At 41.6% G+C, this 115072-nt stretch overlaps 1 protein-coding gene across 5 annotated transcripts; it reads left to right on the top strand.

The window, feature by feature from the left end:
- Nucleotides 1-16434: 16434 nt before the first annotated feature.
- On the top strand, nucleotides 16435-110934 carry carmil3 (capping protein regulator and myosin 1 linker 3). 5 transcript variants are annotated; one of them, XM_035171408.2, is made up of 40 exons: nucleotides 16435-16720; nucleotides 22082-22176; nucleotides 33181-33231; nucleotides 34925-34984; nucleotides 35073-35194; nucleotides 41453-41547; nucleotides 42313-42383; nucleotides 42587-42660; nucleotides 50315-50390; nucleotides 51963-52051; nucleotides 54140-54234; nucleotides 55667-55753; nucleotides 60081-60190; nucleotides 63031-63108; nucleotides 68172-68248; nucleotides 74695-74799; nucleotides 78565-78634; nucleotides 78747-78828; nucleotides 81745-81841; nucleotides 81940-81994; nucleotides 85303-85475; nucleotides 86423-86491; nucleotides 86983-87076; nucleotides 88794-88892; nucleotides 89006-89125; nucleotides 90683-90796; nucleotides 91816-91991; nucleotides 92086-92173; nucleotides 94465-94590; nucleotides 97026-97092; nucleotides 97576-97763; nucleotides 98833-98912; nucleotides 101142-101261; nucleotides 102603-102771; nucleotides 104587-104953; nucleotides 107201-107307; nucleotides 107402-107609; nucleotides 107916-107987; nucleotides 108338-108457; nucleotides 110180-110934. In XM_035171408.2, exons 1-40 carry the CDS (start codon nucleotides 16663-16665, stop codon nucleotides 110218-110220), a joined length of 4245 nt encoding a protein of 1414 aa, XP_035027299.2. In that variant the 5' UTR covers nucleotides 16435-16662; the 3' UTR covers nucleotides 110221-110934. The 5 variants fall into 5 exon arrangements, with proteins under 5 accessions (XP_035027299.2, XP_035027298.2, XP_035027297.2 ...); XM_035171407.2 differs by having other exon boundaries at nucleotides 92086-92179; nucleotides 102606-102771; XM_035171406.2 differs by having other exon boundaries at nucleotides 92086-92179.
- The last annotated feature ends 4138 nt before the right edge of the window (nucleotides 110935-115072 follow it).

Below are 115072 nucleotides of genomic sequence, written 5' to 3'. Positions count from 1 at the left end.
CTCATGGTGATGGAAAGAAATCACCAGAATCCCATGCACCATTTTAGTAGATAATTATAATCAGTAAGTGATTGCCAGTAAAAATGTATTAAGTAATTTACTGTACATTTAAATATAGCTATTTAAGGATTTATCCAAAAAACCTGTATAACTATAAAGGTATAACATTTTAATGTGAAGTCTCAATCAATAATTCTATTTCAATAATTTGCCTTTAAAAGAAAAACGGATGATTTCACATTAATATGAAAACGACACTACTATACTTTATGTAAACGGCATAAAACATATATTTCATGGTTTTGTGTCCGTTCGCTAATTTATAATTGTAATCACTTTCAGTCTCAGTTCACTTTTCCTTGGAAAACTTCATGGAGATTGAAGAATTGGGTTTTAATCCCCTACAAGCTCGTCAGTCAAGAGAATGAAGACGATCTGACAAACAGGAAATGAACCACACGTGGTAAAAATACAAGGATGTCAGTTTGGATAATTGAAAACAGGTCAATAGAAAAACTGGCGTTAAACTGAACAATAGCATTGGAGAAAAATGCATGAAAAGAAAAATTGATAAAAATAAAACAGGAAATAAAGTTATGTACAGTCCATAGTGTTCATGCAAGTCGTCACAGACACCCATAAAATATCCCTAAACACTGACATCTGAGAAAATAGACGGAGGAAAGATAAACAGGACATTTCTATAGAAGCCAGAGAAACAGCCATCCATTGGACAATGTATGTTTTCTGATTGGACAGTTATTAGATTGTTTCTGACTGGTTAGTTGGAAAAAGCTGTTAAAATCACGCTCATAACCTTCAATGTCATTACAAAAAAGAATTCCTTTTGAGCAGGTTCCAAATGTATTTTATCACAGGTTCAGCTGCTGTATAAGGCTGAGTGGGTATTTCTTGACATCTTTTCCACTTGTTCCTTTATTTAATCCCACACAACAAGATTTTTTGTAATGGACGCTATTGGACATGACAGAAATCTCAAGATGGGAATATAAACTGCAGGGTTTTGTTGCAGTGAAAATGATCAGAGATTCTACTGTTTTTCTTTCACGGAGCATATTTGTGCCGGAGACCCCCGCCGGGATCTGCCCTTCAGGCAAGTCTGTTTCTCGCGGAGAGCTGAGTGCATGGTGGGGTTGTTCATGATGCTACTGGCTGGTCACGTTGAGATGGAGAAAGAGCTATAAGAGTATAACAAAGCTGTCATGCAACAACAAGGCCCTTTCTCAGTTTTTATGTCAGTTTAGTTCATAGGCAGTGTAAAGAATCTTCCGGAGGTCAATAATCTGACACTCGAGTGAGGAAAGGTCAATCTCTGAACAATCACTAACTTCCTGTCCAACAAAGCATCCAATTCATACTCCTACTGCTCCCACGACCTCCTCCAACGCATCTCTCACAAAGCCCTCCATAATATTGACTGTATATAAAGATGGATGACGTCTCTCCACTTTCTCCCACTATCCATAAACGAAGCAGAAATATCCTGGATGTGAACACTGCCATCTTGCACATAAGGAGTCCGATTCTGCACTGTAGCTATTGTGGGACGGAGCCATGGTAGCAAGGTCCCGTCAATGCACATGCTTGACCAGTTCATGCCTTTTTCGCATCAAAAATAAATAAATAGAACAATACTTACCAGTCCAACACTTGGAAAAAACATTAGTGTGATTAGAACTATACTAAAATGACAGAAACCATCTTTGGGGGAATGTATTTGACATGTGCTGGGTCCAGGTCCCATCCACTTACATGGAGGAGGTGGGATTAATGACCTATTCAGCAGCCAGCCACCAAGTGGAGATCGAGACTCTTTGGCTTCACTTTTTTGGAGTCGCTATGTCATCTAGTTTTATGTACAGTCACCACACGCCTTTGCACAGTCGCTCCCACAGCTGATTGGATGCCAGCCCTCTTATCCCAACCATTCAGAACCAAGCTCCGGGCCTGGCTGGTTGACAGGGATTCCTCCATTGCTGCTCCCTTCCTCTGGAACTCCTACAACACAAAGCAGTGCCAACATGTCAGCTTTTAAGATCAGCTGTTATTGTCTGGTCTAAAGTCCCCCGCTGTTTTTTGTACTTTTAGTGTCTTTTGTATTGCTGTCTTATTTTCTCTGTGAAAAACATCTTTGAGTGCTCTATGATAAAAAATGATTTATTCATATTATTATTGTTTATTTTTTTAAGTCATGACTCTGACTTCTTCTAAATAAATTCATTCTGGGTGAGAACTGGTCTTGACATGAGTTCATATGCACTTAAAGTGGAATTTCCTCCGGGCTGTTTTAGACTTAATACACGATTAGTCATTTATTCGGGTCAAGTAATGCAGCACAGCCTTTTCTGAACCGAACACAGGAATGTTAGCAGAAGAACTTGCAGTTTAACATATAACATATAACCACCATTGTAACCACCATTGTTTCTAACAGCAATACTGTTCTGCGACAGAGCCCATTTCCAAATAGCTGTACCTCTTGATATTTTGCAGTCCAAGCACAGATTGAACAGAAAGTCACTAATCGATCAGAGACTCCAGATCAAATTACTTTTCAATAACCAGAAGGCAACAAAACAAACAGAGCACGAATTGCTCTCCGTGGCTTAGTACAAGTGACAAATGTCCTTTCACTGTTTCCAGTCTATGATTTCAGCGAAACAGAGGGAAGGAGAAAAGGGAAAAAAAGAGGACATGAGAAGAAATTACTTATTGACAACACAAGACAGAATCTACCATCTTTTTAATAACCCTTGTTTTTCAAAGGTTGACCTCTCTCGAGGACACGGCTCCTGTCGACCTATCAATGCTGCACCTTCAATCACCTTCCAAAAAAAGAGAAACGTTATAGGGTCCTGATTTAAATTAGTTAAATCATTGGAACTAATATGAAAGTATAAGTTAACCTATTACATCATCCTTTACATACGAATCTGTGTGTGATCATATGTGTCTGTGTAATCCTTCACTTAATTGTAGTCATCAGTAGACAGGGTAGTGTATCATGGTATTATAGAAGTCTATTAGAATAGTGTAAGCCAACTCAGGCAGTTCATATCACTGTCCTATAATGCAGAAGATATTAGCTATGTGCTAAATCTGTATTGGAAGAAAAGGAGCGAATTAAAGTCTAAGGTACTACAGGACAAAATATAATTCCAATGGTATGTAAATCACAATTTAAATGGTTTATCCCCTGAGAGGACTACTTATGACTATTGTAGACAGTTGACATTTTTGCCTGAAACAGTACTGGAGTGTTGACAGTGTCCATAATGGAAAGGAATGAGTCTCCAGAGGATGAGAACCTTAGGACAACTGTACATTAAACTTAGGTTTATTTATGTGTAGAAGAAATGTTATATGTAAAGGTCAAAGGGAATGTCATTACAAGATATTTGTTTTTTAAGATGATGCCAAAATCTTTAAGGACCCTATTGGGGACCATGGAAATCTTACAAGCAAGACAGAAATAACTTAATTTTAACAACAATCACCTGCAGGCTCGTAATGTATAGTCGTACATTTTCATGCCAAACTGCTCATTAAGTTGATGGTTTTTCTTTTTTACAAAATAAAAAAAAAAGTATAAAAATATAACATCGGAGACACCCCAAACACTAGGACTGATTCTTTGGGGGCCGTGTCATTTCTCAGCAAAAGTCAAGGAAAAAACAGAGACACCCTCTCATACCCTAGTTATAGGGCTCCATGAATCATCCTCTGGGAGCCACGAACCTTTGGAGCAAAATTCATAGAAAATGTGTATGTATGTATGTATGTATGTATGTATGTATGTATGTATGTATGTATGTATGTATGTATGTATGTATGTATGTATGTATGGATGGATGGATGGATGGATGGATGGATGGATGGATGTAGAGAAGTTTTTGACCTGGTCATACTACTAAATGAAATCCTCTGACGACCATGAATATCCTGTAGACAAGGCAGTAGAAGTTGCCTGGATTTAGGAGCTTAGCGTGGATGTTGTGGTTCAGGTTATCTTGTAGTATTACCAACACATACTATTACTCTAACACGTGAACATTACAAAATTATTTTCTTTTTTAAAGAATAAAACATGATAAACAACTACATACTAATTGGGGAATCACAGCTAAAGTGCTCATTTTTGTGGACCATCTGGAACACAAGGATCACTGAGTGTTTCCTTTCAACCACTTTTAGAGGAAACGGCTTTAAGTATCTGCTTTTAAAGGATTCATTGTGGCCCTAATTATGTAGTGATTGCTCTTCTTTTATTCATCTGTGCCATTTCTTTATTTAAACTCTCTTAGTGCCCATCTATAATTTCCTTCTTTCCCGCCCTTAACTTTATTGACAGCTCTGTTTGCCTTTTGTTCACAGCAGCTATTAAAGAAGCAGCTGTGGTCTTTATTTTCCATCGGTGCATCAGCAGGGGACTGATGACAGTGATTGCAGAGAAAGGATTTGAGACAGCGACGTTATAAAACCTACTGAGTCTATAAGTCTGTCAACTTTATTAAATTGTTATCCTGAAGCCAAATGCTGTATCGTGTCTCAATCTTAATCTCACGTTTCTTTGTGCTGAAGTCTCTCACAGGCGCTTCACTTGACCCATTGTGGCGGCTGCTCGATGGGGAATTGAACCAAATCCCGAAAATGTAGAATGCAATTATTGTGGCTTGGAGTTGGGGAAGAACCAGAAGAATACAAACGGCTAATAGAATTAGATAAAAAGATGCCAACGCAAAGTCTGTTTAACATACAGAGGAGAACTTTATAGCCCTGTTCTATGAGGCCAGTATAAGCCATTTCATTGTGTGTGTGTGTGTGAGTTGTATTAATATTATTATAATACATGTAATCACTCTTTTATATATTAAGAAAACCAAACATTGTCTCTTAAACATCATTACATTGTGATACAGTCAATTAAACGTTCATGATGATTACTCAGTAACAGTAACAATTTAGTATAATATTATAATATAACAGTTATATCCTGCCTCCTCAATGACTACTTTAATACTGTATGTACTAAATTCAATTTTAAATGCAAGACTTTTGCTTGTAATTGAGTGTTTTTACTTTGTATTTCTGCACCTTAAAAACCAGACGAGGACGTCACTCTTCTTAATCTCTTGGAATATCACTAATTGAAATGGTCATGAGGCCATATTCAGTTACTCGTCTTCATGTGGTCATAGAACAGAAACCAAACATTTATCTACATGAACGTAATTGATCCATCAGCTGCATGTTTGCATCATGTATTGACTGAATGACACCCACCGACTCACATGTTGTGACGTTCACACGTTCTCCTCCTTTCTCACAGAACAAAATAGGCCAGGGGTACAAAATGCGGATTAGCAAGAAGAGATGCTACAACATCCTGGACATAATCTGCGAAGGAACCTTCAGCAAAGTCGACAAGTGCCTGAATTTGTCCACAGAGAAGGATGTTGAAGTCAACTTTTTCAAAACTGACAAAAATAAATCACGAAAAGGTTTTTGTTACATGTTGTCTCATTATATAAATGAACTGCTGATTCAGTGCCATCCCTTGTCTATGTTCCCTCTCACAGATCCACATGCGGGAACTGCTGAGTGTTCTGGACCCAGTCAAAACCAATGTGATGCAATTCTCTGAAAAGTTCCAGCAGAGAGGACACACCTGTCTAGTGTTTGAAAACCTGAACTGGAATCTGGACGAGCTTCTCAGAGACAGAGAGAGCAAGCCACTGTCAGTCAGTGAGATATGGCCAGGTAAACTCTATGGCCTTAAACAAAGAGTGTTTGATATATAAGTATTGGCAGTATACTCAGGATTTAGATATGAAACCATCTTAAATCATGTTCCTTGTGGATCTGTACACATCTCAACGCTGGTCAACAGTGCGTCTAATCTACATTTCTTTCTCTGTCCCTCCAGCTGCAGATGGCCTTAGAAGCCCTGAGAGGACTCGGGGGTCATCCACTGCGACTTGAAGCCAGATAATGTCATGCTGGTTAACCACCAGAACCAGCCATTCCGTGTCAAACTAATAGACTTCAGCTTGACGCTCAGGACCTCTGAAGTCGGACGAGGGATGGTGATGCAGCCTCTGGGTTACAGGTCCGTTCAATCTGCAAAGCTCATCTTTGGACATGTTTGTAGTTCAGTGTTTCGGCTGTAAATGATTGTTGTATCGGTTTTCAATAAACATGATGAATCTGACAGAAAGCAGACCGAACGATCATCTTTGTTTCAAATCCAGATTTACCCAGAGATCCAGGAGCCCATTGAGACGACAGATCGCAGAGCGTTCATCAACCTGCTGACACTTCTTCTGCAGATGGACCCTGAGCTGAGGATCACTTCTGCTGAGGCTCTGCAGCACCTGTTTGTGTCCACGAGACACATGGAGGAGGAGCTGGACAACAGCTCGTAGTAAGTGACTGTGCGCATTTAAAAAGATGATCATCTGCAAGATGGGCGACTCGAAGGATGATATCCTGTTGATAAAGATGGTTGACTCTCACGAGGAAGTGTCTGATGATGAGGAAGTTCAGGCCGTAGTTCAGGTCTACAACTTCTCCTTGCTCCTATGAAGGCAGCACAAATCTACATGAAGGAGCAGCAGCTGCTGGAGCTGTCAATCACGATGCCGTCAGTCGTGATCCGACTGAGGAGACGCCGCCGCCTGATGGGTCACCTGATGTCAGGGAGAGGAAGAGCCTGCTCTACAGGATTGGCTCCTTCCTCAGAAGAAACTTTACAACCTTGATGAGACGGAGAAAGTCTTAGACAATTAGTCTTAACTGATAGAACTGATGTAAATAAACAAACGGACAAATCAATTTGAAAGGCTTCCTGTGTGTGTTTTGGAGATAAACTATGTTTCTTTAGTTGCCAATATGGTCTTAAACCTTTCATTCATTTACACTTATTGAACTGGTGTTCAATTAATCATATTTGTTTATACTCTGCTCTACCTTTGTCCCAGTGGGGTTATCTAGGATATTTTTTTGAATTTTGACTTCTGCTATTTATTCCAATATTTGTTTTACACATTAGATCACCGTATTATACCTTCCTGTAATCCTTAAGATGTTCTCACACCAGAAGGAAGAATGGAGATATTATAGTCAGAGGAGACATGACACAGGTTTTAGTGTTCTTTGTGCCAAAAAAGAAAAGTTGCCCTAAATTGATCATCTACAGGTCACTTTATTACTGACAATAATCCATCAATTCATTGACCTTCCATTATGCTACAAAGTGTTTATTCTAATCAATGCTGCAAATACCCTTATCTTTCTGATGTTCTCCTTTACACTTGACATCTATTGCACTTCTGTCCATCCTGGGAGAGGGATCCCTCACATGTGGCTCTCTCTGAGGTTTCTACTTTCTTTTTACCCTGTTAAAAGTTTTTTTTTAGTAGTTTTTCCTTACTTTTGTTGAGGGTTAAGGGCAGAGGATGTCACACCTTGTTAAAGCCCTATGAGACACATTGTGATTTGTGAATATGGGCTATACAAATAAAATTTGATTGATTGATTGATTGACTTTACAATCTGGGACACTTGTATTAGGCTTTAAAAAAAAAAAAAAATTACCTTTAATTATGCATGTCAAGCTCAATATAATCAATTATCATTATGAAGAAAAATGTGCCCTCTTTCTTTTCATCAGCTATATAAACTTTATATTCTTCACAGAAATGTCATTAATTCATATGAACATGTAAAAGTAATATTCTTTCATAAAGAATCAACAGCAAGCAAAAATAGCAATAACAGATTTTTCATTCTATTGGGGCGACTCATGGAACAAACAGTCCTAGCAGGTGAGAGACCATCATCATCGATCAGCCCATTGTCTTCTCCACATGACGGTGAAACCAATGGCTGCAGACCACAGGACACTGAGCCTCCACCACGCAGCACCTCACGCCATTTCACTGGCTCCCTCCTCATCGTTCCTTTTTACCAGCCTGTTTCTGAGTCTGCTTTTGCATCCACATATCAACTGAATCTAAAGGTTTGGTTTTAATTGGTTATTTGATGCGATAAAAACGGGGGGGTGAAACGTCATGATTGACAGGTGAGACTGACTCATGATTGGTCGGCCACGAGTATCGTCTGGACCATGATCGTGACCTTCAAATGCACAAGATGGCAGAGTTCTTCGCTGTAATACTTTGGCTTCATTTCTGGATTGTGGGACTAAATGGACGTAGACGTGTTTGATTTCACCAAATTCTGCACGATGGTGATGATACTACATGATATTTTCTTCGTGGAACATTTGGAATAAAGGAGTTTGTTTGCAATATCTGCTCATCTTCCTCCCCCGTAACTTTCTGAACTTAGTGCCTTTGTTTTAACACTCATGCTTTTGCCTTTGATTTTCTTCCTGCACCAGTGTGTTTCCAGCCTATGTGATTACCCACCTGCTCCGCCCTGATGTGCATAACCCCCACACACACACACACACACATAATAAACACACTGATGTTTGTATTTAGTCTCTGTGTCCCCTCCTCACTGTCTGTCACTTTGTCTGTTCAGTTTCGCTGTGTTTCCTCGTGCGTCTCCTCTTGTTCCCTTGTGTTTCACATCAGACTCTTTGAGTTGGGATTTTCGGTTTGCATCCTCCTGCCTGCCTGCCTGCCAGAGCCTCTGTTGGTCTATTTATATTTAAATATCTTCACCGCACCAACCTGCCTTTGTTGTGTAACTGCATTTGGGTCCTGAAATCCTTTAACCACAACAGGAACAAGGACAAACACATCCATAACATACATACAGATGACTTATTACGGTGTTGGGCCACCACAAGCTGCCAGAACAGCTTCCGTGTGTCCTGGCATTGATTCTGCAAGTCTCTGAACTCGACTGCAGGAATGAACATGAATGAAAGTTTGATGATCTGGCAGAGAGCACCGTCAAACTATTGGGTTGAGATCTGGTGACTGAAGGCCACAGGATACGATTCACATTATTACAACCTTGATTTTTTTCTTTCATTTGTCTCACATACTAGTTGTAATAGTCCACTATGGAGGTGGACATGGTAATGACTCTGATGACCAGTACTGGGACTACCACTGATCACACTCCCATGAATTCTGACCTTAAATCCATTAACATTTGCCCACTCTTCCACTTGAGCTCTTTTAAAGCCGTATGATGTTGAACTTAATGGAGCGTGCTTAACCGGGCAGTTCTTCAACTTTTACCCTCAGCTAATGCAAGCTTGGGCAGATGTGCTAAATTTGCCATCCTCTGTAAAAATGTAATGCTTGAATATTGACTTTTGAAGCCATTATAACCTCTCTATCTCCTGCCTTATTCTCTTTTTGTTTTTTTAGAGGACCTGAAGTATGCCAAGGACCAGGAAGTAAAACATACTTTGCAGCATCTTCAAACTTTCTGTTGAAACCCACATGTTTCCTCAGACTCTTGAAGGACTTGAAATTATTTGAAAACACTGCAAAGGTGATAATGTGTGAGTCGAAGTTGAAGGATTCAATTGTGAAATTGTTTTTTAATAAAGCCTTCAGTTAGCAATTTCTTGGCGGATCAGACACTACCCAATTATTATTGTTATTATCACATTCCATTATAACAACCAGTGTGACAGACCTTAAACATGATGGCTACACAACTGTTCCTGGTCTCTCTCTCTCTTTTCTCCCTTCTCTTTCACCTCTATTCTCTTCCCCATTTTCTCTGCTCTCCCCAACCGGTTGAGGCAGATGGCCGCCCACGCTGAGTCGGCTCCTGGAGGTTTCTTCCAGTCAAAGAGGGAGTTTTTCTCTCCACAGTCGCCATGTGTTTGCTTGTTGTGGGAACTGTTCTACAAATAAAATGTAATTTAATTTAATTTAACGGTGACATATTAGTTATATAAGAGTGTGGCCTGATGGTGGGGATTTCAAGTGGGAGTGTGAATGTACACAACAGATTTCATGGCAATTGGTCAGTGGCTCAAAATATGTTGGTCACTGATAAAGAAAACACACAGAGATGGATGGAAATGATCAAATAAAGTTATAGCTACATATACGGTATGTCTGTAGCTGTGTAGCAATGCTCTGCAGTTATATCTGCAGGTTTCACTCACGCTGTGCTCTGCTGTGTGTGCACGTGAAGAAGCCTGCTCTCTGTCACCCACTGAACACGCCTGAGAGCTGAGATACAGTCGTACTATTGATTCTCTTCAAGGGAAAACAGCAAATGTTTGTCTGAAAATCAATAGATTTGTCACATTAATATGGAAGAACTGAAAGGTGAAGCTACAGGAAAAACATCACAAAGCAAAAACAAACAACAGTCTCTCTCTCTCTCTCTCTCTCTCTCTCTCTCTCTCTCTCTCTCTCTCTCTCTCTCTCTCTCTCTCTCTCTCTCTCTCTCTCCTTCTATCACTCACTCTGGCCACAGGAGGGTAAGATGCAGACGATTTTTCATTTCTCCATCCACTCTGAACATAGGCTACATACACTTTGTGTCACTATACAACCTACTTTGTTATTCTGGATACAACCTAATCTGACTTCCTGAATCCACACAGGAAAAGAAAAAAACATCCCCAGTGTCTCTCAAGGCAACAGGTTTCCAAAGATTTAAATAAAAAAAGATCCTGGAAACAAAAAGAATCTCTGTAACAGAGGTGCCTTTTTTCAGTGCGTGTCAAGGAATAATTTATCACTCTGGTGCCACGAGGGAGCAGCAGAAACAAGTTGAGAACACAACACTGACAAATCATCACATGGTGAATGAATAATATTATAGCTATGCTGCCATCATGTGACCTGTTAATGAGCTACACCCAGGAGAATGGAGCCGACTCCATCTGCTGTTAATTGAAGCTGTTTAGCTGAGTTTCAGGAGCAGGACCACAACTAAAACATGCCTCTTCCAGCGTTTTATAAAAAATACCCTGCTAACCCTCTACCCCTGCTCCATTCTCTGCAGCTCTTCTCCGTAGAGTCCCGACAGTGCCACAGAGGATTCCCACTTCGGAACTTCCGCACATTTCAACTAATACTCAAAAAACCTTTTGCCTCTCATACATCATTTCCATTCTTAAAGGCAAGGGGAGTCCACAGATACCCCCACTGGGAGACCAGCACCCTCGCTCCTCTTGTCTGGGATGGAGTGGAGATTGGAGGTTGACCTGGGCCGGCAGCTCCAAGACAGATCTGTAGCACCACACTGCGTCCTGTCATGGTGCTCTGGTCAGCTGGAATAAATGCTGTGCTGCTGGTGGAGCTGACTGTGCCATGGGAGGAAGGGTTTGGAGGCAGCTGATGAAAAGAAAGAGGAGAGGAGAAAGAAAATGCAGACCTGATTGCTGAGTGTAGGAAAGGCAGATGGAACACAGAACTCTGTCCGGTGGAGATCAGTAAAGTAAATTGATGTGATTCCAGGACATTTCTCACAAAGGATTAAAGACCATTCAAACGTTTTGTATGTGAGGATCTGCCCCGTGAGCTCTGACAGCGTCTGTATCAAACCATCTTAAATTAAGTTCCAGGGGCAGAGACACCACACCGAACTCAAAGTGTTTGTTGAAATAAATAGTCAAAGCCTTGATGTGAGCGTCTAGCCGAAAATGTGTTAAAGTGAAGGCCTCGCTCCCCCTCCCACTCTGGCACAATGTCAAGTTCTGCCACGCAGACAATCCGAGACCTCAAAGATGCCTGAAGAAGGACAGTCAAGCCCTTTTGGCTTTGAGTCCAATCAATAGTCTTTTCAGTATTTCTGTGTGCAGCAGATCAATGGAGCCATGAAATAAAGGTCCAAAGAGTTCGGCTCATGCTCTTATCCACTTTCGGTCTTAAAGTGATTTTCGACTTTACCTCCAATAACTCACTAAATGTGCTATGGATATTTTCTTATCCTTATTTAATCCTTAAGGAATCAGACAAAATAAGTCCTTGTTAAAGAGGAGCCACGAAAAAGCATGTACTCTTAGAGCATCTGGCTGCTGGAGATTTTCTCAAGCAGAGTCATTGCTGTGAAGGTCAGCAAAAATGGCCGCCTGTGGGGGACGCCCCAAAAATAGATTTGAGTCAAACCTTAGATTAAATTTGGGGAAATGCTGGGGTGATAGCAACAAAGGAACGAAGAACGAAGGATGTAAAACGGTTTACATTTACTGTGTTACTGCACTTAAAGGTTCAGTGTGTAGAATTCAGTGACATCTAGTGGAGAATTTGCATGTTGCAGCAGAATACTCCTCACCTCACCCTCCCCTTCCAAACATGAGAGAGAACCTGTGGTAGCCTTCAATTGTCATAAAAACTCAAAAGATGTTTAGTTTGTCCAGTTTGAGCTACTGTAAAAAACATCTCCCGATGTAAATAAAAAGTATTTTAATATAAAGGGCCCATTCTAGGGTAATGAAAACAACAATTCTTACAATTTAAAAGATGACACACTAGTGAAGACATCACTTACTTTTTGTACCTTCTGGGTGGTAAAATTATGCAATATTGTAATTCTTTCCAATGAATATATATATATATATATATATATATATATATATATATATATATATATATATATATATATATATATCAACCAATCAATCTCTCTCCTGTATGTATGATGTATTATGTATGTATGTATGTATGTATGTATGTATGTATGTATGTATGTATGTATGTATGTATGTATGTATGTATGTATCTATGTATCTATGTATCTATGTATGTTTGTTGTACATTTATTTAACAAGACCATTACGTTTAAAAAATATATAAAACCAGTTGAAAAGATTTAAAACTACATACAGATGCACCAGTAATGATGTAAAATGTCACGAGAAACATTTTTGCTGCAGAAAGAATTATGATACTTTTGTAATTTGACATAGGTGGAATTTTGATTGTGTGACCTTTAAAGATGTTATTTTACATTGTGGAAGGAGTGGAAGGAGTTCCTTTTCTACCACTACAGTACATATTGACACAACTTAAGTGTTTAACAGCGACAGAATCACATCCATCCATATTAATCGTGCAGCTCAGAATATGTCACTGCAGAAAAACAGTCTTCTGTTTACAAGAATAATAAACTGTCCATGGATGGATGTTTACTGTGTTCAACCAGATGAGGGCAGTGTATCACAGCTCTGTTGCTCAGCCTGTGGGACGTGCGTTCAGCTACACTAGCACATTGACCCAGAGGAGAATCAACCAGCCTGAGGTGAATATTGGGAACAGATCCACCAACCTGCTTTGAAGCGTCATCTTGAGTTATCACTGACATCAGGCAGAACAGTGAGGCAGCAGCTTCTAACACCTTTATATCCGCTGGCTGTTACAGGCTGGATGTGGTTGCCAGTTTATTATACACTGTTCCCCCTCCTCTTCTCTCCCTCTTCTCTAATGTGTGGATTGTCTCACCTCTCCTATGCACAGATGTTGTGTTGTCTTGTGCAGTTATTGTCTGCCAAACGATTATCACATGTGCGCAGAAGAGGGAGCACAAGCAGATTTTCCCTGAATGAGTTCCCTTTGTTTTTGCACATGAGCTTTATCTGCTTTAAATTGAGCAGCAGCACCTTTTGTAAAAACCTTTTATTGCACCCTTGTTTTATGTAAGCAGATTCGTGCACAAACAGCACCTAGACAGACGAGTATTGAGGGCGTTATCTCGACTCATATCTATGAGATGCTGCATTGATGAATAAATAATGGGTCGTCCTTTCAAGTGCGTCTTTGAACAGTGTTGAAGTTATTAACCCCATGAAAACTGGAGACGGCTGAAGTCTCCCAGTCTATAAACCTCTTATCCTGGCCCTACCCATTCCGCCCCACCCCGCAATCTTACTGGAATAATGCCCCCACTGAGCCTTCTTTCATCAGGGTGAAGAAACTGAGACATAGACACAAAGGTCTCTTGTACACATGCGCAAATATACACAGACGCATGCATGCATTTAGAGGACTGGGCACTTTTGTTCTAGGCCGTACAACAGACTGCAGACTTTGGTTCTGTGGCTTCGGGGTCCCACCAGGGGACCTCCAGTTTTTTGGAAATGACACCAGAGACAGCTGTGTCCCCCACAACCCATTCATTCTGTGTCTCCACGAGCACATTTGTCACAGTAAGCAGTGATGGGACTAGAAGAGTTAAAATTCCACAGTCTAATTTTGGCTGCATCTATGAAAAACAGCTTAACTCTGCTGCACAAGCGATGACATTGACAAGTAGCAGCCATTCAGACGAGTGGGTGCATCATACATCATTGTTACTCACAGCTTGAGCTTCAACCTGGCCCCCCCCCCCAGTGCTCCATCCCAAAATCTTATCGCAGCCGTGTGTGGTGAACCCGTGACTCAGAGGAGAAAGCCACTGAATTAAACAGTTAGAAATATGGCCCAGCTCCTCCAATGTCCTCACATCATTAAAGAAGTACAGCCATGAAAACACATCTATCAACAGCACAGAATCAATTTTCTGCTGCAACATAATAAAACCATTACTTTTCTGTGAAGATCTATAGTTTAAACACTGTTGAGGTTAATACTCACTTTTTCTCTGTCATAAGAGGCCGACGGGGGAGAACACAACGCATGTGAGTATTAAAACCTTTTCAATGATCCAAACCTGAATATATTCATGATCAATCAGACGAGAAACATTCACCTTCTGTCCGTCTGACAGAAGGATCTATGGCCCTTGTGTCTAGACTGTAGTCCTGAAGGAAATTTAAAGAGAGGTAGTCTGACCTCCACTCAGTGATTAGACCCACTGCTTCATATAGGAGCTTTTTGTCTTTTCCAGGAAAGCTGCTCCAGTGGCGGCTGATATTTTGGGGGTATTTTAAAATCTTGATATAGCCTACTAACCTTCACTGGTCGTATTTATTCTTATGGTTTTTGACAGCACATTAAAGTTGTTCTAAGTTGTGTCTTTAAGTGATTATAAGTTGCTTTTATGATTTCAAAAAGGGATTTGTTATTCTGCGATGGCATTTAAGTTTGTTTCTAATTTCCTACATATAGGTTTACTGTGTTATGTCTTATGTTTTTTTATCCTAACCTCATTGTTATGCTGTCTATTTTCACCAGGACGCTCTTGAAAATGTAATTCTTAATTTCAGTGCCATAAAGATTATACAGGTAAAAAAGAGCCTCACAGAGTTCACCATTACCTAAATAAGTCAAATTTAAGAGATAAAGGACCATGTGAGGTAAGATAAAACGTTTTTTGAATCCAATACATACATTAATTTGTTTCAGAGTTCTTATTTTAATATTAATAGTGTTATGGGAGTTCATTTTCATTCCAAAATGCTCTTCCTGTATCACATGTCTACACGTCTGGCTACAGGAACCAAAAAGCCTCTGGCAGCATCTGAAATCATTATCAAATAGGCAGAGGAGAAGTAAATCAATGAATTAATAATAAAGAGCTTTACCGCCTCTGCGTGTTTTTGACACAGAGCTGTGGCTTTCACTGAGAATATCTTCAGAGTCAAAGCCCTGAAGAGGATACTCTGAATAAAGCAGCTAGCCGCAGCAGCTACTGCGCGCTCTTCACTTGCTTCAGTAATGGGTAGCACCATAAAAAAGCCTTGTTAAGCTAAAGAAAAGGAGAGTTTGGCTATTGTGCGCTGACTTTATTTAAATAAGCAGCAATTACTGTAGCACTGCTGTTAAATTCATGGAGTTACTTATGGATTAAAACATTAAACATTCAAAAGTTCAAAAGATATTGTAAAATTTTTAAATTATGCAATTAAATCACTTAAATTTCAAAATATTGAATTTTGTTTTAGAAGCCCAATTAGGCTAATAGTACTGTGCCGGTTCAAAATTTGCTCATTGATTACATTTGATTCACACTTGACAGTCTGTAGTTGATAAAATTGAATTGCAAAAAAAATCTGCATATATTGTGATTATTGATGTGTTGTTGAACTCGAGCAAAAATAAATCCCTCACATCTTCGTTTCACACGATCATTTATCTTAGCAACACGATTCAGTGTCTATTGGATTTTGACTCACGGCTGCATGTTCAAAACTAAAACATCTGACAATGTCACTTCGAGACTTTGCAAAACTGTGAGTGACATTTTTCCCTTTTTTACTTGACATTTTCGAGCTCCAGATTGAAATGTTATCCAAGTTAGAAAATAATCACTTTATATAAACCATGTCACAATTTGTTTCCATGCTGGGCCAGGCCAATAATCAGAAAATGACAGCAAGGTACCGGACATGTGCCATTTGGACCCCTTCTGGGTCATGGGCCCCACCCATCACTCTTTTTCAATGTCAGCCCCTGTCATGTGCTCGACCAGACACAGTGATCGCAAATGAGGTTCAATGAACACAGTCTCTAACTCTTCCTATAAACTCTACCTCCCATCACCCCCTCTCTCTATCTCTCTCCCTCCCTCTCTCTCTCTCTCATGTGGCTCAGTGAAGTACTCAGAGAGAGAGACTCCCCTCGGCTCCTGTCAGTGCGCACCACACACAGCTCTGTACAGGCTGTTGCTGCGGCCGGAGCACCTGCATGAACGGAGGACGGAACAAAGACAAAGACAAGTGGAAAGGTCGGAGGGGACATTAGTGAGCAGAGGACATCGGAGAGGATCAGAAGGAGAAGGGGGCTGGACCGGCGGGAGGAGCGCACCATGGCCGCAAAGGAGAGCTCATCGGCGGGCTTCGTCAGCGTCAGCCGGGAAATGACAGGTGAGCCCGGACTGGAGGGAGACTTTTTCTGGGTTGGGGGGGGGGTCCAGAAAGTGTGTCTGGATCTTTCTGTGCGTAGTTCCCTGACAGGACAGGAGGAGACAGGTCTGCGTAAAGACGCGCTCGGTTAGTCTGTCCCCACTGCTCTTTTTAACTCCCATCAAGGCTTTGACTGTTTTAGAAACCCGCAGGAAACGTGTCCACGGGCTGAAATCAAGAGTCTGGACTGAGGACTGTGACACGATGATGCGCCGGGAAGTGTGTGGAGCACATGGGTCCTGCGGTGATGTCCCAGGTCCATATGCTTTCTGTGTTTCTGGAGAGTTTACACTTGTGCAGCACTGGTGCGCGTTCACCGGGAGTTTTCACCTCTCTCTCTCTCTTCTCTTCGTGCGTGTGTGTGCGTGGGAGTTATCGTGCGACTGGGAGCGCTTTGCGTGCAGCGAGGCAGCATGCGTTCAGCTGAGCCTCTCTGTGCTCTATATTGGACACATACACACACATACACACACACACACACAACGGCCTCAGAGGACGTTACATTGATATCCTCGGGTCTTACTTAGTTTTGACTTGCCTCCTCACCCTTAACTTAACCTGAACTTAAAACTAACCTGAACCATAGTTACTACTTGCCTAACCTTCACAGTCTCATGAACCTAAACCTGAGCTTGACCTATCCTGAAAACATGTCTTCACCTTTTTAAAGATGTTTGTCCCCACATAAAAGACAAGTGAGATGGTGGCAACAGATTCAGGTCCCCACAACGTGACACCTGGACACCCCCACACAGCTACAGAGACATTAGGACTGTGGAGGAGGTGTACTGGTCCAGACAATCTCAGTGTTTATGCCAGCAATGGTCTTAAAGAGGTAGCAAAGACGAGTATACACACGCACATGCACACGCACACACTGACACCAACATGTTTGGATGTTAAGGTGTTTAAGAAGTTGTGTCTCTCACGGCTAATTACCCTGACGCGGTGAGTTAAATCCCGCTGTTTACCAGCTCAACCTGGTCAAGCCCCTTCTGTCTGGCCTGGTGATAAGAGCCAGGCTGCATAAGGCCATTAACACACCTGCCCTGGGAAGGATAAAGTGGGGGAGGTGGTGTTCCATGGGGGGGGGCATTGAGTGCACAGATCCATCTCGGTGTCAAGAGGTCGTTGGGATATGAGTGGGAACTGAGGATGAGCAGAAGGAAAAGGGACTTATCCATCCGTGGTGCTTCGTCTTCCCTCCACCCACACCTCCTGCCTCTCTCACACCCCCTTGGGAGCAGATGCCGAGGTCACACCAGCGGCCCTTTTGGGGGGGGCTTCAGTGTGTTAAAAGGTTTAAGCGATTGGATCTTGCCCAGCTTAACGTCAGTAACTCTCTGTGCATCTTCGGCTGATCCCTCCGATTGGTGATCCCCCACCGCCCCCCAGCACCACCTTACTACCATCCCTGCCTCGGCCTCCCTGCAGCTGGTGCTGCTCGCTCAAGTGTGAGAGCCAACTTCAAGGTTGTTGCTGGAGGATGTGGAAAGTGAGACACATGAGTGTGCAGCAGTGTGAGAGTTGGGGCGACTGACACAACGGAGCGGCGTGACACAGTATGACGCACTGTATCTCCATCTGGTGGGCTCCACGAGTGCATATTTAGTACGGGTGGCCCCGCTTGGGACTGTGAAATATCGCACACAGCTCGCAGGCATATGTGTGTGTTTGCAGTCAGGGAGGTATAGGGGGACGTTGTGTCTGTGAATAGCAGGTTGTATTGTTATGGAGGAGATGTAAATGGAGGAGGCCTCTTGAACGGTTCAGTGAGCTTCAACAGGGTCGCCTGGCATGATGGAGCAGAGTCCCCCAAAGACTGCATCTCTGGATCTTGTGTTTTGCTCCTTTTGAGATGAGCTCGGCTGTTTTTTTTCTTCTTTCTCTGAGGCTAAAAATAGCCCAGTTATGAGTCCTCTTCAGTTAGAGGGTGTGTGTGTGTGTGTGTGTGTGTGTGTGTGTGTGTGTGTGTGTGTGTGTGTGTGTGTGTGTGTGTGTGTGTGTGTGTGTGTGTGTGTGTGTGTGTGTGTGTGTGTGTGTGTGTGTGTGTGTGTGTGTGTGTGTGTGTGTGTGTGTGTGTGTGTGTGTGTGTGTGTGCGCGCCTGCCTGTCCTCGTCTTTGTGTCTTTGTAGCTGTCTCTGTGAATGTTCCCCCCTGTGTGGCTGATGTAAGGAGTAATTCACCGGTCTCTCTCCTAAGATGCTGACAGCATCATCAGCTCCAACATGGAGACATTACATTGGTGTGGGCACAGTTTCTGATTCACGGCTTCATTCAAACGGAACAGAATCTAAGATCTCAAACAAAAGCTCCAGGATACCAGAGTCACTTATGTGTTTCTGTTGAAAAAGTGTCACCTGCTGGTGTGCTAAATATTTGATGCCTTACACACTGTCCACACTAATGCAGATATTTTGCTAAACAGACTTTCCCCTCTGTGTTTTGGCCTCTCATCCACACCCTAACTGCTTTTAATCACTAAAATGCTAATTTTTACAAACGCCTTCCACATTGCAGATTACATTTTTTGAAAAAAAATTGTCACAGCTGACTTCACACATGTCACACTGTTACTTTGTGAGGATGTGCCAGAAACATCAACAACAATGTACCAGTTTCTCTACGCTAGGTTAGCACTACTAGGTCTAATTACAAGTTTACAGCTAAATTTAGCGTAACTGCACCGCATTAATGGCATTCACAAACTTCACCTCGCCCGATATTACAAAGTTCACTGTGCATGCTCACAATGTTTTTTCTCTGGTATTTGATGGACCATTGATGTAGACTTTATCCCCACCTACTGGCCTGGCATGCTTGTTTGAGCGTTAGTTTTGTAGTTGTTTTTCTGTTCCTGTCTAAAGGAAATAATTTGTGAATGAAGAAAAACCCTCAGTTAAAAAAAAAATTTAGGGTAAAATATCACCTACAGTGTCGACCAGGCCTAAATGCTCTGTGATGTAGAGCTAACTTTACTAATGAAGGTCATGGTAGTAGCACACCACCACAGTCCTCCAGAACTGCTTCATCTCCTTGGTATTGATTCTTTTAAGTCTCTGTAGCTCTACTGGAGGGATGAACTCTGCTCTTGGTCGACAAAACGATCTGAACTCAAGGTCCACTTTCTCACTTTTGACCAGGTCTGCGACTAACCATCGTATTCCTATCCTATTGATAGCACTTTAGCAGTTACTCTACGGTCTCCCACTGCACTGAAGATCAGTGTTGTTCCTCAGTAGGAAGTCGCTTCAGACACTAAACACATTTAAAACAAAAGTTTTACTCCTGAATAAAATGTCAGAAAATAGTGAAGAACTCATAATGCTGTGAGCATGATAATCCAACCATTCAGTTTACTTTTTGTTTCAGCCAATAAAATAAGCACATCGGTGTAGTTCTGGCATCTTTGCTTAAAAAGTACTTAAACAACAAATATGTTATCTGAAGAGTTGGAGAGTTGATGTATGGTGTGTTGTCACATGATCTTTGTCGGCAGCTGAACTCTTTGTCATGTAACTGCAGACTTACAGTATCTTCTTAAAATATACTTTTGTGCTTGATATTGTTTGAGTCTTTGATCACCTTTAGTTGTGACCTTATTCAGGTTTTTAATTATTATTGTTATAATATTACTTATTGTGAGTTATGTCGATCCCTTTAGAGGGCTTGGAGTCCGTGGAGTTTGACACTTCAATCTTGATCATCAATCAGATGATGAAGATTCTGTTTAAAGCTCCAGAAGGAATAATTCTTAGATCTTGATGGAGATTATTTCATCTGCTGCTGTTGTCAAGGTCAAGAATAAATTGTCAAGGTGACCTCTTGGTGCTTTGATGATGTTGATGGAGATCGCTGATTAATATGCTGCTCTAATACATTTCCATGCTTAACTGCATAACATCTGTTATCTTTGTCAATATTAAATTCCTTGTTTCTGCTGTCACAGCAGCTGATCCTTGGTCTTATGTTGCATTATTACCTTCACCAAGGTTACGGTTATGTTTTCATTGCTGTTTGTTTGTACCTCTGTCTGTAAGTAGGATTATGAAAAACCTCCTGAACATATGCCACTGAAACTTGGTGGAAGGATGGGGTATAGGCCAAGGAAGAACCATCAACCTTTTGGAGCAGATTCAATTATGGGGGTGGATCCAGGATTTTCTTTCTCACTCGTTGTTAGATTTTTCAAAATGTCAGTGAATATTTCAAGAAGTAAGGCAGAGATACTGATGAACTGATATGTATGAGTGTGTTGACTTTGGTGCAGCTTTAAGGGAACTGTTGGGCCTTGGTGGAGGTGTGCGCGCCACTGACTGCTAGTTTATAAAAGATTCCAGTAATTTCTACATAGTGCGGAATTAGTTTGGGAAAGAGATTTTAGGTCTGGGAGAAATTGGGTCATTGGGAAGCTTCTCTGTGTCAGAAAAGAGATTTATTTGAGGGCAGCATGGTTTGGTGGATAACACTGTTGCCTCCCAGCAAGAAGGTTTGAATCCCAGGTTCAGGTGGGGCCTTTCTGTGTGGAGTTTGCATGCTCTCCTCATGTCTGCATGGTTTCTCTCCGGGTTCTCTGGCTTCCGCCCACAGTGCAAAGACAAACGGTTTTGTGTTAGGGTTAAATGAAAACTCTAAATTGACCGTATAGGTGAGAATTGTTGTTTGTCTCTACGTTGGCCCTGTCCAGGGTGTACCCCACCACTCGCCCAATGTCAGCTAGCTCCGGCTCCGCCCAGGACCCTCAAGAGGATCAGCGGTATATAGATGAAGGATGGATATTTATGAGTGAAAATCTGTATCACAAGAAGGATGTTTGCATTGGCGGATCCCTAATTTTCATATTTATCCCACATTTTCATGTATAGTATCAAGAGGATGCTGGATGAGTCTTGGAGCAGATGCTTTAGTCGGGGAATGAGGCATGATGCACATTAAAAACTCTGTCTGCCGCAGTCACATTCGGTGTTTCCACTTTTACTGTTGCACTGGGTCACCTCTTGTGTCTTATTAGCTAATATTTGTTGGCAGTCTCTTTTCACAGTTGTCATTAAATAGCTCCAATGCTGTTTTCAGTGAGTTGTATACAGGTAACAAAGTTTGTATGAGTAGATAAAATTGCTCCATCTCTTACGTATCTCCACTCATTTACTGTCCTTTCTCCTTTCATTAGCCAACCAGCTATATATTCAAATATATGGATGCTTATTACTGTGCATCTGAGTGCATATCAGGGCAGCACTTTTCCTTCTGTTATGTGTTTACATAATATAATGAGCTCTCCTGTTTTTATCCTCCTCTTTTTTTTTCTGCTCCTCTCTCCAGAGAGCATCAAGAAGGTGCTGGACAAGCAAGCCGCTAAGTTCGTCCGAGCCATCAAGCAGGACACCAGGAGCGGCAAATCCGAGGACAGGATTCTGGTGAGAGACGCCGAGCAACACCCTCACACCAAGCCTAGTCAACCCCCCCACCACTCCGCCGCCACACCGGGGCGACCTGAAAGAGATGTTCTTGTAGTTAAGAGGGAGCGTCTTAATGGGCGAGGTGTGTTGAATATGGAACAGAGCGGCGCCGGCTCGTTAACGGACGAAATGTAAATCGATGGGAGTTAATTGCGACAGATTGGAAGAGGCACGAGAAGTCACAGATTACACATCCTGAGACGCACAGCAGATGCGTTGAAAATCAGGTTTGAGACAGATGCTGCCTAAGCAGAGTGAAGTGGACACCATGCCATGGCCTACTGAGTCCGTCCTCAGAGTTTATTAGATGTGGCAGGATGGCCTTAATGCCCCAAGCAAGAGGGTGTGTGTGTGTTACCCTTACATGCAGAGCCATCCTTTATTTATTTATTTCTCAGCGTGTGTGTGTGTGTGTGTGTGTGTTTGTGCGTGCGTGCATGCCAGAGGGTGTGTGGGCAGCCTGCGATGTTTTCAAGGCCAACGCCACCGCCACCGCTGTTATTGGGAAATTGACAATTAGTCAACCACATTGGTGACTGATCAGATAGTCGTGCGCGCAGTTGCCGTGCGCCAGAGCCAGCTCATTTCCTCCTCTGAAGACACACACCAAAAAAAAGGACAAGCTGATAAGCGGATCAAAACTATTAATCTGCACTTCTCTGCAGTTCTCCGCTATTCTTCCCCCCCTCGTCTCCTCCCTTCTTCCATCTATCTCCATCATTACCGCACCTCCCCTCTATTTTTGTCGTCCCCTCTCTTTGTGTCCTCCCTCCCTCCCCTCCTTATCTGTCCATCTCGATTATTCTCCTCCCCGTCACCACCCTCCTCCCCCACACCCACCAGCCAGCCGCCTCTCACTTTTCCTCCGTCTCTTCCCTTTTGTGCCCTTCCCTCCATCTTTACTCAAACCTGTAAAAGGTTATTGAGCTCCTCTTTCCATCAGAGGCAATTCAATTAGGTCTCTGCCTTATGAGAGTTTTTTTTTTTTTACTATCCAAATGGGCCTTGGCTGCTGCTGCTTCCACAGCTCCAAATTCTTTCAAAGAAAGGGAGAGCGAGGGAGCGTAGGGAGAGAGGGAGAGAGAGGGAGAGAGATGGATGTAGGCATTCATTCTTGCACGTTAGCAAGGTCCTCCCCCTCTAAAAGGCAATCTTTTCACTCTCATGGATAAATTTGCTTGGATGTATGAATGGTGAACAGAGAGAGTTTGTAAATAGACCGTTTGTTTCAGTCTCTCTGGGCATTGTGCACAAAATATTCACGTTCTTGAAAATGTCGTACATGGCAGTTAGAGGAAGTGGACTGTTTTGAGCATTGCTTTCTAATATGAAGCTGAAAATAATTTTTCCAAGCCCGAAGGCGAGGCGTTCTCTTACCTTTATCCTCCCTTTCATGTGGATCTCCCCCCTTCACGGCTGGGGTAGATTTAGCAGGTCAAATCAGTGCAGGATTATAGCTTTCATTTCTTTTCCACTGCTTTAAGTTTGCTGAAAGAAGAGTTTTTAAAAATGCTTTGTATCAAGTTTATATTTACTGCTCGGGGGCATATATCAGCTGAAACCCGATTGGACCCTGAAGTGCCCCTGTCCCGTCGGTGGTCTTTTTTATTTTCCTTTTTTTTTTAAACTTGTCACTTTCTAACAATAACGATGACAATTTGTTTACATTTTTTATTTTCTAAGCTTTCTTGAAGTACACAATATTCACGTGCTGAAACGAGGAATAACTTAAAAAATATATTCAATGATCTGTGGCTTTGCTCAAAGCTATAGATCTAACAGTAAACAAGGAATGACTTGCATGTGCACCATAGTGAATTAAGTATTATGCATTGATGTTGGACATGTAATTGGCCCCTCTCTGTAAATTGTGGCCCCTGATTTAGAAAAATGCGTTCCCCGTTACTGCTCCATCTACGAAAGTCTTTGTTCTACATCTTGCTCTTTCTTTGTTTCCCCGTTTTTTCCCCTGGAGACACTGCTGTCTGTCTGTGTTGAATGTACCAGCCATCATGCCGCAACACACACAAGCATGCACACACACACATGCTGCGTTGTCTCCCTCCACGACCCATCGCAGACAGACCCAGGGAGGGCTCAGCATGACATCCAAACGCCACCCAGGGCAATGCGCTGGAGAGCATCAACACGCATGTTTCTCCCATGGGTGTGCGCGCACACACACACACACACACACACACACACACACACACACACACACACACGCTGTTTGTCATGTGCAGGGGGCATCTACTCAGAAACACATGGTTCAGTGCATCAAAACTTGCTCACATACACACACTTCCGGCCGTTATTAGATCAGCCCATCTGAAGATTAGAGCCAAGTCAGGAAACAAATCTTCAAAGACGGAGACGGGGGTGATGGTGTTGGTGGGGTACAGTGGGGAGGGGAGGGGGTGTTGGCAGAGGAGGGGAGGGCATCCCACTAGAGGAAAGGGAATAGACAGGGTGGGGGTGTGATGTGGTGTGATGCCCTAGTTAGCGATTAGGCTCTTCCGCCACTTATTTTTCCTGATCGGCCGATCCGTTTTCTCCTTTGTTGACTTCCTTCGCCTTCTACCTAATGATGGGGCCTATTACTGGCTGAGATCTGCCGCTGTCTGACAGTCCCGAGCACACTTGGGCACTCGCTTATTCCCACTTAGTTTCTGCAGAGGTCCCGCTCGTGAGAACTCCAGCGGGACTGAGGTTTGAGGTCATGTTTAGGGCCATTACTTACAAAGATGTGGCTGCGATCGTGTGCGTATACTTAGGGGGGTGGTTACAGCACGGATGATATTTAGGAAGTTGGTGTAAGGAATATATATATATATATATAATGATGATTTATGGTCAGCAGTCCCTTTTTTAAAGTTGCTTTTTTCCACAGAAAATAATCCATGCATAAAACTCAATACTCACTTAATATTATACCTAAAATTCCCTTCTTCTTTCTTATTGCTATGACACTGTTGCTGCTTCTATCTACTCTGTACAGTCTTCTGTTTTCTTCTCAGAGATCTGCTTTATCTTTACCTATGGGTTTACAGAATTAACAGACTGTGAAGCCTCCCGGGACAAACTAAATACAAATACTGTAAAAAAAACAATTCATAGATTTGAAATTCAATTTGATAACAGACCATTTTCGGTCTGAATGAATATCCTATAGTATCTGACTTGTTTGTGGTCACCATTGTATTGAATCTTCAATATCTTTCTTTGAGATTCATTTCTTTAAAATTGGACATCTAATTCCCCTTTACTGAGTTTTCTGCAGTTGTTATTTTTCCATGTCTACCTTTTTGTTTTCAAGCTTCTATATTTCTTGTTTTTAACCTCATCCTCATGAATTATCATTTTCAATCTTCTCTCTGGGCCTCTGTGTCTTCCTTTGGTTATTGAATTTTTATCAGTCTTTGTGTTGTTAAATTGTGTTTGTTCTTCAGTGCTCTGTCTAGTGTAAACTACATCACTGACTTGTGGTTAAGTGATTTGTCCCGACACGGAGGTGACTCACTGCTGGTAAATGGATTTGTACAGATGTATAATATGTTCAGTGGATTGGGAGTGGGAGCTCTCCAATCCGTCTCTACAAACAGAGGTTTAAGGACCAGCTGGGATGCTCTCATGAAGATATGTTACTGGTTGCATTGTGGGAAATGTAGGAGGTTTTGGAGGTCATCTGATGTGTGAGACTAAGGGGGTTTTCACACCTTTGTTTGGTCTGGAACTTCAGACTTTTCAGTTTGGTAAAGTAACTGGTGTGAAAGGGGCCTCAGACCATGGCCAGGACTAACAGACCATAAAGATGGTCTCAGTTTCAGTCAAGTGCTTTCACACTGCAGATAATTCAGACTTTCGAACTGTTTGCAAGAAGTTGAGACAGCATTGAACAATAGAAGAAGAAAAAAAGCGGATAGTAGAATTGCTTGTAGCCTCTGATCATGTTTAATGACGAGGTCGTTCATTTTAGTGGTAGTAAAACCTCGATCGACAAAGTGATGCGCTTCATTAATTTTCAACATTCAAATGGAAAGACTACTTATTTAATGCACTTAAAAACGTAGCAAATTCAATAGAACACATGTCCGTCTGCAAACCAATCAATGGTAAGTATAGTTAGATGCAGCCCCCAGATGATAACGACAGGACAAATGTCATAGAAAAGTTTCAGCGCACTCCCGATAATACATTTTAAACCAAAACAAACCAGATCAAATTTAAACAATGTAACAAAGACCTGAACCTGGGTTTGGATCATTGCACGTCCACGTATGAAAACGCCCTAAAAGTCGTGTTCTTTTGTTTGATGCAGGACCCGAAAAAAGGGGTCACACACCTGAATGGTGGTGAGATGATCAACAATTCAGGTCTCGATTTTTCTCGAATATTTGCTTTTAGTTTTGTGAGTTACTCGATTCATGTTCCCTGGACTCTGTGGAAAACATGGATTATCCTGGTGAAGTAAATTGAATTGAAATTGAACTGTTCCGCTGTAGCGCAGCAGCAGCCCTAATATTCTAAATGTAGTTGGACACCAGACAGGAGAATAAAAACATTCCTCAACCTGTCACTTTAAAAAATATTAATAAAATACCTTTTTTAAAAAAAAAATGTATCTGTCAGCCTAAACTGGTTTCTTGACTTCTACTTGGAAACATTTTTTTAATACACACAGCTAAACTTTTTAATATTTGAGAAAAAAGACTGTTTGACTAACCTTCTTCCTGCATTTAATTTGTTGCTCCCGCCCCAGACACATCTGACCAATGAATGAACATTGAGTGATGTGATCTGTAGTGATGTATTTGTTTCAACTGCATAAATACAGATTTCGTCATTCATCAGTATATTATTCAGACCAAAGACTGTATATAAAGATGGATGAAACAACTCCACTTCCTCATGTGCAGCCATCTTGCAATTTTGACGTAATTTGGAGACAAACGGAGCTGCGGTGTTGAGGTCCCAACAGTACTCGTGCTTGACCAATCGTGAGTTGGTCACAGTTTTCAGTCATGGCGTCCAAACTTAAAATTAACACTTGAACATACAAAAGTGTGATTTTAAAAACAACCTAAGATGAGAGAAGCCATCTTTAAGAAAAAAAATTTGACATGTATTTTGGCTTTTTAGTTTGGTTCATGTCCCATGTGCTAACATAGAGGAACAGACAAGGTTTATGACCTTTATTGCAGCCAGCCACTCGATGGCTATGAAGGGGATTTGGCTTCTCCTTCCGGGGTCGGACATTTTCATATACAGTCTCTGATACAGCCACTTTAGTTTTATTGGTTTGGACACAGATTCCATTGACCCCAAGGTCAAATTCAACCCTTTGCAATTCTTAAAGTATTAATCTTAATCAATTTGTAACCATTGAATCAATGTATATATTGTAATTCACTTGCTCACTGTGTTATCATTCCCTCATCTCACTTAATCTGATTCAACTAACGATTTGGCTCTAATACCTTTTTGACACCAGAGAGCTGACTGAACCTCTTCAATTCGTTGGTGCAGAGAGCAGTGCAGCTGCCAAGCAACGCGTCTTTTTCAGAACAGACAGACGGGAAGATTTCCAAAGGCTCTTTTATTGGCGTCTATGACTTCATCATCATCACTGCTCAATGAATCCAGATAGAAGTCATTTGTGACGAAGAATGGTGTTGACTCCCAGGCCAAGGACCCAGTCTATATCCAAGCCTGGGATTTTTTCGCTCCGCTACGGAGGATGTTGTTTTGGTGTGTTTGTTTGTCTGTAAGCAAGATTTGAAAAGATTTCCATGTAACTTGGTGGAAGGATGTTGAAGGTCAGGGGAAGAGCCTATACATTTTTTTGTAAAAATCCAGAATTTAGTTGTTCCACTTTCTTTTAAAATTGCATGACTCCCAGATTTACTAAGAAATAATTCATGGCTCTTGATTTAAAAAAAAAAAAATCAATGTGTGTGAAATCAGGTGCAGCTTGGCCTTTGTGGAGATGTGCACTCAACTGTGTGCCATTGTAGTTTGTTGGTGGGTTTGTATGTTTGCTAGATTACTCAAAAACTTTGGAAGGATTACCACAAACCTTGGTGGAAGGATGCATTGTCACTTTCTTTACGCTGCAAAAGTTTGGTGACTGAGTGCCATTCTAGTGGTTTGTGTTTGGACCTGCAGGACGGTGACTAGATGACCACTGAGGCTAAATCTGAGCCAAGGATGAATCCAGTTTTGAACCACTTATCCCTCAAGCTACAAAAACAAAAAATGTATTGCGGCAAACAAAGTCCGACAGCAAGAGGCACTCGCTGGATTACATAATCAACCTAAACATTTTAAGTGGTGAAACGGGGCATTGCTTCCGGCTGAGATGACACTTTTGTTGCAGAGAGACTCAGACTGTGCATCGAACTGTGAAAGAAAGCACAGTACAAAGCAGCAAAGCAGAGACAACTCCATGCTAGCGGCACAATCTTGTATTCTCTCAGTCTCCCAACAACACTTCAAATTTTTTTTGTGTTTGTAATATGCTTGCATAATGGAGAACATTACCGCTGCATCATCCGCAGTTTTCTATTCATGGTTTTTCCCTCGGAGATACTTGCCGTGGAGTAATTTTCTCTGCAAGTATCCAGGATTTACCATTTGATGGCACGTGGCGAGAGCTCTGCGCTGTAATTAGGACTCTGCTTTCTTTTGATTATCGTAACACATGTTGGTAGCCTATGGCGGAGAGACTGAAATGTGACGGCTGACCTTCTCTTTCTTTCCCGTGAGATGCAGAGAAAGTGTGAATTAGTGTTTTCAAAGGCTACTCAAAGTGTCTGCGTCTGTTTTATCTTTTCATCCTATTCATTTCCTTTCTCTCCTTGCCTCTGTCTCCCTCTCTCTCTCTCTCTCTTCTCGTCTCCCTGCATCACCCCACCTCTCTGTTTCTCCCTCTCGCCTCATCCACTTGGCCTCTCCCACCCCCGCTGTTCATCTCTGTCTCATCCCACATTCTCACATGTGCTCACATTTAATATTTTCCCCTCACCCTATTTTTTTTTTTTATCCTCTCAGCCAATTCCCCCACTCCCCTCCACTCTTCCTCTACATCTCCACACTCATTTCTTACTCCCATCTATAGCACAACCCCATGACCCCTTCCCATTATCACTCTTCCCCCTTCCTTTGCTTTCTCTTTATTAGCGGTCCTTTTGGTTTCAGAGTGCTTGCTTGCCTTCTCTTTGATTTAGGAGCATTGGACTGGTTGGATTTTACGAGATCGTTTTTTTTTTAGCTTTGCGTGTCTTTCCTCTCATGTAGCTCCATCTCTCTGCGACTCTGTTTCGGCCACTCTAAAGTCCACTTATGAAGCACGACCTGGGGCATCTATGCTTTCAAACCCCCTGTCACTTCCCACACACACACACACAGACACACAGACAGACACGCACACATGCACGTAAGCTGACATTGAGTGATGGCAGGGTTGTGTTCTTATGATGCTGAGTATACTTGGTTCAGTGATGGTGGCTGACTATGTTGCGTGTGAGAGTGTAGTCCAAAGCCAGCTTAAAAAAACTATTGTGCATCATTGTGTGTGTGTGTGTGTGTGTGTGTGTGTGTGTGTGTGTGTGTGTGTGTGTGTGTGTGTGTGTGTGTGTGTGTGTGTGTGTGTGTGTGTGTGTGTGTGTGTGTGTGTGTGTGTGTGTGTGTGTGTGTGTGTGTGTGTGTGTGTGTGTGTGTGTGTGTGTGTGTGTGCGCGCGCTGTACCAGGATGCCCGACATGTGCAAATGTTGTATTGGAATGTTTCTGATTTTGCTGTGTGTGTGTGTATATGTTTTTAAAGGCCCTTGTGGGCGAGCCTGAAATACCAGGGGCAGCCAAATCTGGCACTGATCCTCAGCTTGTACCCTCTGAGGCAATGCTGCAACACACACACACACACACACACACACACACACACACACAGACACAGACCCAGCGACACACACAGAAGACCCAGCGACACACTTTGATTTGCACCATCTCGTTTGAAGTGCAAGACCCACAGCCTGACAGCTTATGATTAATATAAGCCCCCGCCCTCTGCCCTCTGGACTGCGTACGCATGCAGACACACACATCTAGAGAGAGATACATTTGTTGTTTTAGTGCACGTAGTATACGCACACTCCCTCTGCATGACACACACTCCCACCCTGCCCTCGCAGTCTGCTTCAGGGGCTGGCTGGCTGGCTCTTTGAACTTGTGCTTCTGACACTGCGCCATCACAACAAGGGCACCTCTGTTACCCCCCACCCTCGCCACCCAGCCATCCCATCATCTTCCCGTCTCAGTCCCTCTCTTCCTCCAGTTCCTCCTCTTCGCTCTTTGAGATCTTCACCTGCCGTGTCCTTGGCTTACCAGGTCAGGGAGGTTGACCATCTCATCTCAGAGGACTTCCTTGGCGGAAAACAATTTGCTCTTGTGGCTTTTAGGGTCTCCCATTGATCCGTGGTGAAATGGGGTTGCCAGAAGTCCACATTAGGGTAAAAAATTCTGGTTCTGGCTCATGAGGCTTGACTTCAGCTCTGATTTATCCAATTTATCCTTGAGCCTTGATGCTTCAGTAGGAAACTATTTCTTGTTTCCGGAGAAAACCAATAGATGTGTTATCTGTTTCATTTATTTGCACAGCTTGAGCCAGGACTGTCTGATACTTTCTAAGAGAGACGATAAACAATACTGTGAAAACTGTCCACCCAGTGAGTTCTACTCATTGACCGTATATAAAGATGGACGATGATGTGTCTCCACTTCTTCCCACTATCAAGAATTGAACCTAAAATATACCAAGATAAGATGATCCTTTATTATTGCCACAGTGGGGAGATCTGCAGTATCACAGCAGCAACACTCAAAAATAGGCGTCAGTAAGTAATAAGTAACATTCAATACTTAAGTGAAAGGAATATAAAATAATATAGAAAAGTTGCATTGTAACTGGAATAGATTGTGTTTTCAATTACTATAAATAATACATATTGGTGAATGAGATGGTGAGAATGTAGTCTGCTTTATTAATACCTGAAATAAGTCTAGCAGGCCATCAGTGTGTGTATAACAAGCAGAGTGTACTGGGTTGTGCACTCACCTATAGCTGCATATCACTATGATGATAAAATGCCCTTAAAATTACAGTGGAATACTGTGCAATTGACTTCACTCCAGGTATTTACTAAATCAAGTGCATTTAGGAAATAAACAATCTGGCCACCAGATGTGAAAATGAACTCTGTGTCTGTCTGAAGATTTGGCACCTTCCAGTTTAAAGCAAGGGGGGCTGCGTCGTGTCGCAATGGCTCAAACTTGATCTGTTACACCGCACATGATGAACAATATCCACTAGATTTTCCCTCTACCTCTGCACATACCCAGTCCCGAGTGGGCACAGCATAACTGTATGGAGTATTGATTGTCTCTCTAATGATGCCTCACTGCTCTGTAAATGATATATCAAGAGAGGAGAAACTCTACGCAAGAGGCCTTGTTCAGCATCAGAGGATGAAATCGGCAGCCTGCATTATTGATGCCTGTGTTTACATGACGATACCTTCTGTCAGGTTGCAAGGCTTTTGAAGGGAGAATATGATTCTGTCTTATTTTCTCACTGTGTACATCCCTCACACGCACCCTCCCCCCGTGTGCCTCCTGTACCCATCACACCTCCCCCACTCTTTTCTGGATTTATATGCCAGAGTTTGCAAACTTTGGAGTTGTGATTGGACTAACAATCTTCTCTGAAGCACCCTTTTTTCTTGGTGGGGGTATCGTTCTGTCTGCTCCTTCCCAGTCTCTTGTTTTCAGAGCTCTCCTCTCTGTGGGAGTCTGTTATGGATATCTGTGTAGTTAAGAAACAGGGCTGATCTGCGAGGCTAATTCTGCTGGGAAGTTGGTGAAGTATAGAGGACGGGAATGTGAAGACTTTATTTAATCTAGTGTCTCTGTCCTTCTATTGCCTCGTCCATCTCTCCCTCTTCCTCATTCTTTGTATGTTTCGTTTGCTTTCTTCCTCTCACCGCCACTCAGCGGGGCGCCATTAGCCATTCAGCGCAGAGAGGCCTTGAGGAATTGAAAGCGACAGAGCAGAAAAAGAATAGAAAAACTCCACCGGGAAAGGGAGACAGGGGAGTCGGGAGATGGGACGGGGAGGGAGCAGGGGTGAGGTGTTCAGGCAGGAGGGAAGCAGACAGGGCGCTGTGGCACACAGGGAGATGGAGGGATTAGGGATTAAGGAAGAGTATGGGGGGAAAATGAACAGATTTCCATGGAGATGAAGAGAGAAATCACAGGAATGACAGGGTGCAAGGGAGGGAATTATGGACACGTCAGGAGTGGAATCTGAAAGCCAGCTGAAAAAGAGCAGAGGGAAAGTGTGGGCATGATGTGGAGTAGGAGCTGGGGAGGGATGGTTATGCACAGTGCATGCATGGGGTATGCTAATTATGGATTTTTGAATTATGAATGAGATTAATTACACAGGCAGACGTGAATATATTCACGTTTTTTCTTCTCTTAATTTACCCAAGACACTTTTAAATGGTAATGTCTTTCTTTTGGCAAAAGCCCACCTCTCTTTTTTTGCTCTTCCCATCCTCTTTGTCCTCTTTATCCTCCTCCTCATCTGAGCATTAGTTTTCCTCGCTGACGCATTGAGGCATCTGTTGCATAAGTGCCACTTTGTTCCATCAACACAACTTAGCCGGATAAATCGGACGGTCACGTGACTCCCTATCTCGCTGTAATATTTCTTTCACACACGCATGCTATCATCATTAGCTTGCTAATGTCTAGAGTGCTTAGAATGACTTACGAGCCGTTCGGATGATACTCGTGGATGATTTGCTGTCTTTATGGGGTGTTTATGCCGTGCTATTTTTTGCTGCGATTTGCATTTTGCATTTCCTGCTCTGTGACAGAAAAATGAATGTGTTCTCTCCCCCCAGGTCCTGGCAACATGGAGACTGTATCTCTTTGCTGTCAAAGTGCCCACCAAGGTAAATTGTCTCCCCAGACTCTCAGAGGAATTTTCTGGCTTTCACTGGGCAGCTTTGATCTCGCTGTTAATTCACAGGAGACGTGACAAACAAGCAGCAGAGTTTTGGAGCAGAAGATAATGATGATGATGACTGTGCTGCTGATGTTTTAGAATGATAGGCATCTTGATAATGATTACAATGAAGACAATCATTTGGCAGGTGGCATAAAACTGTCTGTTTCAGGCAAAACTTTGTAGATTATCTTTCTTTGATGAGAGTTTGATGAGAAGATCCTGACCTTGGCTTTTATACTTTTTAGATAAATCAAACAAACAAGTTATGATGTGTTAATTATTGAGCATTGGAGTTGTTAGTAGGCATATTTATTTACTTAGGGGACAAAGCCAGGTTAGCCGTTTCCTGTGGTTCCCCTCTCTCTGTAAAGCTGAGCTATCTGGCTGCATGCTGCAACTGTGGCATCATTCTCCTCATGTAACTCTCACGAAATATATGCACATATTCTCCTGAAACTCTGCATTTCTGCAAAGGTAATTCAGCTTTATTTCAACTTGGGTCCTATTTTTGCCAATATCTGGACCCATCAGCAGATATAAAGTTATGCTTTTTCTAGGTGTATTGGGTTCGGCAACATTTTGAGTAATCGCCATTAACAGCTATCTGCATATAAATCAGATCAATTAAAAAGCACATTGCTGAACGGACTGTTTACCTGCAGGCAACCGAAGCCTGCTCAAAGGCAATTGGTCAAACTAGAAACCAGAAGGCTTCTGGCCCCAGAAATTTGATTCTGCATATTCAAATGCATGTTCATAGAAATTAGATTTTTGCCATACTTTTTGAAAGTCATGATGAAATCGTACATACCAGAGTTATTCCTGAGTAACAACAAGAAAGTCCAACAGGGAAAGAAACACAAGCGATCAGATGATCACTGATTTTGTAAACAAGCTCGCAAGTGCTCAGTTTTCTTTGTTTTACAGTGGCACATTTATCATGGGATGTCTGGCAGACTGACTGTCTGTGTGGAGATGATTTTCTGTGCCAGTCCCGGCAGTAGGTTTAGTCCACGTCAGCCATAAAAAGGGGGTTTGTTATTGCACATCCTCATTTTGACATTTTGTTGCACAAAGTTGTGAAAAAGAATTAATCAGAATCAGAAATATTTTAATAATCCAGGGGGTGGGGGGGTTGCTCCAGCCAAGAATAGAAATATATAAAGCCCAAGAAGATGACAATAAGTAGAAATACAAAATAAAGGTCTAAAAAATACTATAAAATACAGTATGTAAAAAGAAACTTAATAATAGTATGTAAATATACAGTATATACAATACAATAATGCATTAAAAGCCATAGAGTTGGTCTCTACCCTGTGATGGAAATGTACAATTTAAAGTTCAGGTAATAATTTTACTATCAGACCTTTTCTCATAAATGATGCTAACCTCATGGTTCGCTGAAAACCTCCATGATTGTCTGAAAGCTTGTGTTTCTTGCCCCATCTGACATCTTATCAAAAATGTTGCTGCAGATCTAAGCAATTACCTTGATGAGTACACTTTAAGTCTTGATCAATATAAACAGAAAACAAGACCCAAGTTGTAATGAGGTGTAATCATGCTTTTAAAGATGTTGTGAAACAGGCAGTGTGTTATTGTGGCCCACAGTGGAGTTTTTCTGCTGTTTTCAGGTTGAGGTCACCTTCAACTTCTTGGAAATCCGAGCGATGAACACCTACCCAGAACACCAGGTGAGAACAGTTTAGTTTTGTTTGCTTTTTGCCCTTGTCCGCAGTGTAAAGTGTTATTACAGAAAAATGAATGTTCCCCACACTGCAGGTTGTCATCGATACAGACAAGACCACCTACTCGCTGAGGCTGCAGACCCAGGAGCAGCTGGATCACATGGTCAATCACATCAACTACGCCCTCTCCCGAGTCTTCAACAACTCTATTTACGCGTAAGCATCATCGAGCATCATTGCCTTGAGCAAAGAACCAAGTTTGTCTGGTTTCTTCCCCCCTAAATTTTGGCTGAGGTGCCTGTCCCTCGAAATTCAAAAAATGCCTTTTAGAATGTAGAACACCCCCCCCCATCTCTCTCTCACCAATACCCAGGTACCCACATATGACACATCTGTTAGTTTGCTAAAGCTAATTTAACTACACACACTTTTGCATCAGAAATGTCTAATGTAGTAGAGGCTTCTCGCCTCTGCAGTTTCCTGACTGCAGAGGAAACTGCCATTCAAACAGCCGTCACAGGCATCTGTCTCAGCCAGAGGGCGAAACGATGTGGGTGTGTGTGAGATAGCCGGGATTGAAGCAGCCACGTCTAAAGACACCGAAGGGCAGGAGAGCATGGGAGATGTTTCTGAATTGTAGATGATGTGTTGGTTTAGGTGTTTAGTTTCAGCATAGAAAATGAGCCCCTAACTTTAATTAGAGGGTGCAAGGACCAAGACGGTTTGAAACACTGGGTGACATTATGAGCCAAGTTCAACCCTTAAATGTAGATTTTGTTTTTTTTATACATTTGGTAAGAAATGTGATAATAAACCCAGCATTTATGTATTCCATCATAGTACAGTCATGAAATTGAGTTTACAGCTCTAAAATCACATGATTGTTAGTGTGCAGAATCTCTTGAACAACTCTCCACAGTGCATTGACAAGTTGGCAGCTTCACCTTCGGGCAGGATTACTTGTGTTCTTGTATTGCTGTAGTTTTCATCCAACCCATTTCTGTGTCACAGGCGACTTTAACACCCAGCAATCACTGGGATTAAATCAGCCGGCTGACACTTCGTAGGCCGTTACCTGGAGGCATTGTGTTGGCTCTTTTTTATTTTCTAAAGAAGATGGTGTAGCGCAGCGAGTGAGTAGCAGTAACACACAGTCCCTGACAGAGCTGTAGACACAGGCCTCCAGTCAAAAATCCATTTGTACACAGTTGAAGCCTGGATACAGTTAAGTTCCATTTCGGACGTTTTTTTGTTCCGAGGTCCTGTGGATGTATGGGTGAGCGAGCAAGCAAGGCACAGAGTGTATTCCCTCATCTACAATTTCTAAGAGCAATGGGATTGACTCTACTCCGGCTATTGACCTGCACAAGGCTATCTCTGCACTCTATCATCTTTCAGAATGGCTCTTTTCCATTAGAGCCACAGCCTGTGATTGCTTCCGTCGAGAACATTTAAAGAGAATAAAGGGAGAGGGGAGAAGAGAAGGCTGGAAGTTGTGTTGTGGTGTTTGATTTGTGCAGCCTTGTAACGGATTGGTGCCGCAGTATTGAGGTACATAATGCAGATGGTATCACGATAACGTGCACTCGCGCTTCAGAGGCGGATGATGATTGTGGAGAGGAGGTGGGGATTAAGGTCACGGATGTGGTTAGGTGTTGTGTGTGTGTGATTCGTTGACAAATGGGATTAAGGACGGTAAGTGTTGAATGCGACAGTATAACGGTGTAATCCCATCAAAAAGCCAAAGCAGGTACAGCACAGCATTATGTACAAACACAGTATTTACTTTGTGATGTCAGAATTTATTCTTTTTCTGCTTACTGGATGCTTTTGTTTGAGTGTGTGCCTTTGTCTGTAATTGCTGCAGCGAACGGCAGTGCCTTAAACTGCTTTCCACGGAACCTTGACAGTTTATGTTGTGTTTATCTACGACTAAAGCAAAGTCACAAGCTATTTCAACACATTCTACGCATTAACTTTCTCAGCTGTACCTGAAAAACAAGTCTCCCACAAATTAGGATACAATAGTCCTTTATTTGTCCAACTATGGGGAAATTATGCACATATTTTTTGCAGCAACAAAAAGGGGATATAAATTACAGACTCAGTTTAGCTACTCTATAAGGTAATAAATATAACTTTAACACAAGGAACTATAATAATAGAGGTATTTACAATGTATACAAAATATATACTGAGTAACAGTATTGCACATATGCCGTATAATATTAAAATTGCACACATAGAAGATTATTATTTGGTTTGTGTAGAGTTAGGGTTAAGGGTAGGCTCTAGATTTAAGATTAAGGATATTGGGTTAGGTTATGGCTAAGGGGCTAGAGTTAGGAGGTTAGGGCAGTGTTAGGAGTCATGGGTAAGGGGAGGGTCTGGGGTAAGGGTTTGGGTAATTTTAAGTTGTTGAATATCTGAGTTAGATATAAAAGGTGTCTGTGGTCTACAGGGACCTAAGATAACTCTCTTTCAGAGATATTGGATTAATCAGTCTCACTGAAGGAGCTGCCCAGTGCTGCGATGGTGTCCTGCAGGGGTTGGGACTGGTTCTTCATCAGAGATGATAGCTATAGGTCTTATTCCCTCGCTCCCACCACCTCCACTGGGTCGGAGGGTATCTCAGGACTGAGCCGACCTTCTGAATCCGCTGTCCAGCTTCTTCCTGTCAGCAGTCGAGATGCTGATGCCCCAGCAGACCAGTCAAACAAGGATGGCTGATTCCACCACAGAGTCAGAGAGGGTCCAACCCTAACCCTAACCCTGCACTCCTCAGCAGATACAGTCTTCTCTAGCCCTTTATGTATAGTGCAGTGACATGCTCATTTATTTAGCACTGTACCTATTCAAGATAAAAGTATGATTTTGAGAAAACTGTGCAGATGAATTTTATTTTATTGGAATAAGTTAACTTAAACTCTGAATCTTTGTTAGTGAAATACGTTTTGGCAGCTTTTTATAACACCGTTGTCTGAGACAGAATTTGTATTTATAACAGTACCTTGCAGGGTAAGTGCTGGCAGGGAATGGAAGGTTTTATTCATTTCCTCACTCACACCTGGGAACATTGTTGTATCAGTGTGTTGTCTCTTGGGTACTGAAGAGCTCCACTTGAGCAGCAGGGAGTTCAGAGTTTTCTTGCTCAAGGGCACTACAGCATTGAGCGCGTAGGGAAGGAAAAGCATAATATTTACCATCCACATTTCCTCCTAACCTGTAATCGGGACCAGAGTCTTTCTAATTACACCGCTCAAACATCAAGGATAGTGCCTCTCCTAAAAAGAAAATAAAGAGAAATGAGAAATGATAAATTCTCAGCCAGGCTAGCAGCGTGGCTCTAGGGATGGCAGTGTATGCATTGGTTGGGTGACTGCTTTTTTCCAGAGTGAAGAATCTGTCGTAGCCGCTTGATGGACTGCCTTAAAAAATTGTACAGACATACATGGAATCCAGTGGAGACTTCCTAATGACTTTGATACCATTATTTTACTCTGGTGCAGCGGTTTTAAAAGTCTAACATCGTGGCCTCCCACTTGGAACAGCTGCTCTTCTTTCCCATCATTGTGCCGTACAGCTTGTTGTCAGACCTTAGATATTGTAAGGCAGGCTTTTCTCCTGGTCTTACCTATAAACTCACGTTAGAGCTATAGGTAAAACAAGAGTGCGGGGACAGTTTTGTCTGTAACTCATAGACTGTATGATGGAAAACACGTCTCCACTGTCTCCCACTATCCAAAAATGAAGCCATAAGATCCTGGATATGAACATTGCCATCAGGAGTTTGCAGAGTTTGATTGTGGTGTGGAGCCAACATTAAGAGGTCACAATGAAACACATGCTTGACCGATCCTGAGTCAGTCTCATCTGTCAATCATAATGTCTCACCCCATTTTCATAGTGTGATAAGAACTTCCTAAAATGACAGATACCATCTTTGGGTAAAATATATTTGACGTGTATTTTGATAGTTTAAAGGGATAGTTTACCGAACAATTTTAATTCACTACTTATCTAATCACCACTATGTCGATTGAGTGGTGGGTCGTGTGTTTGAGTCCAAAAACACTTTTGGAGTCTCAGGGGTAAACAGTGTTACAGCCAAATCCAATACAATTGAAGTAACCGGGACCGCTTCTTCAGACGTAAAAATCAACAGAAAAAAAATTCGAAAAGGGGCCATTTACGCTGTGTTTTTAGCCTAGATGTCCTCTGATATCCTCCTCAGAGGCACATTCACGTTTCACGGACACCCTGGAAAACCGCACACTCTTGCCCAAGGGCACTTGTGGGGTGGGCGTCGCTACTTCTGCTAGCATGGCTACTTGCGGTAGCACTTTCTGTTAACTATCCCTTTAATTTGGTCCATGTCCAATCCACTAACATGGAGGAAGCACAATTCATGACCTATAATACAGCCAACCACCAGGGGCGATCTGAACGCTTCGGCTTCCCTTTTTGGGACCTGTCATGTCGTCCATCTTTATACATTTTGTGGTGTAACTCCATACACGTTTAATGTCCGAATCCACAATGTTGACTCCAACAACCAAAGTAGCACAATACATACAATACATCTTACATTACATCAGTACACCAACCTTAAATGTCACCTAAACTACATGCATTTATGCTGTTCCACATTATATAGTTGCATATCTAAATTTATGAGAAGAATACAACAGATATAGGGAATATCGTATGTAAATACCAGTGATTAAATTATCAGTTTTGAAAAAAAACGTACTCTACAAAACAAATATCCACAAAAATAAATCTGATCTTACTTTCTGTCCTCTCTTAAGATGAAATGTCCTAATTTCAAAGTTTATGAAAAGGAAATCTCACTTTACACTACTCTCAGGTTGTCATTGCTAAACTCCACCACTGTCTCAAGGTGCTGTGCATCACATTTGGACTTTTTAGTTTGGCTTTCTTTAGTTTCAGACATTATTCTTGTTATTAAGAACGACTACATTCTGCCACTTCGAGTCCCTTAATTGCCTCCACAAGCTGTGTGCCACAGCCTCCGCTACAACAGCTGAATGTGTGGATTAGTGGGCCAAATCTGCAGGCCAAGCTACATTAATTTCTAGTTGTTTTGAGACGACTCCAGCGTGAACCTGTTTCCCTCGCTTCCTTGTCTCTTAAAATCGGCTGTGATTCCTATCAGGAGGCACCTCACAGCTTTGGCTGAATTCAAATGTCCTGAGTCTACAACACACACAACGTCTGTGAGTGCTGACAACTGTCCAAACCCACAATTCCTCAAGTCCAAGCAGATTTTGTGCAGATTTCCAGAGGCTGCTTTGGGTGCAGATATAATTAATCAAATCATTTTGTTGTATTTGTCTATTGGTGTCGTTAAGGGTTCTAACTAAATAATTTGAGTTGTTTTAATCTGCAAAACTAAATGGGGAAAAGGCAGATTTTTATTTATTGAGTGAGGATGTTGAGATGAGGGTAAAGGCAAGATTTTATACATTCAGACCATATGTGATCTCCAATGTGGCTGATCTGCCAATATCAATAATGTTCAGAAAAGGACATTTGTTAATGAGTTACAGTCATGAATTTCAAATCATCTCCATGGTAACACATGAGGTCTTATAAGTTCATGGTGCATTTCATCCCTTCGTGGTCCAGCACCCTGACGGACACAATCCCAGAGGACTCAGTCCACAAGTGTGCAGGATGGACTTTTGGATTTAGCGATTGAAAAAACCGTAGCGCCACCATGAGGTTGATAATTGTGTTTTTAATTAACAATGTCTACAAAACTAGTCGATGACCATGAAATATGCCCTTTGGATGAATTTTAACAATATGAAAGCTACCCAAAAGTGAAGCCAAATCATCTTGACTGCCCTCTGTTGGCTGCTGCACTATAGGTCATAAACTCCTCCTCATCCATCTTAGTGGATGGGACGTGGGCCAAACTAAAAAGTGTGTTCTTATCACACCGATGTTTGTTCAAGAGCGATTTTTTTCTGATAAGTTTGGTTTTAATTAGTTATTTGTTGCTGTAAAAACGGGGGAAAACATCATGATTGTCAGCTGAGACTGACTCGTGATTGGTGGAGCACGTTTATCCCCCGGACCTTGATACCTCCACGCTACTATGCTGACTCTGGCTCCAAATGACATCACAGTGCAACATGGAGGCACCCATATCTGGGATATTTAGGCTTCATTTTTGTACGAGAAATGTTTATGTACAATCCATCTTTTTATACAGTCTGTGCTTATGACTATTTACACTCAGCAGTACTTGAACTTTAGTGCTTGTTTAGAATATTAGTATGTTGGGCACTAGGATCGGGTGAACATGGTAGACTTACTATACCTCTTAAACATTGAGATACTGCTGTTAGCATTTAGCTCAAAGCACTACTACAGTACAGTACATTCATGAGGCTGCTAGCATGGTCGTAAACCCTCATCTTGTTTTCACCTCTTGTCTTTCAGTCCTCCTATTTGTCGAGCCGAGGGAGACCTGACTGACGGAAGCCACAAGTTTTCACCAACGTCTGAATCGTCGCTGGACACTCAGAAAACCTGTGGTGAGTCTGCTACCTTTCCATGTGGACCACATGCATGAGACATGAAACTCCGGGAAATGTCCAGAAAATTAGGTCTGAACAATTTCTGGAGTTTGCCAGGACTTTCAGGCAACACACATTGTACTTCCGGCTAGAAAATGCAGGAGGCAGGACATGACGCGAAAATTCCCCTGTTTTTGTTTGCAGCACATCAACGCCGGCGTAGACCCTTAGCTCTCAAATCTTGTTGTCTTTCTAAGTTGACAACTTCATTGGCGCCTGCTGTGTGTATGGCACCCCATTTTCACCCTGAGATATTGGAATCCTTGATCTTTGACTCTGACATTTGCATTCTCACGTACAACCCCTCCAGAACTTTTTCGGGAAATGTCTGAAGTTCAGTGCGTGTCTGAAAGCAGCTATACACACACTTCAGAGGCCGTCCATTCGTCGCCTCACTGACTCAGGCCAAATCATTTTGGAGACTCATCGTTAAGTGGGTCAGAAGACCAGTGTTGCCTGGTGCACTGCCTTTCTGCTCGTAATCCTATTAATCTACAGGCGGAGCTCTTTCATGGTGCAATACTTTCATCTCACCTCAATATTTACAGCTAATCTCTGTCTCGCGCTCACTGGTGACCATCTTTGTCTTGCTCTCCCTGACTTCCTCTTTCATCTTCGGCCTGCACCGCTTCGCACTCTTCACCCCTTCGTTAGATGTCGTCTGCCCTTCTCTATTCTATCCCTTATTTCTGATCTGTTATCATCGGTTTCTCCTTCTTCCAGGAGGTTTTTCTGAGACCTATGAAGCCCTTTGCGACTACAATGGGATTGGCTGCAAGGAAGAAGTGCAATGGGTGAGGACAAAGCTATTTAAAGCCGCTTCTGTTCCTCGTGTTTCTGTGTTTTCATTAGATCTTCAGCTTCTTTTATCTTTTGTGGAAAACTAGGATGTTTTTTCATGTTGCTGTCCCTTCATCTTTCTCTAACTTTCTGTTACTCTTTGTTTATTGTTTTCTCTCCCATCTTCTCTTTTTCCCTCCCTGCATCTCGACTACAGGATGTTGACACCATCTACCACTCTCAGGACAACAGGGAGTTCAACTTACTGGATTTCAGCCATCTTGACAGCAGGTGACACAGATTACTGACATCTTAACTACACTCAGGCTCATTACGACACACCAACATGCGCTGATTGGAGAGATACATAAACGCATGCCAAACATAGACTGCAGCTATACAGTGCAGTCAGTGCAGTGTGTGTGTGTGTGTGTGTGTGTGTGTGTGTGTGTGTGTGTGTGTGTGTGTGTGTGTGTGTGTGTGTGTGTGTGTGTGTGTGTGTGTGTGTGTGTGTGTGTGTGTGTGTGTGTGTGTGTGTGTGTGTGTGTGTGTGTGTGTGTGTGTGTGTGTGTGTGTGTTGACTCTGTTCTCCAGCACATTGGATTTGAAACGGAGTGTTGACAGCAGGGGTTAAGTGATGAATTCCAGCGTTAATTTGGGGTTGTTTACATCAGCTCCAGGGGGCGTTCAGGGGACAGAGAGTAATTGGACACAAACTCATTATATGAGATATGTGTCAGTTCTGTTACTGTCTGGCCTGTTTGTAACCCGTAGACATCAGCAGACATCAGGCATGATCCTTTGTCATGCTCTGCCAGAATTACAATGCAGTCATCCTCCGTATTTCATTTGTTTAAGGGGCCTTTTGTCCTGTTACTGTAGTTACTGAAAGAACTGAAAGGTCCAATACAGATGTCGACCCCCATAATTCTTAATGACAAGCATTCGCTGGGAATGTAATACTTCTATATGTGATATTTCTACAATAAAGATGAAACATTGCTGCAGTAAACTAACCAGGGCTCCAGACCAACTTTTTCATTTAGTTGCACCAGATCATAATTTAGGTGCACCCAAAATCTTTCACTGCACCTTTTGGCACTGCAATAATACACCTTTTATACCTTTTCTTGACCTCTCCCATATGTATTGGTTATTTCTCAAGGGCTGGGTAGCGCCACAGATTTTCCCAAATTCCGGTTCAGTTAAGGATATTTACATGTACAATACCAATTTTGCCTGGATAGAAATTCTCCAGAGAACTAAAGCTGTAAACTGAATAAGCAAACCTCTAACTTGGTGCATTATTAAAATGATTACGGTAGGCCTGTCATGATAACACATGTTTGTTGGATGATATTTTGTTCCAGAAATTATTATTGTAAAGTATTTAGACTTTTTGTCTTCACTGTTCGACATACACCGCCTCGTTCAGCACCTCTCATCTCTGCGTGTGTCTGTGTGTGTGAGTGGGGGCGGGGTAAGTGTAAACTCTGCAGAGAAGATGAGATGAGGAAGCTACGAGACTCGCTAAAATACAGAGACACACCAGCTACAGTATATGTTTGGCGCATCAATGTGACCAAGGAAAATCTTTAGTCGCACTACACAAATGTTTGGTCGCACTCTGGAGCCCTGTTGGCCATGAATTCTTTAGCACTGAGTTTTAGAATATTACTGACTTTTCTTTGGCCTAATTTATTTACCCACATCTGTCTGTCTGTATGCAACGCATATCTTGCGAAGCATTCGTCTTATCGGCTTCACACTTGGCATGTGTATTGCAAAAAGTGCAGTGCCAAGATTGGTGCGATTTTGGACATGCTCTATGTTCAGTCTGTGGACCGAGTTGAACATGTCTTCTCCTGCGTCCCCTGATAAACTACTGCAGCTGTCGGCAACTGGGTCGAACATCAGGTGAAAATTGCCTCCAGATAATTTCGATAATTTGATAATTTTTATTCCACCATATCGGACTGACACAGACATTCACAGGTGCTGATATCCGTCATGGCGAGAACATTCAGAAAACCTCCTCATTTGTGTTGTCGCTGTAAGGCTTTATACTGAGCTGAATTACAAAGCTTTTATTATGAAAAGTTGTGAAATTGGATCTGAAGATTTTGTAGATTTCTTAATGGACCTCAGAAATAGCTGACATATCATTCAAACTCCTATAAAAGCCACACATGTAAATAGTAATAAAGCAAATTCAGTTTCATTTCATTAAAAACATTTACTATAAAATCTTCATTGTATAAGCCAGGTTAGATGAACACAGAGTTTTCTAAATTCACTATGTATCAAAGACTTCACACGACACACAACATCTGACAGACACAATAAAAAAAGTGACAGTATATAGTAGAACTGTTTGAGGAGGACTCACTAATGGCAAGAAACAATTCTAAAGTAGTTCCGGAGCATTAACACAGGAGATAACAACAACCCATTCCAAACAGGAAGGTTCTGTACTGGTACTGCACTGGTTAAAACAATGTGTGGTGCAGTTCCTTCCCACAATCCTCTCTTTGTCTGGGTGTCTTGTGCATGAGTTGCTCTTGTATTGCATTTCTGACAGAGAAGTTACTTCGGAGCATATTTGCTGCCCCCAGTGGTTGCTGCACATGTCATATTCAATGGAACTCTGTATCACTAAAATCAATTTGCAGTTCTCCTCCAATAATCATGCAGGTGTTGCCAACAAACCACGACTGAAATCTTCATGATTTTAACTGAGGTTGAAAATAAACACCTTGCTTATTTCATTGAAATCCACGGTGCTGAAATACAGACCCGAAACAATAAAAATGCATCACTGTGCTAATACTTCCTGACTGCACTTAGCTTTTGGACGATGCTTCCTCTTCATTCTGTTTTGCAAAACTGTTTTCCCCCCGACGATGCCATGTCTCATCAGCTGTCAGCCTGAGCTGCCTTATCTGACATTAGTCTGGCTATTTGTCTAACAAGACCGTCCCTTGGTAAATGTTGAGTGTGTTAGTCTTTTATTCTCTCTCTGGCTCCCTTTCTGTCCTCTTGCCTCTGTTCGGTGCTGTTAGAAGTTTGAGAAGATCATAGAGAAGGAGAATGATGTGCTTGTCAGAGAACGAATCCAGGGCTCGGAAACAGCTGTAAGAGGCCATATGTCTACTCCTCTACCTCCCTTCTAAAGTCCCCTGTTTCCCTACGCAGACATATTGAGGAAGAGTGTGTCGCTCGAACGCTGCCGATCATAAAAAGATTTGACAGCTGACATGCAAATGGAGAATTCAGCCCAGCTTACTTGTCTTTTTGTTTTGAGTTCTATGGACTCTTTCTACTTTTCTGTGCAACAACAAAAACAATACTGGAAGGATACGTCCACACTTACAAAATGCACGTGTCATCGCAGAAGCCAAGCTTTGCGATGCTGCTAAATCAAAAAGCCATTCATAGAAGCGTGATTGCAGCAGCAACTCATGAATATATTAATACATTTCTTATTGAGAGCTAAAATCACTGCATCACTGTTGTTTTTCCTGCATTATTTTATATGGTGTGTGTGTGATAAAGTGAACGGCTGTGCAGTGTAGGCTGCTTATTCAGTTTTTTAGGCGCTTCCTTTAACATATTGTTCCACTGAGCCCACGGCCCAATGCTAAAGATTCTCCCTGCTTTTCTAGAGGGGTTGTATCAAATCCAAATTAACAGAGGAAGCAAAGACTTGACAAAAGAGTTACAAAAATCGGAGCGATGCAGGAAATCAATCAAGGAAATGTGGTTCTGACCAAAGAAACTATCTAAGAATGGGTCATTTCCACGATTGTGTGCGAGAGGCTGCTTGTGGTGCATTACTCTCTTCCTCCCCTCCGTGACCCTCCACATTTCCTCGCCCTCCATCTTCCCTTGATTGATCCCATCTAGCGTTACATCCAGTGACAGGATGGTGCTTTTTTTCTGCTGACTGCTGTCCGTCCAGACACCGTCTGGCCTCATCCCTCCTAACCGAAAGCGGACACCTTTTTTTCCTCTGTCCCTGTCTAATCCTCTTGTTTTTCCACTTCCTGTATTTTCTCCTCTTTTCACTTCCCTCGTTCTTTCTTTCTAAATCCCCTCTCTCTCTCTCACACAAACACACATAGAAATGCACACTCTTCCTGTTCTGTTTGGTCACTGCAGGCTGAATTTGAATACAGTAAGGTGTGTGTGTGTGTGTGTGTGTGGGGGGGGGGGCATGTCTATATATAGTTATCACATCATTGTGAGGATATTTTGACATTGTGAGGACATTTTGGATGGTCCTCACAAATTATTTAGGCTTTTTGAGGGTTAAGACTTGATTTTAGGGTAGGGTTAGATTTAGGTTTAGGTTAGAGTAAGGATAAAGGGTTAGAGTAAGGTTAAAGGGTTAGGGTTAGGCATTTAGTTGTGGTGGTTAGGGTAAGGGGCTAGGGAATGCATAATGTCAATGAGTGTCCTCACAACTATAGAGAGACATGTGTGTATGTGTTTGCCAGGTATTAATCATCTTGTGGAGACAAAAAAGACAAAAAGCCCCAACTAACATATATCATTAAGGTGAGCTTTAGGTTTAGGTTTGGGTTAAGTTTAGATTTTTGTTAGTTTTAGGTTAAAGAAAGGTTTAGGCATTTAGTTTTGATGGTTAAGGTTAGGGTCATATGCTAGGGACTGTATTATGCCAAATAGTGTCCTCCCTAAGATAGAAGTACAATGTGTGTGAATTGTACATTTCTGTTTGTAAGTGAGAGAGATATTGTTTTGGCTCACTGCCCTAAGAGGTTCTTGGTGCATGTCTTGATTTTGAGCGCACGCACGCACGCACACACACACACGCACGCACACACTAGTCTGGATGCAGTCTACAACTTTTCTCCAACTCTGGTTAATTTTGTTGTTGTTTTTGTTACTGGCGCAGAAGCAGCTCCACAGCTCAGTGCTACTATCCAACTCACCTGTCAGTGTTACAGCGCCTGAGTCATTCTCTGTTAAGATTCTGTACAACACAGCACAATTTTTAGCTTCAAAATCCAATTGGTGAAAATGGTCGGTTCATCCTGCCAGCGTTCAGATAGCTTTGAAATGTCTATTAATATTTATTTCTTCAGAGGATGATTTTCAATTAAATTTACCGCCCCCTCTAACCTTTACTCAAGTACCAACAATTAGGCCAAAATGTGCCTTTTCTGTGGCCAGGATAGTGCTATAAATATTAATTGTCCCCACAGGGTAAAAAAAACCAAAACAATGTTTTGATGACCCCTGCTAACCTTCTGTCTATTGATACAAGAAGCGATTTCATTTGTTCATAGGAAATGTGAAAATCAAACAGGCAAAGTGCCTCGAAATATACTGAGCATGGTCATTCTCCCCAGAGGCTGAACCCTGTTTATTGTGCACGCTTCATGACCTTGCCTCAGCTTTGCCTACGAGACATCTCATAATCTAACAGGCCTGTTGCCATCAACCGCTCGGAGCACATTCATGCTCCCAGGGAGACTTTGAATTGAGTGACCCCCATGACCTTTTCTCCAGTAGCACCTCAGGACAGACTCTTATCTTGGCCCCCGTTCCTGCTGAGGTCTAAGAATATCAAGATCATCACTAGTTTTATGTTGTAAATGTGGGCTGTAATAAATATTGGAGTACTTTGGGTTTTTATAGAAGGTCTTTATCTTTTTTTTTTTCCTTTTTAGGTTAAAGATCAAAATAAAGTTAAGTTTTACTGTGCATGACGGGTTGCATGGTCCATAATGATACAAAACGGACATGCTCATGTGGTTCTGCGTGTTCCACATTAGGTGCATAGGCAAATGTGTGTCACACAATCACAATCTTTGCGACATTAATGCTGGGCTGCACACAAACATATGCACGGGTATAAATAATAATGTGAATTTAAAGGAGTAACTTGACACTTTGGAAATGCGTATTCCTGCTGAGAGCTTGATGAGAGGGTTGATGCCACTCATAAATAAACTATGTAGCTGGAGCTTCTTAGCTTTGCTTAGCATAAAGACTGGAAATGAGGGCGGGTAATTTGGCTTTTTCCAAAAGACACAACAACCACCTACCGTTCACTAAATCATTAAACGAGTGCGCAGTAAATAGTGCTGCACACAACTATACAATGCAGCAATGGAGCAAAACAACAAGGTGAAGAAATATCTTATGTTATTATGAGAAGTGTAAAAAAACTGGTTTATTGCTTATTAAACCGCAAAAAGACAAAATGGCGGGCCGCCAGTCTAGATTACTGATGGGAAACACTGTGATGACATGGCGAGAAAGGACATCGGTGCTCTCTCAGAGGACCCTTGTATTTATCAATAAAAGAAGTAGTTTGACACTTTTTCATTTACTTCACCTCAAGTCTTTTTTACACTGTGTGTCTTAATGAGTGGGAATTCAGACCTATATAGGCAGATTTAGATGTTTTCCATGTTAACAGTGTTTTTCACTGGCTAACTGGCTGCTAATTGTAGTTGCATACTAGTATCAATCAACGTATCTAACTCTGCAAGAAAACAAATGAGCTTATTTCCCTAAATGGCAAACAATTGCTTAAAATTTGCACAATTTAGCAACCCTTAGTGCATTCGCTACATGCATTTTAAATGAGTGCACTGTGCAAGAATGTAAAATAGGATCTTTGTGCACATTGTACTTTTAATTTGTTCTTGTCTGGCCTTACATAATAATACACAGTAACAAGATGTTGTAGCTGTACTGAAAACCATCTATTATATTCAACCTCTGCCATTTTACTTTAATTACGCAAAAGGCATTTAACTCTAAACCCAACTACCACAGTCCTAATCCCATTACACCCAAGTCTGAAACCTGAACTGAACCGTGTGAAGAAGTAAACAGCACCAGATTGACCTGCTGCGCTGGTGTGTCCTCATGTATGAGTACAAGACGACGCATAAAAAACCAACACACATGACTGAGTGAGACATCATAGAGGTCAATTACATGTCCTGCTGTCAAAACTGGAATCAACAGTGCTGATGATGAATTTTGACGTGTGCATCATCTGCCTACACACACACACGCACACACTCTCTCTCAGTATAGACTGGTCTGATGGCTGGCATGGTAATGAAAAAGGAACACAGCCTGTAGTCATTTTACTCCTCTGAGATACAGTGTAATGGTTTGGCTACTGCCGTTAGTGGCAACAGGACCCTCCCTGGCTAGATTACACTCTTTCTTCCTCCTTCATGCTATATTTCCTCCTCTGTTTCTCTCTACCCTTCTCTTTCTTTCTTCCTCTCCCTGGTCTTATTCCCTGTCTCTGAGCCCCTTATCTCTCTCTCTCTCTCTCTCTCTCTCTCTCTCTCTCTCTCTCTCTGTGCCTCTGCTTGTTTGTCTGATGATGTATTGCAGGTGTGGCGGCAGTGTGGCTGTAGTTGGACCTTGGAGGATTCTGAAACTCTCACTCTCTTTTCTTTCTCTCACTTTTTGCTTGTAGCTCACAAACGCACACAAACAGTTGTCTGTGGGCTCTGTGCCTGTTTATGTACCAGTGGATGTAGCAGTATTTGAGGTCTGCAGCCGGGATCAGACTGTGGCTTTATTGAATAATCCACTGACCCAGCCATCGATCTTCACATCTCTCTCTTTCTCTCATTTTTCCCCCTCATTCCTCGCTTCTCCTCCTCAGCAGGGCTGCAGCATCAGTCATCTTTTAGAAAGCAGCCCTGCCCGTAGCGTTCTCCTTGTCACCGTGATGAACTGCTTTTTTTTTTACCAAACGGGGAGCAAAGAAAAAGTTTGGCCTGCGATAATATGAATTTATGGATCAATGACATCAAATGGTTCTGAGCAGATGGAGTTTGCTAATTTAAAGATTTGAATTTTTATCTCTAATGCATGTGTGTGTGTGTGTGTATGTATGTGTGTGTGTGTGTGTGTGTTTGTGTGTCTGTATTTATTCCAGGGACTTGGCAGTGATCGTGGCAGCCATTGCATACAACACCTGGTTCACCAAGCTGTACTGCAAAGACATGCGCATAGTAACTATCTGTTTTATCTTCCTCACTTATAAATCTTCTTGCCAGATGCTGACCACCAATAAGTGTCCTGGTCTTACGTTTCCCCTTAGAGTGTTTTCAGAATAAAGTTTTATCTGTTTGAATCAAATTGTTAAACGTATTCATTAATCAACTAAGTCAAACTTCTGTCCAGATGTGAAGAAGAAAATCATGCTCGAAGTATTGATCAACATTTCTCATGACACAAATGGCAGATAGATAAACAAGGTCAAAAGAGGACACTTAGTCACGTGCTCATCTGCAAAGTTTAATGTACCAATTCAAGATAATGTGATTAAATATTCATAACATGCATTAGAGTAAGTGGTAGCCATCGAAGGGGAATTACATGGAAAGAGTCTTTACCAAGTTAAACAGGTTTATTATCATTTGAAATGCATGAGACTAAATATATTGATCATTAAAACCCCTTAAAACTTGGTTTTGCAATTCTAAAGGTGTCTTGTGGAATTCCTCGCAAACAACCTCAACAAGTTGTTAATATTCAGTGTTGGTCACCTAAAAATATGTATTCTGTTGCGGATCCAAATAAGAGGATGGATGCAGAAATGTTTTTTTTTTTACTTTCTCTGCAGTGTTTCCCACAGAAATGGTTTAATGGTGGCGGTAGTGGGATGCAAGGGCCCGCACACAAACGTTGCTCTCATATGCGACAGATTCCAAGAGACAAGTAGAAAAACTAAAGAGAAACATTCTGGTTGCCCTTGAATTTTAATAAAGGGGAAAAAGATATTTCTTTCTCGTAAAACATTTGCAGTACGGATTTTATTTTGAATATTTTAAATCTGGAATTACTTACACCACATTTGTATGCGAGTCTGTGTGTGGGACCAACATCTTAAATATGCTGCATTGTGCTTGAAGCTGTGAGAAACTCTACAGGATACCTTTTTAAAACAAACATAAGATACTTATTTATAAACAAGTAACTCTCAGTTCAGGGATCCAGGGTCCAGTGCCCCCCCCCGGCCTGAACAATTTTCAAAATCTAATCAATGATGTGTGGCTTTTGAATCAATTACTAGTGGCCCCTTTAGGGCCACTGATTAAGGAAAATTCTAGATCCACTACTGAGTTAGTTATTAAGAATAAAAGCAATTAACCACACAAACTCTCAGATTTTGAATGAAATGTTAATAAATGAAGTTGTATTCACAGAAGTCCTCCACAGTGAGATTAGGAGAGAAAAAGCAACGAATGCACAATATTCAACCCCTTCCAGAATGATTTTATCTAGAAACTCATCATTTAAGATCAGAAGCTAATGGGTGGTGAGACAAAATTATAATGCCGTTTTAAGTGTACATTTTGGAGAATATTGTTTACATACAGTGAGTAGGTTTGGCCCTCAACTGGAATCCATATAATATTCATCAATAATGACCTAATGCATATAAGTTACTGCTTTCGTCAAACTGCCCATAAAATGTCAAATCTGCTTGCTTGTAGTTCACATTCGCCACCTACGTTCTTCTCTGTGAGCATGAACTCCTTCAGTCAGAGGTTTATGTGTTTGTCTTTTCTCTTCTTCAGGGGTCGGAGGTGGTGGACCAGGTCCTGCACACAGTGAGCAAGTCCAACAGTCTGGAGGAGCTCACTCTGGAGAACGCAGGACTCAAATCGTAGGTCTCCTCTCTCCTGGCTCATTATTAATGATAAACCGCCCTGCCTGTCGACCTCCCCTTTGTTAAATCTGATTACCTCCCGTCTTCTCCTCCTCACACCGTCACCTGTCAACCACTTCCCCACCTCTCCACCTCCTTTGTCCTTTCCATCCTCCCCCTCCTCATCCTTTTCTCCTCTTCCTGTATCTTCACTTCTCACCTATCTCACCTCTCCACTCCTCACCCTCCCACTCGCCTCCCCTCCCTCCGCTGCCTTGACCTTTTCAGTTCAGTCTCTCCTCCTTTTCTTCTCCCAGGCTCTCACCTCTCCTAACCTCTGCTCTTTCATCCAGTAAAGCTGCAGTAAAGCCCCCCTCTCTGTGCGTGACTCTCGCAGGTGTATAGTCTTTCTCCGCTGAAACATGAGTGAAATTTCAGGCTTTACCTGGCAAGACATTAGACCTTCTACGCATGACTAGTATCATTTAGCAGAGCACTTTCCTTATTTAGCTTTAATTGAGATGAATAGACTGCATCAAGGCACGGTGATTTACTGCAGGGTGAAGTTACCAAGTTCTCATACATTCCCTTTATTAAATCACTTTCAATACTGAGGGCGATTTTCATAACAGGCGCTCCACAAGCACTGCACCAAACGCTGAATATTCTACTCTGATATACTGCGTGATGTCAGATAATCAAACAGGATGTGACCTAAAAGGCTCCCCTTGATTTACACGTTCTAATATGTGATTTTAAATACACAATATTAAAGTAATTGTAAATTGTGAAGGGATCGTAGATCACTGTAAGATCTTCACAATCATTCACTCAAACAATCAATCTAATGTTATTTGTATAGCTCATATTCACAAATCACAATTTGCCTCATAGGGCTTAACAAGGTGCGAAATTCTCTCTAACAATTCTTTATTTTTAACTGTGATTTACTTTTTTGCGCAAGGATTCCCTTTTAAATATTTCAATTATTTTAATAGAGAGTTTTAAATTCATATATCAGGAAGTATAAATCAAGGGAGTATGTTTAGGTCACACACTGTTTGATTATCCTTTGTCACGCAGTATATCATACTTGAATGTTCAGCTGTTGGTGCAGTGCTTGTGGAGAGCCTGTAATAAAAATCACAATTAAAATGGTGAATTATCACCGTACGAATATGTTTATAATGATCATGTTAGCAAGCTGGTGCCTTTTTATGCATCCAGCAGTCAGAAGCAGTATTCAGGAGTTATTTTTCTGGCCAATAGATTGATAGATGGATAGACAGAAATGGAGGATAGAGAACTTATGGTTGATACTATGGAAAGATGGGTAGAAAAGATTGATAGATACTGTAGATGGGTAGATACGATGAATAGATAGATAGATACAATAGATGGTTAGATTTGATTGAGATGTCGGTAAGTAGGTTAATACGATGGATAGATACAATGAATATAGATGCATGGATTGATAGACCGATACAGTACCAAACTGTGAAATTCCTGTGTTACATAAGCAAAATATCAGGTACATTAATCACTGTACAAAATATGAAAATATAAGAACATACTCCACAAAAAAATATATACTGTTGATGAATAAAGAGTCTCATATTTAGCCTCCTTCTGCTCTGTTTTGATTTTCACCAGTTCCTGAGGAAACTATCTGACATTTTAGAAGCTGCATTATTTATATTTACCAGCTTGTTGCCAGTTCTGGCTCTTTGCTGCTTGGTGCTGTTGGCGGGTATCACACAGCGGGTTCATTAGTGCTTATTTACAGAAAACAGCAAGATGGCAACATTTGCAGCTGGACAAATTATTATTTAAGTAAGGAAAAATCGTAATTAAATCCAAATAATGATCAATTTAATGGCCAACAATTTGACCAGGTTGGCAACGACCAAATCCTTTTAAAGCACAAACATTTTTCAAATCAATTTCTGCACACAAACAATAACATTTACAGTCATCACCAAGATATATTTAGTTTTATCAACTTTATCTGATGCATGAAGGTGAATTATGGGGAAGCTGTCCGGTCCTGCAGACCAATATTGAATTAGCAATCATTTCATTTTCCTTTTTAATGTTTCTCTCCAGGGATTTCCCGCAGAAGATGGCGTCGGCTCTTTCAGAGAACCCGGCCTCTGTGATTCACTCCCTCAACCTGGCTCATAACACACTAGACAACCAAGGTACCGGCCCGCACTCTGTGGACTCTGTCTCCCTCCCACCGCCATCTCTCTCAGGGAACCTCTGAATGTTCTTCTGGCTTTTACTTCACCGCAGCTTTTGTTTGTTCTCAAAGAATTCAAACTCAATCTCTGTCCTCAAAGAATCCTTATTCCCTGCTCCACGTTGTTTTCATCTTTGTCTCTCGTTTATTTCTCTCTCTCTCTGTCTGTGGCTGCTCCTTCTCTTCAGAGAAATGCTTTCATTTTTTTTCACTCTCGCCCACATCTTGCCACACAAATTGTACCTCTTATGTTCATCTGCGCGCGCACACTCATGGAAACACACACACACACACACACACAACACACACACACACACACACACACAGAGAGAGAGTTATATATGAACCACTATACACCTTTCCCCTATGTGAGTGTGAAAGAGATGACAGTAAGAGTGTGCGGATTGGATTTGTGCGCTTCACTCATTAGCGAATTTCTGTCCTCCTGTCTGACCCATGTCTCTTCCACTCGTTTCAATTCATTGTTGGTCACACCTACTGCCACTTGTGTGTGTGTCTGTGTGTGTCTGTGTGATGGAGTGTGTACGCACTGACAGTGTGTGTTATTACAGATTACAAAAAAGTGCTGCAGCCCTCAACAGAATAATACTGTACCTTCAGTATAACCACATCAGAGAGTGACCTTCAGCGCTGTGACTGCTTGCAGTGGTTACAATGTGTTTTCTCTGTTTTTCAAAGTAAGAGTTCAGAAGATGCACATTAATAATAAAAACTGAGAAAGCCATTAAAATATGCAGGAGCCAGAAAACAAAGTTTGGCATTACAATTATTATTTTTTTTTTTATGAAGCAGAGCCTTTTGTATTTTCATCATTGGTACAATGTGTTTGATCACATTGCCAAACTGCCACTAAATGTTATTTAATCCAGCATGACATATAGGATGTATTCATATGGGTTTGTCTCTGCACCTGGTATGTGGGAGAGAGTGAGCTCTGAAGTATGTTGGTGTGAAGTTCCTCTAGCTGCACTGTACTTGTGGGTTTAAGTATATACAGTGTTTGAGTATGTTTTGGAAATAGAATACATTTTTTATGTTATGCAGCAAAACTGTGCGTGGGCTGACTTTACTGTCCTAATCCTGACTCCTCAGGAGGTGATGTGTGTAGGAATTTACACAGTGATTTTCATTATAGATTAATCTGTCGCTATAGAATATTCTTTTGCTTTATTGATTTATTAAAGATGCTTGCATTCTTCAAAATAACAGAAAACCAGAATGGCCCTCCGCCAAGACCCAACAGTCCCCTTTTAAATTAAATCAAGCTGCACCAAATTTCACACACTCATATCTGTGTTGATCGTATCGTGATTATCACCTCTCCTCTCTTTGTCTACGCTCCTCTTTCTCACTCCTCTCTCCTTTACCAGGAGTCTCCAACCTGATTCAACAGGTATGTCGCCTCAACAAGGGACTGCGCCTCCTCAACCTCTCCAAGACCTCCCTGTCCTCCAAAGGTAAGATTGCTCCTCTGATAAGAAACAGCGGCCCCTAGTGGCTGACACTGCACTCAAACCCATGCTCTTATTAAACATAAATGGATGTCAACTAAAATTTGGCAGATGGTTTAAAAGCTTTGGGTAAAATGTTTGCTTGAACCCAGGTTCCTCAGTCGCGTTGGACAAACCGTAATACTGCTGTTGTATTTGGGCTGAGATTTACTCACTGATAAAATGACGGATGCACGTAGAGTATGATCCATCCACCAAATGATATTCAGGCCAGAAGCATAAGTAGTTGATCTCTTTTTTTCCCTAAAATCCTACGAAGGCATTAGAGCAGTGTCCCAGTTCTATCTCTTTCATCCCAGACGATACAGCCATCCTCGAGTATTACAGCAGATCTAACAGATAACACTGATACTGACATAAATCCATTCATTAAGAGCCTGAACATGATGGCGTTTTTTAGGATTATAGAACATTTCAAAGCATTTTTGATCTTTTTAGCATCAAAAGGTAGTGTGATTTTTAAATTAAGCTATACTGAATTGTGTTATGTTTATATGCATATTTTATTCTTTACTGAGTTGGTCTGACAGAGGTTTACCAAGCCAACTTTATTAGACTTTGTAAGAAATATTATGATGTGGAGGATTGAATTTGCGTGAGAGAAGGTCAAATTAGCAGTAATTGCAAAAAGAAGCTAACAAACCAACCACAGTAAATACCCTGTAACTGGGTTGATAATCTGTGGCCATTTAGATGAACATGGTAAATCACTTTATAAAGACGGGGTAGAGACATTTACTAAATCCAACGATTTTCAAGGAAAACAAACCGAGCTAGATTCTTGCTAGCAGAGTAACAGGATGTTAACTGATGCACATTTAACTGTGGTGGAATTATGCTATTCGTGTGGTTCAGAAACTTTTAGTAATACAGTGGAAACTGCTTATAGTGGTCAATTTGGCCTAGGACAAAGTGATCACTATTGATTACTATAACCAAATTGAGTGGCGTCCCAGACCTTTAGAGAAAGGTAATGGCATTCACACACACACACACACACACACACACACACACACACACACACACACACACACACCTACATACCTACCTATAGATGTTTTTTCTATAGGTAGTATCTGCATGTTGTTAACAGAATGGTACTATTTTAACAATTCTAAGACATTACATTCTTTCTATCTGCTACTTTTTTCTGGTCAGCTTGAAAACACTAAACCTTTGTATCTCAACTTCCATGCTTGTTACTGCTCTCTGTGTGTGTTTAGCAGCATGAATGAGCAGGTGCATTCATGAGGCTGAAAGCTTTGTGGTATTCAATGTGTTCAGAAAGCACTCAGACCTTCACTTTTTTTACATTTTATGTTTTAGCCTTATAATAAAACAGTTTGAACTCCCCCTTTTCACTCATTGATCCACTCTTGGTACATTATGACAAAGTGAAACCTTAATTTTTAAAGGAAAGAAATGTCACTTAAATATTCAGACCCTTTTGCTGTGACACTTGAAAGTTGGCTCACATGTTTTTCTTTTTTCTTTTTCGGAGATGTTTCTATACCTTGGTTGGAATGATAGCTGTGATAAATTCAAAAGATTGGACATGACTTCGAGCTATATTAGCTCTCAAAAAATGCATATAAAAATAAAAATAAAGCCAAGAGTTTGACAGAACCAAAAGAAAGTGTCTGTAGAGCTGAGAGACGGGCCTGCGTCGAGGTACAGAGCTGAAGGCTACAGAAAATGTTGCTGCATTGAAAAGTCCCAAGAGCCACAGTGGCCTCCATAATTCTTACGTGGAAAAAGTCAGAACAGTCTGGACTCTTTCTAGAGTCGGTCGCCTGTTCACATTGACTTTTAAAATGTGGCCAGTATCAGATTCCAATGTGAACTGCTCATGTGCGGAAGTAAACAAGGAGAAGAAGTCCATAATAAACACAGAAGTCACAGATGTGAGTGTTGATGGTTTAATATTTCTCTTGATATACATTCAAACACAGACTGATTACAATTCGACGCCTTTTGCTTGTACAGACGTGTCACCCCAAGTACTTATGAGGTCTAACACCCCGCTGTCCCTCCACGTCCTACCTCGGTCGCAGCTGTCTTCCATGTTTGTTTCCGCCGGGTGACTCCCGCCCGCCCCTTCTCCTGTGCGAAACGATAAGGGATTTCGATCTAGAGTGACAGACAAGTTGCATTGAACTTCGATACCGGTCACATGTCTGTTCAGACTGAGGTCGCATTTCAAAAAATCTGTCACCAATTATTAAAGTGTCTTACATCTGATTTGAAAAGTTCAGATTCCATGCGATTTGTGCTGTTCACACGGATAGAAAGTACACAGACTTCCTAGAGCCTGGAAAGACCTGGTAATGTCCATCCACAAACAATACCATATAAACTGACGGATAAGGCCAGAATACCTTCGTCTTCGTTTCGTTTCCTCCAACACATTTGTAAAAAAACTCTAATTCAATTTTTCCTTTGTCTTAATGGGGTATTGAATGTTGACTGATGAGGGGGAAATTAATTAAAAGATGTTATCATAATGCCTCATTTATGCTGCCTTTATGTAAGAAAAGAGATAAGTCCATTTGCCAGAGATGTAACCTGCCCAGATAATTCCATGCATCGTGTACGTTGGCATCTTTGATCTGTATTTTATCCACTAGAGGGCAGCAAGTTGAGAGTTTCTGACAGAAACAAACATGTCGATGGTTTTTCCGTTTGCCCAGGTGAAGTAACATGTTGATGCCTGTAGTTCCTCACCAACTCTTAAAGTCTCGTCAAAACATTTCGTCAATCTTGAAATTTCTTCCTCGTGTCTAATGTTGTCTCGCTGAACTACAGGCTACACTGCCCCCTCAGGATTTTCTGTGGTACTGCTCCATTTTATCTACATAGCCCATATGCCTAAGCTTCTGTCTATTTTTATGCATCTTACGTTGAGTCCACAAAACACAGTTTCAGGGGCAAACAGTTTAGCAGCCGAATCCAATACAACTGAAAATAATGGTGACTACTCTTCAGACGTAAAAAAAAACTACAGAAAAATATGAATGTCGGGGCTTGCTGACACTTTGATGACGCCACACAAGTAGTACGGAGGCATGTTATATTTTTTACTTCTGAAGATAGGTCACTAATATCTTGAGTTGTGTTGGATTCGGCTGCTACACTGTTTGCCCCTGAAACTGTGTTTTGTGGACTCAAACACTTCACCCACCCCTCCATCGTCGACATAGTGGTGAGTAAATAATGAGGGAATTATCATTTTTGGGTAAACTGTCCCTTAAAGGCTGCTACATAACAAAATGTCTATTGTGGATATATATACATAAGACAAAGGCTTTCATACCCAGATCGCTTAGATTATAAATGGGGAAATCACGCTTGTGATTTTTTTTCTTAATGGACACCGTGATTCACCGTGAATGCACTGATGGTGCTGACCTTGAACGTCAGGTGTTGGGATGACTTTGCAGGGGCTCTTGATTTTTTTTTGTTGAATATTTACAGACCCCCTCCCCTCCCCTCTCCTTCTTCTGTCTCTAAAACACTCACACACTTAGGTCATACGCTTTTCTGAGATGTGATCAGACGGATACATCACGTATGCTTTTACACCCTTGCTCCCACACACATGCACCCACACGTGATAGTGTCGCACAGGCCGGATGACGTCTAGAGGTCTCCTCTTGCAGCATAATTGAGCAGCTGATGGGTAAATGGAGGGGGGGATTTGACGCCCTGTCCCCTCTTCCCCTCATTTCCCTCCTGATCGCTACAAATTGGGGGATGAATAGTTTGGCTTCAGAGTAGCTCATTCAGTCGCTGCCGTCAAACAGAAACACTCCCCGCAGGTCTGAAATGCAGGCACTTCCTGCAGGCTATAAGAGAGGAGATGCATTAGAATGAAAGTACACACGGAGTAACAATGCTTGTAGATTCTTTTATTTGTCGCAGTTTTTTTCTCCCGTGTAGTTATTGAGTCTATATTTAATCCTCGACTTGCCTTGGTGTGCTGTGCTTTGCTTCAGTGTTTGGAGGTTGAGGAATTGAATGAGGGGCTCAGGCATGTGGGTGTAATTATAGTGATCTGATTTGAGAGAATGATTCTCTTTGGTTTTGTTTTCAGGGTGCACTAACTTTTTTGCCACAGGTCTTGCTTTACCCTCTTCCATCACTTACCGTTTTATTTATCAGTTGCTTATAAGTCTTTTTTGCTGATTATAAGGTGGTTCAATGATTCATGGATGCATTAAACTTGGTATCCTCACCTCCTTTTTTTTCTCCTTGTCTGTCCCCTCTCCATCAGGTGTTGTTTCTCTGTCTCAGGCGTTGTGTTCCAGCGACGACTACTCCAATTCTCTGCTGCATCTGGACCTGAGCAAAAACCCTGGGGTTCTGTCTGGAGAGGACGCCACAGTGAGGGACACACACTCGCAAACACTCTCACTGTCCATGAAGGAATTTTTGTTTACTGAAGCAGTTTTCAGACATGAACTCAAAATGTGTGGACCCAAGTTTTAGGTGTTTGACGCAGCTGGAGATTGTTTGGGTCACACATTATGAATCTGTCTGGAGCACGTCTGGAACATGGGTGGAATATGCAAGTGGCAGGTCATGACGTTTAAATTCTGTTGGGGAAATGTTGTTTTTTTTTATTCACAACACATCAAAACCGGCCCATATCATTAAAAGCTCTCGAATCTCGGTCTTTTCAAGTTGACATCTTTGCCTCTGTACTGTACGTGCGTGGCTCCTTTTATCATCCAATTTATATTCTTTGTTTATTTCAATTTTGCATCCGTTACTTATTAAAAACCTCGTAAACACACCTACTGGCTCGCTGTGAATTTTCCAGACATTTTCCTGCTGTATATTCTCACATGGGCACACGCTGACATTTTACCAGGAGGCCGTGTTGAAAATATACGAAAAATATCCGCTGCAACTGACTCAAAGATTGGTGTTCTCATATGAGAACTCCAGAAATTTAATTTCAGATGTTCAGTTATGTCTGAAATCAGATAAAGGGTTTTTGCTTCCACCTGTTTTATGTAACCTTCACATTCAGACATGATAAAAACATACTGTGAATGCCTCATCTCTTTTTCTACAAGGTTTTCGTGTGATTGGTGCTTTTTGTATTGCATAAGGTTGTTACATCATCTTCTTCTGTACTGTCACCACCAGCTGTTTGTCACGGTGGATAGAAACATGCCTGAATTTATCTTTTTTTGAAATTGGTTTAAAACATGTCCTGCAATGGAGAACCTTTCATGTCAGAGTGAAAACTGAAACTGTCAAAGCGAATAGAATATTTTTTTTCAATCTACATTTCATAAGTATTTACTCCTTTCCATCTTCGTGGAACTGCTCCAGCTCTGTGAGGCTGCTCGGGGATTGTGAGTGAAGAGTGTTTAAATTCAGCCAAGAATTGGGAATTGGACTGAGATCTGAACTAAAAAATCTCCAATATATTAATGTTGTTTCTAAGTCCCTGTGTAGCTTTGGCTTCATGTTTGTGCTTGTTCCTTGCTGGAAAAACAAATCTTCTCCCAAGTGGTTTTTATCTAGAATCTCTGTATTTCTAAATCTCTATATTTTTGCTGCATTATATGACCCTCACGATCCATCCATGACCTTGTGAAGAGAAGTAGCTCTACAGTGTAATTTTGCCACCACCACATATTGAAGCCTCTTCCAGCCGACCTCCCCCCCCCACATGTAGTAGTTGTGAAAGGTGAAGCATGAGTTCAGCTGTAGTTTGTCCCCAGTCTTTCCGTCCAAACCTCTGAAGCATCAAACTCCTTCAGAGGTGTGATGGGTCTCCTGGCGGCCGCCCTCCCTCACTCGTCTCCGTGTGCGGTCACTCAGCTTTTAATGATGGCCTGCTCTGTATGTGGATTTACAGCTGTGCCGCATGCTTTTTATTTCTTAATGATCGATTTAACTGGCCTCGAAGGGGTGTTCAATATGAAATGGTCTCGTAAGCATCCTCTGACTTGTGGTTTTCACTCAGCTTTTTGTGGAGTTCCTCTGTCTTTATACAGGGTTCAGTAACCTGGCCTAAAAAAGTCTTCAATATGTTAATATTAAAAACTAGGACTTAAATAGGTTTTGGTAGATCTTAATTATGTTAACATACATTCCAAACTACTTCCCTTTTGCTTAAATTTCTTTTTTTTTGTACTAGAAAAAAGTTGGGTGGCACGTAATTTCCACCTGTAGTTCTTGAGATGAGGGACGAATCAAAGGTTGTTCTCCATCTACAGTCTCAAATTTGTTATTGTCTTAAAAGGTCTTAAAACGTATTGACACCTGCAGAAACCCTCCTGCCACAAAACAGACTCGCAACATTTCAGTACCAGATACAGATGTATATATTATACAGTCGGCTGAAAACACAGCTGACCTCCACTCAATTATCGTGAGGACTGTGGTACATTTGATAGAATTGTATTATAGCAATAAATATAAAATGTATAATAATACATACTGAGTCTTTTCACTTTGACATGAAATGGTTTGTTTTCTGTTGTTCCATGGAATAAATTCACGTACAATCTGCTCAGATTCATTTATGTAAAACAATCTAAAATGAAAACTTCATATGCAGATGGATACTTTATTTTAATGTATATGATAGATGGATATATAGAGATAGATAGATGGATGGATGATTGTTGCCATCTGCACTGCTATGAGACAGTATGGATATATTTAAACATATAAAATAGTCTGTGCAGTTCAGAATTATTGCACAAATCCAGGGAAATATTGCACCAAAAACATTTAAATATTGCACAACATTTTGTGAGAGTGGGGGTGTGTGGTATCATCAAATGTGTCGGTAGATTCATATTGTGCTAAGGTTTTAGGCACAAGAATTTACATAATCCAGTGTATAATTTGTATTTATCACTTATCTTCATACAAAATGCAGGAAACGAGAAAAAAAAACAAAAAAACTTAATACTCCATCATGTCTCTATGATGTAAAGATCAGTGCTCTGTGGGGACGAGACCATCTGTCGCAGGACTCCTTGTTCTTCTTGTCGCTGAAGAAAGTTCTTTATGAATCGGGCTCGTGTGAGGCAGCATGAGCTGGGGACTGATCAGACGCCTCCCTGATGGTGCTGCATAATGTGGAGTGAAGAATATAAACATCAAAAAGTGCCTGAAACTTTTGCACAGTACTGTATGTCGGTGCATGTCATGTATTCCTTTTGTAAGACGACGCTCCTGTTTCTCCTGTGCAGAACCTGTACCTGTTCCTGGCGCAGCCCAACTGCCTGGTTCATTTGGACCTGTCTGGGACGGACTGCACCGTGGACTCGGTTAGTACTCGCCGTCTGTTACAGTCGCTATCCACCCATCTCTGCCTGATCTCATCTTGCAGATGGAATTCAGGCCAAGCACCAGGAAGGGGGTACCGTCCTGAATATGAATCACCCACCATGCAAAAACACTGTTGCCTCAGTTGACTCACGCACAGTTGTTCTTGGAGCTCTTCTGTGTGCTAATGCCTTTAGTGATGGTAGAAGCTCTTAGAGAGCACTACAATACAGATGTACGCTTATGAATTATACAAATGATACAGTGTATGAATAGCACACAGGAGCCATTGTTTCATGTACTGCTTCATATTTTTGTCACTTCAGAAGGTTTGAATTTGTCTGTGTTGTTGCTGCATCTAAATTTAAACAGCGTCTGCCACTGTGACCAAACAGTGTCTCGCCACATTAGCAGATACGCTACCAGCTGAAGGGATGACAGAGCTTACGCTTTCAAAGAGCTCACTGACCCCCTGCTTGAATGTGTCTGCCCCTGCTGGTTACTGCTGAGATGACACTTTTGCCTGCTTCACTGTGAATATACACAATGACGCTCAGTGGAACATGGAGATGTAGAGTTTGTGAAAAGTGCAGGCTGAACGGGAGGTCAGGGTTTTTCTGTCGGCTGCTCCGTCAGTGCTGCGTTGCTGCTGAGGGCTGAACGCACAGAAGGGATGTGCAAGGTTGGCTAAAACACACATAAATATACTTTTTTCATTTCTTCCTCCTCCGCTGCAGAGAAGTTGGAGATCTACTCTGCTCAGTCTTTAAAATTTGAGACCTCACTTAACAGGTCCAGTGTTTAGGACTCAGGAGGATCTATTGGCAGAGAGAAATGAAGAATCATCGTTAGGGTTAGCTGAGAATGAGCCCTTTAAAAATGCCCCACCTATCTGGAGCAGGTCCTCTTTCAGAGTCTGGCATGTTCCACTGCCATTTCTCTACAGAAGCTCAGAGCGGTCAAAACAAAAACTTGATTCAAAAGAGGGTCTTTCAAATTTTTACATAGCATCTCCTTTACACCTGGAAGGGAAGCGTGAGGCAAACTGTATTCAGTTAGCTGCAATTTAAAACTTCAGTGCTGGACGACAAGATAGAAAAGATATATATAAATTTTAAAAGCTGAAGAAATAAATGATCCAAATATTTCAATGTCTCTTCATCACAAGTTGTGTCAATATTTTCTCAAATAAATGTTGGTTCTGCTGAATTTACTCTAACTAGAAGGGCACTCAGTTGAGCTGCCAAGGCTCAACATTCTCCTTAAATTCAATCAAGCTCCTACAGATTTCACACACTCATAAATATCAGTTCCCTAAATGTGGCAGTTTTTTCCACATGTTTTTTCCCCTGGGAAAATTGTGAAAATGTTGAAAAACAGGATCAGGATCCACATTAACACTTAAAGGCTTCTGCCCTGACACATGCTGCATCCTTCTACCACGTTTTGTGGTTATCCATTCAGTCGTTTTTGTATGATTCTTACAAAGCTTAAAATGAATCCAACCAACCAACCAACAAACAAATGGACAAGGTTGAAAACATAACCTCCTTCTTAGCAGAGGTACGAATCTGGTGCTGCAACCTGCCTCATTCTTTATTGTTGTACAATGTAGGCACTAGTTTGTAAGAAAAACAATGTGCTAAATAAAGTGCACTTTTAATGCTGTCGGTATTAACCACAACGACAAACACACACTGCATGTCTTGAATGCTTCACAAACAAAGAGACGCCAGACAGTGAACTCGCAGCAGCAGGGAAGGTTCGGTTTGCATAAGCAGTTGCTGAATAAAAGCGTAAACAGTGAGGCTGAATACTTGTGTACTTACAGTGAAAAAGGATTTTGAGAGACGAAATAAACTTGTAATGGAGTTTTTGTGTTATTCTTCTGATACTTGAGAAAAGGATGTTAAATCCTCTTCAAACAATGGCTCCTCCCTGCACTTTACTTTTTTAACACTGAAAAACTGGGAGCTCGTCAGGCAGGAGTCAGTTTCATGGAGGAAGAGTCCAACCTGTGAACCTCCCTCCTGTTAACGTGGGACATAGGATTTTGAATAGAATTATATGCATGAATGGAAGTCATAGCATCTGTTCTGCCTTATCTGCAAGTTTCCAAACTTTTGTCTTATCTGTTTTTAAAACTCCCCTTGAGACGGGGAGAGTGTCTCAGTGACAGCTGTTCCACGTCCTGTTTTCGTTCATTATCATTTATCCTGTAGAGAAAAACTGTCTTAGGAGAAATGTGTCTTTTTAAGTGTTGGCCTATGAGATTGAATTATTAACAAGTTCCTTTTTTTAATCTGCGCTGACGTACCCACGGCGGTCGATTAGTCAATTTGGGTGATGGATCGCAGTGCCTGGGGAAAAATGGATTGGTCTGATAGTTTAACCTCTCGCGACTGATGAGATGCTGCCTAAAGTCTCACAAGAAATTGGGTTTTTGATGCTGATCATATTTGCTTAGAGCGCTCTCCTGCCCAACAAGCACACGTACTGGATTTTGTCTCTATTTCAAGATGGTTTCTGACGTTCCCAGACATCGATCCCTATAATTCCCTGATCTCTGTATTTTGAAGTCTTCACAAGTTAGATTTTGTAAACACCTTGAAACGGATCAATAGATGAATGGCCATACTGCTGCGTGCTGTTTATGTTGATCATACAATCGGAGAAATTGTCAGCATGTTTGATTTTTAATGTAAAAACTAAACATTTGATTGATGATCAATAAAACAAATCAAGGAGCTGTAAGTCATTCAGACTTCTGACAGACGACCGCTTTCCGTACACGCTTTGAAAAGCAGTGTCTCTCTGCTGTGTTTCAGTCAGAGCTAGAGGCCATTAACCCCTAAATGGACACGGACCTAGAAATAATTAACAAAAATAAACAATTGGTCTTTAAAGGTTTCAATTAACCCAAATTCATGATTAGCTTTTTTATTTTAGGTATTACATTAGCATAGAGACTGAAGAAAAGGGACTTCCAGAAGTTTAGAATGGTTTGCAACAGCTTTTAACCATTCTTTCAAAACTTCATTTAAACATTTGTCGGAAAAGTGAAAGAACAAAATGTTGCCAAACATTCTGTGCGTCAATGAATAGTGGAAACACTCCAAGGTACAATTAGGAAACATCTCGTTGAGTTTAAACTCAGGAGTAAGTCAATAATTCAACTTGGGCTTTAATTGATTTCCTAGTTTGCAGGGAAATACAAACATTTATAGTCAAGCTGCCAGAGGTGTGAACATTTAATTTTGACATTTCATTTCCACATTTCATTTTCACATTTCTCTACACAGTACTTGATTAGCTACGGAAATAAATATTTTTTGAAGTAAAAAAAGTTTGTAAACTAGTTTTACTACTTTAACCCACAGGATGTTAGGTCCTTTGGCTCCTAGGGGTCAGGGCCCCTCTGAAGCTTCCCAAGAGGAGTCAGGACATGATTCATTGGGCAGGCCAGAAGGAGGCTCTAATACACCTGTAATGTTTGGAGGAGAAGTTACTCCTTGTTGGAACTGCTAATAACTCATAAGGCATCTGGAAAGTGACACAGTGACTTACAACCCAAAATTGGTTGGTCGTTTCTTTCTGTAACACTTTTAATCTTATTTGTGGAACACCTCATCATGTCCCGATAGCCATCAACAAATAAAGTTGCCTGGGGGGAAAAAAGGCAGCAGCTTTGGCCCTTGCACGCTGCCCGTGCTCTCACTGCACCGGAGCCGTCACAATCCAAAGACGCATTAACCACTGAAGCAGAGACGATAGCAAGAAGTTAGCGCGTCATGGAAAAGTCAGCTTCTCTAAGTTGTCAGTCAGTGTGCGTTCATGTGTTTTTGGTGGCGTAGCTTTGATGAGAGGGATGATGGGAGGAGGTGGGATGTATCGTTTGCATTATTCAAAGTGTAGCCTGGTCTTGCTTTTCCATAATTACTCACCCTAGCTTTCCGTAAATGTACATCAAGTATTTACAGCCAAATGTCTGTAAAAAGTTTAAAACCCTTTTTACTACTTTAAATACATGGATGTTTAGTAAAATAAGGGTCATTACATGAATCATCTGGTAGAAAAGAAGGTTCTATATTAATGCTTTGGATGTTCTCTCATGTTTTGTTGTGGGAAATATTGGCTGATATTTCCTCTTTGTGCATCGATTAGTTATTTAAATGAAACCATCTGAGAGGTTTGAAGGGACATTTGACTGAAGTCATCTGAATCGTGACATGGGCCTGAGCTAGATACTGAGTTTCTCTCTGTTCTCACAAGCCAAAATGGTTGCCTGGCACTGGTTTACTTAAAGTCATTGTCTTTGTGTTCACACTCTGGGATCATCTTTGCTGTGTGCAAGCACAAAGTCAAACCTGAGCCAAATTCTTCTATCACTGTTTCCCAGTGAAACTGTAGCACTGGGATGTTTAGTGCTCTTCTCACGTGCACACACAGGAGCAGGAATGTAGCGTCTTCCTCTGTACTCGCAGCAGATCTTCAGCAGCAACATATGTGTCAGTTCAATCACTTATAGAAACCCATATTGGAGAATTCATTCATTCCTGATGGTGCCATATTTCTGAGAAATTGTAAAACGTAATTGGACTGCATTTTATACAGCACTTTTCTGCTCTATCGACCAAGCTGAACGCTTTACAATAAATGTCTCACTCACCTAATCACACACACACACACACACACACACACACACCGATGACGCAGCACCAGCTGCAGGCGAGGACACATCTGTGCGGAGGAGCCTCGGATTGGAACAGGAAACTTATGATTACTAGACAACCGCTTTGCCTCCTGCGCTGACCCCGACCATACGTCACAAAAATGAAAAAATCTATCCTGAAACAAATTGCAAACACAGTTTTTATGCAGTCTATATTTTCATCCTGATTTTACTCACACTAACATCCCATTGTGACCTGGATTTTTGTTCAGATTGCATTTGTGTCAATCTGTGCTATCACCATTTGTGCAGTCACATGGCCGACATAACTGTTGTAGAACACGATCACAGTCGCTGTAAAATGAGCCATTTGTCTTTCTGTTTCTCCACCAGTTGTTCGGGGCTCTGCTGCGGGGCTGCTGCGCTGACCTCTCCTACCTGAACCTGTCCAAGAACGCCTTCTCTCACAGGTGGGACTTCAACCTCACTGTGTAAATCCCTGTTAAGGTTTTCCTTTTTTTTTCTTTAAAGCACACAAACACATTTTGTTTTCTTGCTCTGACTCAGCCAAACAGCTCTGGAGGTATTCCAGTCAGGAGGCGCCTCGCAGAGCAAACATCATCATTTGTTTTCTGCTGTAGATTAGTGTTTAGCCCTGGACCTCAGTGACAGAATTAGCACGCACGCATCACTCCCTCGCGTGTGTGTGTGTGTGTGTGTGTGTGTGTGTGTGTGTGTGTGTGTGTGTGTGTGTGTGTGTGTGTGTGTGTGTGTGTGTGTGTGTGTGTGTGTGTGTGTGTGTGTGTGTGTGTGTGTGTGTGTGTGTGTGTGTGTGTGTGTGTGTGTGTGTGTGTCTTGCACTCCCATCCGCCTTTAATATACACGTCTCTGTTTGCTAACAAGTTTTTTGTCTTATGTGTTTGCCAGCAAGTGTATTTTTTTTTGTGTTTTACACATGTATGTGTGTGGGTGTAAATATAAATATATATGTGGTTGTGTTTATCTAGCTAGCAGGCAGAAGCGGCTCTGGCTCGCATCATGTCGTGTCCCCCAGGAGCCCATGAGCTTCCCTGCTCAGCATATTACATTACAGAATAACAGAGAAAAATGGGACTAATTTCTGAGAGGAGTTATTGTTCCGCTCTCCAGGCTCCCACGACTGCATTTGTTTCTCTGCAGACTGCATCTCTCTATTGATCTTTGACTTTTTTTCATGTCTGCCTGCACCTCTTCTCTTTCCCCCCTTTCTTCCCTGCCTCCTCCTTTTTATATGACATGAATTCTGTCACTTACTGGAGCTCTTCTCTCTACCTCAATCCAGTGTAACATGGGAATAGTGATTGATTCCCAGTTTTACTGCTTCCTTTTACTGGTGACTTCCACCCTTAACTCTCCCCCTTGTTGCTGCCCCTTTCTTTTTCATTTCTTTTTCCTCACTGCCTCTCTCACTCACTTTCCTTTTTGGCTACAGCCACACTACTATGTTTTTGTTTGAAAATGCATCAACTCTGCTTCGGGTCAATTTCAAGCATTGCTGACCCTGTTATCTTTGCTAACAGCTGTTGTGCAGTTAAATTCTGCATTTTACAATGATGCAACCGATTACATGTGTAGGACACAAGTGTGACGCATGTCTTCATGTTTACCTTGGCAAGCCCATGCGTGTAAATGAGTGGTCTCGGGTTGTGAGTTTTCAGATGATTGGTATGGACGGGAACTACCTTCCTCCTCTACCTCTATTCGCTGCTCCTCTTTCCTTATCACCCCTCATCTTCTCCCCCCCACCACTCTTTCGCCTCACATCTTCCTGCTCCTCCCCTCCCTCTGTTGGTAGTTCATTCCACCTCCCGCCGGTCACGGGTCCTCTGGTATTAAATGCACGGCGGCTCAGTGCTGCCAGTGAGACGGCCTCTGTGCTGCGGGGACAACGAAGCTGAACCGAGCTGATAAGAACCGCCCGGCTGCCATTCATGAATATGGAACGGACCACCTCACTCTTCTCCTTCAGCCAATCACATGCACGCGTACACAAGAGACAATGAGCAGCCCATGTCGATAAGTTAGACACACATGTAGCGTGTGGTAACAAGCTGCTGATGCAGCTCCCTAGAGAGTGCTTAGTGAAAGAGACTGACACCGCATCTGCTCATGAGACAGGAGCCGTTCAGCAGGTTGTATGCTAATTGTTACGAATGGGTCAATGAAAGAGCGGTTGTCCCACACACTCTGAGGTCATCAAAACCAACGTCGGGGGGGGGCTTGTAATGCAGCTGCATGCGCCTCAATATTATCTCAACGTCCTCATCTTGGACCTTTTTCCCTCTTACGCCATTGCTTTCCTCCTGATGGCCGTATCCATTAAAATCACATATAAATTAATCTTATCCTATGTTTCCCATATTTAACTCTCATTATCTTTTCTAATAAACCCCTTTTCCACTGACTTTTTATAGCAGATTAAGTGTTCACACTCATTTTGGTGTAAAAGATGTACCAGATTCCTCTACCTTAACCCTCTTGCTACATGCATCTTTTATCCAAGTTTAGTGCTGGATGTTGGAGCTGTGTGGGAGACGTTTAACTCGGTCAAGCATATCCACTGTTTCACATTAGTTGTCTAGACTGTGGCGGCCTGCCATATTGTAATTTGACACTAATCAAAATAACAGCACGAGATCTCTTACTTAAAGGTCCAGTGTGTAAGATTTAGTTGAAAGGGCTCTATTGACAGAAATTTAATATAAATAATCCTAGTGATTTTTTCACCAGTGTGTTTCATCTAAATTATACAAATTGTTGTTTTGTTTACCCTGTAATGGCCCTTTTATATTGAAACACTTTTTGTTTACATTAGGGGGGGTCGTCTCTATGGAGGCCGCCATGTTTGTCGTAGTAACCCAGACTGGACAAACTAAACACCCTTTGAGTTTTTATGAAAACTAAAGGCTACCACAGGTTCTCTTTCATGTTTGGAAGGGGAGGATGAGGTGAGGGGTATTCAGCTGCAACAAGGAACTTCACCACTTTGTCACTAAATTCCACACACTGCAACTTTAATGTGTGCAGCGCTATTTGCTGCATGCTCACTTATGCTATTGCACTACCGTGCGTGCGGCCTATTGCGCAACCGCTCGAGCTCGCGCTATGGTCTTAATGTTTTTACCATCCACGCAGCCACAGAGCTCAGAGTTTCAACTGCAGTTGTGGCATGCAATGCAGTTCTTTCTCTCATGCAAGAACTTAGCTTTTAATCTCTAGCCTACACCCTCCAAAAACTTTGGTAGATAATGTTGTCAAGTCACAAACCAGCTTGGCAAGTGCTAATCGAATTTTCACAGTGCAATCATAACAGTCGGCGGGTCATATGCACAAGGACAATAAGGGCTCCTCCTCACCGTACAATATGCACAAAGTGGACAGGAAATTGGAGGGGTTCAGTGATTAGTCATGTTATACTCTGCCAGTCACATTACGGGGCTTATATCTATTAAACAGCTGTGCCAAACACATGAGCGCATGACAAAATTGGATCAGAGAGGAGAGTGTAGAGAGGTTTTTCTGTTATGATGTTCTGAAATTGCACACACTGCTGCTACAGGCTGGTGATGTCTCTTTTTAGCCTGGGTTTACATGGGTGGAAATGGTAAGAGTCAGTGAGGTTATGCTTCTCTTTCTCTCTAATGTGTGATGTGTGATTTTATTTAGAAAGAAAATGACACATGCCACCATAACGCTGAGAAATAGCAGTTGAAATATTGAAGACAGTTTAATTGTCCTCCACCGGGCTGAGGTTTTGCAGCCTTTGAAATGTCTGTGTGGAAGCACTGAAGCTGCAGAAGCTGAGTCAGTTCAGTGAATTGAAGTGTCAATAAAGTGTAAAGTTAAAACAGTGAAAGTAGTTCAGGTGTCAGTGGAAACATACGGCTGAAGAAGAGTTGATGTTTTAAGTCTTTAAAACAGCAGCAGTCACGTCAACGGTGAAAGAAGAGACAGTTCAAATAAAACTGCTGAAAAGAGGTGAAGTGCCATTTTAAGATAATTTTAGGCATGTTTGAAATATTTCTGTAAGGCCAAATGCACTGTCAATGCGATATTAAAAACATAGGCGTGAGACAGTTCAATATTTTACTTTCATGAAAATAGTTCAGCAACGTAATACTCAACAGCAGTGTTGTGAATCGTCAACACACTAAACTGTGGTGTGGTGGATACACCTAATGAACAGAATTCACCAAACCTTGTTGGGCGGGGTTTTGATATATTGAACTATTGTGATGCTATGTTGTTTGCTCTGTTACTTGTTCCTTTAGGCAGCTGCAGGGTTACCATGGTAATGGGAGCACCAGTGTTAAAACTGGATGTTTTTATGACACCAGGAAGTTCTGTTGCCGATAAAGGTCATGTGACTAAACGCTCACAGAAGTATACAGCAAACGAGAAAGTTCCCAACTAGTTCATTCCAGTGACCCCGACAGTGTTTTTTTATTTAAGTTTCAGTTCAGTATTGCAGAACCATAACCTCCTTTGGGTATATGATATCTAAACTATTTGATGAAAGTAGGTTGCAACCTTCATTTTTTCCTTCAGGATGAGTTCTAGAGACTTTGGCAACTTTTAATCTAGTTCCATCATCATCACACCAAACTAACTACTTTAAAACTTGGGAGACTACAGACATAACAACAGATGTAACCACTTTAATTTTGAGTAAACTCACACTGTACCATCTATGAGTCGCGATGCAGTACCACTCAGTGTTTTAAAAAACAATGTGTCAATTCTAGTGACTTGGGAACTCACAAAAGCGTAACTTCAGAATAAAAACAAACTTGGAGGCTGACAGCAGAGTCGTTCAGTTGGTTGCGCTTGTTTGTGTGTTGTATTGCACAAACAACAGGACACATTAATGGTGCTCCTGCTGTTGCCAAGGAGACAGGTTTGTCCTACTTTTCTACTGTCCCCCTGGTACAGGAGACAGAAGTCTTATTTACGCTGTAGGCAGCCATGTTCAGGTTCTAGACACAAGTATTTATTTAGTCTGTGACGTTTTCCAGTCAGCTCGCTCTCAGTGGCTGTTCCTTCTTTTCTGCTCATTCGCCCAATCGCTTTTCTTTACATACTACAGCATTGTGATTTAGTCTGTGACTTTAAGATTATGTCTTTAAACCGCTCCCAGTAGAGGATCAGTTCACCACATAATCTGTCCAGATCAGCATTAAATCTGCAACGCCCCCGCAATTGTCAGAAAGGCTGAATCGGACCCAAAATCTGGGCCAATTTTCCTCTAAGGTAAAGTGATTTTTGCAGCTCCTCAATTTTTTCAATAGGCTGTTGAGCTTTTTGAGCGTTAAGATTAGTTAAGTGTTGGGTTTGGGTTAAAAAGCAGTCCCCTAATGAGTGCTATGAGGGGCATAGGCACATGGGTTTGTGGCTATTAAAAAAAACAGATAAAATACTTTGTAAACCAGAATTTGTCAATTAAATTCCCATCCATCACAATAAATAATTGTAATGTAATAAAATATGGTTTAAAAGAACCACAGACACAGGTGGGGCAGTGGGAGTTCCAGCCCATTATTATTTTGTTGGTCTCTCCCTGGACTGTAAGATGAGACGAACCAGGTGAATGTTAATATGACCTTAAAAGAGTAAGGGACTAGGGAATCCATTATGCCTGTGTGTGTGTGTGTGTGTGTGTGTGTGTGTGTGTGTGTGTGTGTGTGTGTGTGTGTGTGTGTGTGTGTGTGTGTGTGTGTGTGTGTGTGTGTGTGTGTGTGTGTGTGTGTACTTGGTTTTGTTACCTCCTTAGGACCTTTTCCAGTATAAACCCTCACTGTGCCAGTACTAGTAGATATGGGGAACAAAGCCTGGGCCTACGTTTAGGGCTAAGTTGTAAATCATGGTTAATGTTAGTTTCATGAATCGGTCATGGTTAAGGTTAAAATAAAAGGTTAGACTGTGAAAATGATACAGTTTTGTGTGTGTGTGTGTCATTAAAAATGCATAATTGAAAACAGCACTCCTCATTTCTCTAGACGAGGGTGAATCAGTAGGAAATGGTATTATACCTGTCTTCTCTGCTGTACAGGTAAACAACATAGCAGCTGCCTGAAAAGAAAGGTAGCACATAATCTTTTCCTGAAAAACAAACTTCATCTGTCTTGAAGATGAATTCATCCTCCCTCTCTCTCCTCATCCTCCTCCTCCTCCTCCTCCTCCTCACCTATCATCACTTTCTCCTGCGGGCTCCAGACCCCCTCCTCATCCTCCCCTGTGGTGAGTTATTTGTGCAGTGGGGGCTGAAATGGCAGGTTGGCTTCTTAGACAACTTCTAAACACTGATCTGAACCAGTGTACTACGTCCATCCTGCAAACACGGAGGATATTCCCCTTATGTGCAATGACTCCGAGGGATGTTGTACATGCACACAGGCATATTCTCTGCAGTTCCTCTGATGCTGGGCTAATGCTCTCTATATGCCAGGCAGATGGTTGGATAATTGGTCAGTGTTACCTTTTTAACTGGTGGTGGTAATTAATGCCAACCTTTTCATGGTGTCTGGTTGATATAATACTGACCTTAATGTCACAGCCAGCATCTGGCTGATTTAGACTTCCTTTTCTCTCTCGCTCCCTCGTTCCCGTCGCTCCGCTCCCCCTCTGTCACTTCTCGGCTTGTCTGCGGAAAACTTTCTGTCAATCACCATCAGCGTAACCCGTCCTTCTGTCACCCTCTCCCTTGTCTCGATCTGCGTCTTATCTGTTCCCATCATTCTCTCATCACCTTTTTTAACCTGTCAGTCTAAATGCCTGATCGTGATCTCGGCTTTAGCGCTCGCCCTCTGTCCTCCTCTCCCTTCCTGTCTGATACATATTTCTTAACCTTTCTATTTTCTTCTTTTCTGTCCTTTTCCAGAAAAGCCAGAGATTCTCTGCCAACGTTCCGCCAGTTCTTCAGCTCAGCATTCAGCCTGAGCCACGTCAGCCTGGCGTCTATGAAAGTCCCTCCGGATTCACTGAGGTGAGTCACTGTCACACATGCATGGATTTAAAGGGACCTTTGAAACCCTACAGGTCTGTGAGCATATCATAGATACACATTACATGTAAAGATGGAAACACAAAACAGTATCAAAAAGGATCAGATGTGTTTCTTTATCTCAAACTCAGTTTGACTCTCTTTGCGTGCCATTGTTATGGATACAACAGTAATAGAAATACAATCAGGTTGTGTGGAGGATGTGCTTTCTCTCAAATCACACATGTATGTAGCCACACTACTCATTAAACACATTCATTCCTTTATGGACACAGCATTAAAATATAAAATTACCAAATTGATCCAATAAACACAATTAAAATAATCAATCAAAACAAGCAACGATGCACTGTCAAGACACTTGCATTCTATTTAAGGAGAAAGAAGAAAAGATAAAATGAGTTGCAGAGCCAGGTTCATTTCTGACAACATTACCAAGACACCATTTAAATCCCAGTGGCATGTAAGATCCACTGAAATGGGGCCAGGAAACATTGAACAGGGAACTATGAACTGTAGGGTGTCATCAGGATTCAGGTGTAGACTCAGTTTGGCTGCAATGCCAATACATATTCAAATGTTCAGTTTATGGAATGGAATATGTTTTGAAGATGTGGTTCTGCATATGTCAGTTGTTAGTAAATCAAAATCTGTTACATCATGATATCCAATCCACGTTAAATTTCTACGTCATTTTATTTATAAAATAGTAATCTATGGCCATACGTTACCTTAAAAGGGTTACAATGAGTTCCACACATTGAGATTCACAAGCCTGGTGAAATTCACAAAATTCTAATTTGTGCAGAAATGCATATATGTTATTAAATATATCTATTTTCGAATTGAATTCTATACGACTTGTATTTGTGTTTTCGTTTTATTTATGTATAGTAAAGTGTATAAATTGGTACATCCCTATTTAACGTGGTGTACTTGAATAATCAGTGGATAATACCCTCATGCTCTTTCTAATTGGTAAACCAAGTGTTTTGTCAGTGTTTTCTCAATGCCGCCTCAGCTGTAGTGTTTCCTGTTGTGTTAATGCAATCATTATTCTGCTGACTATAGTATTCAACCTTCAGTGCATCATCGTGTGTGACAGCCAACTGGCAACTGAATCTCTTCCCCCTCATATGGAGAACCTCTGGACACGGCGCACACACTGAGTTGGCCTAATAAACGGCAGTAGAGCCAAGAGGATGCACAAATAAACACATCAGATAGTGTATGTAATATTATACTGATAGTTTATGAGAAAGATGTAAATCAAAACCAAACTCGCTGGGGAACAACAGAAATGTGCGGTGGTTCGATCCCCGGCTATTCCATTCCATCCTTGGGCAAGATACTGAACCCCGATTTGCCCCTGACATCTGTGTGAGTGATTAATGATAAACAGCTGAACATAGATTCACTGTATGATGGGTGTGTGTGTGAATGCTGTAAAATATTTTGAGTGGTCATCAAAGCTAGAAAAGCTCTGTATAAATACAGACCCTCTACCAAATGTTCAATAAAACGATGTTCGGTTTTATAGTCGGTGTAAATAAAAAATAGTGACAAGCCAATACCATAAATTATAACAACGATATTCTATGCAGTGGCATCATAAATGAAATATAAGGACATTAAACATCACTGTAATGTTACATAATTCTACCTAAGTATATTATAGTATCAAAGTACTGATTGGATTTCTGTAGGACTATAAAAAAGGAATGGTTTGTGCTAAAAAATGATTTCATTGAGATATTATTACAATATGTGTCCCAGCCTTTCCTAAATGAATCTTACCCAGTAGACGTAAAATAAACAAATCGAAAAATATTCAGGATGTCAAGCAATTAAAACACTTAATTAGATGCTTTATTATAAATTATTCTAAATGAATCGCGTAAATCAATATTTGCAGTGAGGAGAAAGCTAAATCGTAAAGCCATGAAATGTAAATGTACGTGGCGCTCTGCCAATGTGTGTGCTTTATGCTTCATGGTGTTGTGCTTTATGACTTCATAACTTTAAACTGAAGTGGCTAGTGTAGTTCTTTGTCACCAAAGGGCCGAGTGAGAGCGAGAGCAGCTACAGATCAGACACATGTAGATGGCATCATAGAGTGCCGCTAGTCTGCACTCATTTTATTTTATTTGTAATGCACTTTTTCACCATTAAAATGAACGTGATTTAAAAATTAATCAAACTAAGAAATTAAATACTGTAAATGAACCAATACACTAGATAAGCAGACATGTGTCTTAATGTCCAACCCCGGAGCCAGTGTTTCTCCTCAGATTATAATCCATCTGCTCTATTTGCTCAATCAGTGGATTTCACAGATCTGGAATAATGTTAAAGTTCTGGTGAAGGTTTATTTATATTTTTATGTGTGTGTGTGTGTGTGCTTCCCACAGCTCTTACAGAAACTGCCTCTCTCTTAGTCTCAACAACCATTTGGCACCACTCGGCCAAAAGCTGAATCCACTCATGTTGCTGTAAGGTGCTTTACTGTAGAGCAGTGGGTGGAGACACTTAAATGCATTACTCTCATGTTCCCCTACAATCTCCCCCTAATGCACAGCTCAATCACAGAGAGAGGACAGTGGTACACTCCACCATCAGAACAAGGCAAACCACTCAGCACCCACAGGGATGTTATCCTTCATGCTTTTATTGTCTCAGGCTTGGTTACTAAAATAGCTGATACCATATGGGGCGCAGTTTGTATCCAAATCCATCAGTGATATTGAATCATCAAGGCTCGCGTTAGGTTTCAAACGTTCCTCCTCACCAGTGGAGCCATTTTCCATCATGTGAGTGGACTGGCCCTCAATCAGAGGACACAGTTTGAAGGTTCCCACATTGGCCCGGTGTGCACTGTGCTGATGTGTCTTTGTGCAGGAGTCTGTATCCTCATCCTGACCAGCTTCAGGAGATCTGTAACCAAACCAGCCCAGTGAGCTGCCAAGCCAAAAAAAAAGTGTCCCTACAGGGATAAGTGCGAGTGTGGCTAGATTACAGTTTCTATGTTAGGTATATAGCCTGCTGTTTGCTCCTCCGTAGCCAACGAGTACAATCAATAGGCTGAGTAAACAAAGCAAACTGCGAACAATCAAGGTGGTTTTGTGTTGAATGATGGATCTCTGCCAAAATGTAGGAGTGGACTCCCCACCTTGCACTTCTGCTCATTACCTCCTCATGGTGTACAACCCTTAAATGTGAACAACTTCCAGCGGGGCCTTGAAGTGCAAATACAGTTTTTATGTTTTTCTACTGCACCCTGCTTGGCCTGTGGCTGTGTGTGTGTGTGCATGCACTGCAAATGACCATGTCTCTTGGATAAATACCCTCTTTTCAGGCGATTTCTGTTTGAGCTATGAATCTTCTTCTTCTTCTTAAGCTACTTTTTTCCTAAATCCTTTAATATGGCTTTAAAGCTTTTAGGTGTGCGGATGAGAACGTGGAGCAGCGAGGAGGGGTTGGATGAGGTGTTCGGGTTGTTAGAGGGAGGAACAGCAGCAATTGGATTGACGTGGCACTGATCCCTCTTTCTCGCTCTTTTCACCCCCTCATTCTCGCATCGCCTTTGTCCATTAATTGCCCTTTGTTTCTCCTTGTCTTCGTACCTGACTATCATTCTGCTCACTCCTCCTTCCTTATCTGCCTCTCGATTAATCTGTTTGCTTCTCTCTGCGTTCCTCCCCCTGTTCTCTCTCTCTCCTCTCCTGCTCTGCCTGTGTTTTCCTTCAGGGCTCTGTTCCTGGGTCTGTCCAATAACCCTCATATCACTGATTTACACCTGGACATCAGCAGCTGTGAGGTACGCTCTGTCAGTCTGCGCTGCTGTGGATATATTTACTCATCTACTTCATAGATTAATGCTTGTGGCTTTCCCATCATGCTCCGCTCCTCTCCTTGTCTTCCACCTACAGTTGAGGTCGGCAGGTGCCGGGGTGATCCAGGAGCTGTTTCCTCGAGTTTCATGCGTGGAGACTTTAGACATCTCTGATAATGGTAAGAAACACACCCACACATTTGTGCTCTCACACCCACAAGGGGACAGATTAAGATCTGTCTGTTGCTGTACAGGCACATTGAAACCCTTTTGATGGCGGGCATCATGGTGGGGACACCAGCACGTTCAGTTTTTCACTTAAAGTTCATCTTTTAACAATAGAACCACTGAATAGTTGACGTTTCCTGCTGCAACCATTTATTTTTATGCCTCCGCCCGGCTGGTGGCATTATGTTTTTGGATTGTCCGTCTGTCCCATTTTTGTGAACAAGATATTTCAAGAACATCTTGAGGTATTTCTTTAAATTTGGAGCAAACTTTCCCTTAGACTAAAGATTTTGGTGGTTTTACAAAAAGGTTCAGGTCAAAGTGACCTTGCAAAACCCTTTCTTGTGTCGTGAACATGTTATCTTAAGAATGCCACAAGAGCATTTTTCCAAATCTGGCACAAGCCTGTTGGACTCACGGATGAATTGATTAGATTTGAATGATCATGATGTCTCAAGTTGATTCAGCCAGGCTTCTTTCTATGTGGAGTTTGCATGTTTTCTACTGGTACGTCAGTTTCCCCAGTTCAAAAACTTGCAGATTGTTAGGTTAATTGGAGAATCTAAATTGTCCATAGGTGTGAATAGCTGTTTGTGTCTGTGTGCTGGCCCTGTGATACACTGGTGACCTGTCAAGGGTGTGTACCCTGCCTCTCACCCTAAGTCACCTGGAGTTTAATGACAGACCCTGTTGAGCTGCACTGTGGGATTTGTAGAATACACAGGTTTTGGATTTTGATCTATACTAGAGACACAATATCACAATATCTTGGCCTCTGTTGTACAGATCTTGATCATTCATTTTCTTATGTTTCCCCCATGGTGAACAAGCAACCCATACATGAAATAGATTCAACCAGTGCAAGTTACGATTGCAGTGCTCTGTCAGAACTAGTAACGTAAATTCACTTGAGTAGAATATAAACACAGACAGGTCCTTCGTTATAAGATATCTTGCCATAATGAATGTGCCATCTGAGCATGCAGTATAGTTTGAAAATCAGAGGTGACTGTCTCTCAACAAAGATTCAATACTTAACCATTACATTGAATTCTCATTCTGCTAACAATGCAAACAAATGCGTATCTTGGGATGTATTACTGCTGCTGTACTGTTTTTACCATTTATCCAGCTCACCCCACTACCCACTGACAAAAACAAAGCAGATGAGATGACTGTGCCTTGTTTCCCATCTCATCTCTTTATTAGTTTGATCAAAGGAGAACCATTAACAAGTCTCTGGTGCCCCCCTCCTCCTCCTGCTCTGTCATGTCACAGTTTGTTATCACTGACACCATGAAAATTAATTTCAAATAAAAGCTGCAAGCAGCATTGCAGAATTTTTTTTTTATCTACCTTTAATACCTCCACTGAGATAAGACAAGCTGCATTTGTAAAAGAACCAAGCTCATCTGGTATTGAAAATGGATTCAACCTTGACTTAATCTTGGATAATTTCTTTGTTCTATTTTGTATTTATTTAAAACTAGTGCAGTAAACCTGCCTGTTTGCAATTGTTGTTGTCTTGTCCTGTGTTGATGATCTGGAGCTGCTTCAGAATTATTACTTGTCATAAGTGACTCCTCCTCAAACAGTTCTACAATATACTGTCACTTTTTATTGTTTGTGTGCTGGACGTTGTGTGCAGAGCGTTTTATAAACATGTATGGTGAAGAGTAAAGTTAGAAAGCTTTGTGTTCATTCTACCTGGTTTATCTGCAATGAAGATTTTATAGTCATTGTTTTTCATAAAATGAAACTAAATTTGCTTTATTATTGTTCACGAGGTCTGTAAAGCTGACAAAAAAATCGTTATTTCAAAATAATAGCTCTGTAGTTCTGCTCAATATAAAGCATTATAGATCTGCTTATCGAAATTACCTGGTGGGACAGATATCATTGGCCATAGGCTGCCAGTTGCCAGTTGTACTTTATCTGAGGATGTGGAGTTTAGCTCCGTCCTCGGACTGAAAGCACACTGCTCTGCCCCCACTGACTGTAACAGTCCGTTCCTGTAAAATGAGTTGCAGCACGCTAAGCTTTAAAGGCTTACAAATGACACCACGTATCACCAGCCAAATGCATTTTCATAGTTCTCTTTACACAAACTCTAATCATGTTGGTAAAGATGAGACATACCATGGTTAATATGACTCATCTATAGCATGTATCCATCTATCCATCCATTATCTATACCAAGGTCACAGGATTAGCTGGAGCCAATCATCTATAGCATGTCATGTCAGATTGATATTAATCTTGGTCATGTTTAGGCGAACAAAGAGGGATACAAGGAGCAATAGTGTCCTTGAACCAGTCATTGCTCAGGCCCTAATTAGAGCATTGCGAGCTTATTTAACAACAGATATGTGTTCCTCTGTCGAATGAGCCATTTCAGTGTTTGCCGGTGAAATATCTTGCCATGGTAACCACTTTCCTCTTCATTCCTCATCCTTGAGCTTTTGAATGTGCGAGTGGGTGGAAGTGAGGTTAATTGGGAGTATTTTGGAATTTCAGTGGGCAGTAAGAGTTTGTTCCAAAACGGGCCATGAGACGATAAAACGAGCTCTGAAAGCCAGAAATGTTAACACCTTTCAAATTAAACTGCAGGGCACTGGTGTAACATTCATGAAGTTAAAATCTGACTTTTTGTTCCAGTTTAATTAATCAGCTAATATCTTGTCTTTTTGTGTTCAAGGTGTCAACGCTCTTAAAGTTTTCATGCTCATTATCGCATTAGATTTGTTCTTACAAGGATGTAATTGAACATCTAGTTGGAAGTGTTTTTTTAACAAAGGCTCAGCGGACTGTAGCATTGCTGGCACTGCACTTGTACTCCAGTGATGTGTGCGCTGTGTTGTTTACAGGTTTGGATGCCGACTTGCTGGCTGTCATCCCAGCATTCTCCAGGCACCCCTCCCTCAAACACCTGATGCTGGGGAAGAACTTCAACATCAAGGGCAGGTAGGGACCACGAGGGGAAACCGGCAGTACAGATGGCAGGAGGGCGAGAGATTGATACTGATGTCTAATGTTTTCTCTGTTTCTATCTGCCTCCGCAGGGTGTTGGACGACATTCTGCAGAAAGTAGTTCATTTGGTGCAAGAGGAAGAGTGTGTGAGTTGGATTATGTAACATATTGTGTTCACTCCACATGCGCACAAACACGAGAATCCTCTGTGGCGTTATGCACAGATGCACGCCTACACACGCCTCACAGATTTGTCGCGACACACACATTCCATGTGCACACACACACACAAACGCGCACATGTCACCATTTAAATCCTTGTCTCCTCGTTCATGGGCTTTTCAGCTCAATCTCCCACCTGCCCAGCACACGAGGTGCAAACATGCACACGAGTCATATTGTCTGTGGGCCTGTGATGTCATGATGTCTGTGGGTCCCGCCGAATGATTCACTTCGGTCTCAGTTTATTTGCGAGACTCCCAAGGCTCTCTCTGCCCTCCACTCGGCAAATCCAGCATGACAAGCAGCTTACTCAATTATTTACCACTGTTGATGGTGATAGCTCACAACTATGCTCCTGAGCCGAGTACGGAGTGATGTGTGCAATGCCGGCCAACTTGCAAAGGCGTGGATGACCGTGAACGTGTAGGTTTAAAGGGATTATACCAAGTCTCTCGGAGGTCGTCCTGTTAGCTCACCCATGTGATGACGACACAAACATCAGAATCCTCGTCCTCCTGCGGGGAGCTTTGATCCAGTGCCCCATGCTGACACTCAACTGTGACTCACAGAACGCTGTTAAAATTAAAGTGAGAAAATGAGAAGTGCCAGCAGCCGAAAAAGATACATAAACAAGATGTGTGGGGGGGGAAAAACCTCTTAAAGGAGTAGTTTTATATTTTGGGAAATTCACTTTCTTGAGAAGGGTTACTTAACTGTTGGGTTTCTCTGTACATTTTAAGGTCTTGAGCTTATTATGTTAAGCTAACTTAACTTCGCAAAATGACTGGAGACATGGGGACACAGTGAGCCTGGCTCGGTCCAAAGGGAGCTAAATCCACCAAGCAACAACTATAAGCAGTAGTGTAGTGCAGGGTATATACGCCACCACTTGTTGTTGATCAGTTTAGCGTAGACCCACTTCTAAATCGCCTGTTGTGTGCATCATTCATCTGTGTCCTGCAAGCCAATGTTTTCCTAGGACAGCTGAAGCTATCACCCTTATGCTGCTTTCCATCCCTTCTTGCTCTGCCTCTGATTGGTTAGTTAGAATAAGAATATCAGAGTAAGCCAATCAGAGGCTGAGTAGGGCGGGTCATATCTGTGTTCCTGGTAAAAAATATCACCTGCCCTTTTACCTGACCTCCTGATTAACCAAACCCGTAAAAAAAGCAATTAAATTCGGCCTCTTAGGAAATTCAAACATAAAGCGAACTACCCAAACAAAAATATCAGCAGACGTCTCATGACGATCTGCGACCTCTGTGCTGCCCTGTGCTGTTTAGTCCCCACACCCCCCCTCCCCGTCAGAGAGGATGCTGATGGTGACAGAGACTCTACCTCGTGTATAACAACAATAATAATAACAAGTGAAGACGTCAACCGCAGTGAACATTTTTGAATAGCAGCACCTTGTAAATTATGATAATAACATGTGGTAGATTCATTTATTTAGAAATATTTGCAAACTGTAATACGGTAATATTTCCAAACTGCCGCATGACAAATAATGTTAATTTTACACTGTCTGTTGCAAATCAACTGATCCATGTGAGTTTACAAAAGAAACTACTGACCCGTAGACAACTGACTCAAAATGCATCATCGCATCACCGTGAAGTCTGAGAGCCAGTATTGATGCAAAATCTGCGTCAGAAATTAAGTGACAATTTGCCCATCTCTGGATGAAGTAGATATTAATGAGTAGTCTAACATGTCACTGTTACATAACAAACAACGTTTATCCTTTGCTGGACGGGCTGAAAAAAAAAAATTAAGAGGATACCCTCTACTCCAGGATTGTTGGATTCTTGTCTGCTTAAGTTGTACAAAGACAAAGTGTAAAAAGTTGCAGTTTGTTCTTGTTTTTGACTTTATGTTAACTTCAGCCAACCAGATGCTAGCTGCAGCTTTAAATTTAGTATCGGGAAATGTGAGTAGTATCAATCTTTATATCTCCCTCTTGCCTAGAAAGTTTAAATTTTTCAATATGTTAAAGGCTGTGTCCAAAATCCCTCACTAATCAACTATATGGTGAGTTCACCATTTTATAGTGCTGTCCGAATGTTTTTAGAATTTTTTTTTATACACTATGTAGTGGACTTATTGTTTCCCACAATGCATCGTGAAAAGTAGTGCACAACCGATGGTCACAAACCGAGCAATATAGACCATCATGCATTGCACTCGCGGCAGAGACACAAGAGGAGAGTGGGAAGCAGCAGTAGCCCGACCTGTCGTACAAATGTAAATACGAGCAGAGCAGCGCATCACAGCACAAACTACGTCAAACAAATAAAAAAATAAAAAACATTTAAAATGTTATTGTTGGATTTATCCCCGCCCAAGATTGTTATGTTACATCATAATCCTGCGACAATGACATCTCTGCAAAGAATAGTGTCCGATAGTTTTTTTTTTTTTCCAGATGAGCTCACTATATAGTTCTCTACAGAGAAGACCCTATATATAGTAAAGTAGGGGTAGGTGAATGAGTGGGGGATTTTGGTCACAGCTATAGTCTTATTTTAAACCTATTATGCATGTTGCCACACAAACTGGTTATGGATACTCTGTGCAGCTAAAAATATGCTCGTAGCTCATATTAAGTATATTCAGGAATAAACAAATGTAGCTAAACTTCTATTCACATGGCGAGTGTTGGTGTAAAGAACCTATCATGTAGTAAAGTTGTTGTCGTTGTTGTTTGTCAGATTTTGTGTCTGAATTGTAAAATTGGCAAATTGGTTTGGAGCAGTTTTACGACTCAACAGATTTTTCCCATTTATTCAAAGGCAGGGTCCTAATGACAAAAACACAGCTCGAGTTGACAAAAAAACAAAAGAATGTGCAAATAAGCTGCTAATTATTACACATTAAGTTAAAACTATCGTAATAACAAATATTATTTAGATGTATTTATTGTTTGCAGATTTATTGTATGTATGTATTACTGGACTTCCAAAAACTACTGAGCATAATTTATTAACATATTTTGTAATAATCAGCATGATTACCACTTATAAGTTCTCAGGTAAAATAAAAATGTAACATTCCTGCTTATAATTGAATAAATCTGGATGATTGTGACTAATTAACTAAATGAAATAAATTAAGACATTTTGGGCAATTTGCTGCCCAAATTAATTTCACCCTTGAAAGAGAATATTTTGAAATCATCTTCCTTCTTTTTTTCCCTCTGTGTTCTCTCTCTCTCTCTCGCTGTGTCCTTAAGGCCCTGCACTCCCTCTCGCTGTCTGACTCGAGGCTCCGCCAGCGTGGCACCGTGCTGGTCAACGCCCTGGGCTCCAACACCTGCCTGCGGAAGGTGGACCTGAGCGGCAACCTCCTGGAGGACTCCGGGGCCAAGATGCTCAGCAAAGCCCTGCAGATCAACACAACACTCAGGTGTGTGTGTGTGTGTGTGTGTGTAATTTTAAAATAACCAGACTACTGGGAACAAGAGAGATTACCTTGCAGATTAGAGCAGAGGAGGAGTGGGACAAGCAAAGACGAGGTTGTGAGACGAGGACAGATGAAAGAATAGGGTTGGCGAAAATGAATGTTAGGTATGGTTTGAGGACACACAAAGGTTGCTGAGAGGCGTAACAGTGAGTTCAATGTGGCGCTTCAAAGACGAGGGGAAGTGAGCAATGTAGAAGATAAGAAGGTAAGACTGAGAAGCTGAAGGGATAGCGAGGCAAATCGTTAGAAGGGAGAGAAAACACGGAGGAGGGGTGGAAAGAAATGGCCTCCAGGCAAACACCATATTGTACAACACTGAAATAAGCGAGGAGGTTGAGTGAAGACGTGTGTATATTTTTGAAGTGTGCTGGAGAATGAAAGCGGTAGAGAGTAAAATCTCTGAGATGGGGGTGAGAGTTGGGGAAAGGAGGACAGCAGCGAGACGGGGGGTAGGATGGGAGTGCTGGTGTGGGGAAGTGGCTGGATACGGAGGAAAGAGGGGGAAAGTTATGATGGGATGCGAGAGGGAGACTGCCTATGGAGTGAGATTTTGGTTTTACTGATGGAATTTCTAGGGCAGAGAGCGCGGGATGGAGAAAGAGAGAGATGGAGGAGAAGGAGGAATGGGGAAAAGGGGCTGGAAATTACAGATGTGTTAAAAATAGGAGTGAGTCAATGTTATGGAGACAATCTGCACTGGGAAGTAACAGAAGCTCATTGGTTACACGGCAGTTGTTCATGCATTTGTAATTTTGTCGTGTGTACGTGCGTTTGGTGTGTTGGGTATGTGTGTGTCTATGTGTGTGTGGGGAGCTCTAAAAAGCTTCTGATCATGTTCTTCTCCTCTGTTCCCGTCTCCCCCAATTTCCTGCCGGCTTGATCCCTCTCAGGAGTGTGGCATGGGATCGCAACAACACCACAGTGACAGGCTTCCAAGATGTGGCGAGAGCGCTCGAGCAGTAAGATCAACACAACACGCACACACACACACACACACCAAAAAAGAATACAGACACACATAAAATGGATCACTTTCACACTCATAAGATAGGCAAATAACCAGCTCTGTACAGTGTTTACTATTACACACTGTTTCATCAGCCTTTTGACGCATGTGCCAGCCAATCGTGTGTGTGTGTGTGTGTGTGTGTGTGTGTGTGTGTGTGTGTGTGTGTGTGTGTGTGTGTGTGTGTGTGTGTGTGTGTGTGTGTGTGTGTGTGTGTGTGTGTGTGTGTGTGTGTGTGTGTGTGTGTGTGTGTGTGTGTGTGTGTGTGTAAGAGTGTGTGGGTGCATTTGCGTATCAGGGAATTGGAGAAAACAGTTATAAACGCCCTGGGTGTTTCCTGTTTGTTCTTGTTAACATCATAATCCTTCCAGTTTATTATTGCAACGTTAATATCATCACTCTTCCCTCCCCCCCTTTCTCTTCCTTCTCTCGTCACTTTAACAGCAACTTTACCCTGCAGTACATGCCCCTCCCCCTCAGTGATGTGGCCCAGGCGTACCGCAGCGCCCCAGAGAGGACCGACCAAGCCCTGACCAAGGTGAGAGGAGCAACGCTTCTTCGATGTTTGTGATGTCTAAATATTCTGCCTCCTGTTATAAAGATGCAGGAGGTAATTCCTGACCGCCGGGGTCAGGCTGAGTCATCAGTTTGATGAATGACTTTCATTTGCTTGTGCATCAGAATTAATGATTAAGCGTGAAAGTATTTATAAATTAAAATGTGGTAGGTCCCCATATAACAAATCCGCATTAAAAGTTTTGGCATTTTTGTTCATGAGAAACCTCATAATACCTATCAACGTGTTGCATCATCTTACTCCTGCTACACAGATTAGATTACAAAATAAGTGCAAGTTGCATTACTTGTAGAATGGCTTCTTTAAAAATTGCAAAACAAATCCGATTGGTACCCAAGTCTTTTTTGGCAAATATTCTAAATATTATACAGAGAGGAAGTTCCTCTTCTCTGTCTCATGTGATGGTAAAGTTAATACCTTTGAGCTTTAGACTCTTGGTTGGACACACACCAGGCAGTTGAAGATGGCATCTCGGGCTTTGGGGTGTTGTGATGGACACTTTTCAAATGATCAGCTCCAATGGAACCATCGAGGGCAGGTTTAAGGGCCTTACACGAGGGCCCCTTTGTGGTGATCAATGTAAGGGGCAAGTGTTGCTCTGTTTACTTCAGTTACTACCCTGCCTTTAGCTGTACTGTATCATATGATTGGGTCATAAGAGGCAGACATTCACCCTGTTATTTCCTGGTCTTATGACGGTGCCCCACATCTTTAAAGGCACAAACATCAGCCTTTTAGTAGCAGTGTCTCTTTTTAACCCACGTCCTGTCGTGCAGATTGTCTTGTTTGTGTCCATTAACAGTCGTCCAGGAGGGGAAAGTGCACTCGCTAACATCATTAGACATAATAAATTGCTGGATTGCGCATCAGCTTTAAAACCTGCCTTCAAACATAAAGAGCTGTCCTTTTCGATCCCGAATGACAGTTTTCTCCTCTGCATTTGCCAAATAGATTCTGTCCGTCACTCGGCTTGTAAGCTGCAGCTAACGGAGCAGGTCTGTTTACATTGCATGTCGCAGTCTTACTCCCTGCCGGCTCAGATGTCAGTCAATCACAATCAGCATCTCCCCCTCCCCAGAGGCTCGGACGCTACAGGAGCATTCCTGATACAGCTGCAGAAACCAAAACAAATATCCACAGTATATTTTTACATCTCTTTAAAACAACTGAACTATTAACGACCGGAACTGGTTCTGCTTTGGTTCTATCCTTATGAGTCATTCCTGGTTATCAAACTCCTTTTTGCTTGGAGTGTATATGTATGCATATTTTATTTATTTTTTCAGCGTTCAGGGATTTAGCCCTTGAGGAAAACTTGATTTACATAAGATGATTAAGCAGTGAACACTTCCACCTGCTGAGTCAAGAAAATAAATCAAAGGCTCCCCATTTATTTCTGGGGATCAAAATTCTCTCTCCAGTTTCCTTATTACCATGCAAATGGACCTGTCTCCTGCACACTGTGCTTTGTAAACAGCTGTCATCTCCGCTCCTCTCGCTCCTTGTTTGTTTTCTCTCTCTCTGTGTGTGTGTGTGTGTGTGTGTGTGTGTGTGTGTGTGTGTGTGTGTGTGTGTGTGTGTGTGTGTGTGTGTGTGTGTGTGTGTGTGTGTGTGTGTGTGTGTGTGTGTGTGTGTGTGTGTGTGTGTGTGTGTGTGTGTGTGTGTGTGTGTGAGACAGATCCAGCGTGCCCTGCTTAGAAACAACCAGACTCAGCGCTTCTCGCAGAAACAGGCTCTCAGGCTTCACCAGGGTCTCGTCACCAGCACTGCTGAACAGGTTTGTGTTTGTGTGTGTGTGTGTGTGTCCTCGCAGGATGGTGAACAAGTCAAGGTTCTTATTTAGCTCATTCACAGAATGTTACTTATTATCTGCATCAATTTTGTGTGTAGGTGATGGAGCGTCTGTGTGTGCGGGTGCAGCAGCAGGTGTGTGTCCTGAAAGGCCCAGAGGAAGGAGAGGAGGTCCAGACGGCCAGACAGATCCTCAAAGAAGCCAAGAACTCCAGAGCTGTGAGTGTGTGTGTGTGTGACACTTTCGATGTACTTGTAATTTAATATTACCGTTTAATGCTACTTTACACATCTACTCCACTAAATGTTTGTAGGAATTTAATCCAAATTTCACTCCATTACATATATTTGGCAGCTATAGTGACCAGTTACTTTGCATTTCATGATTTACCACTTTTTAATATGGTTCTCTTTATGAAGACAAGATCTGTGTTATTGTTCCCTTGGGGAAGCTTCTCTTTGGCTCAGCCTCCCTCACAGAGCATTCATCTCCGGACTTACTGAGCAGAATCCTAATAATCCTCCATACATTACAATGCATTTTAACAAAGTTCACACAGTGCATTCAAAAATTGCTCTTGACTTTATGAAGGATCAATATAGCAACCACGTCTCGCTGCTAAAAATCTTAATAGAAGCTATAAACATATTTTTTTAAATGTTATGTTTATGGGCAAAGTCAAACATAACATTTTTAGGATATTGCTTCCATGTCTCTTTTCTCTCAATTTACAAGCCCCCCCCAGGTTTACTTTCATTCACACACATCGAACTCTACAACAGACTCCACTCATACACAACTCCACCTCTTCCCTTATCCATTACCCTCTGTTCCTTCATTGTCTGAATTCTCTCACTGGACATGATTATCGAAGTGTTTTTATTCAACAACCGTGTAAAGAAATTAATAAGTAAACAAAAAATTGAATAAAATAAGAAAGGAAAAAAACCCAAACCTCAGAACATTTGGTGTGCAGCATACACACCAAATGTACTATTAAAACAGTAGCACAGACATTAGCAGCCACAATGGCCCCACATGTCATCAGAAAGCTAAGAAATCCGTTTGTTATAATGGTGTTTGAACTCTATACACTCACATTCAGTCCGAATGAAGGGAGATGGATCAGTTGTTTTACAGGATTAATATGATACAACAAATGACTTTAGTAATGGTTAATTAATGATTCACTAATACTGAATTGACCTAAGCAATTATTTAAAAAAACATCTTTGGCTCGCCTTCTTATACGAGGCGTTGTGATACTTCTTTATGACTGGTGAGTCATTAGAAGTCAAATCCTGAATAGATAAATAACTTGATGAATTAATCAATTAATTAAGGTTGAATGATGAGCTATTGGGTTGTCAAAGAAAATTACAGAAAAATGTAATCACCATGAATGCTGATGCTTTTCCATCCTAAACAAATGACACAGCATTTCGATCTAAACTTCGTAAAGACCAGTCTCTGCATGAGGTTCCAGGATGGGTTGGGCTTTAAGTTATAGAATGTAAAATTAAAACCTTTGATAACATGTGAAAGTCTTGTGTTTATAAGTTATTATGGCAACACACAAACACACAGTTTAAATGTAATAAATCTCACAGCCATACAGTGTGTATCAGACAGGGATGAGCCCCCAATGACACCAAGTGAACATAATCCATATTTGACATCCAACTTAACGAGTTCTTTTACTTTTGATACTCACGTCGTCCTCCACTGATTTTAACCTCATCTCCTCTCTCTCTCTGCCCTGCTGTGTGTGTTAGCTGTACCCATCTCTGTGCGAGCTGGCCCACGTGTTGTCGGTGGACGGTCCCGTCAGACAGCGCCTGGACACTCTGGCAGGAGAACTGGCCAAAGCTGCGGACAAAGAGCTGCAGGTGTGTTTGGGGACGCACCGCGGCTGTAATCACAGATATTTTAAACAGTGCAGCCCTGGACTAGTTGCATTTAAATTGCCAATTAATAGCGTATGACTGTGTGTGTGCGGCGGAGGTATGCTGACTTCAAAAGAAATGCCGCATTTAAATTCACAGGGGGGAACCACTTTTAACATTTCTTAGCTCCATTCTGGTAGTGTTGGGATTCTGCAGCACAAGGCGGTCGAATGATAAAAAAAAAGGCAGCACACCCCGAGGAATAAATCTATTGAATATCAACTTACTAAGGCACAATTTAAATCCTTGTTTGTGTTTTCCAATTTTATTACCATGCATGAGGCTGCGTTTCCAATTTGCAAAGGTCAAAATCAATTACATTGAAGAAATATATCGATTGGTGAATAATTCCCCCACAAAATGTCCAAGTTTGGGCTGAACTGGTGAAGGTGTGAACAGAGTGAATAGTTACTGGTTGATATGTGGATAATTGGATTGCTGCATTGCAGATACCAGTGTTTCCCAATAATGATCACCGTCATATTCTAATTAGTTCCACTGCAGTTTCATAATGAACCAACACATAATAACACAAGAGATCTATAACTTGTGCTATTTGCAGCGTGCTCGCACTACCACACTGCACTGAGCTACCTCCATGCTCGTGCTATGGTGCATACATTTTGTTTACCGTCCACGCAGTCGGACCTCATAGTTTCAGACAGGTGCGCCATGCAATGCAGCTCTTTCTCTCAAGTGAGAACCTATTTCTCACTCTTTATCCCGTGTACCTGTCTCTCGGAATCTGTTTCGTGTGAGAGTGACCTTTGTGTGTGGGCACCCTCGTTACCAACATAGATTGAAATGACAGTCATATATAAGAAAAGGTTAAGCGAGCAGATCATACTGTGAACGATTAATTGAATGTTTGGAAAATATTATACAGTATATATATTATATTATATTGAGATTTAAATTTGAAATGTACATAATACATAACTTCTCTGGGCTTTTGTGTCCAGGTCGTTGTGGACTCTATGGTGTCTCTGTGCCGCGAATTGTGTCCCATGTCCTGCTCGGCAGCCGAGAGACTCAGCCCGCCTCTCTCGTCCATCTCCGAACAAGTTTCGATCCCTCGCTCCTCCATCCGCAACGCCCTGATGGAGAGAGCAGCGGAGGACATCAACAGAGCCCTGGAGTAAGAGAGAGAGAGCTGGTGAAACGGCAGCATCAAGCAAGGAACTTCAGCTAAGACACCGACTGAACTCTTTGTGTTTCTGTCTTTGTCTCAGGGAGGTGAAGTTGTCTGTGGTCTCTTACCTGACCAACTCAATAGTGGATCAGATTCTACAAGAGCTCTACACAACCCATAAAACACTGGTACTGGTAATATAACTTTGCATGACTTCTCTGTAGATGGTAGAAAATAAACTTTAAACTTCTAGTTCCGAGCTGAAATGTGTAACTTTCTAGCACAGATGTATTGATTTGAAAGTCTGATGTGGTGTTCAGAGTTGATTCAGCTTGATTTTGGAAAAGTTGTGAAATGTTAATACCAATACATTCCCTATAAACAAGATAACATGACTGTAGCCAAGCAAACGTCATCCACATTTTCCCACGAGGATTGCAGAGTGTTACCAACGGCAACAAATAAACAGTTTTCTGTGTTTGAACACATGATCTAAAGGTAGATCATAAATATATGTCTACACAAAACATCACAGATTTCATATTTAAATTCTTTCTGGAGTCTGTTACAGCTGGTTGCCTAGCAACCTGGCTGTGATGATGACAAGACAGCAGGAAGTCTCTACTGCGAGCCAAGAAATAGTCCCACGCATTTCTTTACACTTCAGTTTTTGTCTGAATCAAACAAACAAGATACGAGCGCAGCGGTGGTGCTGGTAGGCAGATTATTGTTGCCTTTTGTTTTCTCTCTGTTTTGCAGTCTTAAACTGAGCTAACAGTCTCCTGGCTCCAGCTTCATATTTAATGGACGGGGATGAGAAGGCTATTGATTTGTCTCCTCGAAGCTTCTGCAAGAAAAATTACTAAACAAGCAACATTCGTCTTTAAATAAAAAAGATCCTTCTGTGTTATTTATTAAAAGTTCATAACTCAAATTTGCTTCAAGAGAGCTTTGTGTGTGTGTGTGTGTACATACATGTTGTCTGATCCTATTTGACAGTGGCCCGGCAGCATCAGGCAACCACTCAAAAACCGCCAATCAGACTGTGACTCAAATGTTGCTGAAACCTGAATGCTGTATTTATGTGACGTTGTATTTTTCATATCCAGTCCAACTTCAGTCAGAGTGGGGAGAGAACACAAAACCCACCAAAACTGTGTTTCTCTTCATGGTAAATAGTGAGTTTATGTAGGTGTGTGATTCATCATTCATTTAAAAAAGTTTCAGGACCTTGAAAGTGGTCTCAGGAGACATGCCTGAGACACGCAGCTCACACAGGCAGTGTGGCCGCTCTTACCTAAAAACCTGGAAAGCAAAATGAAATGCACGATGTCCCGCGACTCACACGCACCTCTTTGCCTCCAGTGTGACCTGGGATTGATGTTGATCCAGACACCCTCAGACACACACCCTCTGCCTCATTGGTTGGATTGTTCTCACACTTGCTTCTTACCAACAGCAACATATTTGTATTACTTCTATGTTAATAATAATCCATATTTAACCTACTACAGCTTCAAGAAAACCACTCACGGCTGTGTACATCCAGTGACATGTGCAGTGTTTGTGCATGATATGAGGGTTTGTGAGTCAATATATTTTCATAGAAAGATGAGTCATGGATTGAAAGGGAACAAGCATGTTTTCTCCAAAGGCTTGTATCCATTAGTGTTTGAAAGGTCTATTACAGATCACACACATTATTGATATTGTTATATTACTGTGCCTCCAGCCACATCAGCCTGTAACAGTGCTGTAGAGTCGGCACAGAAATGCTACCGGATTACAATCAAATGTCAAAATCAACACCAAACTATGTGTTTCAATGTTTTGTATTAAGAATCCGTAATTCTCCAAAACTTAAATGTAAGGCTTTTTCTAACATGTCCAACTGTGATGCTTCTGGAAACATTTCGATGTGAATCTTCTAGGCTGTGAAAAATCTGGTGTTCTTGAGTTTCTACTTTTTTGAAGTCAGCAGCTCTGGTTTGGTGTCATTGGAATTAAGGATCAGAAGTATAAAGCAAGGAGAGCCATGTCCTCAGAGACGACACACCAGCTAAATCATGAGCCAGCTGAGGACACGATCGCACCCTGCACGTTCTCCTCTCCATAAAATTCAAATGTTTAAAGTGAAGCCAGTGAAAACTGAGGCAAAAATAGCTTTCTGGCAGGGACACTCCACTGCTGTGTTTTGTATTCCATTCACTGACTCGACTGTTACATCTCCTTCTCCTTCCCTTGTTTCACTGAAGTGCCAGAGTGTACTTCATTATGCCTCCGTCCACTTTGATTATCAAGAGACTGCATCTTATTCTGTATATTATGTCTATATATTTTTTTGTTTTTGTTTTTCCTCAGGATTTACAAACGCAACAGTACAAAGTTCAACTGGCGGACATGCGTCTCTTCTGAGACTGTGTTGAGGCATATTGTCGTGTATATGTGATGGTGCACGTGTTTGATGTGTGTGTCACAGCTGCGGCAGGTGTCTCAGGCAAAGCGTTGGGACGACGTCGGGACGGGAAGACGCACGATCAGACAGTCGAGAATAGTGGAGTCTCTGGAATTCACTGATGAGGACCTCGGAGTCAACCTGGGAATAGTAAGTGCAGTTATTTGATTTACAGCAAATGAATGACAACAATTTTGATAATATGCTGTTAAAGTTAAAGTTCCGCAAAAAAAGGGGAGAAAACATTCACCAGTTTCCACTTCTGAAATGAGAGAATTTCCCTTTTTCAAACAATTATTGTCTAATTGGAGTTTTGACTGTTTTAATAATCTGTTTGAAAATGTTCCTTGGGGCTGTTTGATGTCTCTTTAAGAACAATGCAGTTTCGCATAATTTTGGACTATTGTGACTTGAATACACGGAGCCAACTTTAGACAATTAGGGGAAAAAACAAGTCGTAGCCATGAGTTAATAAGGATCAAAATTCGACCCTACATCAGTTGGTCTGCACTAGCATCACCAGGCTGGGTCCTGATTCTCTCTCCCTGGGCACTAGGCATGTAAGCGCACTTTAGGGCCCTGTGTTGTTATTGGATAGTGTTTCCACCAAAGTCTGACCCTCCTCAGAGTCAGTGCAGACAAAAGCAGCTAAATCATGTTAGTTAGTTAGTTAGTTAGTTATCTCTTTATTTTTTCACGCATTATTTCATGGCCACCACTTACTTTTTGTTTCCAAATGTAATTGCTCTTTTTAAGCAATACTAAAAAAACAACAAAACAGGGATGTGTTATTTTTAAAGTCCACTCAATAAGTTAACAAAAATAAAACAGATATGCTGTGAGCACCGTGTTCTGAAGGACTCCTTCACGTTTCCATGAGTGATCGCGCCGTGTGCCATATAAAATAACAGTGGTAACACAAGACTTTCAGTGTCTTCCAAGCATTTCACTTTCTCAGTCAGTGCATGCAGCCATTTGCCAGCTGACTTAGTTACTGTATCGAGTCGATGCTTCTCTCACACAGCTTAAACGTTTCCAGTCTACTGAGTGTCCCTCCCCCTGCAGTGGGCACTGGCGAACCTAAACACAAAGGCTTTTTTTTAATTCTCGCCTTAGTATTTATTATTACAACTGTTCTCTTCAGCACAGTAGAGATTGGTTTATTTTTCGTCAGATTCTGCACCAAATACGTTCAATGGTGGGAAACACCCACAGCACTCCTGCAGTGTACATTGTAGGGCTGTTGAATTGTGCTGCGTTATACATTACTAGTGCAGTGCCCGTGCTAAACCTGACTGTTAAGAAGGGGTTGTGTACTCGGCCTGTGCTGATGCTGGACACCTGAAGCTGGGCCACCGCTGCCACAGAAGTTCATCTCTTTATTCACTGTTCTGTGAAGCTCAACTCGGTACACAGAACCCTGAACTGGAGAATCAGTCGAGGTTGCCATTGTTGTGAACGCGCCTGTCGTCAAGAACGTCACTTACGGTTGATGAGTCCCAGCAGCCACTGCTAATGAGTGTTGGTTTATTCAAAAACTATTAATATTCAACATATCATGTGTCCAAAACACAACGAATTTGACCGTGCCCTTCATTGTGTGCAGTACACATGGCAAGTGTGAAGCTGATGAGATGAACATTTCTTGAGATATGTGAGTCACAGACAGCGATTTGTATTACATTACATTACATTACATTTACCTGACGCTTTTATCCAAAGCGACTTACAGTAAGTGCATTCAACCATGAGGGTACAAACTCAGAACAACAAGAATCAAGAAAGTACAATTTTCTTCAAGAAAGCCAAACTACAAAGTTACTATAAGTAAGTGCCATTTAAGTGCTACTAAATTTTTTGTTTAAACTAAAGATTTTTTAGATTTTTTTTATTCAAGGTATAGTATGAAGAGGTGTGTTTTTAGTTTGCGGCAGAAGATGTGTAGACTTTCTGCTGTCCTGATGTCATTGGGGAGCTCGTTCCACCATTTAGGAGCCAGGAGAGCAGAGAGTCGTGATTTTGTTGAGTGTTTAGCTCGCAGTGAGGGAGCAACAAGCCGATTGGCAGATGCAGAGCGGAGTGAACGGGCTGGGGTGTAAGGTCTGACCATGTCCTGGATGTAGACTGGACCCGATCCAGAGTGGAGAGATTTGGATGGGTGCGTGGGTCGGTAGATAGATGGATGAATATGTGGGTGAGTGGATGGATGGATGAATATGTGGGTGGATGGATGCATGGGTGCATTGGTCTGTGGATGGATGGATGGCTGAATAAGTGGGTGGGTGGATGGATTCATAATCTTGGAGAACAAAAATAATCGAAGCATCTTTCATAACAAGAAGCAGCTCCACAGCAGCACAAACTGCAGTCTCCAACAGGATCATAAAGTTGAATTAACACGTCTCTGAAACCGTTTCATCAAAACCTGAACATTGAAACCTTCACAGAGGTGGGATTTATGGCAGGACTGTTGTACTAGACTTGTATTAGTTGTAGTCAGCTCTGCCTAATAAACTGAGTGTACCTGGACCTTGTCTCACAAATAAAACCACCGCTCATTATATAACTGTCTCCTCTGATGAAAGGATACCATGGCTATTAAGAAGCGGAGCTCCAGAACCAGAAGAATCCGTCCTGTCTCCACCAGACTGAGTGAGTTTTCTGCCTCGTGCTGCTGCAGCGTGATGTATTTCAAATAAATACACAAAGGGTCAGGGTCAATTGACGTTCAAGTACATGAAAAAAAAAAGTACTGCATTTCATCAGCCACACAAAGTATGCAACTTTTTCTTAGTCTGTGCCAAAGCTCATCCTATTAGAATTCATTTTTGCATGCGAGTTATGTTCGAATTAAAGCATTAACATTGTTCTCTGATGTTGTCCTCAGGCTAAACTCTTTCCACTTTGGTGGTAATGTTATAAGAATAAGAATTTCTGTTCATTGTGAACCATTTTCTGCTTCACAGCAATCGACCTGTTGGTGTTTCTTTTTAGTTTTTTATCTCAAATTGATTTAAAAGTTTCATATTTGAGTTAACAAAAGTCTGATTTCAAGAGCTCTTTCATAATTCGTATAGAGAAAATGAAAATAATAATAAAGTTTTGCCAACGTCCCTTTCTTCCGTCTCACTTTAGGTTTAGGTGACGAATCCAACTCCTCTCCCACCCCACCTGCCCAACCCCACTCTGCCCCTCTTACCCACTCAGCATCATGGGAGTGTCTGTCCACCCTCCCCACCAATGGATCGCCCTTACGTCACGTGACCCACGTCCGGCCACGCCCCCCGCGGAGACACAGAGCAGGGCACCTCCCTCCTGAATCTGTGAGTTGATGCCATGTAGCGTGGACTGTATGTAAAGATGGATGACATGAACAGTGGTGTATAGGAAAATTACCAGATTTCAGTTATCAGGTATAGCTCAATGACTGTAAGAAAAGAGCAGAGGCTGAACACACGTTGTACAAACACACCCACACACACACACTTATATACTCGAGTTATTCGATATCTACGCTACTGTTAAAAAATGTTAATAAAAAGAATAATGTGACGTTTTTAGAATTTTGTCATCATCTTTGTACCAAAGTATCGGTACTTGTGACATCCCTACTCCCACTCAACAAATACTACGGGATTCTGACTTGATTTTATTACAGATAATACTTCTACTTTTTTTTTTTTTTCATTCATTTGTTTTATTTTTTCTAGTGGCAGCATGGTACATATATTTAATTGCCCCTGCATTAATTCTTTAATGCAGCGTGAAGGTAGTCCATGTATTTTATAGGACAGGGAGGGTGTAGAGGTGAGAAAATAAGCCCAATATGTGTGTATATATATATATATATATATATATATATATATATATATATATATATATATATATATATATATATATATATATATATATATATATATATATATATATATATTCCAATCTGTTGACTGTCTGTTTTGTGTGAACCTTTGTTCTTCATTTTGTTTTCCATGCCAGTGGCACTCTCCAAAAATAAGTTCCTTTTAAAGTGGGAAGCTGTCGCATGTGTCTGAGTGACTCAAATGTTAATCATGCACAGCCATCTCCTAGGGGCTGGGGGGGCGGCCTCCAACTTAGTGAGTTTGTTTGGATACTTTTATGAAAGGTTTATTTTATTTTTTTAGCGGTTCAAACCTGGTACAAACTCAGTTAGGGCTGCACGGTGAGGAGTTGTTTTACAAAACAGACTTCTGTTGGCAGTGGATTCAGGTTTACCAGCCAACCATTTGAAATGATAATACCTTCTGCCAGCCTTTTAGCTTTTTGTTGACGTGGTAGATTAATCTTTGTTGTTCTCTCTCTCTCTCTCTCTCTCTCTCTCTCTCTCTCTCTCTCTCTCTCGTGTGTGTGTAGCACTCCTCAGAGAACGGAGCGGTCAACATGTTGGAGGATGGACTACCTGATTTCTACAGCAAGAGAGTTCTACCTGACAGGTAGCTGACATAATCAGTTTTATTTTTGTGTTGTCATGATAAAAATGCTAATCAATATCAGAAAAATTTCAAATTCAGAATTACCATGGTGACCACACACACACTCGTATCAGTTCCCAAAACATTATTTATTTTCTAAATCAAGATTAATGAATCGTTTCGGATCTGCACCAAAATTCAATGGGTTCTTCCTTCCACCAAGTTTTGTAAAAAAAAATCTGTCTCGTAGTGTTTTTGCGATCCTGTTAACTAACTAACAAACGATGATTAAGACATAACCTCCTTGGCGGAGTTAACAATGTTGGTGAATGGGACCTGAGGCAGATTATGCAACACTCCTGACAATGGTTTGACAATATTCAACTGATTTACAGGTAGCATGTTACTGGGCATGCAAATAAGGTACTGCCTGCCTAGAGATTGGCCATTTCAACCTCTAATGACCCTTGTGTGGGTAAAAAGCTGTTATTGTAATGTCAAGCTGATCAGCTGATCAAGCACAGTCATTTGAGATTCCAGGGTTAAATTGACACATTTATAGTACCATGGATACTATATAGATGGATGGATTAGATTGAATCTCCAAAGTAATTCTGAAAATAAATAATTGTAAAAAGGCATGGTCATCATCGTCCTGTCTTCTCAACTAGTGAGCATAATTATGGCATAGCTTTCTCATAATTATCATGTGGAGATTTAATTACAAGATGCCAAGTTGTAATCCTGACACAATGAGTCATAATTATTGTCGACTTTATAATTACGAGATAATGCTTGGATTTTGTTCTCATTTGGTGAATGTGATCTAGCTTCAAAACTATCTTCTAATAGTATCAGTGCATTAAAAATGGAAATGTCATCAATGCTCAATCACATTATGTTGAATGTAACAGTATCACTTGAATTGTATTTCATTTTAATAAGATGCATAGTCTTACATTAGGGTACATTAGAGCACCAACAACACAAAATAAAATAACACCTATTAACCTAACAAATCTAACACTCAAAAAAACACTGATGTGATGAAAACTACATAATTAATGGAGACCGTTTTTTGAGAAAAAATTATTTGATGTTTGATATTTGCGACAATCGTCTCAGACAGAAACCCGAATTAGAGGGAGAGAGAGAACAAGCTGACTGGGAAGCATCACCAACCGAATCATCCCTACTTGTACAGCTGTATATACAAATGTATACGTGTTTTCAGCCATGACTTCATCCATAGTTTGTTTTTTTTCTGCTGCAAAACGGAGCACCTGACATCGGTCCTCCTCCATGTTTGTTTTTCTTCTGAAATCCCACCTAAAAGTTGTTTGCCAACTGCCATTAAAAAAAAATGAAGAAGAAGTTATTTTCTCTTTCTGTGACATTTCAAGTCTTTGGAATCGCCACTGTGAAATAATTCCCTGCAAACGGCAAGCGTGTGGTCTAACGTTCTGGCCAGATCGTCCAGTGTGTGCGCTCTGACGATTTTAGAATTAAAATCAGTTAAATCTGTCTTTCAAGACTCAACCTTCAACAACCAGAGCTTCTCTAGCTTGAAGATATCACTACACTAGCTGAAAGAAACTAAATAAACTAAACTTGGTAAAATTACAGTCAAATTAGTGAGTCGTGAGTGGTTTTATTGGATAAAACATGACTTCCTCAGTTTGGGTTCAGTGTTTAAGGTGGTGCTAGATAGCGACGCTAGCCATTTATAACCAAATTATAGTATAGACGTGTCACAGCTCAAAAACTTTAGGTTGATCCACAAACATTGCTCATAAATGTGCAACTCAAAGCTGCAGTTTGTCTTCTCCAGCCACATGATGGTGATGGCTCCCAAACAATGATGAGGCTGCATGGCAAAATGTGCCCAATGCCAGACAGTGCATGAGTAAAGATTAACTGGCAGCAAAAACTATGCCTTCTGTCAAACTTGTTAAACCATCTGCACAGGCCACTCAGAATACAAAGTCTTATCTGTCAGTGTTAAATGGTGCATTAGCATAAGTAATGTAGTATGCACAGTGTAGGCAGCTGTGAGGGATCAGGTTGTCAGTGTGGACTTCTACAGAAAACCTGTCAATTACAGTTGGGGCTGATGGGATCAGTCCATCTCAGGGAAATGACCTCTAACTCTCGATCTTACTGTTTTTAGCCCTTTTTACTCCGTTTTTTTTTTTTTACCAATATCCTCATCTCTCTTCCTTTCTTTCCTCTGCTTTCTCTTCCATTCAGTCAGTTGTCATCCCTCCACCAGGCCCAGTCGCTGCGGAGGAAGAAAAGACGCAGCGTGTTGTCCATTTTCTCTGGCTTCCGCAAGAACCGCAACTCCACCATCTCTAATCAGGACTCCGAGTTAGTACGCTGCTGAGGGGCTGAGTGGAAGGAGGGAGTGAAAGTAACATTGAAATGCACAGACCTAGAGAACGAGACGGCTGTTAAATTAAGCCAGTGCTGGGCATTAACCTCGCTTTATAGCTTCATAAATATTTTAATGGAAGAAAATATTTTGCCGTCTCTTTTTTACTTTGGTTTGAATTTATGTCACCGGGTGCATTAAAGCTGCTGTTACAACGGGACCGTAGTTTATAAAGGAGAAAATACAATCTTTAGACTTATATATATTTTTTTAAATCAATAACACGGATAATAACAGAAAGGAAAGAATGGCGCTCCTTGCAAACTCCAACATTAAAAGCAGGTACACGCTTGGACAACATGGAGGAGAAGAGGCACTCAGTGGGAGCTCCAATGTGTTTCAGCCGACAGAAGTGGTTCCAAGATGAACCCAATGGGATTGTGACCAAACCAAAACCTGGTGGTGCAGCCGCCTCTGCTGGTCAACAGCCTCGTTCCACAACAGTACAGCAGCGTGACAGAGAGGAATAAAAGAATGGATGACTCATCCGAAGGCCATGCAGCTATAGATAAGAACAGCCTCTTTAAACTGTTTACTGGGTTTTACCTCCAGATTGTTGCTAAGCAATCAAAGAGGTTGTTGCTGCATTAACTTGGCTTTCCTCTCAACTCCATCTCTTCTGTCCTCATTACTGCAGGACAGTGAGCGTGGACAGTGAAATAGAATCTGCAACAAAGATCTGTCCATTAACTGTGGACATTTTTTTTTTTCACTGTGAAAAGGATGCAGGAGGGTTGGGCACTGAAATCAGGTGCCTACACGGCAGGTACTTACTGAACTGAATCACAGCGCAGACTTTGGTGCTGAATTTCAGTGCATAAGCCATTTACTGCCCTGCCCATGGGGACGTGAACATCACTGCACATGCCTTGTTAGCACAACCCGGCCCGTGGCAGTAGGGAGACAATTGATCGAGCTAGAGTATTTTGCTGAAACTGTTATCTAGTGTGAAATTATTGTAGTTGGGTTAGGTGATTTGGTTATTAGAGTTTTACACTTATTCATTCATGTATCGGATACAAGTTGGGCACCGGAACTGTTTTACAAGTATCGATTTAGCACAGATATTGAGAAAAAACAAACAATATCAAAGCCCTAGGAAACGCATGCTTTTATTGTATATTGTAGTTTAAAAAAGGTTTGTTAATTTACAGCATATAAAAATGCAGCAATGTGAGTCAGTTTGAGGACAAATCCCTCATTGTGTCTTGGCCTCAAATGTCAAGACTCAACTCAGACATCAAACATGTTTTTGTTTCTCCGTCTGTTTGCCCCAGCAGCGCCTCAGAAAACGTCTACTCCATGATTCAGCACCCTAAGGACCCAATGAGGCCGGAGTGCTCTATTCCAGGAGCAAACGGGACCACGGCGTCTCCTCGGCCGATGCCGGGTGTACCTGGGCATGGAATGAGGCCTGGCAGCCCCCCCTGCCTCATCCAAAGACAGGTACATTGTCTGGGACAGTCTGATGCTGTGACCACTGAATTCTCAATGCTGTGCTATTGAAAGCATAAGAGTGTGTATTTTACTTCCATATTGGCTGAGTGTTTTTTAGCACACATTGCTCTGTGAAACTTTGCACCAATCTGGCACAAAAGAATATTTAAAGTTCACGCAAATTTGTTCTAGTGCTCTTTTTCTAGTCTGCTTCCAATCGAACTCAGGATCCAAGTTGTCAGCATCCGTCTTCCACTTCCTACAGTCCCACACTACACAACACCATATATAGATACGTGCTGTGCCCACCACCTGCTATTCTCAGTCTCAGCCTGTTTGTCTTAAGTGTGGAGGACTACGTTTTACTCTTTTCCAGTGTTTTATTTGAAAATTTGATGTATATAAAAAAAAGGTGCATTTGTGGTTTAAGAGCAAAAATCTATCTCAGTATATTTTAACATCTCCTCACTCATGCTTCTCTTGAGAGCTCCAGCAAGAACAGGTTGTTTTGTATTGGTTTCTCAGCCTGTCTTCTGAGTGGGCACTGTTTTCTGAGTAACACACGACCAGGAGACCACTGTAATTTGGTAAAAATCACCAGTAAATACAGTTGGTGATGGTCAGTCAGCACAGAAATGAGCTGGAAGGTCAAATTCCAACTATAGAGCTCCTGTATTGTAGAAAGAATTAGAATGGCAGTGGAGCTCATACCTCCGCCAAGGCCCAACAGTCACCTCACATTCAGTCAAGCTGCACCAAACTGCACACACAGATAGCAGTTCCCTAAATACGTAAGATTTTTTTCATCAAGATCCATTAACTATACCCTGGGCAATCTAAAAAAAATGTGGAAAAACTACCCATCTTGAAATGTTACAGAAAGTGATGGGGAAAATTCCTGGATCCCTCCCCTGATCCGTATCATCACCATAATTGAATATGTTCTTTTCTGACCCATACTGCATCCTTCTAACAAGGCTTGTGAAAATCCGTCCTTTGGTTTTTGTGCAATCTTGCTCACAAACAAACATATAAACAACTTCTAACCGAGGGAAAGGGGTGAAACATAACCTTGGAGGAGTTTTAGCCTCTGTGAAATTAAATATACAACTTCCTGACATCCAACGATTGTGCAGTGTTTCCTCGACCTGTGTCTGACTCTTATACTTGTGAGAGTTTGTGACTCTTATACTTATACGTGATTGCTTGTTGTTGTGTTGTTAATAAAGTTAGTGGGCCGTACTGGGAGAGTACCCGAGAGACTGTTTCTGACATCACAAAGATACCTGGGTGTTGACGGCTCCTTTTGAAGGCACAGTGTCTGAATATGGGCTGTGTGCAAATCTCTGTGGATTCAGTGCTTTGATACCTTCGCAGTGTTAATGCAGCACCTAGATCTGCTCTTATCAAACTGACATATAAATCTCACTTTCTACAATACGGGGCCTTTAAATCTTTGCTCAAACGTGCGCTCACACATGTGAAAACACATGCATGTGTGTGTGTGTGTGAAGAGATTTGAAGTCATTTAAATCCCTTTGGCTCTCAAAGCAGAGTCTGTGGATCCTCTGAGGAACTTCCCTTTGCTAAATGAGACAATTTAGTTTGGGCCTAATTGAATTCACTACAATTTAAAATCTCATCAATAAGCTTAACTCTCACCACTGTTACCACCAGACTGGAGAGCTGCATGAACTAAGTAGATCATCAAAACACAAGTCTGGAAACTAGAGAGCACCAGATATCATAAATGTAAATATATAAGGTGTAATATTTGGTTTGTTTGCAGATTTGATGTATCTCTCTTTCTCCGTCCCTGTTCAGTCCACCGACCTGGTCAGCATGGTGTACAGCTGCATCGGAGCGGAAATCGATGACTCCGATGGCAGCAGCTCCTGTGACATGAAGGCGATGGACCAGGACACCGACAGATCGACCACCATCTCAGACGCCCCCACAGATACTCGGACTAACGGCCACGTGGTGTCCTCCAAACAGCAGACGGAAAGACAGATGGAGGCGGGCCGGCAGGAGAGGATCGTACCTCTGACAGACTCGCGGGCCGAGATGGAGGAGGACAGACACAGTGGTGGGAGCGTGACCCCCTGTGGGCTGAGGCCAGAGCCGCCACCACAGAGCACCAAGCCCAGTCTGACTGTCATGAGGCAGAGACACCTGCAGGAGAGTCTAGGTACTGCAAGTTAAACATTAACAGTATTGTATTAACAGTTTTAAGTTATTCACTGTTTCATATTCCTGATGCAGGCAGCCAAACTGACTCTCTGAATTCTTACCTTTCTAAACACAAAATGGTGTGCGTACATTCAAAGTGTAAAAGAACAAATCACAAAACACAGACACCTCATATTTGCATAAGTCCCACTTGTAATGAATTGAACCGATCACCTAATGAAATGCAAGCATGTTGGTTTACTTTAACGACTTAACCCTGGTGAGAAGCATTGTTGTTTAATTGCTGATGACATGCTTCTTACAGTTCAAACAAATGTCAGTAATGGAAACAACAAGGCGACTAGATTGTAAATGATTGTTTTGAGTGTCTGTTTCAGTGAAGTACAGACGTTTCATGTTATACACTTTCCCACATTTCCACATCGCTGAAATGATTACTGTAGTTACCCAAATGTACTACCCAGTGGTCACCGTGTTTCAACCTGTTTCGACAACCTAATGTGGGCAGCCTCACTCTTGAGTCAGTGTCTCACATTAATAATTCAAACTGTGGCAGCCTCAGTCCAATTCAACTCAACACACTTTCATAATGATCAGAATTATTTTTTCATAACATATTAGATCAGTCACTGGGTATATGTTACCGTTGTTTCATGTGAGCAGCAGCACTGTTATTTCTTGCTCCCTCGTTCTCTCTCATGGACATGTTCACACGTCTGTGTTGTGTCTATGTTGACTGGTTACAACATCCAGAACCTTTTTAATGTCTTTAGACATCTTGTTGCGTCTGTCCTCCGTGTCTCTAAACCAGATGGCACTTAAATCTACTAAATGGGTTTAGTTTGCAATTTAACCAATGAAAATGTTGGATATTCTGAAAAGGAAACCAGAATTTTTTTTTCTTCTCTTTTGTTTATTTACCATTGCTATTTAATAAGGCAAAAGTATTTTTTAATAACTAAATTAATCAATGGAATAAACAATAGAATACTCAAGTATTTAAACATAGCTCCGCTAGCTCACTCTATTTTAGATGGATACATTTACAAGTAATTTGAAACATGGTTTGATGATGCATAGTGAAGTTAAACTCTTGATTTAATTATCTGAAGTTTCAGTGATGTGCCATATTAAATTAACAATTCAAGGTTTTCAAACTCATTATTACATTGATGTTATTTGAGGAGGTGTGCATTGCAATGAAAGCTAGATGCTGTTGATGAACAATGTTGTGATGCTCTTATTTCTCTACATTTCATGAAGCGTGTCTTTTTCCCACTTCAAAGTCTCTGGGTAAAAAGACTGAAATAAAGCAGCTCAACATCTGAAAACTCGGCCTCATTAAGAGAACATTGGTTATAGGGAGCTCTGTCAATGTGAGTTTAATGAGAGATGAAGTAGAAGAGTGGCATTGATCTGACTGAGCTGAGTCCCAGAGGTCTGCTGCTCTGAACTTCAGGGGCCGTTACAAAGAGAGAGGCTAATTGTTGAGAGCTATTGTTAGTTTCAGGTCTAGACTATGTAACAAGCTGAACCTCTTCAGGTTTCGGTTTCTTGTAGACCTGCCGTCTGGCTCAGAAGGCATTAAAAGATCAGCCGGAGGCCCAACTGGTCATGTCATAAAATCAATGTAAGAATCTGCAACTTGACATTAAAAATGGAGAAAGGGTTCAGAGATGTTCACTTTTCCCCTCTGATTGAAAAGCGTTAAAAATAACTGCTGCAAAGTTTTCCACATAACATCCCTGAACAAATTAACTTGCTTATTAACATATGCACACATATGTAAAAAAGATGGTCGTCTGTCTCTAACTCTCTATCTATCTCTCTTTATCTTTATCAGTCTCTTTCTCTGTCCATCTCTCTCTCTATTTATATAAATCTCTGTCTCAATCGTTGTGCTGCTCTCTAACGCTCTATCTTTCTCCATCTCTCTGTATATGTGTCTCTCTATCTATCTATTTATCTTTCTATTTATCTCTGTCTAGCTTGCTCATTGTAGTCCCTTAGTCTTAATGCAGAAAATGTAAGAAACAAGTCGGTCTTTGGTATTTCATTACATCGTTTTACTTTATATGTAGGTCTCTTTTTTCATTAATTTGATCCATGTTTGGAAAACATTTCAGCCCTTATTCAACCAAGGTTTACGTGGTTAAACAGAATGCACATGAAATGCTTCTGCAAGAGGAGAAGCTTCGGTCGATCGTTGTAAAGGTTGTGTTGTCTTTTCTTTTTCTGTCACCAGAAGAGGCCGGGAGGCTGGAACGAGAAGGAGACCAGAATGAAAGAAACCGAGAAGAGAAGCAGAGAACAAGAGGACTAGATGGACAGCGTCCTCCTATTCCCAATAAGGTACAGTATGTAACCAGCATGTAGGGGGGAAAAAAGCATCTCTCACGCAGTAGACTCCTACATCACTGAATACCACTGTATGCTCCACTTTCAGTCCAGTCTTGACCTCTCAAGAGACAAGACCTCTCCAGAAAACACCAAAACCTCACCTGTCAGTCCAGGAGAAGAACCCAGCAGCGAGCAGAGGAGTTTGCCTCCAGCTCAGCCGATCAGTCAAGACGAGGGCGACGCTGAGAGGAAAAGCCCACTGGCGTCATCTGCCAAGCCTGGGACAGAGGAGACAGATCCTGCCATCAGTCAGGGTACGGTAACCTCATTTTACAGGACTGCTATCACCGCCTTGATAGGAGATTTGGCAGAAGTCAAAGTAAAATCCCATTGGTGCCACTTTATTGTCATTTTCTCAGGCATATATATATATATATATATACATGGCACTTTTTTTTCTGTACAGTCATGGTAGCTGTTAATGCTAATATCCAAGTACTGGTAGTTTTATTAGAACCTCAAGGAGATAAAAATGTTGTTGTCAGTAAGGCCATAAAGAGCGAATCAGATGGTGTGCATGTGATGATGATGACTATGATTATGATCATTCCACCAATCAGATGAGGAAGAAGACCGTAATGGATTCCCAGCGACATCACATCACAACAGGAAGTCCAACTCATTTGACATAGGTACTGTTTTACTGACTCTTGTGTATTAGACCGCTGCTTTTGTGCTGCACAAATGTGTGTGTATATATAATATATATACACAGTCTGCATGCTGTTTAGCTACTACATACATGGATGTCATAGATGAATGCACATCTTGCTGTTTTTGATCATAATTCATAACAATGGCGTACAGCCTTTGTTATTTTTTATCAAATGAAAGCAGCACGAGTCTGTTATTTCATGTGCTCCCAAGCCTGTAGAGCACGCTGGCTGTGCACCACTTTGAAGCTTTATCCTGTAACCCCCCCCTTTGAGTTCCTGCACCCCACTGTGTGTGTGTGTGTGTGTCTCCTGCCACTTTCCCTCAGGCATGGAACGGGACAGTCCCTACGATCTGGAGAGGTCCTCCGATCGCAGATTCCCTGTGAAAAAGCCCTGTTTCCCCCAGTACAGAAACAGATCTCTGGACTATTCTCCCGGGACCAGGTGTATGTATCTGTTTCACTTCCCAGGAAAAGTTTGCACCGTCACAGTTATTGCGACATTTATAAAGTTGATTTGAAGTCAAGCAAAACATGTGTAAGTTTTGCCAAATATTTGACTGTGTGTAAACTTTTTCATTTCACTGTACAGTGCATATATGAGTCATACCCTGTGTATTGAAGGCACGCTTGTTTTCCGGTATTCAATATATGGCTGACAGAAGAAAGAGATCACCAGATGTAATTTAAAAAGGTGATTTGGCTGTTTCCCAGACACTTGTCACTGCAGCTGGCAGCCGGATCTGACGCTGCCTGGATAAGCGTGTTATTAGACGAGAGCTTCATCATTTGACAAATTAGGACCTTTTATCACTCCTGCTTTAATTGGAGCTGATTCCTATTTGATACCGTGCTCCATTATTGCGATAATAGGCAGCCGTGTTCAGCTGATTCAATATCACTTTCCACACTGAGAGGTTTGGCACCAACGATGAAAACCTCAGGCAGATGAATTCAGGGGCTTCGAATGACGCGGCAAAACCAACGCCAATTTACCCCTGTGATGCAGAACTATATAATTCAAAAACCTGCTGCAGGGCAATTCAATTATCATCAGTGGGAGAGTGATAAAAGGGTCCACGTGGCACAAATGGTGGCCGAGCTGGTCATATAGGGTGTGTGAGACATCAAGCCGATACTTTGTATTCAGGCCTATAGTCACATATCCACATTTGTTTCCCATACAAATTAAAACCTGAATTAAAGTGTAAGAGGGATTACTTCTGTGGGTAATCTGTTTGCTCCTAATTCTGTAGGAAACTTACATTTGCATCACTTGGCCACCTGGGGGGAGCGTGGCAAGCTTAAAACCACTTAAAACACAACATCTGGCATATTTTCACCTCATGAATGTGTTAGCAAACTGTTGTGTAAACACCCAGAAGACACAGAGCAACATTAGCTTTCATTTAGAATAGCTTTCCCTGCCACTTGATCAATGCTAGTCCAATATTTATTCTCCTGGTAGCATTTAGCAGCTGAATGTGCTGCTATGCTCATTGGCTAGCTGCTAACTGTATGTGTGTGATGTTTGGTACTGCAGGACGGTGACTGAAACACCTCACACATGCTCATTAATTGAAAACATCGACTCAAAACTTTATGGAGCTGAGATCAAGTGTGTAATTAGATGGTTCTCTGTGGCACTACAAACTGTATTTGACCCATTGTAAATATGGAATATTGATTATTGTAGCTTAAAAGCAACATTAATTGCTACTTTGGCCAATTGGAGGTCACAGAGACAACCAAAGCACAGAGCTTAAAGGTTTACCCATCCAGCAGATTACAGCAACCCTGGCATTTATTTGGAGATGTTTGTGGTCAATAAATCAAATGTTGGCCCCCTTTCCAGCTCCGTTCAAACTCTTGAATCAAATCTGACTTGTAATCTGCTAAATGCTGTGCTGGGTTCACCAGCTACCATGTCTGTGCGGGCTTGTATAGGGTATGTGTATACAGTGGATTTACAGAGCTCTTTCACTGAAGGCTATTGATTGAAAGTGGAATTAAACTGTATACTACACAACATGCTAAATCTCTCAGAAGAGGGAGGGAAGGTTTGGGTGGCAATTGTCTGTGGGCTTGTCTCTACCAGCGACATCTCAGACATTACACAGGACGATAAAGCTTTTAAATCATGCAACACTGTTATATTTGCTTCTTTAGGCTGTGACAGTCCCCAGCTCGATAACAGAGATGTGCTATGACGTCACCAGTGGAGCGGGAGAAGTTCGCAGGGAACACCGGACTTGAACATGGAGGACTGGAGAGAGACGAGCTTTTAAAACTGTGCAATCAACTGACGCAGCTTTTTTTTTTCTTCTTCTTCTTTTAATCCATGTTAACATTTGTTGCTGAAAGTGCATGTACTGTATGCTCTCTGTTTTAACTGGTTACACTTGCTATGGTTTTTCTCAGGCATAAAAGAAGCTGTGACCTGCAGTACATAAAGTACTGGTCATTCAAACACCCAGTATTTCAGTGTCTCTCCAGTATGCTCAGTAACTGTTGTTTTATGCATTTGTGCAGAAATCATTTAATGTTGACAATACTCTCACCCCCCTCCCTGTCCTTTGCTGACAATCTGCGGCTACTGAAAGTGAACTTTTACTTTAATTACTCTCATGATGTTGTAAATACTGAAATTAAGACTGCACTAGCCATTGTGGTAACTCTACCAGTTAACAATAATGTTTTTATTTGTGATAATATATCATTTGATAAATGTGTTTGTTAGTATGCTTTTGTTGTATGCTGACGGTGATGACTGAGAAATGTGTTATCGTGCGCTCCCATCTCTTCAAGAGTATCTAAGTTCGTGAATCACAGTTTTAATCTGATTTTGCAGGCCTGAAAATGAGTATATTTTCTAAAAATGCTTCTATCAATCAGAATAAATAAAATTGACTTTACAGAAGGAATTAGTCTATTTAAGTTTGACTTGGTGCATTTAATCCAATGTATTTGCCTTTGTACAAGTTGCAGGTACAACAAACAAAGGAATAGTTTGTCATGTCTCCTACACAGCTAATCGGTCGCGGGGGAGCTGGAGCCAATCCCAACTGACTTTGGGCGAGAGTTGGGGTACACCCTGGACGACATTAAAACAAAACAGTTTTACACAATAAGGTCAAACTCAACAGTTTAACGTCCTCTGTGGCTCAGGCCTAAAGAAATGACCCCTGATGATGTCATAGAGGTCCACATCTCGTTGGTTCGGTTACTACATGTTACAGAAATAGTTTGACATTTGGGTTATTGTTATTGCCCTCTTGCTGATAGAGATATGAGACTGATTTCTGCATTAAGTTTGGTTCTGGAGCCATTGGGGGGGGGCTTTATTTATCTATTTAAATTAAATACTTTTTAGGCTGTGTTTCCCCCTGCTTAATTTAACCAGCACAAATGAGAATGGTATCAATCTCATCTTGCTCAACATCAGCATATATGTGTATGAGTGAAAATTTTCCTCACAAAAAACTAAAAGTGAAATCACAGCTTTTGTTTCTTCTTAGGATTTTTACCATTTTAGTCCCACAATGTTTTACAATAACAACAATACATCAGTGAAGAACCAAATTCAAAGACATGTTGAGACCGTATAGTATAGTAGCTGTTGGGGTAAGGGGTCAAATGAGAATGTAAATTAATTCTTAAACAACATGGTTTCATACTTATCTCTTAAAGGCACTGGATAACACTTCACACCATGGTGGAACAGATGGTGACTCGGTTTACTATTTCCCGGTGATGTGATGAATCTTTCTGACTGAGTGTTGCTGCCTCTCAGCAGCAGATGGCAGCAGAGACCGAACGCTCCTCTCGTCCAAAAGCTCTTTCTCACTGTTCCACTGACGAGTCCTGATGAACTGTCATTACCATAATCGTGCATCCCAGCAGCAGCCACAGTCGCTGCATTAATGAAGGCGCTCCCTACATGATGATACAGCTGTCATGATGGTGATTTTTATTCTAGAGGAGACGTGCTAATGAGTGAGATCAGCACTTAATTGGCAGTATAAACATGCTCATTAAGTATTATCCCTGACATATAAGCTGCATATTAGACCTCTGCAGTCACTCTACATTGCATGCTCTGTCTGTCTCGGCCACACAGGTGAGATCAGCCTCTGCACGGCTCGGCAGCTTCTCTGAATAATGAACGGCCTGTTTGATTAGTGACAATGAGACGCCTTTAATTCCCTCCATCCAGTCACCTGATCTGCCTTCCAGCCACTGCAGATCACAGGGGTATTCACTGGGTCACAGGATAAGCTTCATTAATTTTCTCCCTGTCTTTTCCATCCACACACACACAGTCCCACACACACCATATGCTCGGCTCAATACAGTACACAGTTCAACATGCACACACACACACAATGGTCAACGAAAACAAAACTCGTGAGTGTGTGTTTGCATGTTCATATCTGAGGGTGTTCTGGCTTATTCATCTTGAGCTCGCTTATCTTCATGTTTGCAAGCTCGCTCATTCTTCTATATCTGCAGTATTTGTAGAGAAGTGAGCGTTTTTAAGTGTGTGTGTGTGTGTTACATGTGCAGAGGTCAGCAGCTCAGCCACTTGCGTCGCTGTGTCATCAGTGGAAAGCCGGTAAGGAGTTTGTGTGAGACCGATGGCTCCACCATGCACCTACTGAGCAGCACAGAAAAAAGCTAACAAAGCCTGACTCACACAGGGTTTCACTGTTTGTGCCCTGGTAAAAAAAAAAAAAAAAAGATCTCAGGTCTTGCTGAGTTTCTGTCTTGGGTAATATAATCCCACCACACATAAAAGGATTTCAGATTAGTGTCATCACAGCAGGAAACGGCACTGTTATATCACCTTCCAAACACAGAGGCTGTGGGTCACCTGCACGCACACAGGAGGGTGTTTGGAAGAGCTCGCAAGGCTGCTAACTAGTAATTTAAAGAAATTCACTATATATTTACTTTTAAAGACCCTAATCACACATTCTTTTCTAATCTCTATTAAGAGTGGATCATAGACTGAGTATGAAGGTGGACACATCTCCACCTCCTCCCATTGCACAAAAATCAAGTCAATTTCTTTTTGATATAGGTGCCGCCCTATTGGACCCAGAGTCTGTGCACTAGTGAATATTGGTTCGGAACCATGGTTTTGAGGTCCTGTTGATACATTTGCTCCATCTATCGCGAGTCAGTCCCAGCCGTCAATCAGGATGTTTTACCCTGTATAACTCATTAACACCAAACCTACCAGAAAAATGAGCACTTGGCTGAACATCAGTGTGCTAAGAGCTGCCTAAAATGGCAGAAACCATTTATGGACCAAAGTATTTTGCCGTGTATTTTGAATTATTAGTTTCGTCCATTCCGTCTGTCTGCTAACATGGAAGACCCAGGGTTTATGACCTGTACTACAGCCAGCCACAAGGGGGTGATGAAGATGAAGATGATATGCCTTCACTTTTGGGAGGCTGTCATGTCTTCCATCTTTATAAACAGTCTACGTAGTGGACTGTCAGAATTCAAGGCTCCAACTCTGCCCTTCCTTCATCTTGCATGCTTTACCTTTTAAGGTGTGGCTAATGTAAAAGGATGACATGAGTCTTTTGTTTTTCATTTTACCAGTGGAGCAACATTTATAACACTACGTCAACTCAACTTTAATACCAATGGCAGGTGACAACATTCACTGAGAGTACTGTTAGTCGCTCTTCCATTTATTTCCCCAAAAAAGCTGCACCAGTGCACAATCAAACCAGACAGCATGCACTCTGAACATATCATAACAGTAATATGCTTACTGTCTGGTTTGAGTGTGCTGTATTGTGTCACTTTTCCTGTGTGAACCATTGACTGTAAATAAATATGGACCATATGACTGCTTCCAAAAAGTGAACCAGAAGTCTCTTGTTTCCCCCCCTGGGTGCTGGCTGCATTATAGGGCCTAAATCTTGCCTCCTCCATGTTAATGGATGGGAGACGGAGTACATGTCCAATTAAGTTTTCTCAAAGATGGTTTCTGTCACTTTAGTTTGGTTTGACTGTTTGGTTTCAATAGTTATTAGATGAAGTAAAAAGGAGGTCAAACTTCATGATTGACAGCTGAGACTTACTCCTGATTGGTCGAGCGCATATGTCGTTGGAACCTTGCTACCGTGCCTCCATCCTCCAATCGTTACTGCACAGACACTGGCTCTATATGCGCAAGATGGCAGTGTTCGTATCCACTGTATTTTAGCTGCATTGCTGGATAGTAGGAGGAAGTGGAGGCCGTCGTCCATCTTTACATGCATCTTTGAACACATTACAAACTAAAAACCTGCTTAGGATCAGTATGTGGTATGGCTTTGGTTTACATATCTTTTAATAGCATTTGTCAACCATATGGCTACATGCATTTTCTATGGCTATCAATGTAGGGCCTGTTGTAGGATACAATATAAAATAACAGCACAAGCAATATATAAAGGTCCCAAAGAGCCAACTGAGCCAAAATAACAAATCATAACACATGACAAAGACAAATATACTACATCAGGTTAAACAGCATCAAGATAAAACCTCAGAGAGCAGTAAACCAGCTTTTTTATGACAACTTCAAGTGAAGCAATAAAACTATAAATGTTACTGCTTCTGTTTCCCTGCCTATCGCAGGTTTACACTTCTTTGTCCGTCCTCCAAAAGGTTCAACATGACGCCACACACTTGCTGGATTTCTCTGTCTCCATCCTGAACTCTGCACGACTCAGCCATCTCCAACCAACGCAGCTGTCGCTGTGTTTTTCCTCTCAGGTTCATAAAATGTGGCTGCATCTCTACCAATGGAGGAGGCGTGTTTGACACTTTCCACACAGGCCTCGGTGGAAGCAGTCACTCTCCGACTGGATCTGCCCTTCTTTTCATGCTATCTCATACTATTCCCCCCCGGCTCTCCCTCTCTCTCCCCTCACAAGCTGTGTGCATGTCTAGCTGTCTTTGCCCTTGTGTAGGTGTTTAAGTAAGTTTATGTGATAATGAGGTCAGAGTTGGATGAGCTGAGGCGCTGATTTGAGTGGGCATGAGATGTAGACA

The sequence above is a fragment of the Hippoglossus stenolepis genome, chromosome 11, assembly GCF_022539355.2.
Source record: "Hippoglossus stenolepis isolate QCI-W04-F060 chromosome 11, HSTE1.2, whole genome shotgun sequence".
Lineage (NCBI taxonomy): Eukaryota > Metazoa > Chordata > Actinopteri > Pleuronectiformes > Pleuronectidae > Hippoglossus > Hippoglossus stenolepis.
This window is presented reverse-complemented; position numbering and strand designations above follow the sequence as displayed.

Excerpts from the sequence above, each read along its gene's own strand:
- carmil3 (XM_035171406.2), top strand. The coding sequence starts at position 16,663 with ATGGCCGCAAAGGAGAGCTCATCGGCGGGCTTCGTCAGCGTCAGCCGG. Across the intron at positions 90,797-91,815 it reads CTGCGGACAAAGAGCTGCAG|GTCGTTGTGGACTCTATGGT; the intron begins GTGTGTTTGGGG and ends TTTTGTGTCCAG. Across the intron at positions 104,954-107,200 it reads ACACCTGCAGGAGAGTCTAG|AAGAGGCCGGGAGGCTGGAA; the intron begins GTACTGCAAGTT and ends TTCTGTCACCAG.